Here is a 102183-nt window from a genome sequence, read left to right on the forward strand (position 1 = left end):
TTACCAAACTTAAAACCATGGAGAGACCTGGTCTGAACAAAGACATTGGATTCTTATCTCATTATACATGACAAAGCTATCTTCAGCCATCTTACCCCTTGCTTTTTCCTGTAAGACCAATTGCAGTCGTTAACAGTCGTCAACAGGTTTCCCACACCTATCAGCCAAACACCCATTCCCACCACCCTTCTGAGTAATGCCCCTCCCCACTCTCTCACTATATATAAGGGTCTGGTGACTTCTGTTTCAGTGTATCTGAAGAAGTGTGCATGTACACGAAAGCTCTTACCAAGAACAAACTTAGTTAGTCTCTTAAGGTGCTGCTGGAAAGATTTTTTATTTTATTTTATTTTGACTATGGCAGACCAACACGGCTACCTACTTGTAACTTAACAACCCTGATACATTCAATATTTTATACTCACTGCTCCCTATAACCATGCTGTTAGAAGCACTTGAGCTTTCCATTCCTGGTTCCTAAGAAATGGGGGTGAGCAAACTGCAGGTTCTCCATCCCTGTTCTAAAAACCAGATGTCTTCCCCCAAATGATCCTGGAAATTGTAGTTTGTTAGGGGTTCTGGGGATTGTAGGTCTGTGAGATGGAAGCCACAATGGCACGAATCATTTCAGGGGAAGTCATGTGCTTTAAAGGCACATTGGATGCTCTTTAAAACATACCATCATAGAATTGTAGAGTTGGAAGGGACCCTGAGGGCCATCTAGTCCAACCCCCTGCAATGTAGGAATCTCAACTAGATGATCCATGGCTGATGGCCATTCAAGCGCTGCTTTAAAACCTCTAAGGAAGAAGAGTCACTGCTTCAGGCCCTAAAGGCCTCTGGAGCAGGAGAAAACAAGCTTGCTTCATGTGACAGCCCTTTAGACTTTAGTTATTGAAAGGGCTGCATGGTGTGGATCTCATAGATGTGTTATGAGAGTGTAAACAACACATTTCTCTCTTCCCTTTCTCCACACCATGCAGAATTGCAATGGTAACCAGGAGGCTGGAGTTTGGAGCCCAGCCAGGGCTGGCTGTGGGCAGGATCCTTGCATTGCTGGGGGTTGGACTAGATGACCCTTGGGATCCCTTCCAACCCTGCCATGCTCTGATTATATCAAGCAGCTAAAGGAACAAAAAGATGCTTCTGAAATATTTGGGAATCATAGGAACACTCTCCCCACCAGTGGCTTCCATCAAGAGCTTGCATCTTCCTTAGGAGAGAGGCAGGCCAGAACAAGGGGGAAAGGCTCAGAGTTCATGTAGGTGGAAATGTCAATTGAGTGCCCTATACTATAGGAATGCTTCCATCCCATGTCCCCCACCCTCATGTGACAGACTGCTGCTAGCATGGCTGGGAGCCAGGCGCCTGCTGATTGCTCCATTTTCTTTGCAGAGAGGGAGCCTTACCCCAACATATACTTTGTTCTGGCCAAATCCCTGGAGAGAAGTGACGACCCTCAGGTACTGGGGCAGAAGGAAGGAAGGGGTCCTTGTGAAACACGTTTGTGGAGTCTGTGGCTTCTGGCAAGTGCTTTTCAGAAGCATTGTTCCCTCCAACAGGGGAGGCTGAGCATAGCCATCACGGCTAGTTGCCTTTGATAGGCCTCTCCTCCATGCAGTTGTCTAGCCCTCTTTGAAAGCCATCCCATCCAAGATGTTCTTGTGGTGCATCTGATTCTCCTATGCTTCCTTGCTCCTGCAAGGAGTTGACTATTGTGAGATCCTTTGGTTAACATGTATCTGGGCTGGAAAATATTAAAGAATCAGAGGACTAGTGTGCTTCCCTTGAAGCACAACTGATCAAAGGCAGGCAGATCTGTTAGCATCTTGATAAAGATGCTCAAATGACAAAATATGCTATCATACCCCGCAAGCGTATCAGAAAAAGCTCCCAAGCTGAAGGGGAAGAGAGCAGTTAAATGGTCAGTGGAGCTCCAGGTTGCCATTCCTGGATCCCGCCACAGCCCTTCCAAATTGCCAAAGAAATCAATGTCACAACAGTTTTTTCCTCACACCTCTTCCCCATGATCCCTTGTGGGGCCTTCTCAGACATATGCTGTTTCTGAACCAGCAGATCCCACCAAACCAAGTAATCGAGGACCCAGTCAGAAAAGGGGTGTGCACAGTCATACCAGAAATAAGCAAAATAACTAAAAAAAAAAAAAAGAAAATAACAGAACACCACTAGTCATCACATACAGCTCCCAAGTTAAAACAGTACAACGCATCATCAGAGATCTACAACCTCTCCTAGACAATGACAGTTCTCTTTCTCAAGCTCTGGGAGGAAGACCCTTCATCGCATACAAACAGCCACCCAATCTCAAACAGCTCCTCACCCACAATAATACAAAAACAGGACTCAACATGGACACTGGTACCAGAGCCTGCAATAAACCCAGATGCCAACTTTGCTGCCACATAAACCCGGATAACACCATTACTGGTCCCAACAACATCAAACACACCATCTCAGGACTATTTAATTGCTCATCTTCCAACATTGTGTATGCAATCAAATGCCAACAGTGCCCTTCAGCTCTCTATATTGGACAAACAGGCCAAACCCTACGCCAAAGGATAAATGGACATAAATCTGATATCAGGAATCACAAGACAGAGAAACCAGTAGGAGAACACTTCAATCTCCCAGGACATTCTATAAAAGATCTCAAAGTAGCTGTCTTAATACAAAGAAATTTCAGAAATAGACTGGAAAGAGAAGTGGCTGAATTGCAACTAATCACCAAACTTAAAACCATGGAGAAACCTGGTTTGAACAAAGACATTGGATTCTTATCTCATTATACATAACAAAGCCATCTTTAGCCATCTCACCCCTTGCCTTTCCCTGCAAGACTAATTGCAGCCGTTTAGAGTCGTCAACAGGTTTTCCACACTTATCAGCCTATCACCCATTCCCACCACCCTTCTGAGTAATACCCCTCCCCACTCCCCCACTATATTTAAGGATCTGGTGACTTCTGTTTCAGTGTATCTGAAGAAGTGTGCATGCACACGAAAGCTCATACCAGGAACAAACTCAGTTGGTCTCTAAGGTGCTACTAGAAAGAATTTTCGATTTTGTTTTGACTATGGCAGACCAACACGGCTACCCACCTGTAACCCCAGAACTGGTCCTACTGAACATCTTCCAAGTTAACAATGCCCACTCACACTATAAAGAGCTAATAACCCACCGACAGCATACGATTCAATATTGGTAACTTAACCCGACAACCCCCCCTCACCCATGCACAAACAAATCCCGCTGCAGCCAGCCAAAGATGATCAACCATACCCTTGGCCACCCCGACCTCTCTTACCACCAAGGAAACATAACAAGCGAATAGAAAGAGAACTTCCCCAAGTGTCACTGACACAAAAACCCCAAGCATACACTAAATAAAAGAACTTAAGCTTTGCCACCCCAGTCCCTCCCTCCCCCAATATACTTTTAATGTGGGAAGTAGACTTCACAGCACTGAGCACCTTTCTCAATTTCTCCTGTTGCTCAAACACAGGCTCCCGATGTTGCTTTATATTGGCAGAAAAAAAGAGGCAAGTGCATGGAAAAAGATGCAGGTCAGATTTAGTTTTAGCATAAGGGATTCTGTTGTTGCAGAGGACTATACTAAATAACTTACGAAATCTTTTCCATTGATGATGCCTATAACACTTGGACGATCACAATTTGTCCTATATTGAAACTCAGTTCTGGGACAGTTTTATATCCCTACAAAAGAATTCTTATTAAACCTTATTGAAGACACTGGATCCCTTGCCCTGAGGAAATATTAACTGTATACTCATTGTGCTATAAACTAAAGGCTGTTGGGGGAAAGGTTTGCACAGGCCCCAGAGCATGGTGATGTGTTTGTCCTGGGCTATAACCTAAACTGTCAGATGAAACCCAGCTGTTAAGAGCAGAAAGGTCATGGGGCTAGAAACAATGTTGGCAGCTTTGTTTTCCAGCCATCTTGTGTACTGTTTTCCTGTCCTGACCCTTATAAGTCACATTGGTTGGAAGAGCAGCATATGCAGGACATACAATGCTGTGAGTTCTTTCTGGCATGGCTCCCCAGTGACTTTGGCAGCAGCTTCTTACTCAGAGGCAATTGCCATTATCCTGGCTGAAGTAGTGAGTGGCTGGTTTTGCCATGATGGTTTGAAGATACTAGGAACATCTGAAAGGCTAATCCAGCTTTGATTTCTCTACAATAGATATTAAGCATCTGTTCTGCCTACCAAGGAATCCTGAGCAGCTCAAGAACTTCTATACCTGCAAAAATGGACCATTGCAATATAATTTCCTATCTATTTTGAAATGTGGAATGATGTGGCATCACAAGTCAATTTTTAAAAAATTCAGATTGGCAGTACCGTAATGATTAATAATCTTATGTGCATTCACACTGATGAAATACCTGATTGTAGGAGAGATGAAACTTGATCTTTGGGTGCTGAGGTTTGTGGGGTAGACTGAGGTAGGTTTCACCCTTTGAATCTGGCTGAGCCTCTTTTCCAGTTTTATTTTGAGCAGTGCTAGAGACCACAGGAGAAGGGGAACTATTTCAAAATGATTCACTGTTCTTTCCTCACTATCTGCGTGGTGATGCATGTTCCACATCTTAGACATTATGTAAGAGTTGGTAGGGTGGCTAGTATCCTGATTGATTCCTTGCCATCGTTGCCACCTACTGTGTTTCATTGCCATGTTTTACTTTTGCTTATGTGAGTCAATACTAAGTGCGAAGACCTGTAAAGTAGCACTTGGGAGAGATCTATTTAGTAGATGGTCCAACTTGGTTAACAATGAGAGTAGCTGCACGGGGGGGTGGGGGGTGAATATTCTTGTATTGGAGCAGATAGCAGTTCCACCCTGCTCAGTGTACTGCTTAGTGCCATGAAGGCAATAATTTGCTTCAAATATATTGTCCAGTAGGTGTCAGTCTGGCTTGCTAGCAGCTGGATTCAGGAGAAAGGGTCTGGTTTATTTCTCCCATCTAGTTGTGTGGCCAGACAAAGCAATGTCTTGACAGTGCTGTATTAATGGTCATCATGGATGCCTGTGCAAAGCCTTAATTTGGGGCCCACATCCCTCTCACCCATCCATCACATACACACCCTTGGCTTGTATTCATACTCACTCCCTTCACCTCTCCTTGTTATCCCATACTCTGTTGTAGCACATGTAGGGCTATTCTGCAGCTGATGGCAGCTAATCTACCCCCCCCCCCCATTTAAAACTCTAGGAGCTCACAACAGCCACCAGGTTCTGAGCTGGGAGGGAAATGAAAGGGAGCAGGAATCTTAGAACTGTAGAATTGGAAGTCATCTAGTCCATCCCCCTGCAACACACGACTCAGAACCTGAGATTAAGAAAGAACCATATTTCAAGGAGAACAGGGGTGGAGAATCTGTGGATATCCAGGTGTTGCTGAATTCTGCTTATCATCAGAGAGCAACAGGTTTTCTACCCCCCCCCCTTTTTCAGATAGCTACATTGTAGCAAGGGCTTAGCTGATTTGCTTATGGCTAATTCATCACAGATTTGACCCAAATGGCAGCAAATCCTCCATATTTAATAATACCACTGTTACATTGATGACTGGTGTCTATACCTGTAATCCAAATTTCTACAAACATGTTATGTTCTAGAATCTCTAGCGATCCTAGCACAGCCAACTTCGCCAATCTCTGACCTCCCTGCTGTTCTTTACTTGCTACCTTTGGCACACCCATAGCAAACACACATGGCAAGTATACCACAGAAACACAGGTACTACAGATTTATGATCACTTTCCCAATGGTTTCTTTTGTGAAATGGCTCTTTGCTCCACATATATCTTTAATTTTTCCTGTATCTGATATTTACCTATATCTTCATTTGTGCTTTGCTCAGGAACTAGTTTAAGTAAATCTCTCAGTATTTTCCCAAGGGTTTTGAGATTAACTCATTCTAGCTAGATAAAACACTTCTTTGTTTAGTTCCTTTGGAGTTGGGAGCTTTACCTAAAGTAAGGAGAACAGAAGGGGGAATATGTTGTGAGTCTCAAGTTTTGACACCATGGCAAGGAGTTAAAAAGGACTCAACACACTAGCAGCACAATCCTTACCATATGTAATCAGATGCATTTGAATTTAACAATGGGGCAGTGTAAATTGGACCTTCCCTTTTCCATCTTATGGCCATCTTGGGGGGGGGGGCACTCCAGACACACACACCCCGAACATTTGTGGAATGAAAAAGTTACAGGTTTTCAACAGGAAGCTATAGGACATGTACTGATTGGAAACATACCAGTGTGTTTGCCCTGAAACTTTTGCAGCTGCACAGTATTGAAGGCATGATCAACGTCTTGATACCATCATGAGACATACCGGTAGCTGTCAACCCTCCCTGCTGTTCCCCACTGCTATATACATAGCTGTCAACCCTCCCTGCTGTTTCCCAATAATATAATAAGGGAATTTCCTGCAAAAAAAGGGAAAAGTTGACAGCTATGTGACATGAGAACAAGTCATCATGAATGCACAATAAAAATAACTCCTGCATAGACCCTTGTTGCCAGAGGAAATTAAACACTACCACACACATATGCTAAGAACATTAGGGGCTTTTGTTATATTGCATTGTTTCATTAGTGTTAATTAGCAATATGTGCTTGATGGTATTAGTTCAGTTAGCTTTCTGGTCATACCATGTTTTCAAGGGTTAATAGGGCTTGGCAACATTAGTAATATACTTGGCAACGTTAGTAATATAAAACAGAAGTACTCAAAATTAATCAGGCAGCTGTTTATATTCCTAAAATACATTTGAGCACATGTATGCATTCTCAAGTTTGTTCTAAATAGACATTAGCTTTAATGCTCTCCAGCTAGTCTTGTTCCAAAACTCCACTGTTTATTACAGAAGACTAGCAGTGAAAGTTGAGCAATGCAGACTTCTTTATAGTTCATGTTTTACTTATTTCATTTTTGAAGCAAAGTTACTTTTCTGAAGGTCGGGCGTCCCTTCTAATATCACAGGAAGGACAGAAACATGATTGAAATGTCTTTCATTTCAAATGTTTGTCCATCACAGTCACCTGAATCTGCAATTTCTGGGTTTCACATTAATCTAAATTGGATTGTTAGTACCTGCACTGTAAATGAGTCATGGAGGCCTGTGTCACCTTCACACAGCTGAGATGCAAGGAATCCCCTTTCTGCACATCTGCTGTGAAGAAGAAGAAGAGTTTGGATTTGATATCCCGCTTTTCACTACCCGAAGGAGTCTCAAAGCAGCTAACATTCTCCTTTCCCTTCCTCCCCCACAACAAACACTCTGTGAGGTGAGTGGGGCTGAGAGACTTCAAAGAAGTGTGACTAGCCCAAGGTCACCCAGCAGCTGCATGTGGAGGAGCGGAGACACGAACCCAGTTCCCCAGATTACGAGTCTGCCGCTCTTAACCACTACACCACACTGGCTCTCACACCACACTGGCTCACTGCCGTGGAGGAAAGCTGAGCTTTTTTGGATGGTGGAGTGAAGAATGTTCTTCCCAGTTAGGTAAGTCACTTTACTTATCTGTAAGCTTCAGTGTTCTGCACCTATAAAGTGGGATCAGTGATTTGTGGGTCACTGTGTGTATATGCGCAGGATTATTCCTGTTTTCATTTGCGACGTGTTAGAAGATGTGGTGATACCAATCAAGGCAAGCGTATCTTGGTATTTTGCAGTCCTTTTGCTCCTGGTAGTATTTGTTCAGAAGAGATGGAGGCTGCATGCATGTGTAACATGAAGCCAAGCAGTGGTTTGTTTGAACAGTAGAGTGAAGTGCATTCTGGTGAACGCAGCTCAAATACTCTAGCTTTGCTCATCCCTTAGTTAAGTGGAGAAACAAACCACAGAGTAGCTGGGTTCACATTACACCCAGACCAGTGCGGCACTTACCCAGTGTTTGTGTTTCTTTCAGGAATGAGGCACAGCGGAGACTTTGATGTCTTTATGATATATGGGTTATTTACACATATATACAACCTGAGCCTGCGATGGAGGAGCTCACAACATTAACACCCCAAAAGGGTCTTGTTACTCCCATAGCTGCAGCCTTGGATTCAAACAGACATCAGGCATTGTTCTCTGACTCTCCAGCTTGCTGCTTTACATCACTGCAAACTCAGTGTCCTTCTAACTTTGTCCTAACTATCCCAGAGTTGAGGGAGGCACCCCACCCATTTGTTCCCTAGCACAGAGCCCCTTTTCTTTGTTCTTTTAATGGCCCTCAACACAGGAAGCTAGCCTGGCTTATATTTTAACACTTGTTGGATCCAGGAATTAGAAGGATCTCACATATAGCCCACTCCCTCCCTCCCCCCTTCCCAAATTCATAACAATACGAAGCCAGCCGCTCTGTGGTTTGTTTCCTCACTGACAAAAAGAGCATTTTCGCTCAGACACCTTATGCATATTATAGCTAAAAGAAGCCACACAGCCTGGTTTAGGATTATGTGTGAATGCAGACAGCGAGGTTGCTAATGAAAGTCTCCTCCACTTGCCGCTTCAGCAAAAATGCTGCCTTATAGCCAGCCAGAAAGTGGCCAGCCTTGGCAGAAAGAGAAAACTAGGACAGATGGATCTTTCTTCCTAGTAATAGTGTTAGCAGCTTTAAAAATGTGTGCAGTGCCTCCTAATCTTGTACAGCTCATCATCACAGGTGCACATCTGTATGGTTGTGTTTTCAAACACAATTCTTTCCTTTCCTCTGTTGTTTCATGGTTTTTGCCTCTCTCGCTCTTACTGAGACGTGGGTGATGTGGTCCTTGTGAGAAGAACTACAGGCTTGGTATTGTGTATGTAGGAGAGCTGTGACTCATCCTCTGCAAGGATTAGATTTGCTTCTTTGGTACCAGCCTGTTCTGAACTATGTCTCTAACTTCCTCTGTGTGTTGCCACCTGCTTTCAAGAGCACTGCAATTGAATGGGCCAATCAGCTCACACAGAGCATCAAACGTCTCTTGTACAGTTGCACAGCAAGCCTATTTCGGCAACTAGGTTATTACACAGAAGAGTGAACATTTTCAAAAGGCACATGGAAAATCTTCTTGTCTCCTCTGGGTTTTCCCTTTAAATCATGTGTTACCTAGGGACAGTTCATAATCACGTTATGCGAACACGGAAAACGTGTATAGAAAATACTGTGTAGACCGCATGCAGATCGTCAGGTGTGATCTCTTATTATGAGTTCATTTTGCTTTGTATGTGTATACTGGGAAGCCATATTTGGCTGTGGCTTCCCATTATGTGCATACACAGAAAAATCTATACGGTAATAGCTACATGTGGGTTGCATGCTCTTTCTTATGAAAGAGTGCTTTTTGGGGGGGTGGGGAGGTAGAGTGTATGAAGTGACTAATTTAAAATGCTTTACACACAGAATAACTTATAATTAGAGCAGTGTGTATTCTGCATCTATTTACCTCAGCAATATCCAGTTCTGCAGCAAAGAAAGTTAAGTTATGCTATCTGAATATATTATGCAAATAAGTTGCCTTCAGTTTCTGAAAAAAAATGTCCTCTTCCACAGTTCAGCTGTTTTGACCATTACCAATCCCATTGAATAAGACTGTGTACGCACTCCCTTTTGCTCTAGATCCAGTGTGCTCTCACAGCTGGTTCTGGAAGCAGTGTGCACATGACATTAGCCACAGTCCATATCTAGCCTATATCTATCCTGTCATTTCTTATGAAATGCTGTGTTTTGATGTGTTTTTTCCCAAACCAGCTTCGATCCGAATTGAGAGGAAGAGTGACTTAGCTGCTTTTTAAGCCAGTAATGTGTGCATAGCCTTGCTAATCATTTGTTCTGCATCCTGAAACTTTGGAATTTGGGCATGCTGGACATCCAAATAGAATAACAAATTTTGTGTGTGCTTAGTTCTCCTGCTCTGCATTGAATCCTAGGGTTGGAAAAGAATAAGTGCAACCCTTCGTCTCAAACAGTCCCAGCTGACTTACGCAAATGTTCCATACTGCACACGACAGGGAAGGTGAAATGCTCAATCTGACCTTGAGGCACACTGAGATGGCATAAAATATGGGAAAGGAATAGAAACCATGGCAAGAGAAGGAAATGGGCACCAGGAGCCAGGGAACATATATGTACTTGGGTGATCAACTGAGATTTGGGGTGTTTGGTTCTACTCTTTCAATAATGCCTTCTTTATCTGGGCTCTCTGAAGACAGATCAATATGTTTCAGCATCTCTTTTCAAAATTTCCATTAAGTCTCTCAAGTTATTGTCCTATTTTCCAATCCACATTTTTTTAACTTGGTCAGCATGGATCTCTAGCATTGCTATCTGGTCTCCAAATCTTTGGCTGACATTTATTTTTTTATTTATTTTTCGTGATCGTTGCTGTGTGGTACCTAAGATAACATCTGGGGGAAAATAAATTTTCTGCAGCTACTTCTTTATATGTCCATACTATGTTGCCTTCCACTTCTAGATCCAAACATCAGTGAAACTGCGTCATAGTGCTTTGCTATGAACTTCTGCCCCCATAAGGTAACCCAAATAGTGCAATAAGAATAAGCTCTGCAAGCTGCTTCGTTTTCTCTGTAAGTCCCTTTCCACAGCGTTACTGAAAATGTGCTGCAAAACTCTGATTAGGCACGACCCCTTTGCAAATGTGAAAGTACAGTGTATCCTAAAGACAAAGGTAAAGGACCCCTGACAGTTAAGTCCAATCACGAAAGACTCTGGGGTTGTGGCGCTCATCTCGCTTTACTGGCCAAGGAAGCCAATGTTTGTCTGCAGACAGTTTTTCTAGGTCATGTTGCCTGTGGCCAGCATGACTAAGCCGTGTCTGGCAAAACCAGAGCAGCGCATGGAAACGCCGTTTACCTTCCCACCGGAGCGGTACCTACCGGTATTTATCTACTTGCACTTTGACGTGCTTTCAAACTGCTAGGTTGGCAGGAGCTGGGACCTTGCAACAGGAGCTCACCCTGTTGCAGGGATTCGAACTGCCGACCTTCTGATCGGCAAGCCCTAGGCTCAGTGGTTTAGACCACAGCGCCACCCGCATCCCTCACAGTATATCCCACCCACATGTAAAAGAGATACATCCTTGCTCCTGGGCAAGAGCTGTGGCATTGACCACCTCCTTTTTTAGATTTAACTAAATGTGCACCTTATATGGGCATCCAGCAGCAAAAGAGTGCATAGCTTTGTTGACTGAAACAACAATTCCCTAAAGGTGAATAAACAGGAAAGGCACTGCAGTAAGAGGATAGTTAGGCTTCTGTTTACTGCAGCCCCCACTCCAAAATGGCTAGGTGTGTGTTTCATCGGCTAGATGTGGTCAGAAGAAGCCCAGAGCTTCCAAATAATTACTTTGTATTATAAAAGCCTGTCACTTCCATCTATTTTGTGGATTGGGTGAGTTTATTCTGTGTCTTGAAATGAGTCACAAAACAATTAATTATATTCCCCCCCCCCTTTTTTATTAAAAGTTTTCACAATACATTAAAATTATATGTAGAACAAATGAAGTCAGAAATATCAAGTACCCAGCACAGCAATGCACTGATGGGCAAATCTGTACTTTTTGCTCTTCTGTAATGTGGTTTTCAAGGACACGGCTCTGTCAGAACATAATGGTGGGAACTCCATTCTTTTGTGATTCTGCCAGAATTACTGTTGTTCAATAAAAGTTGAGAGTGTTTCAGCTATATCTTTGTTATGGTGGTTAACTGACAGGGACATCCCCCGCACTCCTATTACTCAGTTCTAGATGTTTTTATCATGAAGGGGAATGTGCATTGGGAAGGGAGCAGTAGATTCTTCTCCGAAACATCCTTCCAGGGTTTTAAAGTCTACATCTTGGTCATAGCTTTGCCATTGGAGGGGAAGGAGCCTGGGGAAGGAGGCAGCTCAGCATCCACTCCAATTACTGCTTGCATGATAAACCTGACAGAATGCATGAAGTGGAAGGTGAAAGTGGGGGTGTGGAGTGCCCCCTTCTTACTTTCCCCCTTCGCAACTGATAGGAATTGTGAGACATTGGCAGCCAGCTGCTGGCCGTCTGGGTCGCTCTATGGGAAATAACTTCTCTGTTTTGTACTAAACCTTACAAATGCCTTCCAGACATCCAGTTTACTGAGCAGTCAACATGATTTGTGCTCAGGATGCTACTGGGATGGTTATATGTGATCACATTTTCAACACTATTTGCACCTGCCAAAGTTTTAGGGCAGTCACGCTGCTTCGTTTCCAAACAATGCATATCCTGTCGCTTCCTGCTGAAACCCTGTGATTTTTCATACCACAAATGGTTTGTCTGTGTGTTTGTCCTACTATAGTGTGAGAGTACCCTTCCAGACAGCAATAATGCAATATTATAAAAACATCTCAGGACATATAATAAAGTGTATGGTGTATTGCATCAGTGACATATTGCAGAATGCACCTGCAAAAAACAAACAAACCCATCAGTCTGGGGCCCTGACTTCATTAGTGTTCAGTGATGGAAAGTCTAGGTTCCGTGCACTAGAATTCTAAGACTGATAACTGAAATGTCTGAAATACATATTCAGATCCTAAAAATTAGATGCTGAAAAGATAATACATTTCTGAAATATGGTTCCAGTCCTATTTATGACTGTGTCCTCTGTGAGGAAATTGGACTGCAAACTCATTGGTGAGGGAAGGGGAGAGAAAAACCCTTCTACATAAATATAAAAGTAGTAACAGCTTCAATATAAATATAAAAGTAGTAACCCTCCATTCCATTCCTGTTGTCCCCCTCTTACCACTCCTTTTTGGCCCACTGGAATGGACTTTGTGTACCTACTGCAAGTAGGTATTGAAGATTTTCTCATGGCTGTGTACTTGATCCTTCTTGCCAAAGCAGCTCCTCCGCAGAAGTCTGACAACTGGCAGGATCTCAAAATTAATTAGCTTTTGCAATGATAGACCATCAAGATCATATCATCAGGGTTGCGTTGATTCATCTGAACTGTTCATACATTACATTACAATTATATTTTTGCAAGTGGAATAATATCAGTAATTTTCTGATCTGCCCCCGCACCCAGTTTCCATGGTATCTGAGAGCCTCCAATCTGTTACCAATCACTACACAGAGTGATCACCTCTCCCCAGTCCAGCTTGCCACAGTGAAATGTGCAGATTGAAACCAGGCTCTCACTGAATACTAAAATCGTGATCATAAACTGAAGCAACACTTTCTTATGGAGCGCAATGAATATGTTTTCTTGTTCTCTTGAGGAATCATATGAGTTTCACCTAAAGAAAGGGTGAAAAACTGAGCCAGAATGGAGAGAAGCTATACTGTAGTGTGTAAGACAGATCAGAATCAATCAAAGCTGATAAATAGACAAAGAGGATCAATACTGTTGTTTCACTGAACTTCTACGCACAGCCTTTTACAGGTTCAGTTCTCTTGTGAGGGGAGAGAGCAATGGAGACTTGTGTTCTTTTACAGATATACTGTACCAGTTAAACATGTAAGGGTGAACACTCAAACTGAATGCTAGTCTTTAAAACACTATCTCCCCCCCCACCCGCGTAAAAAAAAAAACCACCAAAAAATAGTGTGACCTTGGAGCAATTTCCTCTAGGTTCCAGTTGAGAGCAGCAGTAGAAAATATCTGTTGTCTTCAAGCAAAACCTGGTTGGCCACTGTGGGAAGCAGAATGCTGGCTGAGGTGGGTCCGTTGTGTGATTCAGCAGGATTCCTCTTATGAAATCTCCCTGGCTTGCTCTTAGTAGCCAGCTGCAAAACCTCTTCTCTCTTGTTACTGACTACATTCAGCTTGCCCAAACTAGTTGGTTCCACCCTCAATCAGTTGGGCAACCTGTGTTCAGCACCCAGTAACCATCAGGCCATCAAGGATGTGTACATACAACAGTTTAAAGTGGATTTGATTAATCACGTGTGTATGTTTTTCACATTGTTCGCATCTGTTGACCCAGTTGTTCTTTGCCCTGACGAGACACTCCTCAGTGGGCTGCTGGCTCTCTACCAGGCAAGGCTTTGACATGCAAATACGTTTTCATTTTTTAAACTACGGCATAAATCTGGTAACGCCTGCCCCCCCCAAAAAAGTATGTTTTAATATTGGGTGTTTTGCCCACTGTGAAATATGCTTGCTATTTGGCTTCTGTGAAAGTTGTTCATTATTGTGCTAATCTACAGGCGATTATCTATATGGCAGATGTGCACAGGTAAACAAATATATCTCTTGTGCAAACCCACCATGGACCTCAGGTTTCTGGAACTTCTAGAGGGTGGGGAAGTAGTAATTGAGGTGAGGGGACAACAGCATGAATACATCCCATCAAGTACCACCCACTTGTATAGTTGGGAAAGATCAAGATAGACAGGGAGACAAAAGGGTGCAAGAGCACACATGAAAAAAAAGGGCTGTTGTGACCCGCATGCACAATAATGCCTTGTTGCATACACAGCTCAAAAGCAATTTAGCAAGTGGCTTTAGCTAGCAAATGACCCCAAAGCCTTCTGAGGAGATTATGTTGCATATCCAAAGAGGATGCTTATGAAAATACTAAGCTGAGTGTCAGTGCAGTACCATGGTAATTAAGGCTTGAGGGGGTTCTGCCCTTTGAAACACCTTTTTCTCATATCAGTTACAGCACTTGCATTGTAGAGGTCTTGTAGTCATGGAGCAAATATGACATTTTACTTAACTGCAGAGCAGCCCCGAACATCCTGCATCTTTGGTGTGGGTAGAACCAGCCTTAGATCCCTAAACAAGATAGCAACATCACATTTCATCTTTTTTGTTCATGTGCTATTTTTGCCAAAAGGCTTTGGCTTCTGCAGATCTGCTTGTACCAAGGCACTTAGGGGCTGAGATGGGAGGATAGTTCTGTTTTTTTTTTACCAGGATAGTATTTGGCCATAAGCAAACAAAGTGGTATTTGGCTCCCTATTTACATGTCATAATGAGGAGACAGGTTATGCAATCTTATGCCTGAAGAGGCAACAGGACATTGAGTACTCAGCTCTATTATTTCACTCTTTCATTGTGTTCTTACATCACTACTACGCATGGCTGTGAGATGTACCTTTAGAGCAGGGGTACTTAACATGGTACCATGTAGATGTTGTTGCATTACGACTACTGTCATCCTTTACTGTTGGCCATGCTAGCTGGGGCTGATGGGAATTGGAGTTTTGGTTGCCTAGAGTTTTTAATGTATGCTAATTTTGTTGTTCTATTGTTACTGGCTTTATTGCTTCTCACTATTGATTTTACTGCTTCTGTTTTATTATTGTTGTTCATTAGTGCTGTTGAGATGTTGTTGGACTAAAACTCCCATAATCCCTGACTGTTGGCCATGCTGGCTAGGGCTGATGAGAGCCAGAGTCCAACAACATCTGGAGGGAGCCACATTGGCTACCCCTGGAGTAGTCCGTAGGTGTCACAAAGTGTGCCGGTCAGTAATCACACAGATCAAAGTTGGAGTTAACTCTTTATTAGCAAAACATGATCTCCACCGACCTGGCAGAGTATCAGCAGCTCATTCTCAATAGGTCCCCACCTCCACACAGCCATCTAAGTTCCTTCCTCCCCAGGGCTTTTGCCAAGCCTTTGGAGACTAAGACTGCATGCAGACTGTTGCTGCTCTGCACATTTCAGCCCTCTTCTGGTTCTGGGAGATCAAGGGGAAGGGGAGCTTGCTGCAGCAGGAGGCGGAGATACCTGTGACTCTTCACCAGCCTGACTCATCTCTGCCTCTTGACTTCCTTCCTCCCACTCGCCTGCTTCATCTTCTGCCTCTGATTCTGGACTTCTGTCTGCCACAGACTCTCCAAGCTCACTAAGCCCTGTTACTTACTCAGCTTCCAACACCTCTTCCCAGTCTTCACCCACTTCTCCCTCTGACCACTCACTTTCTGGGGCTGCGTCAATGAGAAAATGTTGCTGCCTTTGTTACCAGACAGAATTGTTGAACAGCCTTCCTAGCCAGCAATTCTGTATAATATCAGCAATGCTAGTATCATACTCACAAATGCTAGCAGAGTAGCTCCATTAGAGGCAAATATATGGTCACTTAAGCTTTCACAACTTAGAGGCTGCTTCATGCATAGGTTCTAATCTATAAAGTTTTATGCCACAGTAAATGTGCTAAACTTGAAAGTGCCATGATGCCTGTTTCTGTCATGGAGGGAAGACCAAAGATGTGCACATTCTTCTGGCAATGCATCATCTGAAGAGCTTGTTGATTGTATCCAATATTTTATCATCTTGGTGGGGAGATTTGCAGCCCAGTGTTATACATAACTTAGCTGTAAAGGTTCTTGTATAGGAAGCTGGGGTAACTTGGTTCCAAGTGGTTAAGTAGCATAGTCCTTAGTGGTCTTGTGATCTGGCATGAAGTCATTAGGTGTTTTGACAAACAGGGTACACCCTTCATCTGTTAGGGGGGCAGTGGAGTCAGGCACAGATTAGGTGAGCAGGAGAAGGGGCCCCTACATTCATACCAGTTTACATTCATAGAGTGCCATGTGAGTGGTGGGGGAACGTGGGCTAATCAGGGTCTTCCTTTGCATTGGACTTTATACATCAGTATGCATGTAGGGCGCTTCTCACAGGCTGCGTACACATTCCTGACTGAAAATGCTGCTCAGTTGTTCTTTTTCTGATGTCACACTGAAGATAGCTTCAGGGGGTAATGTATTGAAATGCAGTATTTCATAAAAAAACTGCAGGATAGATAAAGGATAGAAATGGATTGTGGCTAATGTCGTGTGTTTACTGCTTCCCAAACCGGTGGTGGAATGCACTGGATGCAGAATACACGGGTGTGTGCACAAGCGCATTCTCCAAATGCATGGCCAGTGCATGCAGAGATCAAAGGGGCTAGCTCCTACATCCCTTTGTGCCTTAGTTTAACATGTGAGGTAGTTTGTTTTAATGCTCCTATTTCTGACAAAGGTCAACAGCTAGTCTCCAGAACTTCTGTGCTGCCTGGGGGTCATAGCCACCAAAGATGGAAGAAAATGCCTCTTGCCCTTCCAGAAACCACTTTGATGCATGTTTGGCACATGTCGTCAGATAGAAGGCAGGAAGCATCTCTTCTATGTCTCAATCTTCTCTCTGTCACACTGATTGCAAAACCTTTCATCCTTGCATTTGGAGTTTGCTTCCTTCCTTATCAGACACATGGATTCTAATTAGGCTCACTTTATCACCACAACAGCCCTGCAAGGTACAGTAGCCTGGGAGGTTATGAATTGCCCAAGGTCACCCAAGAAGGTGCACAGCTTAACAGGTACTTTTCTCCCAGAACCAAACTCAACATTTTTTTCATTGGCACCTGGTGTTTTCATTGCTGAGCTGGCAAGCGAAGCATCTTTTTCATTATGTTGTTTGCCCTTCCTAGTAGCAGGTGGGACTTTTGGGGGTTGGTGGGGAGGGGGGGCCATAACATGGTGACTTTTCCCTGCCACTGAAATATGGGGCTGGAAGGACTAATTAGCTAATGATTGTATTTTGATCTAGAAATGTGACTGCCAAGTGGGCTGGGAGTTTGTGCGTTTGTGACTCTCTAAACCGCAGCACCGAACACCTCCCGCCCACGCACATTTAACTGGCAGAGAAAAACATCTGCAACCTCGAAAAGGGGAAATTCCAGATGCAGCATTTGTGACGTAGTGAGAGAGAGGGGGGGTGTTCCTCTCTGTCAACCAGGCATCCCCTGTTCTGGATTTGACACTTGCAAATCCTCCACCCCCAGGAATAGTAAGAGAAGTAAAATCACCTGCCTTAGAGGAATCCTCTCTGGGTCGGGATGGGGAAATGACAAGTGTGGGCTCCACAGCATATTCACGCCTCACCACTTTCCGTTACAAACCGAGCTGTCACCCGTTCCATGAAATCAGTCTGTGGTCTCTTGAGACATAAGCAGGATTACACAATAAGTGCTCAAAATATATATTTAACTACAATATTTCAGTGGATTACAGAGCCAAGCTGAAATGAACTAAACATCAGATCAGCTCTCTGGCTCTGTGTTGGAAATGATTTGGCCTGTAAGGTGCAGTGCAAATGTCATGCCAGCTCTCAGTTAACCATGCTTAGGAGTCTGGGAACAATGGGAGCAACTGTAATTGTGTGTGTTCACTCCCCAGGCATGCATACCTGTGCCTGCTCACACTGTTCCTAAACATGTCTGTACAACCACAAAATCAAGCTTTTAACTGCATATGATTTGCTTTAAACTGGGAGCATATACCGGTAGCTATAGTTTGAAATCAGACCTGCAGGTTGTGAAGAGGAAGAGAGCTGAGGATCCATCAGGAGACAGTTGGCTGTTATTTTATTTGTTAGAGATGCCCCACCACTTGGCAGCTAACAATTATAACAATTAAATTGTTAACAGAATAAGACTATATCCTTAATCCATTTTCTAGGATGCGTGAGCCTCCGTGGTCAATCCATCTACTTTTATAAAGGACAGACCGTGTATGGCCTGGATCTTTTTGGTCTCTCTCTCTGTGTGTGAGTGAGTGAGTGAGAGAGGGCTCCAGAAGGGTAGGAATAGAGTTGCCATGTTGCCTGGGAATGTAGCTGTTACCTGGAGTCCTAGGCCTCCCAGCTTGTAGCCTAAGCAGTGTACCATCTGGCTGAGATTTTAAGATTAAACCTGGAAAAACCTTTGCTGCAGTCAATGGGACTTCTGAGTAAGTATGCATATCCCCCCCTGCAAATTTGCATATATTTGTTGGTGTGTTTTGCTGTCCCCCCCCCCCATGGTTGTTACCTACTTTGAGCTTAGTAAGATGCGCTATGTGGGTCAAAAATGCAGCAAACAAAATATAAATATATCATTGGGAACATACACTCCTTGTTTCAGAAAACAGTCGCAGCTGAACATGCACATAGACCACACCCACCCACCCACCCAGATGGATGGATGGATGGATTGATTCATGTGCACAGCATTTCTAGAATGACAGGCAGGCACACTGAGTCAAGACTAGTGCACATGCATATATCAACACCCACGCGTTCCTACACAGAGCAGTTGTAGATGCTGACTCCCCTATCCTGCCGTGCAGTTTTATTAACAGATTGAATACAGAGATGAGCTGATCACATGCTAAACAGAAACCTAAGACTATATAACATGCATATATAATTCTAGATGGGTGCACATACAAAACACAACACATACACCAGGAAAAAATGGAAATTGTGGCACTGCTGACGTTTTTCATGTTCACATGTATAAATACACTTAAAGGGATAGTCAACAGAACTGCCGCCTCAAACGTATTTTCCATTCATAGGTGTCAATGTGCATTTAAATAAACTGCAAATATAGAAGTGCACACATAGCTTTGACAATTAGCCAAGAGGCATTAAAAAAAATATGTTTGCCATTTCAGCACTAATCAAGTGGGAACCCTAACAGAGATGTGCAAACACCTAACAGAGTTCAGACAAACATGACCTTTTGTGGCCAAGACATTCCCTCCACCCATCTCCATTCACCTGGGAACTCCATTCACCTATTCCTCACCTGCCCTTGTGTATATGTTTTCCTGCTCCATAGCAGCAGGCAGATGCTGGTAATCAAGCAGCCCTGCCCTGGCTCTGGGCCTCGATTTCTGCCAAGAAGGAAAACCCTGTTGAGAAAATAAACAAATAACAGTGATGGGTGTAACTTCTGCCTAAGCCAAGGAGTGAGCAGGGCATGTGGAATGCATTTGTTTAGCCCTTTGTGGGCCATATTTTCAAAAGCACCCAACTCCAGTTTCAGTATTGCTGTAAGGGCCAAAGAGTTCCCTACCAGTTCCTTTCTTGTATCCTACAGACAAATTGCTAAAACTGCTGTTGGGCCTCCTCTGCACGCCCAAGCTATGGGCATATTGCACAGTGCCTACAAATCTACAGGGACAGACACAGACATGAAGTGTACCACTGAATAGTATGCAAGTTGGAGGTCTGTGTGTGCAAAGCTAGAGAAACAGTGCTCTTCTTGCAACCAACAAGATGTAAGAAATGGAATGGAAGAAAACCTTGTGTAGAAAAGTGCAGTCTGTAGTTGCAACAAACCACTTGCATAACCAAGCACATAAAAAGAACTTCCAAGGCCACAATCTAAACTCATTCAGAGTCAGATTGTTAAGTGGGCTGCCCACAGGCACAAGAGTGGTGTGGATTAGCCCTAATTTTTTAAAACACAGTGGCTGCTGGACAGGCTGGCAATCTGGCTCTGCGGCAAACCAACCCACATAACTCATCACTGTGCATTAATTAAAAATGGGTTGGTTTAAACAGCAGCAAAGCAGCTCAGTTGGAAACTAGTCCCCAAATGCGTCCTATCAGTCACTCTTTACACACCGGCAAATTCAATGCACTCAAAGGAAAGAGGATGATCGAGAAAATAGTGTGAAGGCAGGTTACTGTTGTTGTTTTTTTTGGTGTTTTTATTTAAACCACACTTTTTAATTGTGCAGGGGACGACTTTGCTAATATTTCGTAGTACGGTGCCCTGTGCGAGGCCAAAAATTTGATGCCCCCTTTTCAGTTATGGATCTTCTCAATTTTGCACCCTCTTGACTTGGCATTCTTTGTGGGGGTACTGCTTGTACAGCCCTATATCCAGCGCTGAACTGAGCTGCTCTGCATAGAAAAGGATTCTCTCTAAACCACAAATTACTGTACTAATACACAGGTGGAATCTGTAACAAAATATTACAGTGTGGACTGTTTCTGTTCGGAGTGTTATTGGGTTGTTTTTATTTTGATTATATATATTGTGGTTTTTATGTTGATCTTTTCTGTGAACCACCCTGAGACCTCCAAATATAGGGCAGTATTTAAATTCAATAATTAATTAATTAATTAATTAATTAATCTAGCTATGCTTTTTTCCAGGATATTCCAATCTTCACATACCTTTTTCTTTTTTGGTCCTATCCCAAAACTCTGTGACCACTGTCCATATTCAGTCACCAGTTAGCTGTCTCTCCGTGTGTCTTTTGTCCTCTGGGTTTCCCCCCTGCCTCTAAAGATTTTTCTGCTTCTGCCAACCTTCAGGCATCCCTGTTTCCCATTAGCTCCTTCATAGCTCCGTAGCTGTCATAGCTCAACTTTCAGTTTGATCCTAGTATATCATAATTCAGGATACAGTTCGATAAAGCTGGAATGGTTCTAGAGCAGTTTTGATTATAAAGCTGTCAGCTGGATCTTGTTGCTCTGATCACAATTCACGGGTTTCTGTTGAAATGTTGGGTATCTTCTTCTGAGCACATTCTTAGCTCTTCTCAAGTAACTGAGCTCGTATGTCCCATGTGGGCTTAGTGTGCATCTTAGAATATGCCCATAATAAAGTTTTCGACAGAAGGAGACCCCAGAGATAGAAGTTTGAAAACCTTTAATCTTAACTAGGATGAATGTTTTCATACTTTTTTTTAAAAAAAGTCTTCATCAGGAATTCTGTATGTAACCACTTACCTCCTCACCCATTGTTCTTGCTTTCTCGATGAAAAACATCATATAAGTAATCAGTAGACATGGTTGAGAGAGAAATGCAAAACAGCAATGCAAAACAGCAGCGGGGAGGCCTAGAGGAAACGTGGGAGAGGGACGGAGAGAGCGATTCTTATAGGCTTTGTGGAGAAGATAGGGGGGCTATTTTCCATCCTGGTCCCAATTTCTGAGCCCGGGTCCCACCGCCTTGTTGGATGGCCAGCTCTCTACTGAGGAAGCAGCTCGTTTCGTTTTTTTTCTTTTCTTTTTGCCCGCCATTCTTCCTCCTCCTGCACCCGCCCCTCCCCTTCACCGGTGTTGTGTGCTTTAATGTATACAATGAAGGAAAGAAGAAGTCGAAAGAGAACTGCCTTGCGCTGATGTCAGGAGTAGGGCTGGCTCAGAGGAGGGTGTGATTGAGTTTGCCTGAGCTTCAGTCAGCCCTCTGTATTTTGTGCTGCTAACTTCCAGTGTGCTGCTGAGCCGGTCTGCAAAGCAAGGTACAGAAACCCCTCGCTTTCTCTTATTTGTCTTCTATAGCCACGCTTTGTTGCCAGAGATGTGTGTGCATTTTGCGCGCGGCGCGGCGTGCGCTCAGGATAAAGGAATTCGGCAGGATTGTTTTTTGGGTATGGGTTGTAGTAGAAGTTTCAATAGATGAGATGTGCAGGGGGGCAGTTTTCAGGGCTAGCGTGGTTGTGAACTGTCAGCTTTTTCGCAAGTGGACTGGACGGAAGCAATAGGCTTTAAATCCACGAGAGCCCGAGTTGCTTTGCTGTCTGCGACCAGAGACAGCATTTGGGGTGGGGAAATGTGTTCAAATGGTGCGGGGGGGGGATCCTCACAACCGTTGCAAACCCCACCACCAGCAGCCTTTCAGTTCGACCGGATTTCGTTGTCATTATTTTTGTCTGTCTGCAGGAGAGCGACAGAGCGCTGCAATCTGGGAAGGGGCAAAAATAGGTTTCTTTAAAATATGTATGACTCCAAGGCGCGTCCTGGGGAAGCAGGCGGACGGCTTTCTTATTTTAGCAGCAGCAACGAGGGGAGAGACTGAGAAAGAACTTTGTGTGCTTTCGGAGGGGAGGTGGGGCGACGGGTTTGGAGTTGGGGTGGGGGGAAAGAGAAAAATGAATAGTGCAACTTCAATGTCTGTGGTGATTCACCTCCCTGCCATGCAGAAATGTGGCACGTCGCTGCACCAAGAAACAATGCCAGCCGCAAAGTTTTCTTTTGTATTTATTCCCCACCCCCATCCCACAAGAGGAAGGAAACCCATTTTGGTCTAGCCTGCTGGAGGGAGGGGGCGGTGGGGGGGGGAAGACTGTACTTAGTACCACTTTAAACTTAAATGCTCTGCTGCCGCTGCTATCGGTTACCTCGTTCATTGAAGGCTCTCTGGTTTTATCTGACCCTGGGGAAGGCTTGCTTGGCCTCATTTCCTGTGAATAAGAGGGCGTTGATTCTTCTGATTTGCCGCGGATGACTTGACATTGCATGCCTCAGTTTCGTGCCATGAGCCCTGTAAAGCGATCCCGGATTGTCGTCCTGAAATGTGCCTCCTTCGCTTTCCACATAGCTTTCTTTATCTCTGCAATGCAGGAGACAGTTTGCCCCTCATTAACGGTGAGATGCCGTCTAGATGTTTTGGCAGCTTTCCTGAAGGAGGAGAGAGAAAGGAATTGGCACGTTTGGATTAAAAGCACTTGATGAATATCTCTCAAGCTTCTATTCTGGTGAAGTCCCCCTTCCTGCAGCTTTTGTTGCATACTAACGTAAGGTTCGAGGATACAAAGAGTCTCCTATTTTTCTAGCAAGTAGGATTTATTTGAAAGTCAGCACTCCCAAGGTCTCCGCTAGTAGGTCTTTCCTGGGCTGTTTCCTGTGAGAACTCTTTAAATAAAGATGCTGGAAATGACCCTTGCGTGTTCCCCTGAGCTACAGTCTGCTAGAGTGCTTTGCTTTGTACATATTTTTGTAATTAATGGGTGAGGCTTTGATAATTATACAGGTCCCTTATGATCAGTGTTGGAAACAGTTATGAAAGTTAGGAGCTAAATGGCACCTTAAACCAAGTTATGGGCGCAACACCGGATTGTCTAGGCTTGCTTTTTTATAACAAGAATACAAAGCTGAAAATGAATGAACTGCAGCTAAAATCTTAAGTTCATTTTTCACATGGTCTAGTCCTTCCCCTGCTCACCCCTCTAATATTCTTAAGAGGGTCTCACACAAATGAAATTCCCTGTCGCAAAATGTGCCTAGAACAATGGGAGTTTTGAACACTGCTTATGATTTTTGAAATCCAGAACAAAAAAGAACTTTATAAACATTAGATAATTTGTTGGGTGTAGCATTAAAACAGATGGTGCAGGGTTTCCCAGTGGACGGAGAGTTCTGAGGTACCCCATGGGCCAGTTTAGGTTTGGGTCAGCCATCTCTTTCCTCATTCCAGCTGGAAGATGGAGCTTATTGAGAAAAACGGGTTTATGATGGCAGGATGTGGTGGCAATGTGGCAAAGCCAAACAGGCCATTAGGTTACAGGATAGGGCTGTGGATAAGTGCAATATTATTATTATTATTATATTAGCAAAGTTCAGTTTAACTTTGTGCTTTTGTTGGAAGGCAAGAGGCCAAGGTTCAAATTCTCACTTAGAGAATTGTGTGCTAAGTGTCCTCAGGCAACTCACTCTTTCGTCAAATTATCTACCTCAGTGATTTGGATAAAATTGCAAAACACTGAAAAGTGCCTTAAAATGGGAGGTAACAATTCAGCAGGTGTCTACTGTTAAAAACAGCTTTGAAAAATCTGACCCTTTATCTTTTGTGTAAAGTAGTTAGGTGATTCTTGATCCTGTTTGTGTGTAAGACCCTGAGCAAAGGGCATTTTTTCTCTAGCAAACAAATTTATGCCTACCAAATTAGCTAAATTATAATCTACAATGACTGCTTGAAAGAGCCCCTCTCCCTCTCAAACTTTCTCCCAGGGGACACTTTCTTTAAAACTTTTAATCCCAACAGCTTTAAAATCGGAATTGTGATTTCCGATAAATCTCTCGTGATGTTATGAGTTTGTGTCCTACGATCTTGGAGAATTGCTATTGGGGGGGTGGCTAGATGAGAAGCTTTGAAAGGCACCATTACAATTAGTGATAAGGGCTTTGGAACCAGACAGACCATGAACTAGGATGCCGCATGTGTATAGGAATCGCATGTGTTTCAAATGCATCTTCTGATTCTGCCAACACAGGCCTTGGACATTTGGTCAATGCATAACTTATTTTCTAAATTTTAATGCTGAATGGTTTCTGTAAAGAACTGGATTTCTTGGGAGAAAAATAGCAGAACTGTACTTTTTAGGCTCTGGATTAATTATCAGAAAAAGCTGAAGTTCCTTGGGTATCTTCCAATTATTGAGGTTAGGTTGAACAGGAGGAAGATGGGCAAGAGATGACTCAAAGTGACAAAAAAATCCTCTTACTGTTTGTGCTGCTCAGAAATTCCTCTCTTGTGCTAGCCAAGCACTTATATTTCAGCTATTAACACATCAGTGTTATGCCAAGAATAATATCTAGTTTGGTATAGAATGTTACAGCAGTGTTGCTCCGGGAAATACAAAGTACTCAAAGTGAGAAAAGTGATATCTTTTATTGAACTAACATCTGGTGAGTAACTGTGCAATGCATGTCTGTTGAGGAGCCTGTCTTACAGAGTTCAGTGGGACTTATTCCAAGGTTAAATGTTCATAGGATTGCGGCCTACAAATTGGCTCTTTCATATTAAGCTTGTCACATCCACAATTTCCCAGGTTTGGGGAAGCTAGTTTTTCTGTGTCCTGTCCTGCAGACATTGTCCCATTTAAAGACATCGACAAACTAGAGTTTGTCTGCAAGAGGGAGACCTGGATTTTGAGGGACTGGAAACCTATGGGGATTAGTTGAAAGAGGTGAGAATATTTAGCTTGGAGAAGTTACATTATATGATAGATGGGCAAAGTGTGACTAAGGCTTTAAAAGTTCATTTTCCTTAAATTTAACATTTCCTATTTCCAAGTTCAGCCTTTTTTATAGGTTCATGAGAAGCACAGGTTGTGGGGTAAATTGCCCCTTGGATAGCCTCAGCTCTCTTAATTGCTGCAGTGTCAGTTTCTGTTCCCAGAGGGGAGTGGAGAGGCTTTAATTGTTGATATTTCCTCATTATTTTGTTTTTTTCATAGCTGTTCGTAAGCATTCTCATAAGAAAAAATTAGAGGCAATCAGTAATTAAGGTTCTGCTTAATAGAGACAGAAAGGAACACTTAATAGGCTGTTGATAATTGATTTCCCACCTCTTCATGTCAGGAAGCTATAAAACTGGCTGACCTTATAAGGGAGAAAGTGTTAATGATTGTGGTTTATTTGTGAGGAAACATCCTAGGACAGTGCTTTCCAATTAGGGGTCCAGAGACTCCTGGGGGTGCACAGAACGCACCCAGGGGGTCTGCGGCCCAATCCCTTGCCTACCCCCACCACTAATTTTTTGTCATTTTTTCTTGGTAATATCACAAATTTTATGGCCTGTTTTAGCACTGTGCAATTTTTCAATATATTGGCCAAAATTGGTTTTGAAATCACACTGCGATAACGATTTTGACCTGGCAATATGCAGCAATATATTGCCCCTCGCGTGAATGAGAGCAGGGCAGCCGATTTCAAGGCATCACTGATATCTCACGATTATCTCAACCAATAACGCTGCTGATCTGAGTTCCCTGCCTCACACGGAGGAAGACCAGGGCAGCCAATAACACTGCAGCCTTTCCTCATGCTGGTTGCCACCGCTGGCTGCCCTGCTGATGGTGGCTTGATGTACCCCCCCATCCCCATCCCCTCCCACTCAAACCATGTGGTGGAGGTGACTCCGCTTCCTCTTCTTCCCCCACCCTCCGGATCTCAGTGGCTGCTCCTTCCCTCATCCCCACACACATATCTCCAGTTTCAGACATCGTGATATATCGGAATATAATGATGTCCAGCTGCTGATATATCATGATGTTAAAAAGCAGATATCGCTGAGCCCTAGTCTGTTTTTTAGTATACAGTGGTACCTCTGGTTAAGAACTTAATTCGTTCTGGAGGTCCGTTCTTAACCTGAAACTGTTCTTAACCTGAGGTACCACTTTAGCTAATGGAGCCTCCCGCTGCTGCCATGTCGCCGCCGCATGATTTCTGTTCTCATCCTGAAGTAAAGTTCTTAACCTGAGGTACTACTTCTGAGTTAGCAGAGTCTGTAACCTGAAGCGTTTGTAACCCGAAGCATATGTAACCCAAGGTACCATTGTGCCTAAAATTCTTTCCTTATTAGGGGCTACCCCACACCTTGTTCAAAAAATTGCTTTGTGGGGGTAACTACTATAGAGTTATCAAAATTTTCAAAAGTAGGGGGTCTGTGGCTTGGCTTTTTGAAAAATAGGGGGTCCTCAGTCATTAGCTAATTGGGAACCACTGCCCTAGAAGGGTCTTAGCCATGGCGAAAGGGCGTTGCTGAATATTACTGTGCTAGATTTTGTACTTGCATGGAACTTCCATTTCTAATCCCAATCCCAGCTGTTTATGGGAAAGCAATGTCTCAGCAGCAGCAAAGGGCTGTAGTGCAGAAGGAACAATTGCCTCGTTTACAGTAGTTCAGTCTTGATGACGCGAACCTTGCAGCATTGTTGGAATCAGGCTGGGCTTGGCAGGCTGTAATGCATGAGGGAGGAGGAAGAAACAAGAGGAGGGGGCTGGATGGTAGGAACCTGGGTTGGAGCAGGGAGGATTCTCCCCTTCCCCGCCCCCATCCCCCAACATCAGTCACTTTGGAAGGGGGAGAAAAGATGCCAACTTTCCCCTCTGATCTTCCTGCAGAGCAGAGCGCCTCAGTGCATGTGTGGGGAAAGGCTTTGATCAGCTGTGGAGGAAGCATGAACAGGATGTGGCAGCGACTGAACGGGAGGGTGCAGCCTTATCACCTAGAACCAGGTGCTGCCTTTGCAGATGGCAGCAGACCCACCTGCCCCCGCAATCTTCACATTCCTGTTAGGCGAGTGAGCGTGCCGCTGCCCGTCTTTAATGTTTGGCAAGAAGAGCAGGGAAACTTGTTGGGATATTTTTGCTGCTTCTGTCTAGTTCCGAACTTCTTGTCCTGCTCTTGAACTCTGCAATTGTGACACTTGAGCACAGTGTGCACTGCTGAGCCTGTCCTGTTACTTGCCTGAATAAAGATACCTTCCTTATTTAAAGGTAAGAACCCCTGTCTGTGTGTGTTGGGCAGCAGCTAGGACACTCCCTGTCCAAAAGTGGGGCTGAAACTCAGGAGTTGTACTTCTTTTCTCTAATTCATTAGTCTGAATTGGAAAATATAATTTACCTCTGATGGACACTCTTCAAATATAAAATGACATGAGGCTACAGCGAGCTTGCAGTTGCACATGAGTACAACAGTGTGCAGCCATTTTCACCTAGGGCCAGTTCATTACACCTGGGCATGTGGTAGCCACAGGACAAGTTTTGGAAAAGCAACTAAGCCTCTGCTTGTGCACATCTGTCACTCTGTCACTATGCCACAGCAACTATTTGAACAGGGATATGTGTGCTACGCTGCTGGTCTTCAACCAGGGCTGGCTCACCCTGGTGAGGCAATGGCCTCAGGTGGCAGGATCCACAGGAGCTGCAGATCCAGCCTCCAAGCAATGCACTGCCCACTTCTGCTGCTACTGCAGTGTCAGTGACAGTTACAGCATGCTCCTTGGATGCTGGATCTGCCCCTCCTTAGCAGCCCCCCCCCCCAATGTTGCCTGTACAGGAGCCTCTTGGGGAATAAGAGGCACTGTTTCCTCCCAGCCCTGGGGAGGAAATGGCAGGGGCTGCCATCTGGGGACTGCTGGAGTCTGCACCCACCTGCTGTGATTCAGAGCAGAACCCTTTCCCTCCATTGATTTCCAATTCAGTTGTCAGGTAAGGTTGATTGGATTCTCCACTTTGTTCCCAATGTAGATCTTTATTCCCAGGTTGTTCCTGGTTTAGATCTTCACTCAACCCTTCTTCCCTTAGGGAGGGGTGTGTGCCATTTTGTGGTTTGCCTCAGGTGTCAAAATGTCTTGGGACAGCCCTGTCTTCAACTAGCAGGTCAGAACTCACAACTGCAAACTCACCTAAAGTGGATCGCAACAGCAGTACTACAACTACCATACAGCTATATGGTAAAATAAAATAATAAAAAAGTGAGTTTCCAAATGTATATACAGTGGTACCTTGGTTTGCGACCATTTTAGATTACAGCCATTTTGGATTACAACCACGTCACCCCCGGAAGTGTGTGTCCCTTTTTTGGATTACAACCCATTTTGGGGGGGGGGGGATTACAACCTTTTTTTTTTTTTTTTTTTTTTTTGAGGCTCCCTTGGCGAAAGTGCGATTTGGGTTACAACCTGTTTTGGTTTACAACCGGATCTCCGGAATGGATTATGGTTTTAAACCAAGGTACCACTTTATAGACTAAGCTCTTGGGTTTGAAAAGTTTTAAGACTGTTATGCTAAATTACAGCTGGTGGGCCCTGTGCACATATTTGTAGAATTAACTCTCAAATGTAAACAGTTGGAATTAGTTGTTGGAGTTTTTTTATGTATTTGAGGTTGGAAATCATAATATTAGAAACTTAATGTACTTCTTTTTACTGCATATAAGCAGTATTATAAATAAAAATACAGTAAATAGAATAAGAATATTTTGCCAATATGTTGTAAACAGCAGTCACTGCAACAACAAAATCTGAGATTCTTGAGAGTCTGACCAGAACGTGGAAGATTCTCAAATGCCATTCTACATAACTCATTCTTGCCCCAGACTTCAAGGACTTCCTATATCTTACTTGTCATCTCTGTGGTTCAGATAAACCTCCCTGGTTGGTTAGGGTGAAGCAGTTCATCTTCTATTTTGATAAGACAACTGGCTCGTCCAGGAAAATGGCCCGAGCCATTACAGGTGGGGGCAATGTGTTGGTGTACCTGGGCAACTCTCTTCCCCCACTTGACAAAGATGCTGGGAGAACTGTGCATAGATCTACTGTGGCAGGTTGCTAGCTCAATAGGAAAAGGTGTTGGAGTTAGGGGTGTTTAAACTTCTCCCCTCCCCAGATTTTCCTGATTTGAAATTGCCCTCCAAGATCTATTTGTCATGCAAGGGAAAACATGGAAACATTATCAAGATACCTGTATGCTTGCCCTCGCCGTAGTTTCAGGGGATCGATATATTGAACAAACAGCATGTTGAAATGATTTAACAGTTCTGCATCCTAGCATTGCTTTTCCAATCCAATTTGCAGGTGGGGGTGCACATGACTGCTGGAACTTCTTTTTTTTATGAAAAGCCATGGATGAGTCAATTGTATCTTTCTCAGCACCTTGTCTAGTGCTGCCCCAGCTGAGAGCGTCTGTATATTTCTTTTGTTCAAGAGCCTGGTTACAGTGCACACAAATCTGCATATGCCAAAGTACACATTTACTCAAGAGATCAGGGGCCCGTTCTTGGGCAAATATCACAGGACTTTATAACCTCCCAATGGAGTTATTTTTAATTTAGGAAAATAAACGTACTTCCTGTTCAGAAATTAACTAGGAAAAATAAATCTGGCACTAATCCATAGGTGGCAATGGTCTTCAAGCAAATGGGGGGGGGGTGTAAGCATTTTGCATGTCCTTGATCTCACCACATCAGTATAGAATCTGCTATTGTGCTAAGGGATTTTTCACCCTATGTATTTGCAATGAAAGGAGGTAGCGGGTAGTGATAAAGGGTGATTTAAAGAAAACCACCCTAACATTTGATTTAGATTATGGATTGCCCCTGTGTGGCATCTTGAGCATTTTAGCATGTAGGCTAATGTAATGAAATGCTAACTGTATATGCCATTTCTTTTGATAAGCCTTCATGATGAAGGAAAGCTTTGAAATGCATGCCTGATTGTCCCTTCTCTCCATTCCTGATTTATATGCCTTGCCTTGCTAAAATCTTGCTATAAAATTCCACCCCAGAGGAGTTGCCAGAACCTCTTGTAGCAGAAAGGGCCATTTGATGCTTTAAAATCCCTTGTTGTTTAACACTCTGACTCATGAAAGCTGATAAAGTTATGTGGAACTAAGAAAATACATAGAAATATGAAGACTTCTATTTGCTGAAAACGAGTGACCTAATTTTGGAGCAGAATCACTCTACATCATTGCCCTAGGAGTGACTGTTTCTCATAGGCACATCTAGCCTGAAGGCCTGCTTTTATACCCTATCAGTATGCTGTCTTAGTTATTGTCAGGAGTCACCGTTTTCTCAATATGTGAGCAAATGTCTGTTCTGCCATTGAAATCGTGCAAAGTCCACACAGGGACTGTACACAGGAAAGAGGTGTGTTTGCTTTTGAATTACGGTTGATCCTTGAGGCATGCTTACACCCTGGGTAACGGATGCCATGTAGCTGAAGTGAGGTTTCTAATGGAAGCCATCATTGCCTGGCTGCTCCTAATCACTGGTTTTGGGTAGGATTCGGCCACATCCCAACAAATTGAGGATGCACGATTATTGTTGGCTGCGAAGTTTTGCACAGCAAACCCATTTCCCAAGGAGACTGGAGTTTTTGAGAGAAGGGAAGTGATGGAAAAATGCGTTGGAAAGTGTGCAAACAAATCAGAACGAATCTTAAATAAACAAGTCATCTGGAAGTGCTCTCAGAGTAGTTTGTGCAGATTCAACCTGTTTTATTTAATATCAATATTTCCCATTGTGCGACACCTGGCTTTTGAGTGTATGTATGAGGCAGGGAGAAGGAGCGAAATGGTGGAGACGGCTGCTGCATGACCTTCTTTCAGGGAATGCAAAACTGGCTGAAAATCCACAGGTGGGACAAGCAGCAGGAAAAACTGGAGAAGAGCAAGGCGGGAACTTGAATACCTCTTAGATGAGGGTGTAACACACCAGCGGCTGCAGTGATGCTTTTCCCTTTCCAAATTCCATTGGGGGGAGGGGATAAATCACAATTGGGCTTTGAGAACTCTCCTCTAAAAATAGTCATCCTCCACAGATTTCTCTTCCGACACTATTTCCTTGTAGAAATGTTAGGGGAGAAGTGCAGTTTGCCCCTTGCTGTCCTGCTCCCATGTAGCACTTGTTGTCCCTGATGAACAAGCCAGTGGCTAACATCACCACTTGGGCCTTTCTTTCCTCCACCTGCCTATGGCAGTTGTGTTGTTCTAACTAAACAAATAGTGAACTTGGCCAGCTGAGTGCCTCTGGTTTGGAAGTGAAACGGGGTCACCCCAAATCAAAGTACATAGATACACAGAAGTATGTAAATCTGTACAGGACTTGTGAGCTTCCAGGATATATGGAATATTGAGGCAGAGTGGAGGTTGGGTGGAAGTAGTAAAATGGACTACTGGATGGGATCCAGGAGGATTTAAAAGCAACAACAGCAGCCCTCCCCTCCTTGCACTGTATTTGATGAAAAGGAGGTGAGGGGGAAGGACATACATTACATTGTTACTCACACTCCTGAACCAACCACCAAAACTCGTCGCCCATTCCATTCACCACAATGGGCACTTCCAGACTATTGCTATTTCCTGGTGGGATTCAGTCATAAACCAACATTCAGGGTTGCACAACAATCTCACTTTCCCCCCATCCCAAAACTGGACTTCTTGCGATAGGGAAAGTGACAGAGATCCCATTTGCTTGATGCAACATTGTCTAACCTCCCAGTAAAGTAGTCAGAATGAATGCTCCTGTGTTGTCAAACTTTGCGCAAACCAGTAATGATGAATGTTCTGTTAAGCAGGATATAGCCATGAAATGCTCGGATTTGAAGCTGGCAGCAGCCCTAAACCAGGATCCTCTCCTGCTCCCTTTGCCCACCACCCCACCTCACTGAGACCTGAACAGTGATACTAGACTTCTCTTCCAAGCTGTCTCTTATGGGGTAGGGATGCATTGCGACATTTATGGTAGTTGTGGGTCCCATTTGTCTGTCTAGCCACACAACCATATGCAAGCCTGTACAGGAAGGGGCACCTGGTGTTGTTTCCTTGTTGCAAATCGCAGCAGGGCTGCCCTGAGTGTGGGGTATGGAGAGGAAAGAGGTGCTGTGCTAGTAACAAACAGCTGTGGGAGAAGGAAAGGAGGTGGTTGAGCAGAGAATGATGTGGGGTGAGTTTAGCACGGCCTCTGCAACATTAAGCTTGAGATCGATCTGTGTTTTCCAGAAAGGGGCTGCTGATAGTAGTGTATGTGCACATCCCGCTATTCACCACTGCTGACAATAAGCAGGTTATCATATTGCTTTTTTTATAAAAAAAAATCTGTTTGACCAGAGATGACAAAGGAGCAAGAGGAATGTGTGCATTCCCTGGGAAGCAGTGCCTCCCTTAGACCAGTGTTTTTCAACCTTTTTTGGGCAAGGGCACACTTGTTTTATGAAAAAAATCACGAGGCACACCACCATTAGAAAATGTTAAACAATTTAACTCTGTGCCTATATTGACTATATATAAAGTAATTCTCTTGAATAGGAATCAAATAAACACAATTTTTCCCACGGCACACCAGGCAACATCTCGCGGCACACTAGTGTGCCGCGGAACAGTGGTTGAAAAACACTGCCTTAGACCACTCACAAGTCTCTTTTAAAAAATTGTGTGTCTCCAGCTTCTATCTATTTTATTGCAACTTCACTGGCAGTGCTAAGGCTGCAATGTGGGGGTTAGGGGGAAAAGTGAACAACAGAACAGGTGATGAAGGGCTTCACAGATGCAAAATAGGTAAGCATCAATCTGATTTTAACCCACTCTTCTTGACCTGCTGGGGGAGTTTTCAAACTCAGAGGATTACCGGTAGATAGCCATTTCAGGCGCATGTTGCTGCTCACAACACACCACCATCCGGCAGTACCCCTTTAAGGAATGGCTTGTGCTGCTAAGTCAGGACTGAGGGGATGTTGGGTGGCAGCCTGACAAAGGGAAGGCATTGAAAAGAGCTCCTTTTCTTCCTAAATTTTCTTCCTTTTCTGCGTGCTTGGATTGCTGATCACAGGGCCTGTCATGTGCCTGTGTGAGAGTGAAGGCACACGGAAGGATCCCACTTGATTATAAAGAGGTTTGGGAGGGAAAGTCTGCAAGGGTGAGGACAATAACTGCGCTGCCTTGAAAGAGCTAGCGGGGAGCATGATTCAGTGGAAAACAAGGCAATGGTAATGGGAACAAATAAAGCCCACACATCCTGCCTTCGTATTTCACCTTTCTTGCCACTTCAAAGCCAGAAGCAAAATCTAAGAGTGCCTTCCTTGTCTCTTTCCTTTACAGCAGGGGCAGGGAACCTCAGACCCTGCTACAGACCACACCTTCTCACAGGTCCTGCTGCTACATGTCCCAGATATTGTTGTCTGCATGGAATGTGTCCTTGAATAATGCCCCTTGCTTTCCTAGAGGGAGGATAGTGTCAGTGTAGGAACTAGCCTGCTGTACGATGATGAAATTTAGATTACTTGCTCCACCCACTTTAACCCACCCACATTTGTCTCTGGCCCTTCGCATCACTGGTATGTGGCCCTGGGAAAGTGGCCCCTGAACTGGAAAAGGTTATTTAACTCTGCTTTACAGATATCTCCCGTGCCCATTCCTTGCTTCTCACCTGCCTGTCATGATCGGACAGGAGAGGAGCGACTGTTGTTAGGTTAGTCAAGTTGTAAACACACACACTTAACAATTTTGGTTCTACACATCGAATGTAGACCTAAGGCCCACAAATGATGTCATGCAAGAGAATCCACAGTCACACTTATCTGTAATGTAAGCATTGCACATTATAGTTGAAATCAAGGGGGCTGGCTGAGCATCAATGCACAAACTAACTGTGGAGTCACAAGCCAGTTACTTTACTCTAAGAACAAAGGGGATGAATGCTTACCATTGCCCCTGCCATGCTAGTTGTTTTATTTGTTTCTTACCGCTCTTAATGCACCTCTTCTCATTTTCCCTGGAAGTAGGTACATGGTGGTGCTGTGTAACCATGCATCAAATTGTTTTGAAATGACACATGAGGGTGTTGTTAAAAATGTGCGTGGGCAGAAGTACTGCATATTGGATTTGGCACTATTATTTGGGAGCTGAGTGAATAATTTATTAAGTATATTCTTGCCCACCTTTCTCTTTTAAAGAAACCCATAAATCCTTGAGTGGGTCAAAACCAATTAACAAATTTCAATCACAAAAATGATCTCGAAATAAAATTAAGAGCAGTGCATTTAAAAGTACATTGCATCAGCATCCCAAGTGCCTTCTGAAAAAGAAAAGGCTTTTGCTGTTCTTTGGAAAGCAGTAAAAGATTTTGCTTCGCAGGCACCCTGAGGGACAGAGTTCTGCATTGTGACATCAACAGCAGGCAAAGTCCTGTTGGTTGGAACTGCCAGCCTAATCATTGACGGTGTTGGCACGCAGAGCTGGGCTTCCCTAGGTGATCTAAGAGCAGGGCTATTGTTGGCAGTCAGTACATTTGGGCACTTGCCAAAGCCCACACCTTAGTAGGAGGCTTGCTGCCAATTCCTAGAGCCTTGTTAGCCTCCACCTCCTCCCTTTCTGTGTTGCAGCCTCTTCACCTGCCCTCTCTAAGAAAGGAGAAGGAGCAGTAACCTGTATGTACTTTGGTTTCTCCCTCTGGAAGGTGGCTTGGGCTGGGACCAGAGAGAAAGGGAAGCAAATGGGCAGCAACAGTGGTGGAGAAGACATGATAGATACAATTGGGGAGGGAGCTGATTGAGAGCATCTTACACAAGTCCCCCTACCCACACTGGCGGAGGTAGGGGGATGCGGTGGGTGCGGCTTGCCCCAGGTGTCATCCCTGAGGGGGGTTAACATCGCTACGCTGCCCCCCTGGGACACTCGCATAGCTGTCAAGTTTTGGATTTGAAAATAAGGGATCAGCAGTCTCACCTCTCCCGGTGACAGTCACATGTCAGTGGGCGGAGCCAGAAGCAAAAGTGGGCGGAGCAGCAATGTAAACTCCAAGCGGGCTCGGAGCGGAGCATAGAGGAGGGCAGCTAGCAAAGAGGAGGGCAGCCATGTGCTCCGCGCAATGGAGCCCCATCATCTTCTTGTCTGATCCCATCAAAACAGGACAGGAAGCAGCAGCTGCTCAAAGGCAGCCAGGCTCTGCCCGCCAGCTAACCCTATTGGCCGGCTGAGGGGCTCGGTGGCAATGGATAGGGGCTGGTGCAGGGGGAGGAATACACCCCCCTGTAAGCACGGGAAACAGCTCCCACTTGCTTTGAGGGCTGAGGCTTTTCTCTCCAAGTAGACGAGGTCTTCCCACCCAGTCCCTGGCCAGCAGGGGAGGAGCTGCTTCCATTAAAAACGGGAAATTTAAGGGAAATAAAAAATAAGGGAGAGCAGCAGGAAACTGCTTGGAATAAGGGAGAATCCTGGGGAAAACGGGATACTTGGCAGCACTGGACGCTCGCCGTGGGCGGCGCCCCTCTGAGATGCTCGTCTTGCCCCCGCGGGCAGCTAGCCCCACCCCCAGGTGCACAGCATGTGCGCCACTCCGGGTGTCGTAGCAGCTAGCTTCGCCTCTGCCTACCCACATACCTGGAACTGGCATTATCTAACAGTGTGAGGAGGTTTCTCTGCAAAGATGCACGACGGAAAAAATTTAATAGAACATTTAACGGAAAATATGCCAGTGCTTTATTCACTCGTGGAAAATTCTCAGTTTCGTAAGTTCACTTGTAACAGCAAAAGGATGCCAACGCAATTTTAGACAAGCCTGGCAATTTTCAAAGATTTTAGCTTTGTTCGTGGAATACTAATGAAAAGCGCCCAGCTTTGATTGAGTGTTCTAAGAAACGAACAAAAGAAAAATCAGCGGTCAAAATCAATGCAGTTTTGAAAGGATCAGTTTGCCATCGTGAATAAAGATGGTGTTCAGTTATATCCAAACACAGACAAAAAAAACCTGTTCCTTGATCTCAGGAACCATCATGCAAAATTTTGTTATGATGTATCAAATAGTGTTCAAATTAATAGAGAATGGACAAAGAGACAACTTTTCAAAAGATATAGCAGACAAGTAAAATGTCATGCTAAATAAGATCATTCTCTAGGGTATGAGAAAATTACTCTGTGCAAACTGAACATTTTCTAATCAAATTACATATAGTGGTGTCTGTTTTCTGGGGCAGATAATCCAATTCAGAATTTTCCAGAAAACCCACACCACTGTTTTTATGAGAGTCAACATGCTCCTGTAACTAGGCAGATCTGAAGTAATTTAGGGCTTTAAAGATCAGCACCAACACCTTGGAACACTCTGAAACAAACAGATCAGCCCAGTAGTGCAGTTAGGTAATTATTTGCTTTCTAAAATAGATTCTTTTTCACTAGTTTTAATAGTAACATTAACAGTACAAAATACAATAATATAACACAGCCATACAATTCATATCGATATCAATTATATATTTCATTAGTCCAGTCATGTAGAACGTGGGTAGGCAAACTAAGGTCCGGGAATCAGCATGTTTTTACATTAGTAGAATGTGTCCTTTTATTTAAAATGCATCTCTGGGTTATTTGTGGGGCCTGTCTGGTGTTTTTACATGAGTAGAACGTGTGCTTTTATTTAAAATGCATCTCTGGGTTATTTGTGGGGCATAGGAATTCGTTCATTTCCCCCCTCAAAAATATATATATATAGTCCAGCCCCCCACAAGATCTGAGGGGCAGTGGACTGGCCCCCTGCTGAAAATGTTTGCTGACCCCTGATGTAGAAGAACAGAAATAAAGGTCTGATTGTGAAATAAGTAAGTTACGCATAGATTCATGCTATATTCAATATTGTCAGTGCTATTTTCTGGGGGTACTCAGGGGTATGTTGTTCTGGCAACCCCCCCCCCCCCAATGTTCAAAGTGTGTTATTTTCTGTAACAACTTCATTGTGAATACCGGCACCTCTTTTTTTCTACAAAAAAATAAAGCATTGGATATTGTATACAATTTACTGCAGGAAATCCCTCTATAATGTTCTGTGTGAAAGGCTGGACTGCAGTTAACGTTCTCCCTAGTGGTATATATGAAATACAGCTAGACCAGCGTTCATGGAATAGCATTTTCATTTTTTCTATAGTTAGGTAATTCTAGACTTAATGGTCTTTTACACAGCCTTTTCAGAAGGTAGCGTTTTTTACAGTACTTCACTTTCAAATGTGGTAAGCCAGCCTTCCTCATTTGTCCCCCCACATCCCCATTCTGCAGAGCAGGGACCTGCCAAGTATTTCCCTGTCAGCTCAGCACAGTGCTGGATTTATGTATAAGCTAAACAAGCTATAGCCCGACTCTTTTGGGTGCCCCCCAAAAAAATTAAAAGAAAAAAAACTGGATGTACATTTCCAAAATAACAAGATAAAAAACAAATAAAATAAAACATACAGCAACAGTGGCAAATGGCTTTGTTGTTGTTGTTCAGTCATTCAGTCGTGTCCGACTCTTCGTGACCCCGAAGAGTCATTACTGGCAGCTGAAAAAAGGACCAAGTAGGATGGGAAAGACCTCTCCGCCCCAAGATCCTAGAAAGCTTGTTGTTGTTGTTGTTGTTGTTGTTGTTGTTGTTGTTGTTGAGTCTTCAGTCGGGTCCGACTCTTCGTGACCCCATGGACCAGAGCACGCCAGGCACGCCTATCTTTCACTGCCTCCCGCAGTTTGGCCAAACTCATGCTAGTCGCTTCGAGAACACTGTCCAGCCATCTCATCCTCTGTCGTCCCCTTCTCCTTGTGCCCTCCATCTTTCCCAACATCAGGGTCTTTTCTAGGGAGTCTTCTCTTCTCATGAGGTGGCCAAAGTACTGGAGCCTCAACTTCAGGATCTGTCCTTCTAGTGAGCACTCAGGGCTGATTTCTTTGAGAATGGATAGGTTTGATCTTCTTGCAGTCCATGGGACTCTCAAGAGTCTCCTCCAGCACCATAATTCAAAAGCATCAATTCTTCGGCGATCAGCCTTCTTTATGGTCCAGCTCTCACTTCTGTACATTACTACTGGGAAAACCATAGCTTTAACTATACGGACCTTTGTCGGCAAGGTGATGTCTTTGCTTTTTAAGATGCTGTCTAGGTTTGTCATTGCTTTTCTCCCAAGAAGCAGGAGTCTTCTAATTTCGTGACTGCTGTCACCATCTGCAGTGATCATAAAGCAAATGGCTTTAGATACCTATTAGGTCCATAAATTACCATATAGCATATATTCAACACAAAAAACAGTGGCAATTTGTTGTTGATAATTTGATAAAGGACAGCTGGACATATAAAGGGTCCCATTACCTTCAGTAGCTTAGGGCCTCATCAGCCCTAAGCTCAGCAGCACCCCTGGATAAGCCAGGAAGGTCTTGTAATAAACAAAATCTGGCCCTTTCCCTCTTATGGGGTACAGAAGAGCCTTTGTAGAGTCCTCCATCGGTAGGAGAATATAACAGAGGCCAACCAGAGAAGATTGAGAAGCAAAGTCTTTATTGAACTGTTGCAACAGGGTCCTTCCAGACATTTGAAATTGCACCCCCCCCCCCCGCTGGAGTTCAAGGCCACCCCCAGAAGCATCATACATACGTCACAGAAAAGGGGTGTATCCCAGAACCACCTTCCCCAATACATCATACATACATCACAAAAAGGCGGTCTCCAACAAATTTCAACAGAAATCTGAGAAGTTAGTTTTTCTCCTGCCTGCCAATTTATATGATAATGTCTTATCTGATTGCCTTTCCTTGGTAGCCAGGCCATTCCTTTGAGATGGTAATCACTTTTAATTCCTGGGATAATGGGAAAGCTCCCTCACCCCATCCTTCCTTGCAGAGAACCATTTGGTAAACATTTGGTCAGTTTTGAGAGTCAAAATGGTGTCAAGCCTGCCTTCCTGTGCTGCTTCAGACATGGCCTATACCAGGGGTGGCCAACTCCCAAGAGACTGTGATCTACTCAGAGAGTTAAAAACTGGCAGGCAGGAGGAAGGCCCATGGGGGGGGGTTGGGTCAAGGTTGTTGAGTTTTTTCAGGGAGTAGTTCAGCTTCTTTGGGGGGGAGCTAATGATCTACCAGTGATCTGCAGACGATCTACCTTGGCGTATAAGACTACTTTTTAATCCAGGGAAATCTTCTCAAACGTCGGGGGTCATCTTATATGCCGGGTGGAGAATCTGCGGTTGAGTATATCTCAAACTCTATATTTTAACTGGAAAAGTTGGGGGTCATCTTATACGCCCATTCGTCTTCTACGCCGGAAAATACTGTATGTATATAACCTTAATATTCTTACAATAGTCTTAGTTACAGGTGGGTAGCCGTGTTGGTCTGCCATAGTTGAAACAAAATAGAAAATTCTTTCCAGTAGCACTTTAGAGACCAACTGAGTTTGTTCTTGGTATGAGCTTTCGTGTGCATGCACACTTCAAGAAGTATGCATGCACACGAAAGCTCATACCAAAAACAAACTCAGTTGGTCTCTAAGGTGCTACTGGAAAGAATTTTCTATTTTGTTACAATAGTCTTGTATTGGAATAATCATTTCACACACTTCTTTCCACTGCTATAGTTGCTCTCTTGATTCCCTCCCGCTCTCGCAGTTACGCTTTTCTGATATTGCTTTTCCAATTTCAAAAATAAGTCTGAGTGTGGCAAACAAACACTAGCGATGCATCCTCAGGGGACAGCCCACGTAATTCAGCTTGCAGAAACATGGGGGTGGGAGTGAGCAGTGTGCGATGAAAGGATCAAAGAAAAAGATGCAGTTGCAAGAGAAATAAAGTGTGTGAGAGAGACCTGCTTCCGTTGACTGAACTGCCGGCAACTGGGTCTTACCCCTGGCAGGTGGCTTTTTGTACCTCCTGTCAGATGCAGCAGCTGCATAAGCCACAGGTGGAAATATAACATCTTCAGAGTTATTAGGTGTGATTCTGGTTTAATCTAGGTTCATTCTGAAGACAGAAAAACATTTAAGTCCCCTTGAATCTGCAAAGTGGCAGATCGGTGCAAACCTTAGGTGTTTGTTCTGCAAGAAATCTGGTTTGTAGGTGATGGAGAGGAAGGCGTGGGTGGAAGAACTTTTGCAAATGGTGCGAGCGGTGTTCCTTAATATTCTTACAACAGCGGGGAACAGGAACAGCCCCTCAGGCTGAGGATCCCTACATCTGAACACTAAATTGCACCCCCTCTTACCAATGGAAGAGCACAGAGTTGCAACCTAATGTTTGCCGTTTGGGGGACGTTGAAAGTAGATGCAAAAGGAAAATCACACTAACTTAGTATAGAACCAGCCTTCCCCAGTCTGGGGCCCTCCATATGTGTTAGACTACAATTCCCATCAGCCCCAGGCAGCATGGCTGTACTGATGGTACCTTTGGGGGGAGGGCACCAGGTTGGTGAAGGCTGAGCCAATGCTAGTGTCATAGTTTAGAGTTCAGTCTACTAAATTTTAGCATGTTTACGAAAATTCAATAGGACTTACTTCTGAGTAGACATTAGGATTGTGCTTTTGATTACCTTCCTACCTCTCACTTTCACACCAACAGGTTTGACCCAGAAGGCTCACCTGGCTTTTTCCACGAGGAGCCACACCGAAAGATCCTAGGTGCCTGGGGATTCCATTTTTTCAGAAGCAGGTTAGAAGGACTTTTTCTTCCTACTGTTAACTTGATTCACACGTAGTGTTAGAAACTCACATATATATAAGCTAGGCGCCAAATGACTCCTTAAACCAAGGTTACAATTGCCAGAACGGAATGTCTACTTGCCACTTGATGCAGGGGTAGTCCACATATATATTGGCCTCTTCTGACCTCTTTTTCTTAATGGGGACTGCTCCTGCTCAGGCTGTACCAAAAAATGCATTTTGTTTCCTGGAAATCCATTCCAATTGTGCAGATAAAATATAACCGGTAGAATTCTACAGCATGCAGTATAAGTGTGTGAAAACAGTCCAGATCCAGTGATCCCCAGGCATGCACCTCCAGATGGTGGAGATGTCAGGTGCTAGCCTGACACCCAAGCATCTTCACTTGGTTGCAAGTGGTTGATATCCAGGTGCAAAATGTGCCTGGCTAATATTGAACACTGTTCACATGTACAAGAGTTTTAACACTAATGGTATCATGAACATAAATGCACACCCATATAAACAATGTTGAGGGATGATGAAAGGGCCAATTAACAGGCATAAATGGAGCAAAGATTCCAGAAAGCTGCAGCGTTTCATAACAGAAGTCACAAGAGGGATGGGGATAATAGCTGGTGGAGACAGCTATGGGAATCCTACTTAACAATTCAACAAACCCAGGATCAGGCACAATAGGACAGGTTGCTTGGCTAGGATCGCAGAAAATAAGATTGCTTTAAAAAAAAATACCTTAGAGCCCGCCCTGTGTACATTTCTCCTTGATTGTAATGCTCAGAACACCACCACAAAGGGTTAAGTCTCTTCTTTCCTTCTAAATACCAGTACTAAATAAGGGTTAAACTCAGCAAACCCTCCAGATGCTTAGAGAGGAATCTAGGCAGAAGAAGAAGAAGAAGAAGAAGAAGAAGAAGAAGAAGAAGAAGAAGAAGAAGAAGAAGAAGCTGCCTTATAAATCTTTAGCAATGTGAGGCCTCAAGTCTGGGCAAATAAGCACACTCTTCCCCATTGTTTTTTTCTGTTCCTGTGTGTTTATGGGGCTGGGATAGAGGGGGAAGGCAAAACACTCACCTCACGGTTTAGTTATAGTGGCAAAGTCTGTTGGTATCCCATTCAGCAGCCTAGGAAGGCTGGGCTTGAAACCAGATAGCAAGACACTGTGGCCAAATACATTTCTTGGAGATGGTTGTAGAGAGTAACCCATCATGAGCAGAAATCAGGAATCCTAGCTTCCTCACGGTCCTTTTATTTTACTACTTTGTTGATTGCTTCCGACATCAAAGGGTGTGTGCACGTAAATGGCCTTGTGTTCCCATCACAGTATTTACTTGCATCTCTGTTGTGTGTATAGAAATTGAAGGAAGGATGTGTTCATATGCGGATTTTCCGTTTCAGGTGTTTCGGTTGTTTGTGGTCCTTTTTCTGTTTTTGAGTCAATTTGGTACTATTTGTGGTTGTTGTCCATTGAAGAAAAAAAAAAGCAAGTAATTAATTTTTAGTATTTAATTTTTAGTATGCTTGGTGCTGCACAAACTGACAAGAGGACAGGTCTCTGTCCCTAAGGGACTTATAGTCTAAAATTTGACCTAAAGGTAAGCAGCAGTGGAAGTGGAGGCAGGGGAAAATAATAAAGAAATATATGTATATGAGTTACACCCTTGCTGTAGGTGGGCTGTGTGGCCTTCCAGGTGTTGCTGGGCTCCAGATCCCATCTGCACTAACCAGCATGGCCAATGGTCAGTGAAGATGGGAGCTGTAGTTAAAAATACATCATGAGGGGCAAATGTTCCACACCCATGCCCTAGAGCAGGGGTTGGCAAGGCTTATCGGGCATGGGCCGGATCACTCCCGCGGAGATCCTCCATGGGCCGGACTGGTGCAGTGCGATGCCGGAAATCGCTTCTGCGCATGCCCAGACGCCGGAAATTGTGCCTGTGCAGATGCGATTTTCAGCATCTCAACATGCACAGAAGCGATTTCTGGAGCTGTGGAAGAGAGTCCCCGCAGTGCGCGCAGGGACTTGCCGAGCAGGCTGCTCAGTTCGGGGGCAGCCTCCATGGGCCGCTTTTGGCCCATGGGCCTTAGGTTGCTGACCCCTGCTCTAGAGCATGGGATCCAGGAGGCTGTGCCAAAGCCTTCCTAGGCTGGGTTTTGAGTGGTGTCAAGTAAAGTAGGAGGAGTGTTCTAGGAAGCAGCTCCAGGCATACAAGCTGCCAAGGGAGAAAAAGTGAAGGTTTTTAGGTTTGTTTGTTTGTTTGTTTGAAGCACCAGGAGACTTTCACATTGTGGTGGGTGGTGGAGCTTCAAGAACCAAGTTCATGAGCAGGGGATGCAATTTTTACTCTCTCTTCTTAAAGGTTTCCTGAACTCTTAGTTGTGGGCTTTTGGGTCAAGTGAAAAATCTCTCTCTCTCTCTCTCTCTCTCTCTCTCTCTCTCTCTCTCTCTCTCTCACTCACACACACACACACACACACACACACACAAACACACTGTTGCCACTGGTGCTCTCAAGGTCTGGCTACCTTTTTCTCCCTTGAAAAGCACATGGAACCAAAGGAGGAAGTTAGAAGACTGACTCTTTCCCACTTCCTCTTTCATCTCTATGCGTTTCCCAAAACTCAGATTAATTCTATTGGAGGTGGCCAGAGTGGGTGCCAAGATTAAGGGGGAGGTTGTCAGCATTTAAAGACTCCTCTGGAGGCATTGAGCTCTACTAGCCTGTTGTACCAGTGGAAGCCAGTGCAAGGATTCCCACTAGCACAATGCCAATTTTCACCTGTTCACCTCCTGCTTGCACCCTGCACAATCCCCAGATCTGCTCTGGAGGGATGGGGGAACACCCAGACCAGATTTTGGGTGGTGCTGGGAGAAGGAAGGAGGAGGTTCCCTTGCACAAGGAAAACCTTTTCACTGATGCAACCTTTGCCCATAGCACTAGGCTGAACACAACCCATCCAGCATGAGTCATTTTTGCATTGCTTTTTGTGTTATGCTTTGTTCTCATGAAGACATTAACGTGAGTGCTTTATTCATGCTTTAAAAAGAATTGGCTAGGTTGCCACTATTTGAAGATCACTTAGAGCTCATCCAGACTTTGGTGCCACATTTCTAGCTTTGTGATTTAAAGCTTTCCCTGCAAAAACTTGCTCTTTACCTCTGAATCAGAGTAAATGGCATCTGCAGAAAACTTGATTTGCAGTTTGTTCTGATTCTGCATTAAGGAGTGGGTTTTCTTGGGGAAAGTGATGGGCCATGGAGCTTAAAAGCATGGATGTGTGCCTAGAAAGTACAGGGCAAAAGCTAAGTGTGGATGAGCCCTAAGCTGCTGATGGAAAAAAGTGTTATATAAGAGCCTAAGAGAAACCCAAGCCCCATCTGCTTTATACATTTAAAGCAGTACTCATACCACTTTAAACAGTCATGGAATCCTGGGAACTGTAGTCCCCCCCCCACCCCCTAATTTTAATTGTTTTTCATGTAAATATAAGAACCAGTACAGTAACTTGTCCAGTGGTAGGTACATTCTTATTAAGTTTCATATGCAGTACACAAGGAATGGAGTCGTACCTTGGAAGTCAAACGGAATCCGTTCTGGAAGTCCGTTTGACTTCCAAAACCGTTTGGAAACCAAGGTGTGGCTTCTGATTGGCTGCAGGAAGCTCCTGCAGCCAATCGGAAGCCGTTGAAGTCACGACAGATGTTCGGGTTCCAAAGAACATTTGCAAACTGGAACAATCACTTCTGGATTTGGATCTCGTTTCGCAAGTCGTTTGAGATCCAGGGTACAACTATGTTTTTTAATGCATTATCAAGTATCCTCTCCATAGTGATTCTTGTGTTGGGGGTATAATAAAAGTATCTTCTGTCTCATTAATAAAGGAAAAGAAAGGAAGCCAAGTCTCACCAAAAGTGTCTGTCCTTACAGTGCCTTTAATTACCCTTCTGTGCCAAGTAAGGCATTCCGATAGCCACATCCCAAATATTATTTAACCAGATTTCAATGGGGATTTGGGAACTGTAGTTTTTTACAGGTGCTGGCTGTTTGTGCCATATGTGATAATGTTTTCAGTGTGGTCTAGATGCCCCTGTGCCACAAAGTACCTAATATGTACCGGTATATTCCATATGCTGTGGTCTTGAGTCAGAGAAGTGTTTTCCTTTGCTCTAGGGTCTAGAGATGTTAAAAGTATGCCGTTGTCACTCCCTTCAGCCGTATAATTTTAAACATAGTTCCCAACTCCACCCAACTTACAGACAGACTAGTAGTGCATTCTTGGTCTTATTTTTGGCAGACAAGGTTGTGTTGGTGGACCATGGCTCACTGTGTCTTGGCAGGGCTGTGGTACGACTGCCTCCATTTGGTGCTGTGTGAGGCATATTCCCTGGAAAGTCATCTCACCTCTCTCAGCTAGCAACATCAGTTAACATCCATTGCCCTTTGAAAAGACAGCATGCTATGACTTTCTAGTTGAGATTGCCCAGAGCTGGAAACTAGGTATATCCAGGGGTTCCCTCCCCAGCAATTTGAGGTCATTGGTGGGGGAGAGCTGGGACAGTAATCTCTGGCTCCTCTCCCTCCAGCATCTGGTTTGCATTGTGTACGCCTGGCCCCTGGAGCCAAGGGCATCTGCCATAAAGCTAAAATTAGCACAGGATGTTGATCTAGTTAGCTGGATTTGGTAACTCCAAGCTCCTGGGCTGGCTCCAGAGATGAGTCAGTTCTCCTCCTCAACCCTGCTGCTCAGACCTCTGTGCACATTTGATCAGATGCAGGTCCTGCGCAGCAAGGCTGTTTGGGGCCACTCTTCTTTGCTCTGGTTTGTGCATCGGTTGGTAGTGCTAGAGGAAAGTCTTGCTTCTTCCCCACATCTCAGGGGTTTCCAAACTGTGGTCCATGAATCACTAGTTGTCTGTGAGCTTCATTCAGGTGGTACGTTGATTTTTGGCTGAAGATGGGAAGTGGTACATGTATTACATGAAATAGCCATATGTATTTTTCATTTCCTTTTCACCTTTTTTTTTCCTTCTATGGGATTGTATTACAGTTTGAGATCTACGGAATCTAGCATAGCATCTACCACAGCACATTACAATTGCTACAATAGGCAGTGAAATCATTAAGTGGTCCTTCAGGGCCCTTAGCAATTGTCAAGTGGTCCATCGGGGAAGAAATTTTGGGAAACACTGCTCCATCTTTCTTACTGCTCTGTTTCACTTTGTCTGTTGGAACGGAGCGGCCTCTTTTCAGCATTTAGGGCTGTGCAGCAGAATGAGTCTCTTTTTGTCTCTGTTGCGCTTGTCCGCACATGTCTCTCCGGCTATTGGCAAAGCTACAGTGTTTTATGTCGGGCAAGGTTTTTTCAAGTCTTGCACAGTTGAGCAGGGTGTGGGTGTGTGCCCTTGCCTAGTGAATCATTTCAATGTGTCCACTCATCATTGCCTCCCATTCTGAAATAGTGGAGGAATAGCAAGGGCAGGCAGACCTAGACCACCGGATATTTGAGTTGGTAGGATTATACCTACAGGCTCAAATGTTCATAGCATTGTGAAAACCAATATCCTTATTTGTAGGACCTTCCACCACCACCACCTGTACTTCCTTTTTTAACTATTGGTCCATGTTCTCTCTTGCACATCTGCTCCAACCCACTGTGCTGTTTAGCGTGGCCATTAAGGGAGCTGAGATCTAGGACTTAAGTAGCTGGGAATCTGATTTCACAGATCCATATTGCAAAATCCAGGATACTTAATTTGAGTCATTTTTAAAATTACTGACCATTATGCACTCCGTGTAAATTGCATTTGGGGGTTGAGTCCATCTGAACAAAGAAATCCATGTCTCTGAGAGATGGAATGCACTAACGTGGTTGCTGCTGAGTTGATTCCATAGAATGAGGGGGAAAGTAGCAATATATGATGGAAATATAATCAACTAGGGACATGTCTTATAAAAACTCATTGGTGTGAATGAGAACTCAGGAACCACAATAATGCTTGGTTATCTTTTATTGCATAAGCTATAGTTGCTTATAAGTTGAAAGCGTTTGAACCCAAGGTAATCCCCCCAGGCCCATTTTTCTCTGGTGTGGACTTGCATGTCTATTGAGAAGATGCCAGATTTCTGTGCTTAATATCAGATAAGCTAGTGTGCCTTGTACTTCTAAAACACCTTGCTTCAGGGAGCACCCTTGCTAGCCAAAGCTGGATGTAGGAGGCAGAGGAAGTTGGAGGGGTTTTAAAAACAGCAACATAACTTCAGCTGAAGCAGCTTGAACTAGCATCCACCTACTGCCATGGGCACCTGAAAGGTGCCAAATACATCTTTAGGCTTTGATCTGTTTTCCAGTTAAGTTTCATAATGGAGAAGGGCAGTTTAATTGCAGAATGGAAAAAGGGGTTTAAAAATTGTGTGGTAGTACAGTGAGGATCAATTTATCTTTTAATTTACAGGAGTGTGCAGCTGGAACTAAAACTGCCTCCACAGGAAAAAGGAGGGAGAAAAAAACCTAACAGCAGCAGGGGAAAAAAAAGTATATTGAGCTTGTCATTATTCCAAGTAGCAAGTTATGATTTACAGCCTTGACAGATAAATTACGTACTTACTTAAAATTAAAAAGTAGCAAATGCTGAGTGTTCATTTTCAAAATTCAGGCTTCACACAAACACACACACAAACTCTTAAGAAAAAAACTGCATGGCAAGGGAGAGGCCTATTGACTACGATAGAACTGGAAAAGCAAATCTATAATTTGAACTTGCTTCACTGAAAGACGTGCCAGAGAGGGAAAGGATCCTTCACTGCTTTGCTGGGTACAGCTTCACAAGCCATATTGGGCTGTTTGGCTGTTCTGGATGAAGTGGCACTCCCTTTGATGGATCAGGTATGCATTTGGGGTGTGCTCCTGGAACCATCTCTGTCACTAAAAACTCCAAGTGACCTCTGTGGCAAAAAGCAGCTTTGGTTGGTATTACAGCTGTGCTCTTTCCTGGATAGGGTAGCTTGGCTACTGCTGGTCATGCGTTGGTATCCACATGCTTAGGTTTCTGTAATGTGCTGTATCTGTGGCTGTCCTCGCAGCCAGCACAGAAACAGCAGCTGAGTGCAGGATCCAGCAGTTGTAGTGCTAAATGGGGCATCCAGGTATGTACATACTTCACTTGTGTTGTTGAAGGAACTGCACTGGCTGCCAAGTGGCTACCGGACAACACTCAAAAGTGTTGTTGCGGACATATAGAAAATTCCAAACAACTTGACTCGAGGATGCTTGGCAGATTGCTTTCCCCTATATGTTGTTGTTGTTCAGTCGTTCAGTCGTGTCCGACTCTTCGTGACCCCATGGAGCAGAGCACGCCAGGCACACCTATCCTTCACTGCCTCTCGCAGTTTGGCCAAACTCATGTTAGTAGCTTCGAGAACACTGTCCAACCATCTCATCCTCTGTCGTCCCCTTCTCCTTGTGCCCTCCATCTTTCCCAACATCAGGGTCTTTTCTAGGGAGTCTTCTCTTCTCATGAGGTGGCCAAAGTACTGGAGCCTCAACTTCAGGATCTGTGCTTCTAGTGAGCACTCAGGGCTGATTTCTTTGAGAATGGATAGGTTTGATCTTCTTGCAGTCCATGGGACTCTCAAGAGTCTCCTCCAGCACCATAATTCAAAAGCATCAATTCTTCGGCAATCAGCCTTCTTGATGGTCCAGCTCTCTCTTCCGTACATTACTACTGGGAAAACCATAGCTTTAACTATTCGGACCTTTGTTGGCAAGGTGATGTCTTTGCTTTTTAAGATGCTGTCTAGGTTTGTCATTGCTTTTCTCCCAAGAAGCAGGCGTCTTCTAATTTCGTGACTGCTGTCACCATCTGCAGTGATCATGGAACCCAAGAAAGTGAAATCTCTCACTGCCTCCATTTCTTCCCCTTCTATTTGCCAGGAGGTGATGGGACCAGTGGCCATGATCTTAGTTTTTTTGATGTTGAGCTTCAGACCATATTTCCCCTATATAATCCTAGTCAATCCCTACAGTCATACAATCATAGCTTCAGATGAGGTCCTTTCAAACTCTGCTTACAGCACTACCAGTTCTCAAGGCTAGGTGCTTTTTCCTTCACCCGCTGCAGTTCCAGCACTCCCGCGCCTTCTCCCTAGCTCGTCTCTGTGCATGCATGAAATAATCATTCATTCCTGGGCTGGGCTGTTTTGCTGGCTGCACGGAAGAGAGCATCGCACTGAGAGCATGGAGTGTTCATGGGATTATTTATTGGCTGTTGGAGTGGCTTCATAGTTTAGCACTTGCGGAGACTGAAGGAGATTCTGCGGCCTTCCTAAAAGAGACAGATTTCCAAGCTGATTATCTCAGTGGATCCTCCTGACCTTAAAAAGTATGAAATTCTGGCCGAGGCTCCAGCTGACTAACTCTCCTCCCAGAATGCACTTGGGGCATCCTGTGTATGGCAGTATTGTTTTAGCAGCGGGAACCATGTTAGTTTCCAGCAGCCAAACTGCTGTTATTCAGCGGCTACAATAACCTTGGCAGATGTTGTTGTGGTTGCCGCGGAAACGTTTCCTTTTTGTCATAGCCCACGTGAAATTTATTGTTTTATTTAGGTCCTGACAAGCAGGTTGCAGTAGGGAAGGCCAGAGTGTCACCTCGCGAGGAGGGGACATATAGGCAGAGCAGCCTACCCTCTTGTGTCTCCAACAAGCACTGGCTTTGGCCAGCTTTATGCTGTCTAGTAGTGTACTAGTAGTGTACCGGCCCCGTCCTCGCCCTCCTCAGAAAATACGAAATTCCTGAGTAAACCATCCATTAATTCTGCAACCACAAATCCTCAGTATTTGAATGGCAAAGCCATGCCTATATTCATATGTTTTATTTAGCTGGCAGACCTTATGTACACAGTTGTATAATTTTATGGTTTGAATTTTTCCGTTTTATGTTCTGCTTTATTTCCTTTTTTGTCAGAGACGGGAGAGAATTGGCAGAAAGCTGTAGGACACACAGGAACGCTTAAGAGCCGGGAAGAAGCAACAGGCTGGGCGGGAAAAGGGAGCTTGTGGGCCTGTCTCCCCCAGTCATCTTTGCTCCATCCCTCTCTCCTCCTAAAGTGTAAATCAGTCCTTCAAAGTGTGCCCGGAGCTGTTACAGTAGCTCTTGGTATATGTCGGTGTTGCTGTTGCAAGTGCCTCCAGGATAAACTACCTAGGCTGTGGCAAAAAACACACGGGAGCCATCCCAGACTCATAAAAACCCAGAGCACTTTTCAAAGCAGAACTTTCTTTCAAGGCCTTCTGCCCTGCACAAGGCAGGGCAGCTGTGGCTTAACAAGGGTGGTCCCAGAATCCGTGTCTCACAGCAGTCTAAATGGTTGGGGCAGTCCAGAGTCTCAACAGAGGGGCAACATTAGAGGAAAGGTTGAGTGACTAGCTAGGTAGCAGGCCAGCACAAGTCAGGGAATCCTAGAATCTTAGAATTGTAGAATTGGAAGAGACCCTGAGGGTCATCTAGTTCAATCTCCTGCAATGCAGAGATCTCAGGTAGATCATATGTGACAGGTGGCCTTTCTAACCTCTTTTTAAAAACCTCCAAGGAAGGAGAGTCCGCCACCTCTTGTGGGAGTCTGTCAGAAAGTTCTTCCTGATCTCCTTTCGAAACCATTGGTTCGGGTCCTACCCTCCAGAGCAGATGAAAAAACAAGCTTGCTCCATTCTGGTACAGAGATGTTGTTCGTGCAACCATATGTTACTGGGGCAAAGATGTTGTGCCTGAAACAGAAGGCTTTTAAACTCGAACCTTCACATTGCTTGCGGGTTTGGTCTACTCTTGAGGAGTGGCTTACTCACCAGTATTTATTTACTCCCAAAGAGCCTTTGTTCCTCAGATGGGCACTTTGGCATTTGGCGGTCAACTGAGCCTGCCCCATTAGGGCTCAATGGCAGCTTGGCACCTGCCTGATTCCAAGATAGGGCTACCCTCACCTTGGGAAGAAGGTTAGATCGTCATTTTCCCTGAGGACCCAGGACCCACCTGGTCTCCCTCGCAGTCCCTTCTCACAGAGTATTTTACTCTTGAGATCCCCAATTCCTTCAGCATGGGCACGGCACCTTTGAGACCCTCATCCCCGTTACTGGTATTTGACATGAGAAATTTGAGGTGCATGTCCGCAATATACACTTCCCCTATATAACCCTTGAAAGGGGAGAATGTTAGAAAGTTCATTTTTTCTTAGACCTGTGTCTAGTCAAGTCGCATCACCTTCTATTCTTTGGCACTAGAGGGAACTAGTTGCTTCCCTCGGACTGAAAATTTTGGCCCACCCATCTCAAAATTGGCAGTGCCATGGCACAAGTAACGGGAGAAGTTGCTCCTGGCCATAGCTGTCAACCCTCCCTGCTGTTTCCCAATGCTATAATAAGGGAATTTCCCGCAACAAAAGGGAAAGCTATGTCTGGTACTCTCATGTAGCAAGGATGAGGAACCTAGGGCCCAACGTGTCCCTCCAGGACTTTCTATCTGGCCCTCAGAATTCTTCCCAGGCCACACCCCTCTCTGGTGAGCTGCACGTATCCTAAGTGGTTCTTTCGCCTGACCAGAATGTGTCCTTTCACTCTGATAATGCCTTTTGCTTACCCAGATGGGGGATAGAGAGGTGAGTGTGGAGAAACTAACCTCCAGTACAAAGGTACTTGTTGCTCTGCCTACTTTTTGCCCAGTGCTTTAGCTGGAAAAAGTTCATCTGCCATCTCCCTGTCCTGCAGAAAGGACTTTCTGTTCACATGGCTTTAGCGGTCATTTCTTGAAGCAAGGCATGATGACAGTGTGTTTCAGTTCTCCAAGTGATAAGTGTATCATTTCCTAAAAACTTTCCCTGCAAAGGAGGCAGAGGTGCCAACTGGAATAAAACATTGTGGGGGCCCAGGTATGCCCTGCCCTGCATAATTGATCACATGACACGGTGCACGCACACCATTTGAATGGCAATGCCCATCAACTTTGGAGGCAGGCCTCCAGCCCCCTCAAATATTTTATTGAGAAGGCCGAAGTCCCTATGGCCCCTAGGAGTTTGGCTCCTATGAAATAAGGTATGGGGTGGGAAAATCAATGCAAGTCACTTCCAATTTCTTGGGCCTGATTTGGTCTCTTCTGAGCTGCCTGCTGAATCTGTTTGTCTAAACGTTCTTTCTTTCTTTCTTTCTTTCTTTCTTTCTTTCTTTCTTTCTTTCTTTCTTTCTTTCCACAAATACTCCGTGCCTTTCAGTGCTCTTTCCTACAAGACAAGTTCAGCTTTCAAAAAGCTGCCCTCGGTGCCCCACATTATTTGGGAAGGAAGTGCAAGAGACCGTGAAGGGCTGTTTCTGTGTGTTTATTACATATATAGACCACCTTTTCTCCCAAGGAGCTCATGGCTCTCCTCCTCTCCATTTCATCCTCACAGCAACCCTGTGTGGTAGGTTAGGCTGAGAGATGGAGTCTGGCCCCAGGTCACCTAGTGAGCTTCATGGCTGAGTGGGGATCCGAACCCTGGTCTCCCAGGTCATAGTCCAACACTCTAACCATTACACCACACTGGCAGTCCTAGGGTTGACAAGCACAGAATGAGGAGTTATTGTACCTTTAAATAAGTTGAGTATGTGGGAGAAACTGCAAGTGCTAGCAGCGACCTTCTCCACCGCACCCTATTAACCTGTGATTTCAGCATACCCTCAAATTTCTCGGGAGTCGCATACCATACCCCCCATACACTCCAACATTTCTCCAATGAAAATAGGCACGTCCTAAGAAAAGTGGTCGAATCGGAAACTGTGGAGAATAGGGACACTTGGAGGGTCTGTTCCAGGGCCCTGTCCTGTTCTCCCTGTGCTGCTGGTGAATATTATGAAAACTAGCATCAGGAAAGAAGGGGTTTGAGGCAGGGAAGTCTAGAAGTGAAGGAGCAAACCTGGGGATCTGAGAAAGATCTGGAAAAGCTGTGGCTGAGAAATGCAACCAGAGAGGGAAGGGTGGAGAGGAGGGAAAGTGGGGATCTGTGTGGGCCTTAAAAAAATGGCTATTAAGAGTCAGAGTGGGCCCTTCCTGTCCTTAATCCCTTAACAGTGGTAATTGCAATTAGTCCTATTAGCACTAATGGATCTGAGTACAGGGCTTTTCTCTCCATGCCCAGCAGAGAGAGTGGAGTGCTCTAGAGCATTGCAAAGTAAGGCAGAGGGATCTGCCTGAGCATGAATTAATGATACTCATGGGAGGTTCCTGCCTGCAGGGTGGTAAATAGCAGATGGACCCAAGTGCGGGAATGAAACTGGAAAAAATCTTGACAGCAGAAGGTGTTGGCTCTTGGTTTAAGGAAAGGGAGAGGGGCTTGGGTTGCAAGAAAGGGAAACTGAGGCATAGGAAGGAGTATTGATGCAACAGGTTAGCAAACATAAATATCTGCATTGCAACTGGCAGTGCTCACTCTAGATCAGGTATAAAGCACCTTCCTTTGTTAAGTCTTCTGTTCCAGGCACCACCTTTTTCCACCACTAACATCCGGTTGCTGGAACACCTTTGCACTAGTTATGTACAGAGTCTAAAATTCTTCAATGCTTGTTCTGCTGTATGCTTAAAGCATCCCTGTAGGTTAGGTAAGTATCCTCATACTGCAAACCAGAGGCTGAAAGAAAAAACCCTCATCAAATCGTGCAGAAGCAGAAGGCAAGATTTGAATCGAGGGATTTCCTGGTTCACAGTCTCTTTGCCACTAGAAAGTTTAGAGTTTGGTACTTGGGATATATTTTCCCCTGAAGCCTTTGGCAACAACCTATTGTTAGCAAAAACAATTTTGTACACCAAAAACCTTGCTGTAACTAAGCCTAAGTATGTACGGTGTATCTGAAATACCGGTAATTGTTTACTCTCCCTGTTTCTGTTCTACTTCAGTTTCTCCCTTGTGTTGATACATAGATTTTAAGCCCCTTAGGGCTAGGTGCTGTTCCCTTGCAGTTTGTAAAGTGTTGTGTGCATGAAAGGTGTCTTCTTGTTGTTGCTGTTTACAGACTGGCTACATTTGAATGAATTTGCTTAAGTTACATAGTGAACCCACCTTGGGCAATTTTAGAATATGTCTGACTATTGGGCGCTCCATCTACTCCTCTCTCCCTTTCTTTAAACTACGTAGCAGAAGTTGCCCATGTATTTAAAATCCAGAAATAATCCAGAAAACTATATAAAATTAGTTCAATGTGCGCACCTAGATGAACTTGGGTAAATGCACACCCAGAGAGAGCTTTTGCATGGTTCTGCGCCGCCATTCTCCTAAAGTGTGTGGCACAATCTGAAATAATTTTAAAATGGCTTGTTTGGCTCATGAAATAAAGATTTGAGAAGGGTTACAATGACGGGAAAGCATAAAAATAATACATAGCTTAGGCAAGGCTAAATCGTTGTTAAAGCTTTTAAGTAATCTCAGGGGTCTCCACTAAAACTCAACAATAAGCAGTTTTTATTTCTGCACAACTTATTGATCTGTGGAACTCACTGCCATGGGATTTGGTGAAGGCCTGCAGCATAAATGGGCTTTTTAAAAAAGAGGGTTCTAAATACATTTATTGGAGGCTGAAGGTATCAGGGAAGGTAGCTTTCTGCTCAGGTCCTCTTTAAACACGAAGTTGCTGGAAGCTGTGATTGATGAACAGACCCTTAATTATTGATCATCTCTCCTGAAGCATCCCAAATAGGCTACTGTTGGCAACGACAAGCTGCGGGGTTAGATGGATTGTTACTCTGATCCAGTAAGGCTGGACCTTAATTGATGCTTTTCCAGTGTTGCTTTCAGCTTCCCAAACTCCCCTTGATGAAGTGAGCCTCCGCAGTGTGCCAGCCTGGCTGGCTCCCTTCAGATCCCCCCCCCCACCCTTGCACTCACTTGCCAGGATCGCATCCCTGTGAAATGTGTGGAGCTTCCAGCAATAACGCACGAAACCTTGGCACGGTGACTCTTCTCCATTAAATATTAATGGGGCTGGCACCATCTGCGGCAAAAGGGTATAAATTTGCCTAACCACTTCTCTCCACGCTGCCTTTTCCCTCTGCCTTCTAGTTTGGATGGTCTTGCTACCACCAGCATCCCGTCCACTGCCTCGCCTCTCTGGGCAGCTCTGGTGGAGTCCTTCCCCCCCTCCTCCTGTGCCCCCGCCCTGTGGGTCTGTGGCTATGGGCTTGCTCTGGGGTAAGAGGTGCAGCAAGTGCCCCGCCAGCTGCTCCCCTACTTATGCAGGTAACGGGAGACTGTCCCTTTAAGAGGTTGCATCCTGCGAGCATGTCAGGATTTAAAAGGGCTGCTGTGCAAGGTGTTTATGCACTTGGGCTGTAGACCGCCCTCCTCCTCCACATCTCTGCTCCAGCCAGGATCCCAACTGAATCGGGAGCAGAAAGCGGCTCTGGTGACTGTGCTGCTCCTCCAGGGGTTAAACCTGCTGGTGGTACTTCTCCCTCTTTCCCTCTCTCTCTCCCCCCCCCTCTCTCTCTGAGGCTGTGCAGCTGGAATCTCGCCTGCTCTGTGGCTGGGTGTGCTGTGGCGAAATTCCCAGTCGCTGCTCTGGAAACCAATTGTGCCAGAGAAGAATGTGCCGGCTCAGCTAATCGGCCAGGAGAGTGTGAGAGGAAGAAGAGAGAGAGAGAGAGAGAAGACCCTGTGCCCAAAGCATCAGCCTCTACTGCTCTGCCTAACAAGATCTCCTTGACTCTCCCCTGTTCTTTGCAGGCATAAAGTGGAGCAAGGACAGCAGCATGTCAGACAGCAAAGAATGGGCCACGCTCAGCCCAGAGGAGTTCACTCAGCTGCAGAAGTACATCGACTGTGAGTCTTTTCCCTTCTCCCATCTATCTCTCTGGGCTGGCCCCACTGGGCTGGGACCTATTGGGGAATGACTTTGACAACAGGAAAGGTTGAAAGGGACTCCCCATCCTAAAGCATCAGGGAGTCATGTGGGACATTGACATGCCAAAATCTGGGTTTGTTTTGATGGAGCTGGGGCGGGGGGGGGGGGAGGAAGGGGAAGGAACCGTCTCCCTGTTCCAGTCTGGAGGGGGCTGAGTGTAATTGAAAGGTCTGTTCACTTTGTAGCTGTCCACGTAATATCATCTTGGAATGTCGGAGTCAGAAATCCTGATTTGGCAGCTACAGAAAAATATGGGGGAAAGGGGCAGTATGGTCTGTGAGAGTTTAGCTGGGGGACGGCTTGCAGCTTGTGGGAGTACCTTGGCTTGAAAAGAGCAAGGTAGTTTTAGATCCCTGTTTTCCCCGGATTGAAATTATTGGCCTGCCCACGCCCCAAACAGTGCTGGGCAAACATGGAAGTTGAATGCCAAAATTCCTAATGCCCTGGGTTCACAAGCGTTGGAAGTCAGGAGATATTTGGGCCAGAACTGCTGCCTTTCTGCAGCCCACTGGTAACCCACGTTCCTTTCAAACGTAGGGCAGAGTCCTACAACCCCTGGGCACGGCATGTATCATGTTTCCTACACTGTATAATTTCCCTCTGTTCAATCTGTTTTCTTTGCCCTACAGACAGCAGCAAGAAGGTGCAGGACGTGCTGCAGGAATTTTATGGAGACGGTAAATTGTCTGAGCACCTTCAAGGAGATGTGAGTACACTCCTCTCCCCTGCACCCATTCATCTCTTGCCTTGCAAAATTTGTACATTTTTTGCCGGGGGTGGTGGTGGTGGAGGGAATCACTCATTCCAAGAAAAGAATTTACCCCCAAAGTTCACGAAGGCAAGGTGACCTTGCAAAGCAATATGCCATCTCTTCGAACCTCTCTTGTCCCAGGTGTGGCATACCTGGGGGTTGGCAAAACCAGCCCCCACCAGGATGCAGGCACAGGAGAGGTGCAAAATTCACCTATCTATGGAGTATAGGATGCATATGTGTGTGGCAACACATCACCACTGTCGTAGCAAGATCAAACGTGGGAGAATGTTCGTCCTTTTCACACGATGACACAAAGGCAATTTTTGGGGGGGAGGTGGGACGACAGAACGCCTTGCTAGGGGTGCTAATTTTTAACCTGTTCTTACAGATAGGAGGTTGATCCTAAAGTTCCATAGAGATCCACCCTCTTGTCATTTAAGACCACTAGATCTAATCCTGCCGTCTGGATTAGCAGAGAGCAAATATTTGCTACCTTGTATGCAATAGCCTTTTAGGTACTTGTGCTATCATGATGTCCCGCATCTGCCTTCTCATCTTTGGACTAAACTTAGCTCATTCCTTCAGCCTTTCCTCATAGGACTTGTTTTCCATACAGTTGATCATCTTCGCTACCCTTATCTGAACTTGCTCCAATTTGTCTACATTCTTCTTAGTAAAGAAGTACTCCAAGCAAAACAAAAAAATGAAAACAAATTCCTTCTTGTGACTTGGAAACAAGGGTTCTGTCAATGCAGCCCAGAGTTGCATTAGCCTATTTTGCAGGTGCCTCACATTGCTGCCTCATGCCCAGCTCATGGCTGACTATAATCTCAATATCCCTTTCGCATGTACTGCTGTTGAGCCAAGCACCCCTCACCCTTTACTTGTAGTTTTGTTTCCTATTTGCATTCCTATTTGCGTTTGCATTTAGTTTGTTTCCTATTTGCATTTGTTCCTGTTTAATTTGTCAATGTCATCCCCGTTTTCTCTTCTCTCAAGGTCCCTTTGAATTTTATTTGTATCTTCTGAGTTGTTAACTGTCCCTCTCAGTTTTGTATCATCCTCATAACTGATAAAGAGTCCGTCCACTGTGTTGCTGATAAAAATGTCAGGCTTGGATTCCTGCGGCATCCCACTTGTGACATCCCTCCAGTTTGGTGAGGAACCATGGATGAGCATGGTTTCCCAAACAGTTGTGGATCCACCTGGCAGTATTATCACCTAACTCACATTTAACCAGTTTGCTCACCAAAATATAGCGAGGGACTCTGTCAGATGCTTTGCCGAAATCAAGATTCATCCCATCCACAGCATTTACACAATCTACTGAGCCTGTGCTGAATCTCTACTTTTGCCTTCCTTCCTATAATCAAACAACCCAAAGCTCTCCTGTGGATAATCGTGAACCTGCCCTATGCATTGCAAGTCTTCCCTGTTGCTTCACCATTGTCTCTTACTCAGCCTGTGTGTTGACTCTTCCCCTTCCTGTGTTTGCTAATCCAATAGCTGCCATGCAATGGAGCGAATGGAGAGGAGATTATTTTAATTTATTTTTATAATGTTTATTAAATTTTCTGTTTTACAATTTCACATACTCATTTTACATCCTTAAAGCATCAATGACTTCCCTTCTTCTCTTTCCATGGTTCATTTTACATGTCTTAAATCCCTGCATTTTTTTTAAAAAAAACCCTGTCCCAATCAGTTTTCCATTATAGAGGAGATTATTTATTCACTCCCATTAAATCAGGGACAGAACAATTGAGGTTCTCCATTCTCCCTTACCACGCAAGACCACTACCGTAACATTGACATCGCTCAGATCAGTGCTCTGTTCACTTTCTATTGCAACTGATAGGATGGGTTTCCTCACATTCTCCTCTTTTTCTTCTGTCGCTTTCATTCTTCTACTGATGTCGTTGCCAGACGATAGACTTCGAGGGCTTCAAGCTCTTCCTGAAAACCTACTTGGAAGCAGAGGAGATCTCAGATGAACTTTGCAGCCATCTCTTCATGTCTTTCCAGACTACGGCAGGACAGGCCACAGCAGAGCCAGGGGTGCAATCAAGTAAGGAGACTTCCAGCAGAAAGGCTGCTATATTTTCTTGCTTTTATTCAGGGGGTGCGTGGGATCTGCACATCCTCTGGTGGTGGTGGAAAAAAAAACATCCCAAAAATGCTTAAAAAGTAGGGACGGATGCTTTGCTAAGCATCCTTTTTGGGTGGAGGTTCGACTTAGCATCTGATTTATTTATATCCTGCCTTTTAGGACAAATGTCCTCTCAAGGTGGCATACAGAAATCATAACACTTATTTGAAAACTGTTTTTTTTAAAAACAAAAAACAAAACAACAAACTCCTTAGAGTGAGCCCCAAAAGAACAATAAACAGAGATATACAGCAGGTGATGACAATGAATGAAATGCAGCCTGAAATAAAAATATATTGAGAGTTGTTGTTTTTTTAACACAGTACATAAATGTGAATGCAGTGTAATATCTAGCAGCCCCTAGGGTGGAGAATTATTGACAGATCTCTTGCCCCTACAGCCTTCTCACTCTCTCCCTCCCACCTTGCTTTCCAGCCAGTGGCTTTGTATGCGTCAATGATGTCTCTTGTTACTTCTCTCTGCTGGAAGGTGGAAGGCCAGAAGACAAACTGGAATGTGAGTAACTGCGAAAGGATCAAGAGAGGATGAGGCCGCTGAGGACCCCAGTTCTTAGCCTCAGATATTGGGGTGGGTGGGTTTGGGGGTAAACAAACACTGATGAAAATCTGTCCCTGCCAGTTCTTGAGGGGGAAAAGGCTTGGTGAAGGGTTGGGAGGAAATGGGGTCTTTATGGAAGGTGTCTGAACCAGAAGGGAGATGGCAGAGGTTTTTCCCCTTTGATCCTGAAGCTTCTAGTTCTGATCTTATTTCTCCTCCCACAGTCACCTTCAAGCTCTATGACAAAGATGGGAATGGCCTGCTCGACAGTTCAGTGAGTAGCATGAGATCTTTTGGAGCTAACTTGGGCCTGTTGGCATTGGATCTCTTCTCCCCATTCCTTTCCTCTTTTTTCCCATTCAGGCATTACAGGCTACACACCCACACACCCAGCAACACACGTCTCCACCCACAAAGCTTTTGAAAATTTGCGCTTTTTGTACCTGGGATGACCCAAGGTATTTCAGTGGCACCCACCCACACTAATTGACATGAGCCCCAACTGACATCTACAGGGATGTTCTCTCGCACAAGGTTTGTTTTAGGGAGGCTTGCTCAGGAGAACATCCTGGTACGTTGTTCCCTGTTGTTCTGTCTCTCCCACTCCTGCCCTTGATGGTGCCCAAAATACATTGCCTTCCTTCCCTCATTTGAGGTGCTCATTTTCCCCTCATTGCTTATCTCTGGTTTGCATTCATGTGGACTTTTCCCTCCACGCTCCCAGGAGGTCTGTATCTTGTTGCCTTGGCACAGAAGCACTGCTGTTTGTTTTCCAGCATTCCACCTTTTCCGCTTTCTGTGGGAGATTTCCACATTACCACCGATTTTGCAGCCTAGAGGGACCCCATCCTGGCTATGATTCCAGCCCTTCTGGGCTTCTGCTATTTCATGGATGCCATATTTGGAAGAGGAAATTTGGGAGCAAAAGGGAGCAAATCTTTTTTTCATATTTTCTTAGCAATGCAGTGTGGTGGATGTGCTCTCCTGGCCCAATCCAACTAATGTCAGAGACCAGAGCCACGCCATATTCACTTTGATGATTTGATGATTTTTCCTGGCAGGGCTCCTATGCCTTTAACAGCAGCATGATAGGAAGAAAATCAGCAAGTGAAGTTTGCTGCATCTCCTGCTAGAACAAAGATAGCCATCCTATTTTGAGCAAGCTGAGATATGATGCTGTCTTTGGCTTCTCCCAATCTGTGATACAGGGACACCTATTATCAAGTGGAGTTTCTTGACTCCTGACTGTATCTCTCTAAATGCCCCCCAGTTTCTAATGTGCCTGGACTTTTTTATGTAAGCAACTGCCTTTACCTTTAATGCAGGCCTTAAACTATGTTCTTCTGTAGGAGGTGGACCGCATAATCACACAGATGATGCGTGTGGCTGAATATCTGGACTGGGACGTCACTGAGCTTAAGCCAGTAAGTGCAGAATACCCATACCTGATTTTCACTAGGCATATTTCCGTTCCATCACACACACATACTCACCTATGCTGGGAAGTGCTGGCTCTTGCAGTGTTTCCCAAACATGGGTCTCCAGCTATTTTTTTTCAACTATAATTCCCATCATCCCTGACCCACTGGCCTTGCTAGCTGGGGATGATGGGAGTTGTAGTCCCAAAACAACTGGAGACCCAGGTTTGGGAAACACTGCAAATTTTGCTGTCTCTTAGAATCTGGGGTTAATGGAGCACACAGGGAAGCTGGATAAGGTGTTGTCTTCAGCACAACACCAGGAAGGGGATGGAGCTCAAGCTGCGCAGTTATGGAGTAGAGAGTGTATTTAGTTGGAAGAGAAGACTCTGACGGTTAAATGAGCCAAGGCAGGCTAATGGGGTTCATATATAAAATCTGGATGGGAGTGTCCTCATAGAGTGACCTCTTCTTTTTCTGCTTTCTGCTGGTTGGTTGTTGCTTTTTTGCGGCGGACAATGTGTTGAAGAGTACAAGCTCTTGTTTCCCCGCCCCCCTTCTCTCCAAATAATCTTTGCAGTTACAAATCTTTTGGGGTTTAAGAGAGGAGGATGGAGGATGGATGCAGGGAGTGGATGGAATATGCCATAGGCTGCAAATAACGTTGGATTCTTGGATGCACATTTCGGGAAGAATGGCTTTGTCTCCTAGGCGTGCCTCATAAAAATGAGCTGGGGAACAAGACATGGTGCGCATGTCAACATGTGTTGAGTGGACTGCAGCAAGCCGTCTCATGCCCTCTCCTTCTCCCATCTCTCATTGCCACAGATCCTGCAGGAGATGATGCGAGAGATTGACTACGACGGCAGTGGCACAGTGTCTCTATCCGAGTGGCTCCGTGGCGGCGCCACCACCGTTCCCCTCCTGGTGCTACTTGGACTGGAGGCTGTAAGTGCACAGAGGGGCAAGGGAGAAGGACGGGGAAAGGAGATGGGGGCTGAGATAATAAGACAGGCAGACACACCTCTGCCCATCTGAGTCAGACTAAGGTGCTGTGGTCTGGGACAGGGGGGCATTCTGTGATCTCCAGTACAGGAAGCAGTAATAGTTTCTAGCCACATATTAATATTACCTGGGGCTTCCTTGGGCTTCAAGCCGCCATCCTGTTTGATGGATAAGTCACAAGCTGGTTTTATTAAGGGGGAATGTGAGCTGCAGTCCAGCAACACCTGACACACCACAGAATAGCCACCTCTGCTCCATGTAGTGCATTTCTCCATCATGGGGACTTCTTGGAGGAGAGTCCTCCCATCCTAAAATATTTATTAAAAATTAATATTTTTACTCTTGTATTAGTTCATTCCAAGGGGCCAAAGTTATAGGTCCATACATGCACATTTTGAAGGCAATGTTACCCCTCCCACCCCAAAAACATGCCAACCTTTGTCCAAAATTCTGACCCTCCTAGAACCCATTCCCTCCCACACCTCCTGTGGGCCCTGATATCTCTCTCCCCCTCCCATTCACAAAACAGTCACACACAACAACAAAAACCAACCTCTGCCCTCACTGCCTGCTTTCCTCCATTGCTGCAGACCATGAAGGATGATGGGCAGCACCTCTGGCGCCTGAAGCACTTCAACCGGCCCGTTTACTGCAACGTGTGTGAGACGCTTCTGCTGGGGCTGCGCAAGCAGGGCCTGCGCTGCACTTGTGAGTGGCTCCCTTTGTCTTTGGGGTGAAGGTGGTCATCTCCTCCTTTCATCCAGTATGGGCTTCTCTAGTATGTGCCCGCCCCTGCTGTGGAATAAGTGCCCTGCGAATGTTGCGTTTGTGAACAAGGGAACCTGGGGGTGGAGAGCAGGAGGAGGGAGTGTCCTCCAAACGCTGCCATGCTTGAGGCATCTTCAGGAAGAACTAACAAAAAAATTAGCTTCCGGCAGCGTGGCCTGTACCACTGAGCAGAGGGCGGAGGGGTGTTTTAATTTTCCCCTTTGAGTGAATCTGACTAGATCAGAAATTTCTTGTGGCCTCTGGAGATCCAACAGGGTTGCCACTGAAAGCCATGCACACCAGCACCTTTGCTCTGGAAGCCCCTGCAATTCCGTTCTTCTCCCAACATTTTTGCAGGCACTTCCTCTCCTCTTAAAACAACAGTAGCAGCAATCCAACAACTTTCCTAGAAGCTTGCCTTTTAAAAGAAAATAAAGCTGGGATTTCCATGAGCTGCCCAATAGTTGCTTGCTGCTATTAAAAATCTGGAAGCTCCTTTAAAGCATGGTTTGCAATGTGGCATGTACATGGGGTGAGGGGGTTTGCTACTTAACAAGCGTTTCTCATCACTGTATGTCACAAACAGTATCCAGGAGGGGCAAATAATGCATTGCCCTTGGAGAGATTTGCATGATCCCCAGGCACGGAGCGCTGCAGTTTCGGTAGTCAGAAAACGCGACATCCGTTCAACAATTGGTTGTGCTCCGTGTGAAACGAAAACTTATTGGATCCCTTAGCCTCTCATGCTCTCCTCTTGGAGAGGTGTTCTTGGTGGTTCTGTGCTTGCAGGATGCTGATGGAAGGATCAGGAAGCGGGGAGAGTGGAAGGAAATGAGAGGCCTGAATCTGGGCGGCATTACCTGTTGATGGGGTGGGGATTTCATGGGGCAGTCTGTAACTGGAGTTGCATATTCAGTCCCTGGTTGCTTGCATGTCAACAAATTCATCCTCCTCCTTCTTTTTGCCCACAGTTTGCAAGTTCACAGTGCATGAGCGCTGTGCCCGCAAAGCCCCACTGAGCTGTATCAGCACCTATGCCAAGAGCCGCCGTGACACCAGTGTGAGTACAGTGGGCAAAGGAGGGGAGGGCATTGCGTCCTTCGACTCATCTGGCTGCATTATTACCTAGGGTTTCTTTCAGGCTGCCCCTGTCTCTGCTTCCTTTCCTCCCCTGCTGTGTATCCTCAGCCTCCCTCCTTTCTGTCATGATCTCCTGTCCAAGCCAGGGAACAGATTGTCTCCTTCTATAGTTCCCTCCACTGACTCTCATGCCTTCAGTTTAGGAACTCACTGGATCCATTTTTTCTAAGGATTTGTGGGGTGCTGCCCCTCTCCTCTTCTCCTGGATGTGGGATTGTCTTCACCTGTCCCCAGACCACATCTCTAGGAATTATTTCTTCTCTTCAGATCTCTTAATCCATTCATGACCTCCACATCTCCTTGGCAGCGTCATCACACCTCACAGTTCCAAAATCATTAGCCAAGTAAATAGTGAATGCCCAGCTAATTATAAGCACCTTAGTTCTTTGCTCCTGCCCAATTTAATTGCATCAGTCCTCTTAACCATCAGGAAATAGCATGAAAGAGCTGGGAGAGGAGGTCCTGGACAAAGGACTCTAGAGCTCTGGCTCCCATTCTCCCCTTCCTGTTCCAATCTTTTTAGCTCTATCTTCTCTCCAGCGAGTCAGGGCTAGAACTCGAGAGCTGTGGGTTCTGATTCTGCTGATCAAGCCCAGTGGTCCCCGTCCCTCCACTTTCATGTGCCCATCGCTCTTCCACTTGCAGGCACAAGCCCACATCTGGGTAAGAGGCGGCTGTGACGGCAGCAAGTGCGACCGGTGTCAGAAGAAGATCAAGAGTTTTCAGAGCCTGACGGGAATGCACTGTGCCTGGTGCCATCAGAAGGTGAATTCATACCCCCCCCCCCCAGTTTTCCCTGATTGGAGGCATAGGTGCCATAAGTCAGGAATGGCTTGTCATTAAGGGCCTGCTTCTCAGTTATCTGTCTGCTTGCATTTCAAACTCCCTTCCCTCATTTAGAAGATCATGATGCATCTCTATATTCACTGTAGAGAGCCCTCTAAGCACTCATTGCTTTGTTAGTTGTTTTGCAGGGTGGGTGGGAGAAGCAGCAGCAGCAGCAGCCGGGATGCAACCAATGGCCCCATCCCATGTGCCAGAATGGCTGCGAGAAGCGAGACTGTGTCTGATCACAGAGTGGCCCCTTCCAGGTGTTCCTGTCACCTTGCAGGAAGGAGTCCTCCATTGCACTCTGGCTTGCCAAGCATCGGAACACGGGAAGCTGCCATGTACTGAGTCAGACCATTTGTCGGTTTTAACTCAGTGTTGCCTAAACACTGTTAGGCAGTGGCTCTCTGGGGCTTTTGGCAGGGGGCATTCCCAGCCCTACCCGGAGAGGCTGCGGGGAACCTGCAGGTGCTCTACAACTAAGCTAAGGCTGTTCCCTGCATAGGCGCAGCAAGATCTGCAAAGGGCAGCAGAGGATTAGTGGAATAGAGGACTTGTGGGGAGGAGGAGCATTTCTCAAGGGAGCCTGTGAAAAGGTGGGAGGTGAAAGCAACAACGGAACTGGAGGACTGTCCTGTGGCCTAATAAAGCCTGACTGGTTTATGCCTTCCTGGCATAGTGTGCCACATTATAAGTAACTGATGCATATCTATTCTGCTAAGTGATTTTTGTGTGTGTTTTATATGTAGGCAGAACTCTCATTTCATCAGTTAAAAGTGATCGGCATTTTTGTCTTGCTTCATAGTTCAGAGAGCAAAATCACAAATGCTGTTCCTGAACTGGTGTTCTAGGTGAAAGGAAGAGATTGCATTCAAGGCTTTTGGTGGTACCTTTCCACCCTTTCCGTTTTGCAGGGCAGAACTCAGAATAAACTTTTTTGTGTGTGTGTGTAAAATCTCTCCCTCTCTAGATCCATGACGAGTGCGGGTCTCTCATGCCTTCAACTTGTGATTGCGGGGTCCTCAAAGATCATATCCTGCCACCTTCAGCAATCTACCCTGTTGTGCTGGTGAGAGGCTTATTGAGACACATGGATTATACACAAAATGTTTGCACGTGTTTACACCCCCACACACAACACCTATGCGCAGAATAATAGAGTTGGAAGGGACCCCAAGAACCACCTAGTCCAACCCCTGCAATGCAGGAATCGCAGCTATCCCCATTGATGCAGCCTGCTCACTAACAATTGTTTTTAAAAGATTTGGAGGCAGGGCGAGAGAGCAGTCACTGCCCATAATGTACATTGTTTCTTGTGTCCTACCATAGTATCTGATCAAGCACTTTTGTAAGTTCTCATTCTGCTTCCAGCTAAAGCACTAAAGCACACTCTTAGAAATCATTGCGGCTGCAATAGATTGTGTTTATATCTGGGTGCAAGTCCTATTGTTGAGAATGCCCATTCTGCATACAGCATTTCTTCTTCAGTCCCTAAGCACCGAAGTAGTTTTGTAACTATTTTTTTAAAGGTTTTAAAATTCGTACAGTGGTGCCCCGCTAGACGAAAATAATTCGTTCTGCGAAAATTTTCGTCTAGCGGGTTTTTCGTCTAGCAAAGCGGCAATGACAGCCGCACTTTCGCTAGACGGAAAAAAAAAGACGAAAAATTTTCGTCTTGCGAAGCAGCCCCATTGACTTTTTTGTCTTGCGGGGCAGCTTCCGCTAGACAAATGCCGTTCGTCTAGCGAGTTTTTCGTCTAGCGAGGCATTCGTCTAGCGGGGCACCACTGTATATATCTATGTATGCTTAGTATGGGAAAGGGTACCCAGTCAGATGGATGGGGTACATTTTTTTAAAATTATTATTATTATTATTATTATTATTAAAAGGTGTGGGGGTTAGAGAAAATGTTAACTCTGTCCCTCTGCAATGCTCTGTGTATTTAAGATGATTTTTTAAAAGTTTGACTCGGGAGTGAAATTGACTAGACGAAAAGCTGCTGTTGATATGGTCCAGTTTAAGACAAGATGGCATAATTTCAGCAGTGACGTCTACTGTAAAGTACATATCACCACATTTCTGGCACATGCATATAATTCTCAGAATCTGCTTTTGCTCTGGAGATAGGCCTGTTTTTTCTCAATACAGGAGAATGCACATAAGGAGCACATTAAGTAGGTGTTGAAGGAAAGGGAGGAGCAAGCTGCAGGTCTTAGAAATGTACCCATCCTCTTGGTGCTTGCTTGCTTGTTTGTGCCTTAGAGCTGTTGTGGTGCTACTTCCCCTGCTGATTCTTGCCCCTTTCTGTGTCCCAGGAGCGACAGAACAGTCAGAAGAACGGAGTCTGTGGGACCCCTTCAGAAGAGCCAGCTCAGCCCTTCACCACCCCTGAGGGACAGGCACTGCGGGTGAGCCTGGGGAAACTGGAAGGAGGGTGTTGCCAGGTCCCCACTTACTGTTGGTACCCTGTTGGCGCTGAGGTCCTGTGCTTGTCTGAGCAATGCCTTCCGCATTGATGTAAGTCACAAATAAACCAGGAAGTTGGCAGGAGAGGGAGGTTAGTTAATACTTAAAACGTCCCTTGCCCTCGAGCTGGAGCACATTCGAGTCCCTCTCATGCTGTTTGTGCCATGTGTGAAATTTGGTAATACCAGTGAGAGAATATACTGAATATACGGTCCGGTCAGTGCAGGGTTTTAGGGTTTGTTTGTTTTTAATGCAGCTTAAGCTCAAACCGCTTTTGAACCATGCATGCAGGTCACCCATTCAAATCCTCAGCAGCTGCTGTTTGCTGAAGCAGAAGACTTGCTGGGTCAGAGGGCTCAATTGCATTGTAACCCTAAACTAGTTCTGACTGCTGTGGCTTTCCTCCAGGGACTCCGGGTATGATTGCTCAGTGCAGGGTGCTGCAGAATAATTGGACCCTTCAGGTTTAAACAAAAAACAAAACCACCCCAAGAGATTAGGGGATAGGAAGAACAACTATGACAGTTTAAGCTGTTTTAAAATTGCCACGTGTGTACAGGCCCACAGTGAACCCAAGAGCTGTATGTATCGCTTTCCATAGACCTCTCTGGAAGCCACATTCATAGCAAAGGGAAGAGGTGGGTGGTTAGGGGTGATTTCAGCTGTAAAGGTAAAGGACCCCTGACAGTTAAGTCCAGTCGCGAACAACTCTGGGGTTGCGGCGCTCATCTCGCTTTACTGCCCGAGGGAGCCAATGTTTGTCCGCAGACAGTTTTTCCGGGTGATGTGGCCAGCATGACTAAGCTGCTTCTGCTGAAACCAGAGCAGCGCACGGAAATGCCATTTACCTTCTTGCTGGAGCAGTACCTATTTATCTACTTGCACTTTGACGTGCTTTCGAATTGCTAGGTTGGCAGGAGCTGGGACTGAGCAACGGGAGCTCACCCCGTCGCGGGGATTCGAACCGCTGACCTTCCGATCAACAAGCTCCCTAGGCTCAGTGGTTTAGACCACAGCGCCACCCACATCCCATCGATTTCAGCTGTACCCAACCGCATCTACATGCCTGTTTCTCCATCCCTTCCTGTGCTACAGTGCTGTTTGCTTGTTAACAGGAGTGGAAAAGTGAATTTGACCATTGGCCAAGCTGCTCTCCAAAAACCCTTTCCATCTGTCTTTCCGCAGATCATCCCGGTGCCTGACACTCACCCCTTGCTTGTCTTTGTCAATCCCAAGAGTGGTGGGAAGCAGGGAGAGAGGTGAGAGGGGAATGGGGTCTGAAGCATAAAGGTGGCAGGGCAGGGGAGGCTAAAATCATAGAACTGTAGAACTGGAAAGGGACTCCAAGGGTCATCAAATCCAACCCTCTGCAATGCAGGAATCCTGGCCACAGCCATCCCTGGGTGGACACGAATCACCAACCTTCAGATTAAGATCCAGATGTGCTGACCCATTGTACCACATCATTCTTTTTTTCTAGGATGTGTGTCTTATGGTCCACACCACTTTTGCTTTCAGGTGGTTCGATGCAGTTTATTTTTTATGAGTTTTTTGTCTGAGGTTCTATAGAAAATCCCAGCAGAATATATCTCTTACAACATGGAAACTCCCCCCCCCCTTTTAATTGCCGGAAAACTCTGGGTAATCACTTATACAATTCGCATTTGTCATGGCTGCCAGGAGCTTGTTAAAATTGCTTGGGGCTCCAGATCTGGTCAGTGGGACACTAGCTGACCATCCCTTAATGTACGAGACCCCATCATTTGTAAGCATGTCCCACAAACTTGGTTTCTCCTGCAAAGCATATTACGAACTTGACTAAGGTGGTTTCTGATTGGCTATCTTTCCTCCCATCTTATTGGCAGGGTGCTGCGGAAATTTCAATACCTCCTCAATCCACGGCAGGTCTACAATTTACTGAAGGGGGGCCCCGGACCTGGGTGAGTTGTTATGACCTTCAGTGCATGTCAGCTGTGTCTTCCTGTTGTGACAGTAGTTGCCCACGTTTCACATCTCTTGAAGGATAAAGCAGGTAGCTGGTGGGAAATGGTGTGTGTCTGTGTCTGTGTCTGTGTCTGTGTCTGTGTCTGTGTCTGTGTCTGTGTCTGTGTCTGTGTCTGTGTCTGTGTCTGTGTGAACCAACACAGCTGGAGGAATTTTGTGCTCTCTCTAGGTGGCTTGTGATCAGGACTGAGAGGCAGCTATGGATTCTGTTGCTAAAACTTAATTGTATGCACTTTTTTTGTTCCAGGCTGAACTTCTTCCGGGATGTGCCAGATTTCCGTATCCTGGTTTGCGGTGGTGACGGCACAGTTGGATGGATCTTGGATGCCATTGGTAGGTCTTTGAGACACTTTGAAGATTTTCCTTTTCCACAGTCTGGTGTGGATAAAGAGCCAATCAAAAACCTCCATTTTTTGTGTCAGCACAATAACTGCTAGTTGCTTTAAAAGGGCCAATAATGTACCCATCATCCTAACAACTGGGGTTGTTGGCTAGCGTTGATAATGTTGCCACTCCATGTTATAAAGAGAGGATCAGTTTTCATTCTCTTTTTAGACAAAGCTAACCTACCAAGTCGGCCTCCCGTGGCTGTGTTGCCCCTCGGAACTGGCAATGATCTGGCCCGCTGCCTTCGCTGGGGAGGAGGTGAGTAACACTAGTTGGTCTCCATCTCATGCTGCTAATCACCTGGAATCAGACCAGGTAACCCACTAGAAACTATACTGTTTCCTTGTCCCAGCTAAGACCATTTAGCCATTTAGGTTTCTCCCACAGCCCAGAATTTGACCAGTGGGTCCATTAATAACAGCAAGGAAGGTGCCCTGATGTCAGGCAGGTTAGCTGAACAAGTGAGTGTACAGAGTCTCCTGATATTTCCCCTGGGGTTTTAGACCCTGGGTATGAATCTTGTGCTGTCCAATTTCTCTTACGTTCCCTTTCTTTCTCCCCCTCTTTCTTCCTCTCCCTCTCCCTTCCCCCTCCCCTCCCTTCCTCTCTCTCTCTCTCTCTCTCTCTCTCTCTCTCTCTCTCTCTCTCTTTGTCTCTTTCAAAAGCAAAACCTCCGCCTCTGCAATTTTGTGTTGAAAACATTCAGTACATAGCTGATATAGCAATAACTCATAAACAGTCATATGATAGCATATAGTTCTTCCCCTGGGGCTAGGACAACCTGGGTTCGGATTCCTGCCCAGCCACAAAGTCATTTGCATTGTCTACCTCACATGGTTGTTGTGAGGATCACCCCATGTACCTTACCCTGAACTCCAGCGTATGACTGGAAAGCTAAGCACAGCAGCATGTATAAAATAAAGCTGCATTTTATAAAAAGCCTCTGACAGATCTTGGCTCAGTAACAAAAGTGCTTTCTGTTGTGGCTTAATCTTTCCCTTAAATAGTAGCAACCCAAACATTCTAGCATGGGAATTAGTCCTAGAGAAAGGAAAGCACTGGAAAAGCAGCTTGAGGTTGCCTGGTTTCGTGCTCCTCTCATCTTGATTTGATTACTAGACTTAAGACTTTCTGGCCAAGGTGGGGGAGTGGAGCTTATTACCAGAGTTCACACTTCCACCTCCCAACATTTTAAAAGTCACAAGCCTACTCCCTCCCCCCCTCAAGTCTCTAATGCATAAATTCCTGCCCAGGTTATGACGGCGAGAACCTAGTGAAGATCCTTAAAGACATTGAGGCAAGCAGCATCCTGCAGATGGATCGCTGGTCAGTCCAGGTGACGCCCGACAACCCTGATGAGAAAGGGGACCCCGTCCCCTACGAGATCATCAACAACTATTTCTCCATTGGGGTAGTAAGTATGGAAGGGGCAAGTGAAAATACCCAGGAGCGCCACTGGAGGACAGCCCTCCTCTTCAAGCCTGTGGAGGGTGGATATTCTCTCTCTTTCTCTGTACTATGGAGAGAAGGGAGGTTTTGCGGTCTTCTGAGCTGTTGCTATCCTGGTGCCGCTGAAGTCAGTGGCAGGAGACTGCAGAGAAGGGGGGTGGCAGGAGGTTCCAAGCAAGAGGGATACAGGACATAGCAGAAAGTTGAGAAGGACTGGAAGTGGGAGATGGAGGGGGGACTCTGGGGAGCCGAGAGGTGGCAGGCAGGGGGAGGGTACTTTGGAAGAAGCTGTGTGGGACATCTCCTCCCATCCCATTGTTCCTTCTCCACCTCCATGACGCCCCCTCTTATTTCTGACTCTGTCTTTCTCACCCACCCTTTCTCCAGGATGCCTCCATTGCCCACCGATTCCATGTCATGAGGGAGAAATACCCGGAGAAATTTAACAGCAGGTTAGCGCAGTACGGTTGGGGAGCACCCGCCCTTGGGCACTGTATCTACCCAGAATCCTCTGCTCTGGAATCATGGCTGTCTTCCCCTGTATAGCCAGTCCCATCTGGCACTTGAGTCTCCTTATTCATGCATAGGAACCTCTGCCTGTGGGGAGGAAGGGGCTTTTTGGTCCCTGGCCTCTTTGGCACACTGTCGGTGCTTCTCCGTCTCTCCCCGGGAAGATCTGTGGGTGGTCAGGGGCTGCCAGGTGGATGAGAAAGCAGTTGGTTCTATAGAGAAGGTGGTTTCGGCCATGGAGTAGTTGGGTAGTAAGAGGGGGCTCTTCAGAGGGGGCAGTCTAGGCTGGCAACATTGGTGACCTTTGGTAACATGGTGCCCTGAGTAAAGCCAAAATTTGGCAGCCCCAAATGGGTATCTTCTCAGTTATGGGTCTTCTCAGTTTTGCTCCCGTGTGGGGGAACCGCCTGCACCGCCCTAAATCTGATGCTGCTGGCAAGTCCTGCAGGTGGATGTGTTTGGCTGAGGCCTTCCTGGTAGAAACAGAACCCAGCAAAATGCTTTTTCTTTTCTTTCTTTTTTTTGTTTCGCACCCCCTTTTTCCCTGAACCAGGATGAAGAACAAGCTCTGGTATTTTGAGTTTGCTACATCCGAGACCATCTTTGCCACATGCAAAAAGCTCAAGGAGTGCCTGTCTGTCGAGGTGAGGTTCCCCCTTGTGGCAGTCGAGTCAAACAGCTGTCCTGCAACTGTGAAAGATGAGAGTAGCCTTTTCTGGTGAATTGGAGCAAACGTCAGTCCGCAAAAAACGCCGATCGTTTGTTATGATTCAGCAGTAAGCCGAAAGTTTTCCCGGGTAAAAATGTCTAGAAATCATGGAACAAAGGGGAGTATGGATGAACCCTAAGTTTAAGGCAGGCTTCAGGAGATACTTGGTATTCTTGTGAACACCAGGATTTAGGAACAACGTTGTCTCTGAGCGTGGGTGCAGAGTAACTCTCCCTCGTAACTGAGTTGCCAGAAGCAGCTTGGGACCCGCTACACATTTGACATTAGGACTTCTGCATTGGACGAGGGGACTGCCAAGCAGGCTTGAGCCACAGCACTTTTCATTTTAAAAAATAAGCACCACCACCTCTCCCTCTGTCACCTTTCCATGGGCCTCTTGAGAATTCGTCTTGATTTGCTCACTTGGAGGTTATGCACTGCTTACCAAGCATCTGTTCTGATTTGCTTGATTGGTCATGATCCCACACTTTTTGGTGCATTTACCAGCCACGTTTTGTTTTTTTTTTAACAGAATTTATTAGCATTTTCATAATATAACACAAACCCAACCCCACACCTACAAATACAAAAACAAATACAAATACACATAATGTCAGGATTCTTCTTCTTATCTATATACCTTGCAAAAAAAAAAAATCTAGTTCTGAATCTTGACGTTTGACTTCCCCCGCCTATACACCTTCGGTTTTAAATCAATATACTATTTCCTTAACAACTTTTCTCTATAAAAAATTTAACTTTACTTAAAAAGAAAAAACACAATTGTCTTAATCTTTGCATTATAACCTAAATCTTAACCAAGTATTCTTATAGCTAAACTTATTTCTTCTATCCTTTATCATGCTGCTTTTAACTTAAAATTCAATATCTCCTTACTTTTTTAAAATAAACTTGTAATTAACAGACTTCACACTCCGATTTCGGATACCATGGCAGACCATTTAGATTATACATTTAATACTTCAACCCACTCCCCCTCTGTCCATTGTCTTTTTCTGTCTTTCACCAGAACCGGATCTCCAATTGTCTTCTTCTGGATGTCCACAGATCCAGGCTGCATCCACAACAAACCTTGCATCGAGCTTCAGGATGTTCATCCCCTCCATTCTGGGTTTCTCCGTTTCTTTGTGCCATACTTCTTCTTCTTGTAGAAATCTTAATTCCATGTCCCTTGCCCCCGAGCTGCCACCTCGGAGTCTGGATATTGTAAATTTTCCCGTTCCAGGGCTGCCACCCCCAGAAACCGGCCCCCCTTCCTTTCGGAGTTGCCCAGCCATCTCAAACCATCCTTCAAGCACCTCTCCCAGCTCTTTGCGAAAGTTTGTTTCCATTGTGTAGAACTTTTGAAAAGCCTCTTCTGTGGAAAATAAGTTCTTTCCATTTATAATTCCACTCAAAACTTGTAGTTTTCGATTAAGCAGTTCCAGTTGAAAGACAGTAAGCATTTCCTCATCCTCCAAATCAGAGTTCAATACCAGCGCGAGCGCAAAGTCCAGCATCTTAGGGGGGAGGGTGAGTATCAAGTTTCAGTTCCTGTCTCTTCCTTCCTTTGTTTCAGTTTTTTCCCACGAAAGTCCAAGTCGTCGCCATTTCTCCGATGCCGGAGTATAAAGACCAAAACTTCAAATGGAGTTATTTTTTCCCCAGTTAACCCCCGAAGGGAAATCTCAACAGTCTCAGTTTTCAATTTCCAGATACTTTCTGTCGATTATTGTAGCAGCAGTCACTTAAAGAGTTAATTCCTTTCATCTCCCGAAGGGAGGGAGGCGGGCTGCCTTTCTTCTTTCCCCCAGATCGTTCCAGGAATACAAAGAGTCAATCAATTACTCACCGCCTCTGGGTTCTTAACACTCACTAAAGACAGGTAGAACTTAGACGCTCATCACAGGCTTTGTCGCCGCATTTACATCCCGGTTGGGGCATGTCCCCTATAGCCCGGCTCCGTCGTCCCTTCACCCCCACTCCCCCTTTACAGGGGGAGCGGGGGAAGGGTTCGGAGCCACAACGGGCACAGCCGGGGAGCCCAGGGAGCGGGACGCTCTTCCCACACCCCAACCGGAGCCCCGCTTTGCGGTAGCAGGGCTCCTAACCCCCGGGATGGACTGGGTGCTTCGCAGCCGAAGCAGCCCACGACCACCCGCAATGGCGTCAGCCGCCGGAAGGTTATGCACTGCTTACCAAGCATCTGTTCTGATTTGCTTGATTGGTCATGATCCCACACTTTTTGGTGCATTTACCAGCCACGTTTTGGTGCATTTTCTAATAACAAAAAGTCCTTTTTAAAAAAGAAAGACCTTTCCTTGCACCACAGCACTTTAATTCCTTTTCGTTGTGCAAACCTCAATTTATGATATGTGACTGAATCTCTCCTGGAAAATACTGACAGTCTGGAAGTGACCCATGGGCGGGGGGGGGGACTTCTCTTGATAGCTTCATAATGTTGTTTTTTCTCTCTCTACCCTATTAACTGCTGGTCAAGGCTGGATCTAGAACTTAACCCTCACCCCAATGCTGTAGGGATGGCATTTAAAGGGACATTGCTTGAACAACTCATGGGTTGGGGCAGCTGGCTAAAATGTTTTAAACAGTTTTAATTTTGGTTCCTCTGTTTTGTTTTCATTGGGTTGGGGTGGTGGTATAACTGTAAAATTGTTGTTATTATTTTCTATTGATTTATTGGTTTATTTATAGTCGGTATAAGACATTCTTTTAAAAAATCTTTGATGTTTTATTATGTTTTTATATATGCTGTAAGCCACCCAGAGTGGCTGGAGAAACCCAGCCAGATGGGTGGTATATTATTATTATTATTATTATCATCATCATCATTATTATCATCATCATTATTATTATTACTATTATTATTATTGTCAGTTACCTCTCTTGATGAGAGATGGCAAGCAGGAGAGAGGAAATTTTAAAGATGATGTGGCATCCTTCTCCATTGAATTCATTTTATTTTATTTTATGGTTGTGTCATATGATTTATGATTCATGTTTTTACTCTGTCAACTGCTTTGATATTTCTATGGTATCTTTATAAAAAATAAAATGACAAATAGATATAAATATATATATATTTATAAATATACAAGTTTCTCTAGGTGGTAAGTTAGTTATTGGATTATGATGTTTATAATATTGGTATTTGTAGCTGTGTCCCTCTCTCTCTCACACACATACATATATATATATGAGAAATGATATGAATGTATATGCATTTTGCACGGGACACAGGTGGCGCTGTGGTCTAAACCACTGAGCCTAGGGCTTGCCGATCGGAAGGTCAGCGGTTCGAATCCCCGCGACGGAGTGAGCTCCCGTTGCTCGGTCCCAGCTCCTGCCAACCTGGCAGTCAAAGTGCAAGTCAAAGTGCAAGTGCAAGTAGATAAATAGGTACCACTCCGGCGGGAAGGTAAACTGCATTTCCGTGCGCTGCTCTGGTTGTGCCAGAAGCGGCTTAAGTCATGCTGGCCACATGACCCGGAAAAACTGTCTGCGGCCAGTAAAGTGAGATGAGTAAAACTTGCTTGGCCAGTAAAGTGAGATGAGTGCCGCAACCCCAGAGTCGGACATGACTGGACCTAATGGTTAGGAGTCCTTTACCTTTTATATATGCATTTGTTGTGTTTTTGCAGTTACTGCATCCTCTACATCAAATAATAAAGATATATATAATAAAAGAGTATATTACCTGGTGGTGCTAACTCCCCCCCCCCATATTCCTCCCCCCCGCAGTGCTGTGGGCAGCCTATTGACCTCAGCGGAGCACTTTCCGGAGTAGCCGTCCTCAACATTCCCAGCATGCACGGCGGCTCCAACCTCTGGGGTGAGACCAAAAGACCTTTGGGTGAGGCTGCGGCACGAAGCACAGCAGGGGGAGCCGCACAGCCCCAGGTCATCAGTGATGCTGAAACTCTGAAGAACTGTGTACAAGGTGAGCTGAGGAAGAAGGGGCAGCAGCTGGGCTCAGGTGGGTTGAGCTGCTTTAGGCAGCAGTGGATGTGGAAAGCGAGAGCAGGTGTGAATTGTGACCGTGAACGAGGAATGGAGTGATGCTCCACAGGTGGCAGGCAGGCTTGTAATATTGCTGACACTCCTGAGAACATTGCACAGGGAGGGTTTGGCTAGGGAAAGCAGTCGTAAGTCCAGCTCCGAGGGCCTTCTGGCAGTTCCCTCACTGCGAGAAGTGAGGTTACAGGGAACCAGGCAGAGGGCCTTCTTGGTAGTGGCACCCGCTCTGTGGAACACCCTCCCACCAAATGTCAAGGAAGCAAAGAACTACACAACTTTTAAAAGACAACTGAAGGCTGCCCTGTTTCGGGACGTAACAACAACAACAACAACAATTTATTATTTATACCCTGCCCATCTGGCTGGGCCTCCCCAGCCACCCTGGGTGGCCCCCAACAGAATATTAAAAACACAATAAAACATTGAACATTAAAAACTTCCCTAAACAGGGTTGCCTTCAGATGTCTTCTAAAAATCAGATAGTAGTTTATTTCCTTGACATCCACAGGGCGGGTGCCACTACCGAGAAGGCCCTCTGCCTGGTTCCCTGTAACTTCGCTTCTCGCAGTGAGGGAACCACCAGAAGGCCCTCGGAGCTGGACCTCAGTGTCTGGGCAGAAAAATGGGGGTGGAGATGCTCCTTCAGGTATACTGGGCCGAGGCTGTTTAGGGCTTTAAAGGTCAGCACCAAAACTTTAAATTGTGCTTGGAAACATACTGGGAGTCAATGTAGGTCTTTCAGGACTGGTGTTATGTGGTTTCGGTAGCTACTCCGTGTTTAATGTTTGATGTCTTAGTTTTTTATATGTGCTGGAAGCCGCCCAAAGCGGCTGGGTGAAACCCAGCCAGATGGGCGGGGTATAAATAATCAAGTTGTTGTTGTCGTCGTAAGTAGATATGGGCAAAACTTCCAATCTTCTCCTCTTCTCCTCCTCCCCCTTGCTATTTCTCACCTAGACCTAAGTGACCGGCGGATGGAGGTGGTGGGCCTGGAAGGCGTCTTAGAGATGGGACAGATTTACACGGGACTGAAGAGCGCGGGCAAACGCCTAGCCAAGTGCTCCGAGATCACACTGCGGTGAGTTAGGCGGTTGGTCTGTGACGGGGCTTCTCCTCCTCTTGCACTTGCCATTGTGACCCTCACACGTCCTAAGGGAAAGAAAGAGGATGTCGGGTTGCTGGGCAACTTCCGTTCGCCCTTCCCAAAGGGTACCAGATACGTGGTCTTTGGCAGAGTGAGCGAGAACGAGCAAAAGGGGTGTCCACGGCTTAATTAGTGCCAGGATTCAGCCCAAGGACTTGGCTCCGGAGCATGTGAAGTAACGATGGCGGCGCTTTTGTGCGCAGAATGAAATTCTATCAGTAATTATTTAAGCCCTTCACTTGAGATGCATTCCTAGGCTGAGCCTGCAGCACTATACAAGCAACTCCTGCTTTAGGTGCGACCAAGCACAGGTGAACAGTGCCAAACCTGGATGTCATAAAGACATTACTAAAAGGGCAGAATGGGGACGAGGCAGAGCATTTGCTTTTTCCAGCGGGTCTCTGATTTCATGCAAGCGCACCGTGACCTAGAACACAACCCCCACGTGAATGGGAGGTCGCCTGTAGTGTTTCATAGGGTATGGTATAGTGTGAGAATGATCTTAGGCAAACCTTACAGGGCTGTGATAACGATTACTCCGATAATGCACGTGAAGTGCTTTGAACAGAAAGAACTGTTTTATTCCTTCTTATTTCTGACGCTCAGACTGTGAGTGTTGTTGCTTATGCTGCCAAATGGCATCACACACACACACACACACACACACACACACACACACACAGAGTAAGGAAGGGAGAGATCTTTTAAGATTTGCAGAAGTATGCAAAATATTTAGGGAGGAAACCTGATGGGGGAACAACCTGGTGAGGACTGAGCATGCTTAGTGGGAGAAATTATAAAACTGAGAGGGTGGCGGAATAGTGTGAATTTTGAAAGAGGGCACCAGTGATTGATTAAATCAGTGAATAGGAACACTGGGTAAGCTCAGCTGGTTAGAGCATGGTGCCAATAATGCCAAGGTTGCAGGTTTGATCCCTGTATGGGACAGCTGCATATTCCTGCATTGCGGGATGTTGGACTAGATGATCCTCAGGGTCCCTTCCAACTCTATGAGTTTATGACAGGACAGGGCTTCCTACTGCAACATATTGTTGCAAGGCCCACTTGTAAATGCTTAGTAGTGTAAACTGGCCGAAGCAGAAAATCCATCATAAGATGCAGCCACTCACCTGCAGAAGTCTGTGTCTCATGTTTCCACGTTAGCACCTGCTCACCATTTCCTCTCTGTGTGCTTTTGCAGAACCTTCAAGCATCTCCCCATGCAGATTGATGGAGAGCCCTGGATGCAAGCCCCATGCACGGTAAGCACCTAGTGCAGGGTTGGGGAACTGGATTCCCCACCCCCATGGACCATATTTGTCTGGTGGAAGAGGCTGTTCACCTGTCAGTCACCTGACTCAAGCATGATGTTAGGAGAAGCATTTCCCTTTGCCGCCTGATTGAAGTCAAGCTGCGCTGCAAAGATTCCTCTAGCCAGTCCCACTGGGGGTTACGGTCAGCATGGATCAGCTCGTTGGCTCAGATTGCAACCTTTGCTTTTGGCAGGGATCAGCTGCACTCAGGAGTTTCAATCGCAATGCATTTGGCATCAGATTTAACAGGTGCTGAATACAAGCCCCACTCACCGAGGACTATATGCGAGCACCCTTTAAGGCTCCCAATTGTTCCTTTACCTGCCCATGCCTGATGTCACAGGTGGGCATGCTTTGGGGAAAACGGCTTTTTGGGCCGAATCAGGACCCCTTCCTGAAGCTGCCCGATCAGGAAGCTGCCTCTCTCACCTCATGGATACAGATCCCGCCAGTGTAAGGCAAATCCCAAAGCTGCTGTACATTAGTTCCTGAGATGTGGAGCTTGTTGGGTTATTGGACCTGAGATGCTTTGTACTTCTTCCATTGATATGGAAGCTATGTTTTGCTGGGTCAAAAAAGGGATGCAGCCATTGCTCTGCTCTACCATTGCGGGGGCACTATTGCATGTTAATAGGGGCAGGAGAGAAAAGCACCGAGTCCTTAAGTGTTGCCACACCCTGTTTTCCTGTGTTTCCAGATCAAAATAACCCACAAGAACCAAGCCCCAATGCTCATCGCTCCACCTCCCCGATCCTCCAGCTTTTTCGGCTTGAAGAAGGGACCGCAGGAGCCCTAAAAGAAAAAGTGCTTCTGGGTCTATCAGAAGCCCCGGTGATGCAGCTCGAGGCCTGTTGTCGGGATGCCCAATGCTCTTGCACCATGGGGGAGGAAGTCCTGCTCTCTATCACCACCGCCAAACACAAACGGAACAAGGTTTCTTGCTGCCTGGTACATGGCAAAGCGGGTGGGCAGCTGCAGCCACAGCGCCTTTGCTTCTGCCACACAGATCAACGTTGCCAATTCCCTGGACCGGGGTGGGAGAGCCCTTGCAATACCCTTGCCATCGGGTGTTGCCCCTTGTGGGCTACCTCCCTGTGCCGGTGCCCTCTTACCCCAATTGTGTGGGTGCCAAATCTTCCTTCACTGACCACTCAAAAGGCCCTGTAAATTGTCTGCTCTTGCCCTTCCGGTTCTGTTCCTTGTAGGTTGTTACGCCTTGCACTCGAGGTTACTACTGAAAGACTGTGGCGGCACCAGCTCGCCTTTCCTGCTCCTCCCCTCCGTCCCCCTTTTATTTATTGCAACTCCATTCCAAGTCCTCCACTTAGTGTTCTCAGAAGTGCCTCAGCGTAGTAATAAAGAGTTGGGCTTGGATGGTGGTGGTTGTCCTGTTGTTGGAGCTCGTTTCTTTGGTTATGGGCAGACATGAAAGCCTGGGACATCGTGGGGCCACCAAATTTAAAATGGCTCCGTGTTGGCTAATTCCTAAAAGGTGAGATGTGCCGTGGCTTACTTTTGAGGTTTGGGAAAAGGGGGGGGGGAGTATGTGTGTTTGCACATGTGTGAAAGTACCCGACAGCGATCTTACTGCTTCTGTGGTACCAGCCCGGATCGTGCATTGGTAGCTTTTAAAAACCTGTTGGGAAGTAAGGATGGAAAACGGGGCTCTGTTAGGAATGCGGCTCTAAGAAGACCTGCTGCTCCTTCTCTCTGCCTCCTAAGAGTCAGTGGAGTGGTGAAATTAACTAGCTGGCGTTTGCTAGCACTTCTCGAACGTACTAGCCCGTTGTTGGGTTTTTCTTCTTCTTTGTTAAATGGATAGAAGAGTACGAGTATGCATGTGCAGCCGTTCTTTCACATAACAGGAACAACAAGCCCTGCCTCTTCTGTCAGCCAGGAAGCCCCACAGCACACTCTGCAGAATGATTCCCCCATAAATCTGAGATCCCATCGCCCTTCTTTGTTTTGGGCCCCCTTCCTGGCATTGCTCTGCCACATGCTTTCACCCAAGTCTGTGCTGCAGATCTTCCTATCTTGCTCATTCCACAGCAGCCTGCTCTCACTCTCTTATCTCCTTCAGGGCAGAAACCTCTATTTGGGAGAGCTGTACTTTATAAAACCTGTTCCTCAAGAGCCAGGCCTTCCCCTTCTCCAGCTTCTCTAACTGCCCTGACAAGCTGCTGCTTCTTCCTTCCCATTGCTCTAGTGTACCCTGTGGCCACCAGTGACAGCTATGGTATGCTCACCAGTTACATGACATGTACAGCATCATGTAAGGGAACGTGGTTAACTAGGAACCCATCTATGCAGAGGGACCATATCACTTCAGGCAGTAAATGAGGTGTTGTTTTTGCAGCCTCTCCTTACTTAAAAGGCTTGCAGCATATACAAAACTGGCAGACAATGAAGAAAGCTATTTTAAATCTTCTTTGATACATTAGTTTGTTGTGTAGATACAGGGAAAGGTGTGTGTGTGTGTGTGTGTGTGTGAGAGAGAGAGAGAGAGAGAGAGAGAGAGAGAGAGAGAGAAGCATTAAGTTAGGGCTGGGCGATATCTGGTTTTCAAAATTGCAATAGATCACCAGCTAAACATTGCAATATACTGGTATATCACAATGTCTGAAATAAGGGTGTATGACTTCATGAGTTTTTTTCCACATGGTGTTTTTTTTTTTTTTTTTTTTTGCATAGCACACACACATATCATGACTCACAATATATATTGCCAGGTTAAAAATTATGTAACTAATATCACAATACGGACTTGCAACGGGTTTTGGATGATATATCACCCAGCCCTATACCTCATTCAACTTAGTGTGCAAGAGTGGCTTCACAACCGGCATATTGGTAGACATTAGGGGCAGCTGGTGCTTGGGGCAGGTGCTGACCCTGTAGGGGCAGATCAGGATGTGGAGAAGGTATAGGAAAGCAAGCAATTTAGCACCTCTGCAGGGTCTTGTGTCTTCCCTCCCACCCAGGCAGGCACTGAGATGGCACCATCAAGGAGTCTGAGTGTTTACTTAGCAGGTAATTTTTAAAAAAGAACAAGAATGCTGGGCGGGGTCAGTTTAGGGTGGAAGAACTGCAGAGGAGGAGGAGGACACTATCTCCTTTCTCAGGGCTGGCTCCACGAGGCATCTGGTTCAGTAGTCAGCAAGGCTTCAGTTGGCTTCCTTGGCCTTCGTCTCCATCTTTAGATCACATTGCCACTCAGCAGTGGGCTGCTTTCCCCACTGGCCCCCTGCCCAAAAGCCTGGCGTAGGAAGAGGCGTACAGTGGTGCGGTCAGGTAACCAGCTGCTGGGAGAGGTGCTGGCTGATGTCGCAGCACGGAGGGGTGTGTATTTCACATGCCTGTAGTGGAAGAAAACAGTGAGAGTAAAATATTTAGTGAGCCACAGTTTTCTAGCTTGTTTCAAACAGATATACTAAGGCTTTTAAGGCTTCTTCGTTGAGCAAAGTAGGTGGATTTTGGCCACATAGGCTTGATCTACATGCCATCCGTGTCTCTGCTCAGAAGACATTGGGCAATGGAGAGCTCAATGCTACTGAGCTGGCCATTCAAAGTGGTTAGTTTGAGGTTGGGATAGATTGCCAAGGTTGGAGGAGATGGAAGACACAAACTACTGTGGGGAGCAATGACAGATGAACTGTGGTAAGGTAGAAATGGTTTGTGTGCCGAGGGAAGAAGAAAACTGACTTAGTTGAAGCCTTGGAGAGTAGACTGACTATCTGCCCACAAGCTTTGAATGCAACGAACATTCACTTTGGGGAGCTTTCCCACTCCACTGGCATGCCCAACTGCTTTGCTATTTGCTAGAGCAGAAAGGTTTACAAGTTCTACAACCACCAGGGCTACTCTGGCTGGCTTTGGTCAGCTTGCCTCACCTTCGCGCTGTAGTTTCCCCAAATGTGAGGTGGAAGAAGTCATGTTAAAGAGGCATCATGCCTGGAAGAGCCCATGTGTTGCATGGAGGCTCTGGAGCAGGAATGGGCTATGTTGGGCTCCAGCTCCTGTCAGCCTCCATCGAGCACGGCCAGTGGTCAAAGGTGACTGGAGTTGTAGACCAGCAACTATCTGGAACGTCACAGATCCCCCACCCCAATTCCCATCATCCCTGGCCACTGGTCCTGCTAGCTAGGGATGATGGGAGTTGTAGTCCAAAAAAGTTGGGAGACCCAAGTTTGGGAAATTCTGGCCTAGGTCGACTCGTGGGCTAGTTCAATATAAGTCAGCTGTAAGTGTTCAAGAGACCAGCCACCTCCCTGTGTTAGGTCCCACCCAAATGCCATAAGGCAGAGGCAGTCAATGTGGTGGCTTCCATATGCTGCTGGACTACAACTCCCATTGCCCCTGACTAGCTGAGGATGCTGCGTGGAGTCCAAAAACATCTGAAGGCTACCCCCCTGCAGGAAAGATTTGATTGCTGTTAGGGGGCCGCCGGATTTACAGCCCTCTGGATCCTTCCCAGCTAGAGATGTGGTTATTAGGGCAGGCCTTGGCAAAATGCCTCCGTTCTTGGTGGAGAGGCTTTAACCAGCCCTACAACGTTCCACTAGCTGCTGGACCGACACACTTTCTTGTTCCTTAACTGACTACAAGCTCCCATGCGGCTCAACAAAGGCTCACCTGTAGGTATAGGCAACAGCCCCTAAGGCAGCAGCGACCAGCACCACTCCAACAACTAGTGCAATTTGGGCTGAGCCTGAAGTTCTTGCTGCTGGAGAAGAGAAGAGAAATTAATGTTTGCCCATTCAGCGAGAGAAAGAGAGGAGTGCACCATCTTTCCTTGGAGAACATGGGTCAACCCTCAGGCTAGTCTCTGAAGGCATCTCTGCAGCAGCTCTGATAATGCATGCCATCAAAGAACAAGAAACACAGGGAAGCCACCCTTCTCCCCCTGGCCCATCCTTGGCTTTCCAGGGTGCTGAGAGCAAGGATAGGCTCTATGGCTCCCCAAGGTTTGGTCCTTACCCTGGATGCTGACTTGGGTGCTGGCCACAGCCAGGCTGTTGGCATCAGCCAGGGAGACGTTGACGCAGTAGATGCCAGACTGGTTGAAGGCCTGGCGCAGAACCAACTGGCAGTCGGGGCTGGGCTGGGCCGGGATGCACACAGTCTCCTGGGCTGTCAAGCAATCGGGGTCCGAGATGGTTGTGCAGACTTGCTCAGGGAGGCTGCAAGCAGGACAAGGCTATTTCGTTCAGGTGTTGGGAGCCAGACCTCTCTCCCTCCTATGACCACAGCAGTCTCCGGGTCACTGCTCTCCCTTTCCAGTCTTGATGCAGCTTCACTGTGGCTACCCAACATGTCACACACACGAACAGCACACGCACATGCTGCTCGGAGCTCCTTTGGCCCTGTTCCTAACTTCCTTTCATTCTCCTCCACTAGTCCAGAGCTCCCTCCCAATGCCATTTCAATTGCGTGTTCACAGTGATGCATGCATGTGACGGGTTTGGGTTAGTTTTACATGCTCCTGCTTTCAACACTATAAAAACCTGGGGGTTAGATATGCTGCTTTGTTCCCAAGTCATCCATGCCCCTTAATGTCCTGCTGAGGTGCTATAACACTTCATACCACAAATGCTCTGGCATTTTCCTTACGCTAATCCTGTGCCATAGCGCAGGACCGTCTCTCCACTTGGCTATTTGCAATATCATTGGGGAAGCATCACCAAACAACTAATAAAGTGAAATGGTCTGTGGGACTGTCCAGTATAAATCCACCGTTCATGCACTATTATTGCATCAATGACATTTTGCAGAATAACTGCCCCCCCCCCAAAAAACCCCACCTATCTTGAAGCATCCCAACTCTACTTGCCCAGTGCTTCAGCCCATCGTTTTTCAACGGGAAAGTGGAAGACGTTGGAGCCACACCAAAAAAGGCTACTCCTACTTATGCAACCTACCTTCCTTGGCACGTCACTGTGAGATCTACTGTGTTCTCAGCAACAGCTGACACCAATGGCACCACCTCCACAATTTCAACACCTTCGATGCCCTCTGCAATGAAGGAGAACAAGGATGTGCCTCTTTCTTGTTCTCCCTCTCGCCCTAGTTCTGACTGGGGTCCACCCCCACCCCCAACTCCGCCTGCTGAGAATCAACACGGGAAGCAAGGGAAGTTTGGGAGGTCTTTTGAAGGCGAGTTTAAAACTTGGGACGTCCAAAAAGAGAGGCACCCAACTCAGCTGCACAGGGGAGATGGATCTGCCTACCAGCAGAGTTGGGTACATTTTGAGATTATTAGTTTTTAGAACCAGAATGGAAATTATTTACACCCAGCATCACATCTTCATTCTTGCATCTAGCCACAAAGATTGCCACTTGGATCACCCTCCATCCTCTTCTGGTGAGCCCAGTGCTCTGTCACACTCCTTTGGCGGCTGTGAGGCTGAAGGTCTTGGTACTTGCAGATTGGTCTTAATTTGGAAACTAGAAGCCTCTTCATTTAAATTAGGAGTAAGTAATCCAAGTATTTTTGGAATCACAGCTCCCATCTGCAAGGTCAATGGCCACAGATTATGAGAGCTGTAGTTCAACAATATCTGGAAGGGGCACTGGGCACCATCTCCTTCCTTTAATATTGCCCAAAGTGAGCAACAGAGTTTAGTAGTCATCCTTGAGCACATCTCTCTCACACCCATACACCGTCCCCAGGACTCACGGACAATGTCCAGGTTGGTTTCAAAGGTCCCATAGCGGTAGAGGAGGCAGCCAGCAGGTGCCTGGCGTTTCACCAAGACCTGGACCACTCCAGTCGCCACCGTTCCAGCATCTGGGACAATGGATACAGTCAGGTCGATGGTTGCTGCATCTTCAGCGGCATCTGTTGGGGGAACAAGGCCAAAGGAACAATAATGCCTCCATTCCTCCCCCCCCACCTGCAAAGCCTCGTGCTGCATGCATCTCAAAAGCAGGGATCGCAGGAGGATAATAGCCACAGGCAGTGGCTGAGCAAGCTGGATTTGTGGTCTTAAAAGACACAAAGTGGTTCTTGCTCTCTATTGAGAGGATCTGAGAAGGCGGATTCAAGGAGGGCAATCTGCAAGGGAAGCTGGGTGTAGGATGAGCAACAGGAACACGAGAGCTGATTAGAATGGCAGGTGAAGCGTCTATGGGGAGAGCTGCCACCCCCTCTGATGCTCAGTCCGAAATCACAACTCTGCAAGGAGCTCAGTCAGTTGGGGGAAGTCTTGCAGATGCTCCAATGTATCCACATCTTCAACAGAAAGGCTGGACTTGACCGTCACGCACCTTCATACGAATGACTTTAAATTGCTGCCTTCGCTGCCCATCTCCCATCCCTGAGCCCCGATTGGGATTTCCTCTGCCTTCAGCAAGGTCAACACGGCAAGCTATCCTCCGTTTGAGGGAAAGGGTAAAGACAGCCATGGTGAATAAGCACGGCTGGATGTTCCAGGGCCCCGTGCTAAATCTCAAGCAAGGCAAGGAATCTCCTGCAAGACCTACCTGCTGCTGATGGAGAGAGTGGAGTGTCGGCCACACTAGGGAGTGTTGTCGATGCCCCAGGAAGCTCAGCTGTAGATGCCGCTGGAGACAAAACCGTGGGCGCCAGAGTGCCCGGGTCATCTTCAGGCGCCGCTGCAGAGGGAGAATCGGGCGCCACAGTGCCTGGCAGAGATGCAGCCACTGCGGTGGACACAGATGCAGAAGCCACGGTGGCTGGGAGGGATGCTGCCACTGCCGTGGCAACAGTTACAGGGTCCGTAATGCCTGTAGCTTCTTCAGCTGGGGCCACAGAGGCATCGTTCACAGGCTCTACAGACGCTACGGCTAAATCTGCCCCTTCGGGCACAGCACTGACTACTGTGGCAGTGCCTGCAGTAGCTGCAGTAGCCAAAGAACTAGTCTCGGGTTGCTGCTGAGTCGTCCCGGAGGCTGGGGCTGCACAGGCAGAGAGAGAATGAGACGTAATACAGAAAATGTTGTAAGCATGCAATTTTGCAAGAGTGTAGACAAACTGATTTCAGTAGCTGGTTCAAACAAAGACCACATGGGGTCGGCAACAGGTTTAACTTTTATGTGATCATCAAAGCGAGGCCATGGGATAGCTCAGAAAATATGCCAGATCAAGGGATTGTAAACCTTGCTGCTCTCTTGTGCAAAGAACATCCCTTTAGCCTTGGTCTACGCTGGCCATTGATGGAAGATAATGGGCAGGCCAGCTGATGTGAGTAATACCCATCTGTCAGGCTGAAGTCCAGGGCTGGTTTTGTCTGGGAGCTTTTGCATGCCTGGGGCAAAAGCAGAAGCAGTTTCTGGGGTTCAAGAGGCGGAATGGATACACGGGGTCTATCTCGAAGCACCCCGACTCCTGCTGTAGAATGGCATACTCTTCATATATGAACTATTTAGACATTGAGACTATTTAGAACTATTTAGACATTGCCACCCTAGAATTAGTCCAAGTGAAAGGCAAGTAATCCTAAGTGTGAAAGTTGTGGACTCAGCACAGCAGTGATGTAGGTGGAAGACCTGCCTTGCAAGACAGGAATATGCAATGTCCTGGTGAGGATTTGCCAGGCAGGACTGGGGAATCTGCGTCCTTCAGAGGTTGCTGGAATCCAAAGCTTCAGTAATCATGGCCAATTGTCATGGGCGATGGGATACGTAGTACGACAAGATTTGGAGGGCCAGAGGTAGACCTCCCCTCCTTCAGGGCAAATCTAGGCATTGACTACTAAGCCTACTGAGCCTCACTGCCACCCAACGTGAACTGAGAATGAGCCCCAGAGCATACCCTGTGAAGATTAATAATGATGGACAACTCGTCTCTTTCAGGGACAGCTCTCCATCATTACTGACCCTCTGGTAACCTTCAGAGGCCACTACATTCCTCAGAACACAGGGTGAAAGCCTCTGTGTTATACAGCCTCTGAATACACTGCCGTGCCCCTCTAGTTCTTGTAGATAACTAGTCCTTCCCACCCACAAAAAACTGCAGATCTTTGAAAGCAAAATAAATCGCACCAGGCACTCAAAAGGTGCATATCCAGATTTGTTTTTGAGATGCATAGTTTGCTCTCAGCGCAGAGTCTGAGTTGGTTTTTTGTACAGAAGTGGAGCTCACCTGCGTTGCTTACTAGATGAGTTACGAGACCATGTAACACCGGTCCTGAAAGACCTACATTGGCTCCCAGTACGTTTCCAAGCACAATTCAAAGTTTTGGTGCTGATCTTTAAAGCCCTAAACGGCCTCGGCCCAGTATACCTGAAGGAGCGTCTCCATCCCCATCATTCAGCCCAGACACTGAGGTCCAGCTCTGAGGGCCTTCTGGTGGGTCCCTCCCTGAGAGAAGTGAGGTTACAGGGAAACAGGCAGAGGGCCTTCTCTGTGGTGGCACCCGTCCTGTGGAACGCCCTCCCATCAGATGTCAAGGAAATAGACAACTATCTGACTTTTAGAAGACATCTGAAGGCAGCCCTGTTTAGGGAAGTTTTTAATGTTTGATCATGTTTTTAATATTCTGTTGGGAGCTGCCCAGAGTGGCTGAGGAAGCCTGGCCAGATGGGCGGGGTATAAATAGTAAATTGTGGAGGTGGTGATGATGATGGTTTAAGAGGGAATTTTTAAATGTTTGATGTTTTATCGTGTTTTTAGTATTCTGTTGGGAGCTGCCCAGAGTGGCTGGGGAATGAATGAATGAATAAATAAATAAATAAATAAAGTTAGTAAAGGAGAAGCACCATTAGTTACCTGAGGTTGGGACGCCTGCGGATCCTGACCCAGTTATGCTGCTGACGGTGGGCAAGGCCGCGGTGCCTTGGGCCGTGGTGCCGCTCTGAGCCGTGGTGCCGCTCGGGTCTGCTGTGGGGGCGACGGACGGCTCCTCCGTGGTGCTGCTTCCGCAATCGGCCAAGGGGATGGCGGCCTGGAGGATGACGCGTGGGCTGAAGGTGCCGGCGGCAAGGTAGGTGTGGGTGACCATGGCGGCCCGCGATATCAGAGTCCCGCTCTGGTCGCCGAAATCCCAGGAGTAGGAGATGTCGGCGTCGCGCAGGTATTGGCTGGGGTCGTGGAGGCGCACGCCAAAGGCGATGGCCCGGTTGCGCACAAAGCGGCCGTCGGTCTCGTCGACATCCAGCACTTGTGCGATGTCCACGTTGAACGGGATCTGGTCTGGGAAGCAGAGCAGACAGAGAGTCAGCTCCGGGCATGGAGGTAAGCCAAGAGAGGGCAGCGGATGGAGAACTAACACCGTCTTCCCTGCCCCCCGCCCACGAATCACACTTGGTCTGCTCCTTGCTTGCTGGTCCTCAGTGGCTCCTGAGCTATCAACCTGCCCTACAGCCGGTGTTTCCATCACGAGAGCAACTCAGCCCTCCTCGTTTTTGTGATGCACCCATTAGCTGCTGTTTTAGATGGGTTTGTAGGGAGGTAAGACCTGCCTGTTATTTTTTAAATTTGATTTTCCACAACTTTAAACAAATCGCCACCAAATTAATACAAATTCAATACCAATTTAAAAGCTGACTTCCCAGGCCCCACCCACCGATATTTCTTCTTTTCCCTCCCTCTCTTGCAGCTCCAAGTATCTTACCCACCTTTCATTTCAAAATTCACTGATCTCCCCACACATAAACTCAAGTACAAGTTCTCATTTCTGCTATGACTCTTTTTACCTTGTTATAACCTACCCACAAAATATTTGAGTACAGCAAATCTTATATCTATCTATAACAGGCATAGGCAACCTTCGGCCCTCCAGATGTTTTGGCCTTCAACTCCCATGATCCCTAGCTAACAGGACCAGTGGTCAGGGATGATGGGAATTGTAGTCCAAAACATCTGGAGGGCCGAAGGTTGCCTATGCCTGATCTATAATCATCATTAATCCATTTTAAAATCATTTCCCTTTGACACCTCTGGGGCAACGCTCTACCTGGAAAAAAAAAACAGATCTCACTCCCCCCCTGTGGGGAGGTAAGTTTGGGGGAGTCCAGGGGTTGAGCTTGTGAACTGCTTTAAGGGCCCCTTACTTTCCTGCTGCCTCCATGATTCAAACACTGCTTCCCCACCCACAGCAAAAGAGCCCACCCACCCAGACCTACCGGTGATGCTGAACTCTGAAGAGGTGCTACCGATAGGGATGAATTTCTCACGTCCCCGGTAGTGATAGACCTCCACTTCCATGGTGTAGGAGCCCAGGGGTACATCACCTGTCTCAACAGTCAGCAGGGACGAGGGGCCATCTACCACCTGCCAATACCGCCCTGCAACCAACAATACACAGGGTAGTGATATACTAGCAAAATGCAAAGTCGCACACAAAAATATCACCGAGGGCAACCGCTCCACAATAAGGAGTATAAACAAGAAAACAAGTAAATTGCAGAAGTAAGTCTCTTCCTTTACGGTCACTCATGTATTTGGTAGAAGCAACATCAACGCTGCTCCGGTGCAATTAGCGTTTCTTCCCACAAAGGGGCTTAATCATCGAGCTGCACAATGAAGTCTAAGCAGTACACAATCAGAAGAGTGGGGAGATCTGTCCATATATGCGAATCTCCCAAGGGAAGAACAGAAAGAGGCTCTCCAGCCTTCTGTTTGTTAGCCTTCCTATAGGCAGGGGAAAGGGAACACGATTATAATGGGCAAAGGGGTGCAGGATGCAACGACCCCACAAGGGAAGCAGCTGGAATGAGGAAATTTGTCCTGGTGCAGTTTGAAATGCAATGATGCTGAACCCTGCAGTATTTGAAGTTCTGATGACCCAGGCAGTCACATATCAAAACAATCTCCAACTTGCACTGAAAGAGGGGCCATGGCTCCCAACAACTCTCAGCACCCTTAACAAACTACACTTCCCAAAATTCTTTGGGGGCAAGCCGTTTAAAGCGGTATTGTCGTGCTTTAAAGCTATAGCACAGATTGGGCCCGATTCCTATCAGCCAGAGTGGCCAGTGGTCACAGGTGATGGGTGTTGTAGTTCCCGCAACGTCTGGTGGGCACCATGTTGGCTATCCCTGCACTAAGAGATGGCCCCAGGACTTCCGTGTGTGTGGGGGGAAGCTGTCCCTTATCCCTTATCGGCCAGAAAGCAGACGCTTACCCCATGCTTGCCAGACGTAGACGAACTTGCCATGCTTGCGGCGGTCGCTCTGAGAGAAGGGCTGCCCATCAGGAAAGAAGCAGTCCGAGTTGTCAGTCTCCTGATTGGGGAAGACGGGTTCTCCTTGCATCACATGGGTACCTGCAAGGCAAGGATAGGAAATGTAAGTGCCAACACCTTGGGGCCCTGAGTGCCCGAGCACCCACAAAATTTGGGTGCCAGGGCCATGCACACTGCCTCGGCCCAGTATGCCTGAATTATACCACCCCCATCGCTCAGCCACTGAGGTCCAGCTCTGAGCAGAAGCGGAGCAAGGAGGGGGCGTTGGAGGCGGATCGCCCCGTTTTCCACCCTGGAGGGGGAGTGACACTTGGTGCCACCCTCCTGTGACTCCCAAGCCGCCGCCCGAGCAGCCACTGCATGGAAGGGATGCCACTCGCACCCAGCAGCCCGGATGGACTGTGCAAGTGTGGCATCCCGCATGGACTGCCGGGCGCGAGCAGCCGCCGCACGGACAGGCTGTGGCAGCCCTTCCGTGTGGCTGCTTGCGCCTGGCAGCCTTGCGAATTGCCATGTGAGCAGCTGCCGCACGGACGGGATGCCTCAGCCCGTCTGAGCGGCAGCTGCTCACGCCCGGCAGCACAGAGGGACTGCACATGTGCGGTAGCCTGGACTGCACTCCGTAGTGTGCATGCGTCATGACATCACGGCGCAACGGAGCGGCACTCCGCCCCCGGGGGGGGGTGGCCCCGCATTTGCCATTCCGGGCGGCAAAGCAGCTCAGTACGCCACTGGCTCCGAGGGCCTTCTCGCAGTTCCCTCCCTGAGAGAAGTGAGGTTACAGGGAACCGGGCAAGGGGCCTTCTCGGTAGTGGCACCAGCCCTGTGGAACGCCCTCCCATCAGATGTCAAGGAAATAAACAAATATCCGACTTTTAGAAGACATCTGAAGGCAGCCCTGTTTAGGGAAATTTTTAATGTTTGAAGTTTTATTCTGTTTTTAATGTTCTGTTGGGAGCCGCCAAGAGTGGCTGGGGAAGTCTGGCCAGATGGGCGGGGTAGAAATAAATGATGATGATGATGATGATGATGGCACCCACGGGCCCGAGCACCCACAGTTCCGGGGCCAAGCTGGCACTCCTGACAGGAATGAGGAGAGGTAGGAAGAGAGGTATCAGTTCCTCTGCAGGGCCTTCAGCTCACCATTTATGGTGCAGTTCTGGTTCCACACTATGCTTCCATCTGGTAGAACCGTCTGGTTGCCAGGGAAGCGCAGGGCAATGCTGAACGTGGCTTTGGCACCTGTTATAGTTGGGGCATCGTTGCTGATGTCAAACGTCACATCACCACCTAGATGGGGGAAGGGGAAAGAAAGGGGTCAACGTGCCTGAGAACTCTTGGGGTTGAGGCCCAGAAGAAGTCTCAACCCGTAGGGTTTCTCTCTCATGGGTAACTGGAACGCCTATGTCCTCAGTTCAGAGTTAGTCCTCACCTCTCCAGCAGTTCCTCTGCCTGGCGTCTCCTTGCCTCCACTGTGGGTAAAGTCTGGAGTTCCAAGTCTTGTAGGAGGAGTGCTTCTGGCTCCAGTTTTGCCCCCACCTGTTGCTCCTGTTCCTGCCCCCGGTCCCTAAAAGAAAGAGAAGAGCAGGGACGTCGAGCTGTTTTCTGGCACGTGGTCTCCCAACACGTCGCTTATGAAAAGGGGGCGATCTTGGGAAGCGTGCAAAGGGTTGGCGTCAAATGGCAATGGAATGTAAACAACTCAGTTAAAGCTTAAATGTTTGCGGAGGGATGCACACCAGCAGCAGTAACTGCCGACAACAGAATCATTCACAAACACACACGCATCATAGCACGGGTGAATAAAATGACAATGCCACAGAAGCTTCAACGTATGCAGGATGAGAGCACTGGTCATTTACAGCGGTGACTGCAATGATTTTGACTGGGCTCTGCAGACACCCTTTTGATTGTACATTCATTTGTGCTCTTGATTGTGGCATTTAGGTGGTTTATACATGAGCCCACCTTCAACACTGTTTGTGTCTGCAAAGGATTTGGGGGGCAGATATACAACTTCATTTCCAGTTAGTGCACGTCTTGTATTTTCCTGCTGAATGCCTGTAATAGTTCATACTGCAAATGTTCTGAATTTAATGTTTGTCCTGCTTTTGTCATGCTATGGTGCAAGAGTGCCCCCCCTTTCTTTTGGATGGCAATAATGCAATAACATGGGGGGGCGGACCCCAGCACCCACTGCCTCCGGCACCTGTCTGCTTAATGGTCGAGCCAGCCCTGATTACCAGCTGAAGACTATTATAGTCCAGAGTACAACATTACCTAACTAAAACTCCCAATTCATTGTTCCAAGCCAGGATTTCAGAGCACGTGAAGAATTGCAGCCCGGTCAATCCCAGGCCTTTGACTGCACTGCGGGATGAGTGGGTCTGACTGGATCAATCGCTGCAACCCACAGCATTAAAGCTTGCCAGTCTGTGCTGGCCTCTGAAAATCTTCTGGCTTGGGGGGTCTTCTCTTTCCAAGGATCCCAGTATAACAGAAAGGTAGAAAGGCCTCTAAAGGGCCACTGGCAGCAGTCCTCCTCCTCCCCAGCATCTTATGGCAGATACCCGAGAGCAGGGAGACCAGGACAGGGCCCCGTTTCGGCGTAGATGCCTTCGTCAGCTTGTTTTTTTGAGAGAGAGAGAAGTGTATAACACATAGAAAACACAGGAAACGCATAGAAAACACGGGAAAACTTTCTCTAAGACGCTACATCTTCTCAAGAATCAAAGAAATAGAAACCATATATATTTTATACACTTCTCTCTCTCTCTCTCTCAAAAAAAAAAAAACAAGCTGAGGAAGGCATCTACGCCGAAACGGGGCCCTGTCCTGGTCTCCCTGGTCTCCAGTTGTCTCATTATACATCTGACACACATCGTAGAAGCCCTTACATCAACTTCTAAAAGACTTTCAAGGGATTTTTCAATGTGAAACTATTTCTTCATTTAAGACTGTAATTCTTAACAGGATTGATACTATATTTGTATTTACTTACGAGTAAACACATCTTTTTGGTTGAAACTTCTGGCCAGAGTTCTTAATTATATTTATTTCAGTGTATTTTGTAATAAGAACTCCAACTTTATTTAAGATACTCGAGAGCAGCATTATTTTTATTTATTAAAATTGTATACCACCCTATACCCACAGGCCTCGTGGTGGTTAACAGGATAAAATCACAAACACAAAATACTTAACCAAAACAAAAACAATCCAATTAACCCCCCCCCTTTTTTTTAAAAGGGCATTGGATGTCAATATTTAAACATCCTTAAAATATCAAAGACTCTCCTTCTCTTTCCATGGTTCATTTTGCATATCAAATCCCTGCAGTAGTTTACATAAACTAAACCATTCAGTATTCCATTATTACACCCATCAAAACTTGTTTACGCTGTTGAATTTATCTTAATGCTGCCAACGTTTTCAAGTGCACACAGTTTCCCCTCCATATATCCAATAAACATTTTCCAATCTTCTCTAAACGTACGTTCTTCTTGTTTTTATTCTAGTATGTGTTAAGTCCGCAAGCTGCGCATATTCCACCAGCATTTCAGGCACACTCACAAAACCACTTTCCACATGGGCACTGCAAGTTGCAATGGAAGCGCTAGCAGGCGCAAAAGGCAATTGCATTTCCCTCAAGGAAAAATCTTACAAGACTGAGCAGTTCCCTCTACTATGGAAGCCCTGGACAGGGGTGGGGTGGGGGACAGGAAGAGAAGTTTGCACTCTTCACAACCACTAATGGCTGCATGTTCTTTCTGACGCAGAGCAATCATCTGGAGAAGTCCTCTGACACATTCTTCGCAGACATCGGCCGCTCTTCCCCTGCCCGCCAGGGGATCCTCATCAAATGCAACGGATGCTCCATGACTTCTGGTCGTCTTTCGGTGACTTAAAATCTAAGTCAGGCATCCCCAACCTTCGGCCCTCCAGATGTTTTGGACTACAATTCCCACCATCCCTGACCACTGGTCCTGTTAGCTTGGGATCATGGGAGTTGTAGGGCAAAACATCTGGAGGGCCGCAGGTTGAGGGTGCCTGATCTAAGTCTTAAACGGTGAACTTCCACAATCTACACAGCACATAGCAATTCCACATAATTTAAAAAATTGGGTGGTCATACTGGATACCCCTTACTCTTTCAGTGCACTTAATTCATGTGAGCATCTGGGATTCGCTGTGCGGCATTTGCAACGCAGCAGTCACGCCTTTTCCTGCCGACTGTCCATTGGTGCAGTATGGAGACTGCCTGCTCAGTGTTTTTTCAGCCGACCGCCCAACCAAGCCCTGCTCTGGGGTGTTCCATTCCGTTCCCCACCCTGCACAACTGCCCATTCCTTTCTCCAATGTTCACGATGCATTCCAGAGTCACTGAGCATGATTCCCTCCCCTCTAGAGGCAATTTTTATTAATTATTTTTTCCCCTCAAGCCTGTGGGCCCTTCTCTCTTGTGGGTAGGTGCTGCCATTTTGGCGCCGCGAGAACTGGGACTCACCTCTGAACGCTGGAATTAGAGGGAATATTGGTGACAAACTAATAATACAGCTTCATAGAAGAAGGAATTGTGCTGGGGAAATAATACACAGGTGGTCTTAAGGCCAAATAAATTGGCTAAGATGTATAAAGACTGTGTCAGGCAAATGTTGGAAATGTAATGATACTGAAGGGTCTTTTTCCTATATGGGATGGACATGTGCAAAAGCTAAGGGGATATGTGAAATGATACATAACAAAATGAAGAAAATGTTAAAATTGGCTCCTCCCCAAAAAAACCCTGAAGCTTTCCATTTAGGGATAATAGGAACGGATGTCCGAAAGAAGATGATTAAATTATTTATGTGCGCAACAACAACACTCAGAATCCTATTTGCACAGAAATGGAAGGAAGGAGAAGTTCCAACCAAGGAAGAATGGATCTTAAAGCTAAAGGACTACACGGAAACGGTAAAACCGACAGCGAGATCAAAACGATGAACTTTTTATGGAAGAGTGGAGACCTGTTTTGGACTATCTGGGTGAGTATTACAGACCAAGGAAGTCGTGACTGAGCAGGATTCGAAATCTAAGCAGTGGAAGGGGAAACGACAACCACTGCAATAGATGAAATAAGTACGAGATATAAATATGGTGGGAACCAAAACATCATGGAGGGTAAGGGTGAGAAGTCTAAACTGTTCAGGGAAATTTGTATTAAAGTTGAAGTTGATTTGTTAAAATTCAGTTCAATATTTGAAAAAGAAAAAGGCAAGTGTGGCATTTCTCACTCCGGCCGCTCTGTGATATATACAAATCTTTCAGCTGCTAATGCATCTGGACAACACAGCTTGCCACCCCTTCCCAAATCTAAATGGACATTCATCTTTACTTTCTGCCAGGCCCCGGGAGCAAACGACAACCCCCCCACATTATGCAAGCAACCCACTTTTTGCCTGCTTTGTTTTATGTGTGAGCTTCCGGCGGATCCAGACTCTTGTAGCCTGTGCCTTGTCGACCCATCGTTCAGCTACAGAGCCCTGCCCTCAGCTGAGAGTCACATGAAAGAGCTTGGGCACAGCCTGCCAGGCCCCATGTGATGGGAGCCCCACGGCACTGTGCAGGGCTGAGCCATCACATGCTGCCTGCACCCGCAGCAGAGGAGTAAAGTCCTGGGCTCCTTGCCATGAAAAAAAATGGAGGGGGAGAGAGGCTGCAAAGGGCGGTGAGCCGGAAGGAGAATTCACTCCTTGAGATGCAACTGGAGACCAGAGCGTGGATGCAAATGCGATCAGAGAGGAGGATGCGTCTGGCATCTCAAGCACATGACTTCCCCGAGGATCCTGGGAACCGTAGTTTACCCATCGGAGAGCTACAGTTCCCAGCGCCATTAAGAAATGATGGTTCCCAGGATCTTAAGTTAGAAAATAGTGCTTGGATTCCTGATGGTCTTGGGTTTTGCCCTTAAGTATACACAGCCTTCTCAGACTCTCTTCCCTTGTGGAAACTTTCGTTTCCAGCCTCCAGATGGAGAGAAGGAATTGGGTAGAAAAACTTGCTGCCAAAAAAACAAACAAACAAACCTCGTTCAGATACAGCCTAGAAATATACCAAGCTGTCCAATGAGCAGATCAGCCTCCTGGGCCACCTAGGCTGCATGCTAACTACACTGACTGGCAGCTGCTTTCCCGAGCTTCATGCAGGAGTCTTCCCCAGTCCTACCTGAAGATGTTGGGGCATGAACAGGGCCGGCACGTCCATTAAGGTGAACTAGGCAATTGCCTAGGGCACCAAAATGGAGGGGGCGCTGGCCAAGCTTGGGCAGGGGGGGGGGACAGGCTAGCAGCAGCTTCTCTGCTGTAGCGGAGAGGTGCTGCTTGCCCCCTACACCACCCCCCAGCTCCTGCTAAAGCAGGCTTTGGTGGAGGGCGGGACGGGCGAGCGGCAGCTTCTCTGCTACAGTGGAGAAACTGCTGCTTGCCTCTCCATCACCCCCCACCTCCCGCTAAAGCAGGCTTTGGCGGGGGGCGCCAGAAGGTGGTCTTGCCTAGGGCAAGAGCCACATCCGGTGGATGCCAGGCTGCCCCAAGTCTTGGCTTAGCCTTATGGTCCATCTATTCCTTCACCCAGTTGTCAGTGGTTGTGGCAGCCCCTGACGTTTTATGATGCTGTATGATTTCTAACTCTGCCAGTGTGTAACAATAAAGACATCTCTCCCTCATTGCTGGAGGCTGGGGTGTAACAATTAAGGCCAATCTGGGCATTCCCAACTACTTTTCTTCTGAGACTTCCAACAAAGCATTCTGGAGCAAATTATCTATCCCCTGCAACATCAGCTCTCACTTTAGAAAGCGATACCGGAGATAAAGCCTGGGTCAGACCAAAATGGTGTTAGGGACCACTGTGGGGAGAGGGAGACTTAATCCACAGGGTTGTGTCTGTTCGCACTCTGTTTCCTCCAGTTTGCTGCAACAACAAGCAGAAAAACCAGCAAGGACAGGTGCAACAGCCTAGGATTAGCATGACATAAGCGGTTGCACTGGTGCACAATCTGGATCCTGTGGCTCAACTGCACATCATGCGCACAGCCTGCGCATAACTGATCTGATGCGGACGGCACTGATTTTATCACACACGGTTGCACGGGTGGTGCTAAACTGACCAGAGATGGCGATTTTGCACCGGCGCTCCGCGCTGTGTTGCAAAAATGGGGTGGGGGTGGGGGTGGGGGTGGGAGAGAACAACCTTTGAGATCTTTGATCTGGCCGATGAATGTACAGCCATGCCTAGTGGCTGGGAGTTTCAAGCTGGCCGAATTTCACCTACAAAGTGTTCTCCCTCCTTAATGCAATTAGACCAGCTCCTAATGTGATCTGACTCCCAGCGCAGAGAGTCTCCATCGTTAAGTCTTCTCTGCGTATCGAGCACAAATACACATTCCACATCCCAGACAGACAGCAGTACCACAAGAGGATTAGAGGGGCGCGGGGTGGGTCTGGACCGCCCCGGCACAAATCCAGATCACCACGAGATTTGGCTTTACGGCTCTCTCTCTCTCTCTCTCTCTCTCTCTCTCTGTGTGTGTGTGTGTGTGTGTGCATATTCCTGCCTCTGCCGTAACCCATTAAGTCAATGAATACAATTAATGCCATTTCATAAGGCAAAGTGGTATCGCTATTTTTTTTTCTCCACACACTGCGATTGGCAGGGGCCAAAACAGCCCCTCCGAGAAGGGCTAATCCTCACGTGCCACCCGATTATGCCAGAAATGAGCCAACATTCAAACTAGAGCCACACAAATTCAAATGGCTTTTCTTTTCAGGTCTGCATTCTTTTCTACCATGGTTACCCTGAGAATTAATTCTGTATTCCAGGTTAGAGGTGCCTGCTAGAGCCCAGATTTGGATCACACATGCCCTGTACCTGCTTGCATACCCTTAAAAAATAAATATTCATGCAGTTGCTACCGGCATGAAAGTTGTTGCATCTAGTTTGACCTGCAGCTCCAGAAAGTTGTCTTGATCTTGGAGGTAAAATTAGCTGTTCCTGGGGCAGACCCATGGGCATAGCTGTCAACTTTTCCCTTTTTTTAAGGGAAATTCCCTTATTCCAAATAGGATTGCTCGCAAGAAAAGGGAAAAGTTAACAGCTATGCCCATGGCATACATTTAAAGCACATCCAATACACGACTTCCCTGCCCCAAGGGATCCTGGGAACTGTAGTTCCACCAGCAAAGAACTACAATTCCCAGTACCCTTAGCACATGACTGTTCCCAGGGTTCTTTGCAGGGACGCCACATGCTTTAAAGGGGTGTTGAATACGCTTTAAATGTGGGGTGCCCAGAATAAATAAATGGTTTATTTCAGAGGGCGAGAGGTTCAGTCACTTAACTAAACACCTGACCTTTTGATAAACATTTGTGGGCATTGAAATTGTTTCTGTAAAAGGACCCGCAGCTCTGACTCAGTGTAAACTGGCTTTTGAACAGGCTGCTCTCAGAGACTTCCCAATCTGAGAATTCCAATTAAAAAAAACACGCGCAAAAGACTTTTAGGCTTGTGTTGCTTCCAAGAACCTTGCACGGAAGTAAAATAATGGAGACACACATAAATGCATTGACATATATGGCATTACAAAGCAGATCTGAGTCCTCTCTTGCACTGTTTGTGTCACATTTGAATGCTGCAAGAAGGAATTTGGCATGTAGGCTTTTATTTTGTGCTCGGAGCCGATTTGAAACCACGCTTACTTAAGCCTCACAACTGCCCTTTGCTGGGGATCTTTTGCCTAATTCTTCTCCCAGTCTTATTGCAATGCAGTGGAAGTCAAAATACGTGCTTGCATATAAAAAAACCAACGCAGATGCAAAAGAATAACGTTTTGAGAAGCAGGGAAAAGTAGTTACTTGGCAAATTACGATGTGACAGCAGATAGAACACAAAGCAAAACGAACGAGGTATCGAGAGGTGTATAATTCACGTGCTGAAACGTACAACCAAGTTTCACGCTCCTTTGATCCTTATGCTGTATCGTTTCCTTTGCATATTCTCTCACGTGCTGCTTAAGTGTGTTATGATATTAATCACTTGGCAGGCAGGTTGGGCTACAAAGACGAATCCATCAATTAACAGCTTAGAGCAAAGTGGCTGCTCAGCTTCTTGTGCTTGTACAGGACGAAAATAAGAAAGGTAGCCTCTGCAGCCCTGTAATAACAGCATGGGAGCAGGCACTGTTCTCCATGCAGATTTGCTCATGGACACATACTTGGACTCTTGAGTTTCCGGGGCCCGATATTTAACCAGACGGATTCTGCAAAATCAATTCCAGCACTCGAGATCCCCTCCATGAATTAATGTGTGATGGAGGTCGGTCTAACTGATGAAACAGGCAGAAGCTAGTAAAACAAATGGTTATCATTCACCGTATGAGGAAAAACTGGACTGTACTTACTGTATTGAGCCGTAGCTACAGCCAGAAGGGCCCCAATTGCAACCCACAGGTACCAGGTCCGTGGCATCTTAGCTCTTCAAGTTCTTTGTAGCCTTCTGAGCTTCTAGAGGCAAAGGAATGGAGTGGAGAGCTGGGGGCATATAAGAAAGGGAGCTCATTTGCATACACCCTCCCCCTCCTCTGAGCACCACTTTCTCTCCTCGCCTGCCCCCCTCCCCTAATAGCGGGGAGCCATGGGATGTGTGACCTAAGTCACAAGTTTGCAGGGTGAACACAATGGGGCCCCCTTATGAGATTCCTTTGCTGGAAGTTCAGGGGAGGGGATGGGCAGTGCTGAAACACTAGGGCTCCTTCAGGAGTGGGGGGGGGGATGGAAATATAATGAGAGAGAGAAGACAAGAGAGAGTGAAATTGCCAGTTATGCAACTTCATTAAAGGGTACCGGGGGTGAGATTACAGGGCGCCTTCAGCTGCCTGGTGAATCCATTCGCCTCTGGGTCCTTTTGCACCCAGCTCAAGAATAAGCGCAATGTTTGATGGGCTCAGAAGGCCCAGAGGAAGAAAAGCATACAAGTGATAACAAGCCATAATAACAGGATAGCGAGGTGAACTGGACAGAAGCTTGGCTCAGTTTCCTGCTGAGGATAAAAAGCTTGCAAGGGAGTTCGAACCAGTTGCACATTCTCTGTCTAACCTACCGCACAGGGTTTTTGTGAAAACAAATGGGACAACTGCCCCCCAAATCTACAGTGCTTGGAATTCCTTGGTGGAAGGGCAGGGTACCAATTTACTATGCAATTGTGTCATGGGAAAGACTTGGTATCTGAATTTGCTTGCTTTTCTCATCCATCGGTATTCTCTTTTCCTTTTGTATAGTTTCTGTTAGATTGTGAGCCTGTGGGACTGGACGGTCCTAAATGCTAATCTCTGCACAGCACATTTTTTTGTGCTGTATAAGTGATAAAATAACAATGAGCAAACGAACTCACCCATTTCACAGTGGCTGCATATTTCCAGTGTGGTGTAGTGGTTAAGAGCGGTAGACTCGTAATCTGGTGAACTGGGTTCGCGTCTCCGCTCCTCCACATGCAGCTGCTGGGCGACCTTGGGCTAGTCACACTTCTCTGAAGTCTCTCAGCCCCACTCACCTCACAGAGTGTTTGTTGTGGGGAGGAAGGGAAAGGAGAATGTTAGCCGCTTTGAGACTCCTTTGGGTAGTGATAAAGCGGGATATCAAATCCAAACTCTCCTTCTCCCCTTTAATTTATAGAATGCAATCTGCTCCTTCTGACATTTTTTTAAAATTGATAAGAATCTCCCTTATATTTGAGAATGTTCCTGCTGGCAGGGGTCCTCATGACATAGCTGTGTACCATTCTAACTTCTTTAATTTGATCCTGCGCCATTAAAAATAACAATAGCATGTTTAATTTCTCTCTCTCCCCCCCAAGTTTCATGTGAAACATCCGAACTGCAACTTACTGAGAAGTATACTTCCGTTCATATGGATCTGAATAGCAGCAATGGTTTCCTGTGTTAATTTACTGAGCAATGCTAAAATGTTCGTTATTGCCAATTACTGCATTGCAAAAGGTCACTGTGCTTATTCTGCACACACACATTGTGTACTGCTTGCGGTTCATTGCCCATCAACTTGGGCTTTTGTGCTTTCCTCCTTTTTACACTCACGTATACACCCCATCAACTGTGGTCTACAGCTCATGCATCCGAGGAGCAATCAGATTAATTAATAAATAATACAAAATAAATACTTCAATAAAGGTATTAATTTTAAAGGTGCCACAACAGTCTT

General features: G+C 46.2%; 2 protein-coding genes across 7 annotated transcripts; one reads left to right on the forward strand and one right to left on the reverse strand.

Annotated features, from left to right (window-relative positions):
* Nucleotides 1–21823: 21823 nt before the first annotated feature.
* Nucleotides 21824–80166, forward strand: DGKA (diacylglycerol kinase alpha). 5 transcript variants are annotated; one of them, XM_033138820.1, is made up of 25 exons: nt 21824–22029; nt 41137–41226; nt 55972–56067; nt 56779–56855; nt 58830–58971; nt 59488–59568; nt 59835–59884; nt 60960–61034; nt 61857–61976; nt 62624–62741; nt 63773–63861; nt 64587–64706; nt 65740–65838; nt 67086–67178; nt 68422–68495; nt 69102–69176; nt 69488–69573; nt 69796–69885; nt 70881–71041; nt 71464–71528; nt 72140–72230; nt 76055–76253; nt 77288–77408; nt 78676–78736; nt 79485–80166. In XM_033138820.1, the coding sequence occupies exons 3-25, from the start codon at nt 55998–56000 to the stop codon at nt 79581–79583; spliced, it is 2256 nt and encodes a 751-aa protein (XP_032994711.1). In that variant the 5' UTR covers nt 21824–22029; nt 41137–41226; nt 55972–55997; the 3' UTR covers nt 79584–80166. The 5 variants fall into 5 exon arrangements, with proteins under 5 accessions (XP_032994711.1, XP_032994713.1, XP_032994710.1 ...); XM_033138822.1 differs by lacking the exon at nt 41137–41226; XM_033138819.1 differs by lacking the exons at nt 21824–22029; nt 41137–41226 and adding an exon at nt 53349–53427.
* Nucleotides 80167–81789: 1623 nt separating this feature from the next.
* Nucleotides 81790–100497, reverse strand: PMEL (premelanosome protein). Of its 2 annotated transcripts, none has more exons than XM_033138826.1 (12): nt 100371–100497; nt 92366–92500; nt 92077–92223; nt 90874–91014; nt 89873–90034; nt 88518–88940; nt 86270–86704; nt 85464–85625; nt 84706–84799; nt 83765–83967; nt 83420–83507; nt 81790–82143 (listed from the first exon to the last, which is right to left on the reverse strand). In XM_033138826.1, exons 1-12 carry the CDS (start codon nt 100435–100437, stop codon nt 81984–81986), a joined length of 2217 nt encoding a protein of 738 aa, XP_032994717.1. In that variant the 5' UTR covers nt 100438–100497; the 3' UTR covers nt 81790–81983. The 2 variants fall into 2 exon arrangements, with proteins under 2 accessions (XP_032994717.1, XP_032994716.1); XM_033138825.1 differs by having other exon boundaries at nt 83420–83510; nt 100371–100496.
* Between the last annotated feature and the right edge of the window lie 1686 nt (nt 100498–102183).

Source organism: Lacerta agilis, chromosome 2 (genome assembly GCF_009819535.1).
Source record: "Lacerta agilis isolate rLacAgi1 chromosome 2, rLacAgi1.pri, whole genome shotgun sequence".
Taxonomy (NCBI): domain Eukaryota; kingdom Metazoa; phylum Chordata; class Lepidosauria; order Squamata; family Lacertidae; genus Lacerta; species Lacerta agilis.

Bases quoted from the DNA above. Each gene is read 5' to 3' on its own strand.
- PMEL (XM_033138825.1), bottom strand. From the start codon at position 100,437: ATGCCACGGACCTGGTACCTGTGGGTTGCAATTGGGGCCCTTCTGGCT. The intron at 92,224-92,365 runs GTGAGGACTAAC...TCCCCCATCTAG, and splicing joins GCAGAGGAACTGCTGGAGAG to GTGGTGATGTGACGTTTGAC. The intron at 88,941-89,872 runs GTAGGTCTGGGT...TCTGCTTCCCAG, and splicing joins TTCAGAGTTCAGCATCACCG to ACCAGATCCCGTTCAACGTG.
- DGKA (XM_033138819.1), top strand. From the start codon at position 53,358: ATGGATCTGAGTACAGGGCTTTTCTCTCCATGCCCAGCAGAGAGAGTG. The intron at 62,742-63,772 runs GTGAGTGGCTCC...TTTTGCCCACAG, and splicing joins GCAGGGCCTGCGCTGCACTT to TTTGCAAGTTCACAGTGCAT. The intron at 71,042-71,463 runs GTAAGTATGGAA...CCCTTTCTCCAG, and splicing joins ACTATTTCTCCATTGGGGTA to GATGCCTCCATTGCCCACCG.